At 37.4% G+C, this 144179-nt stretch overlaps 2 protein-coding genes, 1 long non-coding RNA gene and 3 pseudogenes across 5 annotated transcripts in view; 5 read left to right on the top strand and 1 right to left on the bottom strand.

Annotated features, from left to right (window-relative positions):
- LOC146453613 (uncharacterized) overlaps positions 1–31822 on the top strand; it is a 37853-nt pseudogene extending 6031 nt beyond the window's left edge.
- On the top strand, positions 193–26619 carry LOC146453614 (uncharacterized; annotated as a pseudogene). Its single transcript, XR_014859471.1, has 17 exons — positions 193–283; positions 1860–2005; positions 2822–3067; positions 6096–6260; positions 6914–7027; positions 7649–7774; positions 8947–9043; positions 9270–9488; positions 9898–10274; positions 12783–12950; positions 14850–14960; positions 17879–17998; positions 18418–18508; positions 19752–20127; positions 20458–20589; positions 22563–22799; positions 25178–26619. The product of XR_014859471.1 is annotated as an uncharacterized LOC146453614 (transcript).
- Positions 31823–35711: 3889 nt separating the features above from the next.
- Positions 35712–59410, top strand: LOC146453612 (uncharacterized). Its single transcript, XM_085096441.1, has 17 exons — positions 35712–35802; positions 37411–37556; positions 38651–38896; positions 43198–43362; positions 43482–43595; positions 44092–44217; positions 45507–45603; positions 45826–46044; positions 46454–46830; positions 47108–47275; positions 47831–47939; positions 49149–49270; positions 49602–49692; positions 51300–51674; positions 54655–54786; positions 56031–56267; positions 58987–59410. The coding sequence occupies exons 1-17, from the start codon at positions 35733–35735 to the stop codon at positions 59328–59330; spliced, it is 3138 nt and encodes a 1045-aa protein (XP_084952567.1). The 5' UTR covers positions 35712–35732; the 3' UTR covers positions 59331–59410.
- Positions 59411–70368: 10958 nt separating this feature from the next.
- Positions 70369–91304, top strand: LOC146453611 (uncharacterized; annotated as a pseudogene). The gene is made up of 17 exons (XR_014859467.1): positions 70369–70750; positions 72314–72459; positions 73546–73791; positions 78098–78196; positions 78316–78429; positions 78906–79031; positions 81295–81391; positions 81610–81828; positions 82237–82613; positions 82889–83056; positions 83613–83723; positions 84451–84570; positions 85024–85114; positions 85883–86256; positions 86814–86948; positions 87504–87737; positions 90917–91304. The product of XR_014859467.1 is annotated as an uncharacterized LOC146453611 (transcript).
- A 22674-nt stretch (positions 91305–113978) lies between these two features.
- Positions 113979–114911, bottom strand: LOC146453610 (uncharacterized). The gene is made up of 2 exons (XR_014859472.1): positions 114564–114911; positions 113979–114209 (listed from the first exon to the last, which is right to left on the bottom strand). It is a non-coding gene; the product is annotated as an uncharacterized LOC146453610 (long non-coding RNA).
- Positions 114912–121772: 6861 nt separating this feature from the next.
- Positions 121773–144179, top strand: part of LOC146453607 (uncharacterized) — a 36165-nt gene continuing 13758 nt past the window's right edge. The window contains exons 1-16 of the mRNA XM_085096422.1: positions 121773–121907; positions 123514–123659; positions 124754–124999; positions 128207–128371; positions 128498–128611; positions 129101–129226; positions 130516–130612; positions 130833–131051; positions 131461–131837; positions 132106–132273; positions 132831–132941; positions 133628–133747; positions 134170–134260; positions 135537–135911; positions 136477–136611; positions 137823–138056. Of these exons, the coding sequence (XP_084952548.1) occupies positions 121838–121907; positions 123514–123659; positions 124754–124999; positions 128207–128371; positions 128498–128611; positions 129101–129226; positions 130516–130612; positions 130833–131051; positions 131461–131837; positions 132106–132273; positions 132831–132941; positions 133628–133747; positions 134170–134260; positions 135537–135911; positions 136477–136611; positions 137823–138056 (2794 nt within the window). The 5' untranslated portion in view covers positions 121773–121837. The remainder of the gene's footprint in view (positions 121908–123513; positions 123660–124753; positions 125000–128206; positions 128372–128497; positions 128612–129100; positions 129227–130515; positions 130613–130832; positions 131052–131460; positions 131838–132105; positions 132274–132830; positions 132942–133627; positions 133748–134169; positions 134261–135536; positions 135912–136476; positions 136612–137822; positions 138057–144179) is intronic.

Genomic DNA, 144179 nt, shown 5'->3' with positions numbered 1-144179 from the left:
AGGTAAGTTGTCCTTGCCAAGTTTTTATCGTGTAATTTATTTAATTGCGCAAATGCCATCATTGTTTTACGCCATTATTGTTTTATTCGGAATTGATACACCCTAGCTAACGTATGAGAAATCACGTGGGTTGTCAAACAGGGGTTATAAAACAGCTCGCGTAAAGGTCCAAAACAAGGATTGCTCCTTTAGATTTCCCAAGATTGCTTCAAGATGGATCAGTGGAAAATATCAGCATTGGTGTTTTTCTTATACTTGGGGAATTGTCCATATGCCGTGAAAGGTAAGCAACCGTACTATAACTTGACTCATTTAATGAAATGCTAAGAATAACGTTCATGTGCGTTCTCCTTTTATTGAAGATATCGTAGTGTTGGAAGGTTTCCGAGACTTCTCGAAACGTAATTTAATCTTAAAAGATTTCGTTTGCAAGGGAAAGTTAAACATGGATGTCAATTATTCCCCTGCCACAGGAAGATCCCAATGTTTCTTGCATTGCTACGAAAACGAAAGAAAAACATAAAACGCAACGAAATTTAGTTCTTTTAACACCATTGCGTCGTCTTTTAGAAGTTCCCATGAAAGAAAAGCTTTTCGTACCATTTATAAAAGGATATGTACAGACATTTCCGGGTTTTACAGCCTGGGATGCCCTTGGAGAATTCCACCCTTTAATTCCGTTTGCAAGATCCAACAACCTTGATACCGATTTCCGTTATTTGTTTTTGTAGCTTCAATTTTGCAAAGTTAACTTACCTCTTGGTTCAAATATACAACTAAAATTGAAGTTGTGTAGAACAAACGTGTTTTACAGTTACTTGGCAGCACAACAGTTCTAGAGGTCAGCATCCATTGAAATTGACAACAATGACACGTTTGTAGTTAACCTATTTGTATAAAAATCAAAACTGTCGACAAGCCGACCAAACTTGCCTATAAGGTTTTTATTTCATTTTATCCTCTTGAAGCACAATTTCAGAAGAAGAGCATTCTTTCGGCAGACAATCTTCTCTCCGTCCCGAGTACATTAAATGAATAGCGAATATTTACCAACTAGAGGAAATATTTCCTCCTATAGCGTTCTCAAAATAAGGAATGTACACACCCCCTTTCGAATTTAATAGCCTTACCACTAAATATGTCAGCTATGAAGTTCAACAGTGAAAATGAAATAAATTCGGTGAGAATATATCATGTAATTTTTCTCAACGGTTGCAGGATTTTATGGCCACCTAAGAACGTCTTCTCTGAAGACTTCAATCTATTTTGGGTTTTACATTTTGGGTTTACGTTTCATGAATAGTGTGTAGTGTGGGCTAGATTATTTTGACATTCGTCAAAAACATTGAATATGTAAACGCTGCTTGGAAATATTCTCAATCATCATTTGGGAATGGAATAGTCTTCATTGAGACAGTTGTATCTGAACGTTCGTGACTTGTTTACGTAGCCTTAATATCTTTCTAGCAAATATGCGACCTCTGACATCTGCTCGTTTAAAAACAATTAATGGGATTTCCTGCTGGACTGGTACAAGTTCTTACTTGCAGAAAGGTTTTGTTCTATTTCGGGTTCATTGTTACACGAGTAGCTTGTCAGATTTCAAAACAGTATAATGCCTGATTACTTTCATGTTATGTAACATGAGAAGAAATCGATTTTGGTTGCTTACTTGTTTTGCTTTTGTACGTGCGGGTGCTCTCTGTGATGCGCCATTTATTCCATTAATTTATTATTATTTTTTTAACTATCTTTCCGTGTGGTGCACCTTTACTCCCACTATAAGCACCCCACCCCCTTCCCTCTATTCTCTCCTTAAATACAATATTTTCAAACCGGATTATGTTTTGAATCCTTAGGTGTCACCATGCAGAGAGGAAGAAAAAATTCAACTGAGATACCACAGGGGTGGAACTGCAACAGCGGCTGTGATGTGCCTGATCACTGCACATTACCACGTTGCACAAATGTGGTATTTCCTCAGACGTTCAGTGGATCGGGGACAGTAAGTTTATAACACTAAGAATGATAATGAGTTTCATGGTGATTCCGGGGAGACTTGTTGTTTATCATATCCTTGGGGAAGTTCAGATTTCCCTTTTTAGAACCCAAGGGATATTTAATGCGAGCGACTTCCCCTTTTGGAATATACAATGCCAAACAACTAGAAAGGAATTTGGTGTTTTTTATACAGCAAAACGTCTTGTTTTACCTATGATTCTGATGCTGCGTTACATGTTATTTCACAGATTAATGGGGCCCATTAAAGTAATTTTCGCTTGATTCTGACAAATGTAACTGTTTATCTAAACATCAGATGACTGACAAAAGCGGTGAAAACAAACTGTTCGAAATAGATCGTGGGAGGGATAGTGATTGGCTAAGGGGAAAACAAATCAGCCCCCAGCCCCCACCCCTTTAAAAATGAAATAAAATAAACAAAGAAATAAATATATACAATAAAAATATATACAATAAGGGATGACAGGTGACTATGGGCGATGATGACATATGGAATATATCTACTGGGTCCTGTAATATTCCTCTCTCAATCCAGGGATACGAATTTATTTAACTGAGCTCCTTAAGAGCGTCAAAGGGAAAAAGATTGATTGTTCTCTAATCATTCTTGTTTTATTTTAGTTATATTTCTAAGACAGAGGAGTTGTTGTTTTTATTAAGTTGACACTGGAGATTTTGGAAAGAGGGGGAACGCAATGTTTACCTCCACATGATTGGCAAATCCAAACGAATAATCTTTATTTATAAGATGTTACCCTACTGCTCAGTTTTTTTGTTATCTTCTTTTTTAACCTTTTAGGTTCGAGTTTTTGTGTCACTGAGTCATGGGGATTCCTCTAATGTTCATTCACCGTCAGCTTATTGGGCAACCGAGATAAATACTTCAGGATTTCAGCTATGTCAGCGTGCAACAGGCTCCACAAATGGCACAGGAACAATCAACTGGGTGGCCTTCCAAGACGAGCCAGGAATATCACATGGAAGTGTATTTTTCAGCGGAATATGGACAACAGAAACCAAGTGTGATAAAGTCACCTTTTCTCAGGTTAGACAATAGAAGTGACATTAATGCTAACGATATATTAACTCTTCAATTATCACGTTGCCCGCTTGACGCTTAAAACCAACAGGTCCACCTGCCCTGCCCAGTTAGATCAAGTAGAGAAGGTGTTCCGTTGCGTATCGAGTCTTGTCATTTTGAATTTCCTTGCCGTTTTACCTTTTAGATCAGCCAATAACCAAGGAGAATCAGCTATCGAATCTTACAGAACCAATGTTTTACGGGGAATGCCATCAATGAACCTTCCTCAGCAGTTTTTTTGTGTGCGTACTCAGTGACTTCCCATTTTAGTGCGCACTAAACAACAATGTTTATCCCTTCAGCTCAGCACAGTGCGTTATTTGATGGCAATAGATATCGCTTAAATGGTGAAATCCTTTTGCAGATTCTCCAAAACTGGGACTCGATTTCAATGATCGAGAAAAGCAGCACCGAGAAAAATACAAAACATTAATTTTAATGAGTTCCAAAACGTAAACATTTCTTTCAGAAATTAAAAGTGAGGTTATTATCCAGGTTAGTAAACAGAACTACAGGAGAACGCTGATAAAGAGACGTACTAAGCATTTCCACCCAGCACAAACTCAAAAGGTAGAACCACCCTTAGGCCATTCATGAACGAAACTATGGAGAACTTCGTCTGATACATAGACTGAAACGCTAGAACCGCCTTGCGCCGTTCATACTCAAGGGTCAGAATGTACTTCAACAATGTAGTGTCAGTCACCACTAGTGATCAAGGCTATTTTATTTATAAACTGCTTTGCCTTGACTTTTTCTCAACATCACCTGAATTTGATTATCAATAGCGAAAACAGTTAATCTCTCTTGAAAAAAGATTATGGACCTATAGAAGGAATTTGTCACATTCAACCCAAGGTAAATGTGTTATTTTTTTTTAACCAATAATTGAAATAGCCATAATTGACTTTCTCCAGTAATAGACCCTGATTTGCTTTTTAGAGTTAAAAAAGTGTTTTTTAAAGGGTTACCAAGGATTGACCTCTAACACGAATTTTTATGCTTTGATGATCTGCTTTGAGTTCATTGTCAAATCTGTCATATTATTATTGTTTCACAAAGCTTCTCGGTGTTTTAAGAATGAAGCTAAAGTTCTCAATATTAATTGCATGACCTGAAAGTCACCCGGTTATTAAATAAAAATATAGTATATTTTGTTTGGCTTTTCAATTTTTCATTGCTCTAACACAACTCTTGGCCAGCATAGCTTTAATTTCCTGTAATTGTGTTTCATTGATCCAGGTATTGCGGTGTGTGTTGGATGAATGTTTACTCGGTCAAAGGTTCTTAAGGGTAATTACACGCACTTTAGTCTGGGCATGCTTCATTGAAGGAGTACGTGGCAAGTCTCTTAGTATGAAGGGGGTGGGGGGGGGGGGCGTAGGAGTTCTCATGGCCTAAATTTTAATCTTCTATTGATTTATTTTGTTTTGTTTTACATTTGACTTCATTTCTACCCATCCCCACTTTTCCTTTTTATTTTATTTTTATTTATTTATTTATTTTTCTTCCCGAGAACTACGGCCGAAGCAGTCCTTTATCGGGTTCATTTTTTTTTGAGCAGGTTCTTCGCTGCATGTTCTGGACTCGCTTTCGACTTCTCCGCTCTTCTGGGGATATTTTGGACTATTTCTGGTGTGTTTAATTCGCCACTCCTTGGCAAAGTGTGAGAATTCTGTATTTTCCAACTGAGGACCATTATCGTTTGATGTGTGCCTGTCAGGTCATTCCTCCTAGCAGTGCAGCTTGATCTCTGGCTGCAGACTGGATCCGCTTCTTGTGCTTCCATTTCCTGCAGTCTTGTGGCTGAGCCAGGCAGCGAAGTTATCACGCTTCCGACACGCGCAGTCATTTCGTTATCATAGATTGTCAACTGGAACATTTGACCTCGAGCTTGGTGTCTCGAGATCGCATCGGCTATGACATCTTCTTTCCGAGAACACGATTAATTTCCTTGAAATGGAATCTTTTTTTTGTCGCATTCTAAATCGCTGGCTCTATGGCAGAACTTGATCCAGTGTGTGACTACTCACATGTGGTACCAGGTGTTTGTGGTCCGTTTCCAAAACGATTGACTTTACCACGATGTATTCCCATGATTCCTCGCACGCCTATGTCAGAGTTAGAGCTTCCTGGTCTATCTGCGCGTATTTGGTTTCTGTGGGTGGCATCGCTCTGACATGAACGATACTGGCCTCAATCCAGGAGTTGTCTGGATGGGGCTGAAGAATGACCCCAACTAGGCCTTGTTCATGTCATATGAGGCTAGTACCGGGACTCGTGCAAGGTCGGCTTTGATTTGCTTGAACGCGCTCTGCTAATCACTTTTCCAGATCCACTGTTTCGCTTTCGGATACGGTTTTCTGGTGCTGTTCGTCTTGTCAGTAAGATGTTCTGAGAACTTGCTTACTTTTTTCACCATGCCAAGAAATGTACGCCAAATTCTGTGTGGCGGTGGGTCTGCAACTGTTAGAAAGTTTACAGGATCATCCTCGATGGCACTGGAGGTTATGACGTGACAGGTTTAGCGCTGAACTTGCACTTTGCATGGTGGAGTGTCACGCCGGCTTCTAACGACGCATAAGAACAGCTTCTAGCCTCTCTTTGTGTTCGTCCCGGCTTCTCCCGTGGAGCAAGGAGTAATTTTATGTTGTATTTGTCTCCAGTTATTCCCTTCAGCATCTGACTCATGTTGGAATTTCTTTGAATCAGAACTGATGCCAAATTCAAAGGGTTAGAAATTCAAGCAGAAACGTCCCAATGTAGTGCGAAACGTTGTTAATGGTCTTGATTCCCTGGCTAGCTTGCCCGGGAGGCCACACCTCGATCGAGATATCTGCCTCCCCTTCACCTTTCTTGTTCCAGGGTATGAACTTTGTATTAAATGAAACTTTACCTTTCAGAGACAATTGTGTATCTTTTAAATAGTAGCCACTGAGTATAATTTGAATCATCATTTGCCTGATGCAGTATTCAAACACTTGCTTTGCAGAGCTTTGGTGGAAGACCTACTGTGTTTGTTACCGCTAAATACTCTCGCAGTACAAAACCTAATGATGCCGTTTATGTTTGGTTGGAAAATCTAGAAAGTCGGGGATTTGAAGTCTGTATACGAGAATTCTTGCCTTTTGACGGAAAACACCAGGATACAATTGTGGTAGGCCACTAAGTGTTGAAAAGAAGTCAAGTAAAGGTGACTCAACTCAATTTAAAGTTCGTGAAAATGATTACTGATCGAAAGCCTCTTAGGCAATGGTGCTTTTTCTGTTTAAATGTATTATCAAATGCTTGGACTAATATTAAATCTCGAAAAAATTTAATCCAAAGCGCTCACTTAATGCAGCGCAAACTTGTTTTATAGAGAAAGCTGCTATGACTAGGCGTTAAAGATAGTCTGTTTGTATTCCCTGTTCATCTAACACGACTGCACTTTTTTCTACGGAATCTCTATGAAAAACATTGTTAGACGCATCCGCATGAGTTGCAAGTACTCAATCGGTCCTTTTACCGACTGTCGTGTTATGATTTGAGGACATAGAATAATTTTGTCTCGTGCCAAGGGTTTTATCACGTGTCAAGATCCTGCGGTCCTTCACGTGCTTCTTGTCGTGTGTAGCATGTTACTCGTTTACACGCGGTTAACAAATGTGGCTGTAAGAACAGTTATGTTTTATATAGAATTAAAACAGAACACAACCCGCTTCTCTCACTGCCACCCTGTATTTGGCGGTAACATCAAAAATATTTTTAATTTTAATTTCCCTTCGATCGAAAGACCAGTAATAATAATTGAAATTTTTCTTTTTATAGGACTGGTTCGCTTTCCTCGGCAATGGCTCTCATCTCAGTTTTACGATCACTGAAGAAGCGGTTTTTCCCAACAAAGGCAAACCTTCAGCTAACGACAACTATGGATTCTGTCAGGCAAGTGACAGCTGTCAGTCACCTCGGTCTATTATGAAGCAAATCAGAGCTTGCCTTTTTGTTATACTAAGATAATATACCTCACTCAAAGTGAAATTACCATCTGTGGTTCATATTTATATTCTCTTAATACTATCAATACATTGCCCAGCAGGCAAGAATTGAGAATAAAGAAAAAACATTACCTCAAGATATTCCTTTGGAAATCACTATGAAAATGTCCAGCTCTTTTAAGTAAATTATTAAAAAATTAATAAAACAAATATAAATAAAAAGATAAATAAATAAATATAAAAATAAACATATAGTTACAACAACAACAACAACAACAAGACTTTATTACCGGAATTAAAAAATTATTGATACGTTCAGTTGATTTTGAAATGTTAAGGGCTTACCAGCTCCTTAAAATAACTAAAAAGCTAAACTAGTGTCAGGGAGCTGGTTTAAGTAATGTAAATTTAATATTTATAGTGGTGGTATGGCAAAAGTTCCTGAATAAACTTTCTTTCCTTATGATTGTTTGAGTTACTTCACCGTTAGATAAGATTAATTAGAACTTGCGTATTGACTTATCAATCTAATTTGTTTTTTGTTTATTCATTGATCTACCGTTTTCAGAAGGTGCCTTTTAACACCACGTTCTATGCGTCGCCAGTGGTCCTTGTTTCCGTTCACCACCAATATGACCGTCAAGCGAAAAGCTTCCTTCCTCCAGAAAACAACATCATCGCGGCCTGGGTGGAGGTATCATATTACAAGCGTCTTTTTTTCGCTCTATAAGACGGGATTTTGCTCCGTGATAAGGGACCCTGGGAAAAGAATAAGAACGCACTTTGTTCCAAATGGGGTTCAACGAATGCACAAGACAAGTAAAACAATCCTCCTGTGTGAAAGGACCCTGAGAAAGAATCAGAACGCACTTTGTTTCAAATGGGATTAAACGGATAAACTAGACAAGTTGAACAATCCTCCTTTGAGAGGGGAACCTGTGAAAGGAAACAAAACGCACTTTGTTCCCAATCGAGAACACTAAGAAAACAATTGAAACGCACTTCGTTTTAAATGGGGTTGAAAGGCTAAACTAGAAAAGTGAAACAATCCTCCTTTAAAAAGGGACCCTAAGAAAAGAATCAGGACGCACTTTGTTCTAAATTGGGTTGAAAAGCTGAACTACACAAATGAAACTATTCTCGTTTGGGAAGGGACCCTGAGAAAAAAATGAGAACGCACTTTGTTTCAAATGCTGTTGCAAGGCTTAACTAGACAAATAAAAGAATCCTAGTGTAGGAATGGACGCTGAGAAAGGAAACAGAACGCACTTTGCTCCAAATTGTGTTTAAGCGCTGAAATAGACATGTGAAGCAACCCTGCTGTTGGAAGAGACCCTGAGAAAAGTATCAGAAAGCAACTTTGTTCCAAATTGTGTCTAAGTTCTGAACTAAACAAGTTAAACAATCATCCTGTGGTAAGGGACCCTGAGAAAAAAATCAGAAAGCACTTCGTTCCAAATGGGGTTGAAGTGCTGAACTAGACAAGTGAAACAATCCTCATGTAGAAGGGACCCTGAGAAGAGAATCAGAACTCGCTTTGTTCCAAATGGGTTTGAACGGATGAACTTGACAAATGAAACAATCCTCTGGTGGGAAGGGACCCTGGGAAAAAAACCAGAACTCATTTTGTTCCAAATGGGGTTGAACGGATGAACTAGACAAGTTCAACATTCCTCCTTTGGAAGCGGACCCAATGATGATAATCGGAACGTACTCTGTTAAAATGTGGATGAACGGCTGAACTAGACACGTTCAACATTCCTTGTGTGAGAGTAGGGTCTGGAAGGACTTTGGATAAAAATTAAAATCTTTACCTAAACTTGAAAAGGTGAGTAAGTGTTATAAAAATGTTTTTATATATTGCAGGAGGTTGGCCTTAAGGGTATGAAGTTTTGCGTTAAAGACTTACAGGGATCAGGAAGCGGTCACGACCCTTTAACAATCAGCTATGCTGTGATTGGAGGTTGGTTTTTTATTTATTATTTTTTGATATTTGTGTTTTAAGCACCTTTTTAATTATTCTATTTATTAATATTTCTATTCATTTATTCCAATTTTACCAAAGTTAGTAATCTTTACTTACAATGCCAAGAAGCAAGTTATTCAAGAAATCTCTCATTTTACACGCAAGTATGACATTAAAGAAAATATTTAGTTATTTTTTAATTGTTGTTTTTTTTTTTTCACAGATCTCAATCCCTGTCTTAATGTGCATTGCCCACGGTTTGGAGTGTGCAAGACCTACAGTGCGCATGACGCCCGCTGTGAGTGTTTTGATCAATGTCCCTCCTATCAGGATCCAGTGTGCACTGCAAATGGAACAACATACGACAACAAATGCTGGCATGAGTTAAGTTACTGTAGAGGACTGGAAAATAACCTTGTGTACCATCCAGGCAGTTGTGAAGGTAAGAGAGATACTCTATAATAATACCTTGCATAAAAGCTCAACAGAAGTCCATATGATACGGTTGTACAGTCTTCTTTGGTGACACGAAAAACTTGTACTCTGCAAAGACCTCACTCGGCTATCTGCAGAATATTCAAAAGACAGCTAATAACAAAAGCAGAAGCGTAATAACCAAAAAACAAGGTCTCATCTACCAGACCACAAGTTAATCGGGTACGTGGGACCTACGAAACTAGTGAGAGATTAATACGGAAGTATTAGTGAAAATACAAATGCGATTTTAATGAACACAACTGTTACTTTATTAGCTAGATCACATCGTGAAAGGTGCTGCAGATCAGATACCTACCAAAGAGTGAGTTATCAGTTTGACCAACTGACGTTATACACGTTTACTTGTTTACCAGGTTTTCCAATTGTTCGAGGCCGAGTAGAACTCCTCCATGTTCCAGAATGGTCCGATTCCAGCTGCAAAACAGTCACTTTTCCTCCATACCGCTTCTATCCTGACAAACAGGTTTACGTTCAAGTTACTGTTAATCACATGAAACTTAACGATTCCGTAACAGTCCACGACGCAGTGACGTCATGGAGTGAAAATATCAGTCCCAAAAATTTCACTGTTTGCGTTTTGCAAACTGGGCGAAAACAGGAGAATTTCAACCCATTTGCAACTGTCGACTGGATCGCGTACCAAGGAGCCCCACAAGAGGGCTTGACCGGAAAGATTCAGCTGGAAACGTGGTGGTCTGGGACAAACTGTGCAGATGTAACTTTTCCCAAGGTAGGACTTAAGAAAAGAGCATTTTAGAGCGGCTGCCTGTAAAAACCAAGAACTGCATTTCAGCGACCACTTGGTCGAATTCTTGATGTTTCGTCTAAAGATATCATTGGATTAACTATTTTCGAAAATCATATTTTAAAGTTCCAAGATATGTTATTTTTAGAGAAAATTGCAAGAGTTTGAAATGCGGACTAGGTGTGGTCACAAGCCGATGAAAACCGCGAAAATATTTTGTCAAAGGACGAAGTCCCGTTCACGGTGTGAAATAACCCAGGTATTCCACAAGAAAATTAATACAATAAACATTACAAACTCGTTGGCTGCTTTCTAAAGCATGCAGGTATGTGTACGCTTCTTAAAATGTCCAAAACTAATGCGTATTTTCATTTTAATAAAAGTTTTTCTGGTATGTAATTTTCTCTAAATTGAATCTCATATCTCGAGAGGCGAAGAGAAGAACTTTATTTGTTTCGAGCTGATTCAAATTCTTTTCTACTCAACATCGAATATGCGTGCCATATTTGCGGCTCGCAATTTACGTCATAAATTATGACATCAGAACCGATCCACAAACACTTGACCTAAACTGCTGCGGTATTCATCGGCCCGTGACCGCACCTAGGCCGCATTTCAAACTCTTGCAATTTTCTCTTAAAGTAAAATATAGTGGAACTTTAAAATATGATTTTCGAAAGTAGTTAATCCAACTCAAGTAAATTAAGGCATGGGTCTGGCAGTTCTGTCGATCAAAAGTCAGTGGGTGGTCTATTTTCTAAGGCTTTGGTCCTAGTATCGTAAGACTTAGGACCTATAGGTTTGTAAATCTTGTCATTTTGGTATGTGCGACGTATGCAAAATAGGTCACGTGACTCGGTACGGCCAGAAAATGCTGAAAAACTTTCCACCAAAAATGGGAACTGTTTATACTGATAGTGATTTACCTTTACTGGTACCAGGCAGGTAAGAAGGGAGAAAATAAAAATTCTGTGCTTGGAAATTATTGATTTTTTTGTTAGGTGTGAAAATAAACAATGCTTTGTACTAGTGCCCAGTCTCCCATAAAAATCATTGTTGTTTTCGTGCCTTTAATTTAAGATGTATATGACACGAAATCTCTTATTAGCTTATTAGGAAGAGCTTTTAAAATAGTGAAGAGTGGCATTTCTTTTATCGTAATAGCATTCTTGGTTGCCAAGTTATTCAAGATTTTGGTTTATGCAAAGTAGAGGACTTGTGACGTCACAAGATGGGCACGAAATTATGTAAAATAAAAAAAGGAATATCTCTTAAGCCTTTTTCTGTACGGAACTGAAACTTTGTAGAGTTGTTATACTCATCACAAAGTTTCATAATATGATCCACTGTGACATTTCCATGGCAAAACAATGGGCTCCAGGCCCTCACCATCCAAAGGATAAAATCAGAGTTTCCCTTCCCAAGAAGCGCTATTTGCCCTTGATGTTTATTCAGTGGGTGTGAGCGAATATGGACATTACACAGCACAAGTTTAAGAAATTCTGTTTGACTGTGGAGCAATAAATAAGGCACTTGTCATTTTGGGAAGGTAGAGGTCTGGTAATGAGTACGTTGCTATGGTGACATCATAGCCACTATCACAATGTGTAGTTCTGTCAGCACATCAACCCTGCAAATTTTCAATCCTGTAGATGTAGTATTTGTACAGATATTCCAAATTTTGTAATTTCCCTTTATTTTGTGTCCACCTTGTGACGTCACAAGTTGTCTAATTTGCATAAACCAAAATCTTAAATAACTCCGCAACCAAGAATGCTATTGCAATAAAATAAATGCCATTCTTCATCATTTTGAAAGCTCTTCCTAACAAGCTAATAAAAGATTTCGCGTCATATACACTTTAAGCTATTTCAAAGTTGCCAAGCCTGGAAATAATATACGCAATATTCTTAACAGTATAAAACTGTTGGTAGCCTCGAGGAATTAATAAAAAGTGTTCCCATTTTGCTCTAAAGAATTTTAAGCTAAAAATAACTCATGTAGGTCACGTGACAAGATATGACCTCTCTAACCCTTTCATATATTGTTATCAAGTAGATCCTTAAGCCAGTTTGTGTCATTTAAAATGCTAACAAAGTTACACCACCCCCTCAATTTTTCGGGAAAGGAATGTAGGCCCAGGCCTTAATTCACCTGAGTTTAGATATCTTCAGGCGAAATATCAGATATTCGACTAAGTGGTCGCTGAAATGCAGTTCTCGATTCTCACAGGCAGCCGCTCTTAATATAAAGCCAAAACTGAACTCTAGGTAGCTCTGATACACAATCAGCAATCATCTCAGTTGAATTATGCCACAGTTTCGTTCTGTGTAAAACAAATTGGTAGTTTGGAATTGAAATATATAATGTAGATATATACGTTGGATGTTCTTGTTAGGAATTTCAGGAAACCGAGTCCAAAACATTTTAATAAACTTGTTATCTAACTAAATTTTGCCACTTTCAACCATCTCTTTTCTATTAATTTTCTAGGACAAGTTTGCTGAAGCGCCTGTGGTTCTTGTAACGTCAGAACATTTGACGACAGGGAATGAGTATGATGCCGCTCTCATTTGGGTCGAGGATACTACAAAGAGTTCTTTTAAGGCATGCCTTAGAGAAATGCAAAATTTTGATGGAAAGCATGAAGATATTAACGTGGTATGTTCTTAACTAAAAGTGTTTTGTACAAAGCTACTACCATTAATGTTCAATCCCTTGATTGGTTGAAGTTATTGGAGTTTTGATCAATTTTTAGGCAAGTTGAAAGTTGCACGAATCCTACAGCATACTATCAAAATTTTTAATAAAATAAGAAGCTCTAACAAATACGTCATTATAACCTAGAACACTTAGGTTCTTTCGTTTTGAAAAAGTTGAGATATTTAGGTTTTTGTTTGTAAGTTTCTAAGTAATTTGTGAAAGGAGTAAGTTCGAGATTCAGGCCGAAAGGCTGCACTGTTTGGTTTTCAAAAAGTTGCTTTTTTACCACGTTCTCCACCCGAATGAAAAAAAAGCACACTTAAAGGCCGATGTTCACGGTCAAGCGCATATGCGAGCAGACCGGCTCAAAAATAAATCGACACTAAATTCGATGCGAGCTTGTAGTGGAACAATCTGTTGAAATCGCGCCCGAATTTGGATCATCCGCTCTTCGTTCTTCACTTTTTATAAACTTTGTTTCCTGTTGTAAATATAAGTTCGATTTTTGTAAGGTTAAAAGTGTTTTAGCATCCTAAAACAACATTTTTGTCGATGGATCGGCAAGGAGACGTCGCGGCCGACCGGCGACGTAACGTTCTGTGGACTCTCTGGAAGCACAGAAGTTAAAGCGGACAGAGTGGAGTGGATGTAGAAATCCTGTGTGGTTAACAAGATACGTCCACCAAACGTGGAAAATTGGTAAAGGGATAAGTCTGTTTAAAATAGACAACGATTTCGCGATACATCTGCTTTCGCTGGAAATGGCAAAGGTCACCAACTGGCTTTAGATGAACTCGCGAGGATTTTCTGTATTTCAATCGTACTGTTTGTTCATATGGAAGTCAACTGTCAAAAACGGAGAATTCGACGGACAAACAGCATCAAACATCAGTGTTTTGCTTTGGATGGAAACAATTGTACAACACTGAGACGCGAAGCGAATAAATATGAGATCAAATGTGCGAGTTAGTTGTAGTCGTCTTTTAGCGGGCTCGAATAGCGGGCAGTAGAAAAAAAAATCCAAAAGATTTGCGGCAAACTACAAAATCTATTGTAAGGTATTCATTTATCTATAAAATTATGGTCATTGTGAATGGCAAACTGCGTTTGCCATTCACAGTGGCAGAGTTTTCTCAAATGCATTCCAGCAACTCGGAAGGACGCTCAGTGTTGTTGTCACTAAACGGTCGCATCGCTTCTTGAAGCTTGCGGATTTCTCGTTCTTCGCCTTCTCGCTGGTCTAATAAAATCAGGCTATCGAGCGTACACACTGTAGTAAGTTTATCACTGAATGCTGATGAAATACTGGATTTAAGTACGTAAGTTTGAGGGAGCTTCTCGGCTTTTCGAACCGCACGTAATAAAAAAAGGTCGATATCGACATTGTACTAAAATAAACCGTATACGTTCACATAAGTTCTGGCATTTCTTGAATGTCATGGGACATTCACGAAGCGGCGCTGCAAAAATCCCCATGTGTTTTACACGGACAGCCTTTTTGTTTCTTTCTGAAACGTGACCGAAACACTGGCCGGTCAGTTTTATTTTTATAAAGTTATAAGACTTGCCCGCCGTATCCCGCCGGTGTTGTGTACTCGCTTCTAATTGGTCCAAAAACAATTGGCTTGACAGCGCTTACGTTATCGCTCGCACATGCGCCGAACCGTGAAACTCTCCCTTTAAGTGATAAAACGCTTTTCCTCGCAATTCGTTCTCTTGGCTTCCGAGTATGCCTGTGTCACTGACTAAATAATACTTTCACTTTCAATAACACGTCTCACAGATTTGGCAGTGGCTTCTCACATTTATTGGTTGGTATTCAGTGGTTCCATTTAACACTGTTATTTCTCTTGACAGAACTGGTTCGCGTTCGCCAAACTCCACAAACCGCTGTTTAACGAGCACGGGGCGATCAATTTTCCAAACACAAACCCACCAACAGACGAAAACAACAACGCTTACTGTGAGGTAAGGAAACTTACTCTTCGGATTTCCTGGGGTTAGAATTGTAACTTTCACGCGCGGCTTTTTAAAGAAGAAGGTTGTATCTTCAATTTAAGCCGAAAAGTAAGTGGATATAGAAGGTGTAACTGAAGGATTCGCTTTTTGCGTTTAAAAATGAACAAAAATAGGCCATTTTTTGTATGTGGGCCGTTTTCAGAAGCGATTTTCTGACAATCCAAACGGCCTTTCAAATTTTCACGCGCGGCAAATGAAAGATGGGTCTTTTCTGAAACAAAACCCGTTTCAACTTTGAAAATAGGTCAACAGAAACCATTCGCCTTTTGAGTTTGAAAACTAGCTGTTGGAGTTGCGTTTGAAAATGGCGCGTCTTGGGTCGAAGAGCTATTGTCATAAGCACAGGTCTGCATAACAATGGATGTCAAAACTAACAATAGCCTACTCAAGAAAACCACTTGACTGTAAAATATTCCAATTACCGCGAATTTTAAAAGTGTTCTTGTTGGCACACGGCTGGTTCATTCGAAAACCTGTCGCGCAATGAACCAGGAAAGCGAAAACGCAAGCGATCGGGAGTTCTCTTCAGAGCAGCTCCTTCGAAAACCCGATCCACCCGCTGTTAAGCAATATTGTACCTCCTTTTGTTAATGAAAACAGCTCTATGTTTCACTTCGAACTAGACGGCGAAGCAGTTTGGAGATAAAGAGAAGTTTGTGGGCAACCCAGCAAAGTGTTTGCAATTCTACAATCAAGTATACTGTCTCTCAGCTACCGATTAGCGCAATCTGCTCGGGAGCGTGTTGGAAGTGCGTTGTTCTGTAACACTGGTACCGTCAATAGCTTGTAGCTTTCAACATTTCTTAGCAGAATGTTCTAGTTAAAGCTTCTCTTTTTTTCACAACAAAGAGAACGGTATACGAAGGAACGCACGCGCTAACTTTTTTTTAATAATAAGTAACTCAAGATTTTCGCACGTCCAGACAGCATTCAAGTTATCGTAGGTTCGAATGATTTTTTGCCGTGGCTTAGCGGAAGGAAAGAGTTGCCCTATGCAAAAATAGTGTGAAGCTTATCAATCGGTCTTGAAAAACCCCTCGATCTGTTAGACTACTGAAAGGAAAATACTAGTTTAACCCTTCGCATACTAACAACGCATATATGCGTCGAAAACACCGTTCTGGCTTCTATGAATTGCTTCTTGTTTAACTTAAGCTACAACGTCATGATAATGTGTGAATGACACCAGCTGATGTATATTTCCATCATCAAACCCAGCAAATCGACTACGCCTCCCGATTTTCGCTGCATATCACCGTTCGTTTGGCAACAAAGTCCTAAATGCCAATTGTTCGGCCAAATAATAACATCAAAAATTACACTTATTTATCGTCAATTTTAATCCAAATAATTTGTTCAAAATTGAAAAGTCTATATTTACAGCAAACCTCAAGGTCAGACCTTGGTATCTGACTGGAAGTTTTCCTCTCAACGCTTTCCGAGGGCTATACTTCAGCCATTTTATCAGACCCAGTCTTGCGTATCTCACGTTGCCTCGTTTACGCCCGAAGAGAATTCTGGGTAATTCAGCCATAGCGCGAGCGTAGAACTCCTGCTCTTTCCATTTCATAGTTTTTTTATAAGTGTCGAGCCACCCAGTACCACCAGCAAAATTTCGAATCCATTGAATATTTTACTACTCCAAACTCGCCCAAATAGCCTTGGCAGGTCCTGGAATCCATCCACAAAACGGCCAGAGAGGCAACTTCACTCGTGGGCCTCCATGTCTGCTACACAGCATGTTTGGCGACTCAGTCAGCATGAAATCACCTCTCACCTCTGTTTTCTTTCAGAGGATTGCCTCTACCCACATTCCAGCTTGATGATGCCAGAATGGGGGTTTCTGCAGAGGAAAATGGCTCGAAAAACACTTATAAAGCGATGATTTTACCAGATTCGTGCTCGTGCACTCGCTCGAAACAAACAACAACCGTCACTTGCATCACGTGACAATTTAGCCTGAGACCACAGTTTCTTAAGACCGCAGATATTTTTATTTCATCTCCATTTATGGAGAAATTAAGTGGCTCAGACTATTTATTGCCAAAAAGTCATTGAAAAAAATACCACACACCTAGGATTTAAAGGGTTAAAACACTTATTCCGCCACAGTGCAAAGGTGCGATATTAGAAAACAATAGAAAGAGCATAATTCATCAGGCCTTTGTCTTTTAGCTCCGCTCCGACAAGTTGATAAGGTGAACGGTATTCCCTGCGGAGCAGTGCGCGCGTAAATTTGGACCAATGACAGTCATTCAGTTTACGCTTCACCGCTAATAGAGTGTTTTCACATGACGTCACGGCGGCCATGTTGGTGTCCCAAAACAAAGAAATGGCGGCCATATTGGTGTCCCAAACTAATCCTCTGGGAATTGACCTCTATTTTTATGCAAATACTTTCTTTTGTTTCAGTAAACCAATATGGCCGGTAGTCACGTGAATGAAAACACTCTATATTACAGATCTATGATTTTTGCCGTGCAGTAAGTAAATGTCCCAAGAACAGTAGGCATTCTGCGCGATGACCTGACTAGATCTAGATAGCAACAGGGTTTAAAGTTAAAACGAGTTTCCGCGGCCAATTCCCCGAAGGATTTTTGTGCGGTAGTTTGCATTGAACCCTTCTGCGGAATATGCGGGCTTACGAGCTAATGTCAAATAAAGCAAGGATATGGAGGACTGTGTGCGACACGATTTTTTTTCCTGCTAGAGATCGATGAGAATGAAAATAAGATAGAGAGACGAATAGTTTTACTCTTATGGATAAAACTGCATGAGACGTTGGGGAACGTTTAAATAAATAAACAAATTAATTAATTAATTACAAATAAATAAATAGTAGTATTAATGTTTCTTTTCTCTTGCAGTTTGTTTCATTTACAAGAGCTTATAACTCAACACCAACGATTTTAATATCCGCTAATCACAGCACTACGGCAAGTGGAAACTCGGCTCCAGTGCACAACGGCATCACAGCCTGGATAGAGGTAAAGCTTTGTTTTATAGAGGCTACTTTTACTACGAAACTTTACCTATTCCAATGGAAAACAGCCTTTCTAAGGAATCAAAGAGAAACTTTGGGATATATTTCCCAGCTGGTTAAGGTTTTTTTTCTTTTTCTTTATTAATAATATTTGCTTTTAATCTTTGTTCTTTTGTTAGTCTAGCAACGCAATGTCAGTGACAAAACCAGTGAGTTTCAAAATGGAGAAACAATTCAACAACGTTAGGTTGCATGAATCGTCCTTTCTAAAAAATGCTACGGCATTATAGGTTTTGATTTTAATGTTTCAGCCACGTTCATCTGTTAGCAATGAAATATATAAAGTATTCAAATATTTTGGGAAACACTCTTAAACTCTAACTAAAGTAGCAAGTGAGCATTAATTAAAGTTTACCTCTGCAGAACATGAATTCCTCTGGATTCAGAGTCTGTGTCAAGGAATTGTACGAGACCAGATATGATCCGCTGTCAGTGAGTTATGCGGTGCTTACAGGTCTGTAAATACTTTGTCTTTTCCTGGTAATTTCATCTTAGTGAACCGAATAAAACATCGTAACATCCAAAAATAATACTGTAAGATCATATGCAGTACGTCGGATGAGAAGTGAAATCTTTGAGATCAGGATCGCTCAGCAGAAACTCTAAAGCAACCGAGAGGCACAGCATGGCACTTTGGTTTCCAATAACGTTTCATCTTTGGGCCAATCGATAGTCAACCAAAGTCTCCTTTATTGTATTCATTAATTCCTTTTGATATCGATCTGCCATCAGCCTTATTAAGGACAACTACGGTTATAGTTGATCATCTTACTGGGAATGATAACTGTTGAAAAGATTTTCGCTCACCAATGCGCCGACAGTCAGAAAACACACCGAAACGAGTCCAGCACTCGGAACACGTAACTTTTATTCAAAGCAGAGAGAGAGAGAGAGAGAGAGAGAGAGAGAGAGAGAGAGAGAGAGAGAGAGAGAGAGAGAGAGAGTGAACAGTACGCATTCGCTTATAGAACGTGGCAGAACTTTCTAGAATTACAGCCTGCCAAAAACTGGTTTAACCGGTAATTTCCCGCCTTAAAAACATCACAGTTGGCTCAAAATAGCTTCTTGGAAACTTCTGGAAACCTAGACAGTTCATGAATGCGGAAATAGTCTATAAAAAGTCTCTAAATCCATTGAGGACATTTTGCTAAGAGTGTACATGTATTTCCAACAATAACACGTCAGATATCTGGAAATATATTAGCGTCATCTCTTTAAATTTTTGGGGTGGTATCATAATTTCGTTACACTAACTTGGGATTATTCATATACGTTTTGAGTTTTTTATGCTGTTAACGTGGGTGGGTAAAAGCATTTCAGATATATTTTTTCTTATTTACTAATTTTAATATTTAATATATTTCCTTTTCATTTTCATTTTTATGTTTACTCAATGCTTAAATTTGTTTCTTTGATTGTTTTTTGTAGGTTAAGTCACTCCTTCCTATTGTCCTTCGTTTTACACATGAGCCTCTAGCTCGAATATAGAGAGAAACCTCATCCCATGCGTTGATATTAACAAATTGATTAATTGGTAATTGATTGATTGACCTCACTGAATCATGACTGATTTCAAAATTTCAATTCATTAATCAACATTGATTAGTATTGACTGATAGCCAAAATTATTGATGATTAATTTTATTCTTTGGTTATTTCAGTTCTGAATTGTAAAATCTCTTATTGTTTAATTGCAGACATCTGTGATCCTGACTGGAGCTATTTCAATGGCTTTTGTTACTATACAAGTGAAACATGCACAAACTGGACCACAGCGCTGAACAAATGCCGTCAAGAAAAACTCAGTCCTTGTTGACATTAACAATAATGAAGAAAACGTGTTTTTGCAGCATCGTCATAATGGCGAAAAATCCTGGCTGGGATTGAATGACATCTCCACGGAGGGTAGCTTCACTTGGGCGGATCATGGAGCTGCGAACTTTACAGCTTGGGCTAAAAATCAACCAAATCATTTTAGAGAAGAAGACTGCGTGCACGCACTTGGCGTGGAGCACAACTACAAATGGAATGACGTCAAGTGCAGTGACTGTCATCAGTATACTTGTAAGAAAGGTAGGCTTATTACAAGTGAAACTGGTGAAGTATGATCAATAGACAACCGTGACTGTTTGCCTCAAGATGTAATTCGTAGATTTCAAGGAGTGATTAGTAGACTTAGGGATATGACTTTAAGTGTGACATTACTAATTGTGCTTCTCACATTAGATGAAATCTTGGACACCCTTAGCTACGTTCCTTAGAGTACACATTACAGCGATGAGTAGCCTGTGTTGACTTCGACCCTCAATCGCACATTGAAACGTCTGGTGGGGACTGCTAACGTTGAAAACGACAAAGCCGCTATTGCGTGCAATGTGATGTATTTTTAATTTTTTTGATCAGATTTGAACGAATGCTCAAGGCAGCGAAACTACTGTCATGAGTTCGCCACCTGTTCGAACACACGGGGCTCATACTCCTGCAAGTGTAACCAAGGTTACCTTGGAAACGGCTTTGAATGCCATAATTACGCAGGTAAGAGTTGCAATAAACCCTTTCCGAGTTGCTTTGATTCTCATTATGAAAGCGAGTCTAGGTGCGAAGTTTTTGTTACGAAAATTAGTTATCATTCATACGCGAACAAAACCACTTTTTACATGAAAAGTTTTACACTTAACCTCGCTTTCATAGTATGGTTTAATTATTTCAAAACCAATCATATTTCATTTTTCCTTTTCTGATCAATTGCGGGTTTTTTTCTGCTGTAATGAGCGAATGTCTTTAGTTCAGTTCTTAGAGTTCCGACGTGACGTCTTAAATGTTGTCTGAAACTTTAACAGCTCCACTCTTCCCGAAATTTTTGCACTGTGAAGGAAATGACTTTAACATTTGCAACATCATTTAACTGAGCGGCTCAAATTAAAAAGAACCTTCGACATGCCCAGGTATTGAAAGTTCCATGCCAACCAAAAAAGGTTTCTTAGAAATGAATGAGACAATTCCTGGAATAAAAGAAAAATTTCGACTTTTTCTACAAAAACGATTAAGTATGACATTGTTTACGCCTACGTGCTATAGACATGACACAAGGTATTATAAACCTGACAAGATAAAAAGTTGTTCGGCATCTGCTTTTCAAATTCATGTCATGTTTGCAAAGTTCAAAGTAAAATTTTCCTGTAGATAATTAGTATCTCAGATTTAGCACCGCCTCCCCATTCTTGAAGTTTCCTAATATTCAGTGACTGCTGGTTTTCTGAATTACAACTTCGCCGTTTATAAAACAAATCCACTGAAAAGTCCGCTCATAAAACATGAAAATGTGTTGCTCGGAATGTTTGGGACATGAAACTAAGAAATACACGACCAAATTTTCTTGACCTAATGATAAGAAGCATCCCAAAGCGACCAAGTATTAGTCAAATCCGGAATCTGGTTAGCTTTAGGGGGTCATTGATTCTAATTAACAATTAGATTATGAGCTCGAGATTTCTATCGCGTGATAGTTAATGAGGGCGAAGCCTGAATAAACTATCACGCATAGAAATCGAGAGCAAATAATCTAATTGTCAATTAGAATCAGAGACTAGTCGTTTAAAACTGAACAACAAGACAGGATTACATTTTTATTGAATAATGATATAAATAGGTCGAATTGCATTGGCTTCTGTCTGCGCACCTTTGCATTTCATTCAAGATGATATATTAAATGAAAACCATTCGTTCGCTCGAAACTGAGACGAGGAGCCTAGTTTTTTCTATTGTGAAATAACAATTAAAGATATACTGAAGTAAAAGTGCCCTTTGGAAACCAAGTTGTCTAAAAAATGTGTCAGTGAAACGTATATTTGAATGTTTTCAGAATTATAAAATTGCCGACTTTTAAAAGTGTCAATGAAGAATAAAATTATTCAGTCTCCTATTTCTACTCCTTTTCTTACCTTGAAAAATGTTCACTTCATATTCCGTTGCAATTTTTGTCTTCTCTAGAATCGCCCCGACAAGTAATTATCCGAAAATCCTCTTCACGGACTCTTCGAAAACGAGACGAAGCCGCTGCCATTTTGTTGACAACTGCACACTGATAGGCTACTGACTATCTACAACAGAATGGATAGTGAGTAGTGTAGTCAATAAGAGAGCAGCATTCGTGATAGAACGCTAGTAGATTTATACTTATTTTCGATAGACGGCTCGCCCTGAGTGTACATGTGAGAAGAATTTCTGAACCTCACAAGCAAACCAGCTAGAAAGAAACAATTCATACCGAATTTCTATGTTAACTAGATTGGTCAGCGAGTTATGTTGGAAATATTAGGTGGCTTTCTCTCTTTTCATATCGTCTTAAGTTATATTTGGCAACTGTCAGACAATATGAACCTCGCCAAAAGCTCAAATAAAAGTTTTAACACGAATTTTCCGGGAACTCCTTTTAAAAACCATTACAGGTCTTAACTTATGTGATCAGTTTACCGTCGCTCTACATCATGTATACTATTTTGTTTTAGCTGGTTTAGCACGTTCAGTCATCCTAAGAAAGAACATCAAATACCTGACAGCATTAAACACCTGGCTAAAGCCCGTTGTGCAAAGCAAGTCATCAACCTGGAAGCGATGTTGGCGCGCGTCTGTTGATGGTTGGGCTGCATCTACCTTTCACTCCGGGTGCGATAACAAGGGTCCTACTGTGACGATAATAAAGGTCAGCCAGTATATATTTGGAGGATACACCAGTGACTCATGGAGTAAGTGACTTGATTTACCTTACCTTATATCAAGTTAGTATTTCAAATGCGCAGTAGTTTTCAAGGGGTTAGAATAACACTGTGAAGTGGAGTTAACTCCTGGTGGTGACCTTACCTTGTTTGGAGTGATTATAAATTCAAAAGAGGTGTACTCAACCTTGTAATGGAATTGACGTTTACTCGATAAATACCAGGAACTCTACGTGAGGCATATTATTGAGAAATGGACTCCATCGTAATCTATGTTTTTAATCAAGAGTACAATCGCCGATGTTAAAATACAGTAACCTTTTAAAAAACATCATTTTAAACCTTAACTGTCAGTTAACCTTTTTTTGGATTAAAATATCTCAAAGCTAATTACCGGGTTGCCTCGTAAAGTAGAGAGAAAATAAATCGTAAATCAGAGAATAAATCGAATGTAACATGTGAAAGTATTTTACTCCATCCGTGTTAGACCGGTTAGGCCGGTTATTTAAAGAGAGGTCAATTTAGACATCGTTTTAGTCAAAATCAGGCTTTGACGACTGCTTTAAAAACCACGGCAAGCTTCACATAAATCCACGCCTAAACCTAGCTGAAATAACTGGAATCTCGGGCAAAGTGGTGGTATTTAGACTACGACTTTGTCAACCTCGGTTTTAACTTCGTTTAAATGGTCGGTTTTCTAAGACTTTTTGTTTCAAGCTTAATTAGCGGTCCTAAATTCGAAAAAAACAGCCAACAAAAAGAGGAAGCACATGACACATGTAAAGATAATTAAGTTTACATCAGATTCGCTGCCTGATTTCATAGCATACTGGTTTTACTTCTCAAAATCAGTTCTTCGTATCTTCTATGAGCCAGATCGTTTCCTGTCGTTGATCAACTAACTAAAAACTGTTAATTGCTCTCGATAACTCTTCACCCTTATTAAATTTGTATGCCTTTCATTTGCGTAGCTTATCTGTGGATCCTACTCGAGACCACTTATAATTAGTAGTTTCCATTGATTTTTTATGGCGCAATATTGCTTTAAATATTTAGGGCCAGTTATACATACATACATAGATACATACATACATACATACATACATACATACATACATACATACATACATACATACATACATACATACATACATACATACATACATACATACATACAGCTCCCTTTACAGGGCTTTTCAGGCACAACATATTAAAATTACAAGATAAGGTGAAAGAATAAAATGTAATAACTAATGAAATTAACTACTACGAAAAATAACTTAAATAACTCAGGCCGCGGCCCAAGGCAATCAGTGGTCCTCCAAATCTGTTTATAAGTGGTTTACTTTAAGTAGATAAGCAATTTTCTAGTCTGGGATTCAAGCCTTCTTGTAAGCGTCGGCAAAATTGAAAATGGTTTAGAACGTGGTTTTGTAAAACACCGTCTAAGCCGTCGTTTAATAATTGACTCTTTATGTGTCAGGATTTCAGTGTAAAACTCACAGAACATTGACTTAACTGCGCTGATCATGTGAATTAAAAAAAAAACACTTTTGCATTTTATTTTTTGATTCTCATTTTAGAACAACCATCACTACTACTTATTCTCGTAAATCCGATGAATATGTGTTAATTTCTAAACGACAATTTTGGTCGTTTTTCCACATCTAAAAGTATTAAGAAACGGGCCCAAAGTGTCCCTATGCAATGCAACCTTGAGGTGTGTCAGTCATTGTGGCTAAGACTTGACTCTTCAGTTTGCTTTTCTAGCGATAACTAAACTTCTCTCATTAAACTGTCAAGTTCATTAAACCAATTATTATTATTCAATTATTCTAGGGCAAGGAATTCAAACCCGAAACAATCTGCCAGTTCTCAAACGATTAGTGACCACCTTGTTGTTAGCCTTGAATCAATCCGTAACTGAAGCACCAGTTGTGGGCAATAAGACGCGTCTTTGTTTGCAAGCTTTTCGTTAACTTGTGGTACTGGGTGATTTTTAATGACAACTGAAATGGTTAGCGGGTTGGATTTTTAATCGGTAGATCAAAGTGTCAGTGGTTTGAGTTTAAGCTGATCTCTATATTGTCGCGTAGTTTCGTCAGAAAGTACGTAGCCTTAACTCCGCATTGTCTCAGTGCCTTCCTTAGCGTATAAGTGAGTACCGACAAAAGACTGTCTGAGTTAGTCCTGTGATGGACGCATTACTACTCAGGGAGAGGGGATGTAGGTTGGTTGGAGTGGTACTCCTAGTTGTTTCATACTAAGGTGATCAGGTTCATCTCCAACCACCTGTGTGGGCCACTTAGACCTGAAGTGCGACTTTACCTTTATCTCATGCGGTAATCATCAGATATATGTGTCAGTTTGTTTGCTTGTTTTTTTTAATTTCTTTATTTTCTTATTAGTGTCCAGTTGTGGTTATCGATATGATTCCAAAGCTTTTCTGTTTTCGTTGGTAAACAAGCCAGGATGGGCGCCGGTAAAACTGACTCAAACGGGACAAGACAGTTATCGAAGGGCTTATTCCACATACAGCTGCTCCTCTTATGGACCTACTTTTGGGGGTGGTCACGACATTTACGTTTCTGACTACGCATCATCTAATACAAATTCACACGCAAACCTTGGTCACGAATACGCCTCTCCGAGTGGGTACAACTACGGCAGCACCTTCGCACGAACATTCCTCGCAGGAGGAAGTAACCGTTACTTCCGACCGGATGAAGTAGAAATTTTCTACGAGACAACTTAAAATAAAAAAAAAAAAACAACAACAACAACAAACAAACAAACCGGCGTTGAGGTATAAACCCAGAGCTAACAGTCTTTCAATATCACAAATATGAATTATAATCTTTCTATACTGAAAAGCTGTAAGCTGCGACACAAAAATACTTTTCCTACAAAGAACTCAAGTAGCAGAATGATATCTCACTACAAGAATATTTTATTCATATTAAATTTCATAGCAGTAACTATTCCTACCATTTGTAGTACTGACCTTCACTTTGCAAAAAAAACGTATTTTAAAAGGGGGTGTATTCTGTGGATAGGCATTACTGGTGTTGTTTTAATTTTTTTTGTTTTTACTTTAATTTGTCGTTTCTTATTGTAGGAGGAGAGGGGACTTTATGATAGTTTGTCAATCTCGAGTTATCGATAGTCGATTGCCAGCTTCCCCTCTCCCTTCGGATTTTTAAAAGGAACTATTGTTACGCAGTAGTGTGATCAGTCCTCAGTTAGCTTCTTATACATGGTTTTAGAAAACTTAGTCTAATAATAATAAAGGAATCTATAACTGAAAATAGGGGATGCACTTGAAAACAAAAAGGGACAGAAATATTCAAAGCACTGTTCTCAGTAAGGCGATAAGGTAACATGTAACAGGTATTACGGGACGACAAGGAAACTCTAGAATTGCACGGAGCGGCAAGTGCTGTATTAGATAAGTATTTCAAACTTTGTTCAGACACGCGTTTGGTCTTACAATGGACTTGAGGCAATAGCTATTACACTGCCCCTTACTTTCTCACACACTCAATGGAGTTAATTTTGGACGACAATGCAAGTTGTTGATACGATCTATCTCAAGCTTCGCACTAAATTAAGTGTAAATTCCAAGAGCAGCTTTCCAGCCGACAGTTAAACAGCTTTTCTTCAACCAAACAACTCGGGCAGTCAGTTTCAAGTGCATTCCTTCGGCTAAAACACCATTTACATTTGACTAGCGTAATAGTTAAAGACAATGTGTGCAATCTTACAATGTTAATTTTTGTAGTTGATCTCCAACAATCTATTTTCTCTTCACGCTAAGTGAAAAGTGATTATTAAAAGTTCCATCGACGTTGCAGGTTACAGGCTCCCAAAAGATAGCTTCTCTTGTAGGCGTTGAGGTGTAATTACATAGATTACATTAAGGAACCCTTCAAAAGGTGGCCTTAATGTTACTGTTACTCAAATTCAAGCGTAAAAATAGCCATATATCCATGTATTTTACACTCTAACTGTAATTTTTTTTAATTGGATTCAGACTCCGCGATTTCCTGCAGGAGTCTTTCTGGGGCCAGAAATCTCGTTTAAATTGTCTGGTAGTCAGAGGAATATTACTGATGATCGGTTCACGGTCAATGAATAGCTTTGATTCTCTCTCTGACGATCAGTAGTAGTTGAGTGTGAAAACTCCCAAAAACTTTAAAACAATACCATGACGCAATGGGTGGTATCATAGCACCCTTTTATGATTTGAAGTCGTTGATTGACTTCTATTTAGTCAGCATTTAAGGTGATCATGAATCACTTGAATGTCAACCATGAGATTGAACATTAGTTTATAGGTGAGAGAACTTAATCCTATAACCAATAGCAACACTATTATATCTTTTACGATCGCAATGCAATATTCGATTTCGTTTATTTGATTGTTGTCTATCATGGAATCAGTACAATGCTGTTGATTAAAAAATACTGATTTGGGAAAATGATCTTTAAATGATTTTACTACAAGCTACCTAGCAGTAACTAGTTGATTGGGTGCAGATTCTCCCTACAGAAAAGAAGTTAACCAACTAGTATAAAACAATTCATCAATGTATCAGGGTTTAATGAATTTTGCTTGAAAGTAATCTGAATTGAGTTATAGTTGTGAGTACGAATTTTTTAAAACTTTTCAACCTGTAATCACGCAGTGACTTTACTGTTGAGTAAGATTTTAATTGATTACTGGGCCAAAATATTTTTAACAGATTGTAATGTTATATGAAGTATGAATTGGTTATTTTAATAAAAGCGGCTTTGGGGCTTTCCCTCAGCCATTTTACTCCAAATGTTTTGTGTGAGAGTAAAATTATTGTGCCCAGTAAACGAGCTCAGTCTATACAGCACTCACTAGATAAGTTTATAGGAGAAGCCCAGGGGGAAAAACATAAATAAAATATTTGCCTGCAAATAGAATTTTTATGTTTTTCTCTCTGGTCTTGTTGCTTGTTACAGTCACTTGGTATTGCGTGACACGGTATAGGGGTGGAGGGGAAGGTCATTACATCACAACCCCTCAAGACGAAATCCTTGCTTGGTGACCTCGCGATCGGTCGTGGTCGTGCATTCACGCAGCTTTTATCGAGTGAAGACATTCATTTGAACTCCCACCTCCTCCCCTTGTACCAGTCCACCTTTTTTATGTTCACAAAGACTGTTAGCCATATGGCATGGCGTTTTGGTCTATACAGCACTCACTAGATAAGTTTATAGGAGAAGCCCAGGGGGAAAAACATAAATAATTGAAAATTTAGCTAATTTTTCTATTAGCCGCAGAAAAGCAACGGGATTAAAAAATCATATAGCTCAGATATCATGATTATTGGCCAAAATTCACTAAATTTAAACTTTGAACACTGTGTTAATTAATTTCTCAATCGTTAATTTAAAGAAACTGATTAATAGTGATTCTAAGACAAAAGGTTGAACCAAAATATAGTACAACCGGCGACTTTTAGTGCGTTACAACAGCGAAATTTGTAAACGTCCGCCAGACGTTTTCAAATTTGAACCCCTCTCTATCTTGGTCATTTGCCGGCGAAAATAGCCTTGGATAGTTATTTTGCATTCTGATAGTCTTTTAGTGGAATTTTGTCATTATATCTTGGCTGCTATCAACCGAATAGCGTCTTTCCGATTTTCGATGTGTTACTAAACATAACGTGATACTGTCCCTTTAAGGGCTCTTAGCGGAATTTTTGTCAAATAAGGTTTGATCCCAGTGTTTCGTTTAAACGTAATCATCACAAAGACCATAACTTGCTAGGCGGGGAATTCAATCATGGATATTGCCTCAGTCCTTATTTTTTTCTGGCTACGGCCCTGGGTATGTACCTAAAAAAAGATTCGAAAATTGCAAGTGTTGGTCCAAACATGTTTCCAATGAATTTAAAACTGCTTTCTTTTCATTTCTAGAAAGGTTTTTGTCCCAATATCTTGTCTTGAAAAGCAATATCCTAACTAAAAAAAGGTTATGTTTTTATGGCGTTGTTTGGTCACTTCAGGTCGGGAACCTGGCAAAATATCCAAATTTTCTCCTGAATTTCCAACCTATTTCTCCTTTGGAAGAACTGAGACCTAGTCTTAGCTTTGAACTCGTTTTGGTGTTATTTGAGCATGGTGTCCTAACTTGAAAAGCTAGATTTAGGACAAACGAAAATTTTATGATAATAGTTAACAAATTTCAGGAATTACATCCACGAAGGTTGTGTAGATGGAGGAAACAGTTCTGCTTCGCTTGAAGATGAAGTCAACTCGTTAAATACTCAAGCTGACGATGAAACGATTGCAAAGGAAACGTTGTCTGCATCTTACCGGAAGCTAAATGAAGAGAAAGAAGAAAATAATATACTGATAGCACTGATCCATCTTTACAGGGTACAGGCTTTTTGACATGGTAGTTCTGTGTAGTTGAGGTGTCATGAATGCGGTGAGTTGAATCTATTGTTAATGGATAGAAATAACATGTTTGCGCTTATTGTGTGAGAATTGTGACTGGAAACTTTCATTTTACACCTCGAAGAAACAAGGAAAGAGCTTCAAGGTGAACAGACGCATTGTTTTAAATATGCATCAGTGAATTGAAACCCCTGCCCCCTGATCCCCTGGACTTGTCGGGAAATTTAACATTGGCCGGGTGTTAAAACACCGCTTATTTCCCCACCCCCGGGGTTAAGAAGACTGTTAAAAAGCTTCGCGTAGCGGGGCATTAGTACCGTATTTCAGAACCAAATAAAACAAATATCAGTTTAGCTTTGTTGGTAAAAATCAACATTGTGACGGACGTAATGTTTAGAGTGGTATTATAACATTTTTCATCAAAATTATCAAATTGTCAGCACATTGTTGATATTTATTCAGTACGAACCACTGGTGTCGCGCGCTGTTAAAGCCCGGCTTGATGGCCCTGGTGAAAGAAAGTATGCGTATAGCAGCTGAGGAAGTTAGAACGGAAAGGATAAATGATTCTTATGGAATTGAACCTGTGAATAGACCATATTCGTATTCTCGGTATTGAACTGGATCGAGCTTGCAATGGAGGCTCTTGCGGGGGAATATATTAGAAACTATTTGCATGTGAAAAGATTTCCCCGCATAAGCCTCGTGTGCAAGCTAGTTCCAGTTCAATACCGAGAATACGAATACGGTCTATTGTGGTGTTTCTTGCGATGGGACATGGCAGAAACGAGGCTTTTCATCAAGGAATGGCTGTGTAATTGCCATCTCTATTGATACAGCCAGGAAGGGTACTTGATGTAGATGCGCTTAGTCAGGCATGTAAGAAGTGTGAGCAAAATGAACATTTATACAAGAACAGTGAGAAATACCGATGGAGAGCAGACTGGCACAACACATGCAAAGCAAATTTTAAAGGTTTTGCTCCTGCCATGGAAACTGAAAGTGTTGACCATATTTTCAGGCGATCTGTGGAACTGCATAATTTGTAGTATACAGAATATTAAGCCTGGTTTACACGTACGACGCAAGGATAAGCGTAAGCACAAGCACAAGCACAAGGATGTTTACACGTGCGATAATCATAAGTATAGGGTAACATAATATTAGTATGTAATCATTACGTAATGCAGCCTACGGGCTGTGATGTAATTTTAATAAACCTTGCCTAAACCTTACCATACCTTACCCTTACGCAAGTGCAGAAGCATAAAAATGTGGCACAATCGCGGCGCCGGACTGCCTTTTGGCGCGAGATTTGATTCCAATAAATATATTTTTCAGTTCCCTTCCCTTGCGCTTGTGCTTATGCTGGCGTTGTCTCGGTTTACAAGTACGACGCAACGACGCAAGCACAGGCTTGCGTCGTTGCGTCGAACGTGTAAACTGGGATGACGCAAGCATAGGCACAAGTGTGAGCACAAGGCGCTTATGCCTGCGTCGCACCGGTTTACACGTAGGTTACTTGTGCTTCTGTTTGTGCTTATGCTTATGCCTGCGTCGTACGCTTTAACCAGGCTTTATGGAGAGGGTGATAGCAAAGTTTTAGCAGAGTACAGAATGTGTATCAAGCTTCTGGAATTACTGTTAAAAAAAAGTGCATTGGTCAAGTGCAGAAAAAGGGTGTAAACAGCAATTCCAAAGTTGAAGCATCCAGGATTGGGAGGGAAGGACAACTGATTGATAGAATAGTTGATAAGATTCAAAATTATTATGGCATTACCGTTCGGGCAAGTGTGGGAAATTTGGCAGGAATTGAAAAAACGCTATTCATGCCAGTTTCATGCACCGTGCTTCCCGCGAGTCCCTCCCCACTGGCAGCACAAGTTGGTGCAAGTACCAGCAAAGGTAAATTGAACCGGAAAAGTCTCCATAAACATGGACCTGGACTTCCCTGGCAAGTTATTGCTTTAGTTAAACCAGAGTAAGTGAGACTGAGTGATGACACCTTGCTGGGAAAACCCAAAACCGGAACAAGGCTTTGAACGGTATGGTATAGCAACGCATACCTAAGGAAGAGTATGTTGGGCGAAAAATTCTTGATATGGGTCTATATGGTGACGTTGCACACTTCAACATTGGCAATTCTGCTGTTTTGAAGCTTATTAATGCTCTAGGCATTCCCTCAGGAAAATTTAAGAAATCGGACGCAGGCAACAGGATCAGGCGCCTGTTCACCTGGTACAGAGGAAGAGCCAAGAGAACAGAAAAAAGAGAAGAAAAGTACAGTCAACTCCCGCCTTGCGGTTACCTCCCTATTACGCACAGCCCGATAATACGGACAGCAGCTAAATCCCCGGCAAAAATAAACTACAGACGTTTGACTAAAATAAATTCCCGCTATTTCGGTCTCTCACTATTAAGGACGCTAACTCGTGGTCCCGAGAGTGTCTGCAGTAAAGGAAGGTGACTGTACTGAGGGGCCTAAGCAAAAGCAAAGATAAAGCAAAGACAAAAGGAAGGAGAAAGAGGGTGTGAACTATGCCTCTGGACGGTTTTCGACATGTTTAATCACATATTCAGTATTAACAGTCTCGTTGAAGGAAAACTTCAACTTTTAAAGTTTTTATCTCAAAAGTTAGAATTTTGCACAACTGCCAAAACTGTAACATTGATATCTTTGTGGGAATTCAATGGCTTTGTCTCATTTTCCAGTTAAACTTGTGTATATATTTGTGCATACGTTTAATTTTGTTAAAAAAAATTAAAGAGGTACAAATTTAATAGTGAAGACACCCTGCAGGAGGTTCAGCCTCACCTGCTGGTTACCATAGTAACATGATTGGTTAACAAGTAGCAAAATAAACTTGTCTTGTGGTGTAGATTTTAGTTGTATAAATTGTATTTCGTTAGAATGCTTGTGAAAAAAGTACTATTTTTTAGGTTTGTACTTCAAATGACTTTCCAACAATACCCTGCAAATTTTTTGCCGTATAGTGAGTCACTAATGTGTACTTCCAGGATACAGGGAAAGGAAACATTTCGGCTTAGACATCAATTAGTCATAACAGGTGCAAGACCTTCGGAGCCTTGAAATTTGAAATAAGGATTTAAGTTTAGTCTGTTGAACAAAGAAACTGGGTCCAGGTACGTTAAAAAGCAAATTATTATGAACAGCCTCAAATAAGTATGTGCTGGCACTTAAACCGGAGAACAGGGATTGGAGCGAGAACCTGGTAACAGATGACAAGGTTGTCAACAAAAAGAGCATGGGAAATCGAGATGTCCAAATTGACTTCCTCCCCCTTCACTTTTCCAGCATCCCTTCCCTAGGTACATTCAACTCCCTTTAACGCGGACACCATCGGGACCGCAAGTTAGTGTCCTTAATAGCGAAAGTCCGTTATAGCGGGAATTTATTTCAGTTAAACGTGTGTACCGTCTTTTCTCGATTAAACGCCGGCCTCGAAAAAACGCCGTGTCAAAACTGCCGGGGTGTTTAATCGAGAAAAGACGGTAGTTTAATTTTTGCCGGGGATTTAGCTGGTGTCCGCAAGCCGGGAGTTGACTGTAATTAGACCGTGGCGGAATTTGTTTCAGTTTTGTGTTTTGGGGTAAGGGTGCTTTATTTTCCCATCTCCAGACGGCTTTTCCTGTTTCAGTAAACAGTGTTTCTTTTATCAAACCGCTGAGAGTCAACTGAATTAACCAGAGTTCAGTGTAACAATATCAATTTCCACAATGATTTTGCGGCGCCCATTAAACAACAACCGTCCGGAAGGAATATCAACACATCTGCCTTTCCATGTCACATGAAAAATTAAACTTGACTACAGACTAAAACAAGTAAATCAACAGTTTTGCTTTCCGGCTAGTTATGAAATCTATTTGATCGTAACTTGAAAAATGTCTAAGACAACTTTAAGCACGGTAAGTTATATAGTAGACAGTGTTTCTTTCAGCAAACCGCTGAGGGTCAACTGAATTAACCGGAGTTTAGTGTAGCAACAACAATTCCCGTAACGATTTTGTGGCCATTAAACAATAACCGTGCGGAAGGAATATCAACACATCTGCCTTTTTATGTCACATGAAAAGTAACCTTGACTACAGACTAAAACAAATAAATCAACAGCACTGCTTTCCGATTAGTTATGAAATCTATTTGACAACTTGAAAAATGTCTAAGTGGCTTTCAGCACGTTTAGTTAATGAAGAAGTATTCTTTTAATTTTATTAATTTCAGAAAGCCTTCCGTGCGAAGAGGATATATCCTACCTAGACAAGTTCTTAAGAGAATGACAGCTTTATTTCGACCGTTGGAAATACAATAACATTGACAAAGAAAGTTCTTGTTTCGTTTCGTGCAGCTATTTTTATTTTGGCAAAGTTTACTGACCTCTGAGTTCAAGTACTGGACAAAAATATTAAAGTAACTTGAGCAAGTTCTGACTTGCAAGTGCTATACGTGATGTCAGCGCTGCAGCTTATGAGAATTGTTGTGATCGGCGTCGCCATAATTCAGTTTATATTCAATTAGCAAAAGTCGAGAGGCTTACTTTGTAATTCACTTGAATAGACAGTTGACAAAACAGTCGATCAAAAAAGTTACCTATAGCTTTGATTTTACTTTACGGTGACAAGAATAACTTTCAGCAGAACAATGCTCGTGTGGCAATTAACCTGTTGCCCTTAGTTGACAGCGATATAAACAGACAATATCCATAGTAAAATACCGTTCTTCTCTAGAACAAAAGTTGAGCACGTGCAAAGCTTGGCGGCATCCTTATCAAAATAACCAAATTAAGTGTACTGTCATCCACGGTCAGTTATAAATAAGTTACGGCTGACATCTGCTAGCCTTCCGCTCTCTTTCTGATATCAAACAAAGTGGGACAGTTCCTTAGAATGCAGAGGAACATATGTTTTGCTGAAGCTAAAGTTCCTAAAAGGAAATGTCTGTCACTTTATTTGTGTTTTAGGGACTCTTATTAACAGTTTTTGAGGTGAAATTTTTTTTAAAGTGGGATCGTAATTGAACTTTCAGAAAAGGCGAGTCATTTAAATAATAATAATAATAATAATAATAATAATAATAATAATAATAATAATAATAATAATAAGTGTGCGATCACTGGTTGGGCGAAAGACTACTAAAGTCTTAGGCGGAATGCAGAAGACAGTTTTATCGGCGACGCTGAACATTGCAAGAACTTTCAAAGTAGTAACATGATAATGTTATATTATACCAAGATTGATAGACCAGCCATGAATAGTTATTTGTATGAGTTTTAGACTTCCAGACATCTAGACTATGACTTTTATATATGTATATATATTTTATTGATTTATTCACGTGCCATTTTAAGTTTCGCTAGGCTCACAGGTTACGCTATGCGCCCTTTGTTGCTTTCTGATACTGTGCATACAGATAGTTTTACTGCGCATAATAAAACAACGACAACGAGAATGAAAATATTTCCACTTAAACATTTATTCGTGATACGTGTTTGCCATTTAGAATCCTGAAGTATTGTTTATGGTATTTACAGACAATAAGGGTCGCAAGTTGACTTTTTCTATTAGACTATAGAAATGAGACTAAATTTAATACTCTTCACGGTCTAACGACAAGGGTCACATTCATGAATGTTTACTTTATGAGGAGAACAGGGGGTGGTAACCCAAACGAAAAAGAGAGAGAGAGAAGTCGACTGAGGGAGGAAAAGCGTACACAAGATGCAGAATATCAAAAGTGACGTTGATACGGATATGTGACAAAGAAATGGGAGCCTTGCCCAATTCTTTGCAACAGCAAAAATAGGGGCAATGAGACTTGAACCACAGAGGAGAAGGAGGGAGCTGAAAATACACGGGAGGGGTAGGAGAAAGTGAAGAACTCACAAAGAGAAAACAAGGGACAGGCGGAGTAAGTGAGTGTCCACCAGACCGGCAAATGATTCTCACGTAATACATTGTGATATAAAATCTATTCTCACATTAAGCTGCTCAGTTATCTTATCACAAATCTATTAGCTGTTATGATTAAGTGGTAGTTAAATTGCGCTGAAACAACTTCAGTTTCAGTGCTATGTTTATAAGCAGCTGTCGTCCAGAATGCTTTGCGCTCTTTCAAATTAAGGCGGGAAAACTTCTTTTCTAGCTGTGTTATCTCGCGCTTTAGAATGGTCAATACTTTGATTAGTAAAACAGTAAAAATTGCACGATATTATTCATGATGAATTTTTCTTGTTCATGCAGACAATAAAGCCATATTTTTTATCCTTCCAAACAAAATGTGAGGTGTTAAAATTTGCGCTGCCAAAAAATGTCACAGGTGAGGTGTCTATGCCAAGATTTTAGTTCTTAATTAGTTTACTTGTAAAAATGCCATCATTGTTTTAGAGGAATTGATACACCCTTGCTAACGTATGAGAAATCACGTGGGTTGTCAAACAGGGGTTATAAAACAGCTCGTGTATAGGTCCAAGTCAAGGATTACTGCTTTAGATTTCCCAATATTGCTGCAAGATGGATCATTGGAAAATATCAGCATTGGTGTTTCTCTTATACCTTGGGAATTTTGCATCTACCGTGAAAGGTAAGCTAGAGTACCATAACGTTCATGTTCATTCGTAGACATCGAAGTGTTGCGAGACGTTTCGAGACGTAATTTAGATTTCGTTTGCAAGGAAAAGTTAAACATGCATTTCAATTATTCTTTTGTGACTTCAGTTTCTGTTTTTGGTTGATAATTTGAGGAAATGTTAGAATTTTACTAAGTAAATGGACATCAAGGACACGCCCCCCCCCCCCCCCCCTTTCCCACCGCACGAAGATCCCAAATTTTCTTGCATTGCCACGAAGACGAAACAAAAACATAAAACGCGATGAAATTTTGTTCTTTCTCAGACATGTCCGTCGTCTTCTAGAAGTACTCATGAAACAATAGCTTTTCGTACCATTTATAAAAGGATATGTACAGAGATTTCCGGGTTTTACCGAACCTGCGCTGTCCTTGGAGAATTCCAATCTTAAATTTCGTTTGAAAGATCCGACAACATTGATACCGAATTCCGTTATTTGTTTCGTGTAGTTCACTTTTGCAAAGTTAACTTACCTCTTGGTTCAAATAATACAACTAAAATTGAAGTTGCGTAGACAAGCATGTTTTGCAGTTACTTGGCAAGACAACAGATGTCAGCATCCATTGAAATTGGCAACGATAACACGTTTGTAGTTAACCTATTTATATAAAAATCAAAACTGTCTACAAGCCGACCAAACTTGCTTATAAGGTTTTTATTTCAGTTTACCCTCTTGAAGCATAACTTTCAGCACAAGAGCATTCTTTTGGCAGACAATCTTCTCTCCTTCCCGAGTACCTTAAATGAATAGCGAATATTTACCAACTAGAGGAGATATTTCCTCCTATAGCGTTCTCAAAATAAAGACTGTACACACTCCCTTTCGAATTTAATAGTCTTACCACTAAATATGTCACCTATGAAGTTCAACAGTGGAAATTAAATAAATTCGGTGAGAATATACCATGTAATTTTGCTAAACGGTTGCAGGATTTTATGGCCAACTAAGAAAGTCTTATCTGAAGTCTCAATCTATTTTGGGCTTTCCATTTTGGGTTTTACGTTTCATGAATAGTGTGTAGTATGGGCTAGAATATTTTGACATTCATCAAAAACATTGAATATGTAAACGCTGCTTGGAAGGATTCTCAATCATCATTTGGGAATGGAATAGCCTTCATTGAGGCAATTATATCTCAACGTTCGTGACTTGTTTATGTAGCCTTAATATATTTCTAGCAAATTTGCGACCTCTACTCTTTTAAAAACAATTAATGGGATTTCCTGCTGGGCTGGTACAAGTTCTTACTTGCAGACTGAAAGGTTTTGTTCTATTTCGGGTTCATTGTTACACGAGTAGCTTGTCAGATTGCAAAACAGTATGGTGCCTGATTACTTTCATGTTCTGTAACATGATAAGAAATTGATTTTGGCTTGTTTTACTTCTGTACGTGGTGCTCTCTGTGATGCACAATTTATTCCACTAAATTATCATTATAATTATTTTTAACTATCTTTCCGTATGGTGCACCTTTACTTCCACTAACAGCACCCCACCCCCTTCCCTCTATTCTCTCCTTAAATACAATATCTTCAAACCGGATTATCTTTTGAATCCTTAGGTGTCACCATGCAGAGAGGAAGAATAAATTCAACTGAGACACCACAGGGGTGGAACTGCAACAGCGGCTGTGATGTACCTGATCACTGTACATTGCCACGTTGCTCAAATGTGGTATTTCCTCAGACGTTCAGTGGATCGGGAACGGTAAGTTTATAACTCTAAGAATGACAATGATCTCCATGGTGATTCCGGGGCAACTTGCTGTTTATCACATCGATGGGGAAGTTAATTTTCTTTTTTTCGAACCCCAGGGATATGTAATGCGAACGAATTCCCCTACTGAAATATACCGTGTCCAACAACTAGAAAGGAATTTGGTTTTTTATATACAGCAGGAAATCTAGTTTTCCTACTATTTTGATGCTGCGTTTCATGTTATTTCACAGATTAATGGGACACATTAAACAAATTTTCGCTTGATTCCGACAAATATAAGTTTGTTTTTACATCGAATGAGAGACAGAATTGTTTGAAAAAGGAAAATATATTTGCCATTGCTGAGTTACAGTTATCAATTGAACCTCAAATAAATGAATGGAACATTCAGTCTAAAATTCTTCACTTGCCTTGTTACGTTAAGTAAAGATAATCTTCGTAATCCGTGAGTGAATAAAGCATACAAAAAGCACACGAATCCTGTGAAATACAGAACTGTGATTGTGTACCAGTCATTAGCCTACATTTCCTTGCATGTATTTCCAAACTATAAGGCTCCTGTAGAATCAAGTTGCATGGTCTCTTAGAAGGTTACAAGTTATTTTATGTAGGGTCATTTTATTCTTAGACAAAAAGACAAAAACGGCAAAAACAAACCGTTCGGAATAGAGCGTGGCAGGGATAGTGAATGACTAAGGAGAAAACAAAACAAAACTGAAATAAAACAATAAACGATGCCATGTGATGGCGGGTGGTGACAAGGGGCCCCTAAAAAGTTCTCTAGCAATACACGGAAAAATCTATTCAACTGAGCTTCTTGACGACGTCAAAGGAAAACAGTGATTGTTTTCCAATCATACATGCTTTATTATAGTTATATTTCTAAGCAGACTTAGGAATAGTTGTTGTTATCATTTTGAGACTCTTTTGATTGTGGAAAGAGGGCAGAAATTAATGTATAACCTCAATTGGCATTGCTCCCGGCCTCAATTTGTGAAATCCAAAGAAACGAATCATCTTTATTTGTAAGACGTTACTCTCCTGCTCAACCTTCTTGTACTCTTCTACCTTTCAACTTTTAGGTTCGCGTTTTTGTGTCACTGAGTCATGAGGATTCCTCTATTGTTCATTCACCGTCAGCCTATTGGGTAACCGAGATAAATACCTCAGGATTTCAGCTATGTCAGCGTGCAACAGGCTCCACAAACGGCACAGGAACAATCAACTGGGTGGCCTTTCAAGACAAACCGGGAATATCACATGGAAGTTTAACTTTCAGTGGAACATGGACAACAGAAACCAAGTGTGATAAAGTCACCTTTTCTCAGGTTAGAGAATAGAAGTGACGTTAGAGCTAACGATATATTAACTGTTCAATTTTCACGTTGCCCGTTTGACGCTTAAAACCAACAGGTCCGCCTGCCCTGCCCAGTTAGATCAAGTAAACAGGTGTTCCATTTGGTGTCAAGTGTTGCCCTTTCGGATTTCCTTACCATATTCCCTTTTATATGAGCCAACAACCAAGAAGAAAGAGCTATCGAATCTTACAGAACCAATGTTTCACAGGGAATACCATCAATGAAACTTCCTCAGCAGTTCTGTTAACTTATGCACATACTCAATGTCGTCCCATTCTAGTGCGCACTAAAAAGCAATGCTTATACCTTCAGCTCAGGAAACTACGTCATTTGATGGCAACAGATATCACTTAAATGGTGAAATTCTTATGCAGACTCTCCAAAACTGGGACTTGATCTCAATGATCGAGAAAAGCAGCACCGAGAAAAATAATAAAAAAAGACAACAATTTTCTCTAGGTCCCAAAACGTAAACATCTTATATTCGAAAATTGAAAGTGAAATTATTATGCCGGCAGCATAGTAAACAGACCTACAGGAGAACGCTGATAAAAAGACGTACTAAGCATTTACCCAGCAACTGAAAAGTAAAAAGCATCTTCTGCCGCACAGAAAATTACTACCATTATCAGAGGAAAGTGCAACTTTTACCGTTATACTCCCGAAACTTTTTAGGGAATGGAAAATTAGAATGAAACTGTGCAAAACAGCGCAACATAATAATCAGGAAACCAGCACAAGTGGAAGATGCTTCTCAATTGTACCTTAAGACCGTTCTTAAGAATTTTTGTCTTCTGAGTCAAAGTTTAGAGACACCTTTCCTGCAGCATATAGCACCAGGAATACCGTAATAAAGTACGCCAGAAGTTATCCACAGGCTAACCTATTCAGAATTGACCAGATATATTCAGCAAAACAAACAGTACCACGGTACACTTAACACTTGAATACTTCCACACTTGTACTACACCTGAAAACTGGACACTTACACTTGAATATTTTTTTTTGCATCGAAATATTCCGGAAATGTTCTCTGCTTAGTAGCTTTCATTTGAAAGGTAACGTAGTAGTATTTCGTCCTATCCACAAACTCAAACGTAGAACGACTCTTAAGCCATTCATATACAATATTATGAAGAACTTCGTTTGATCCATAGACTCAAAAGCTAGAACCACCTTGCGTCGTTTATACTCAAGGGTCAGAATGAACTTCAACAGCGTAGTGTCAATCACCATTAATAGAAGTGCTCAATGAGGTTTTATTTACTTATACTTCCACACTTATACTACACCTCAATACTGGACACTTGCACTTGAATATTTCCTCGTACATCAAAATATTCAACAGCGTAGTATCATTCACCATTAGTGGGAGTGTTCAAGGATATGTTATTTATATAATGCTCTATCTTGACTAGTTTTCAACATCACCTAAATTTAATTATCAATAACGAAAACAGTTAATCTCTATTGAGAAAAGATTATGGACCTCTAAAACGAATTTAATTGTCGCATTTAACCCAAGCTAAATGATATTCTTTTTGTCAACAATCAAAATAGCCATAAGAGATTTAAATCCAGAAATAAACCCTATTTGCGTTTTAGAATTAAAAAAGTGTTTTTTTAAACGATTATCAAGGATTGACCTCTGACTCGAATTTTATGCTTTGATGATCTGCTTTGAGTTCATTGAGAAATCAGTCATGACAGTGTTGTTTCTGAAAGCTTCTCAGTGTTTTTAGGATTAAGCTTAAGTTCTCAATGTTAATTGCGTGACATTGAAAGTCATACGGTTATTAAATCAAAATACAGCGTTTTTTGTTTGGGTTTTCAATTTTTTATTGTTGTAACACAACTTTTGGTCACCAAAGCTTAATTTCCTGCAATTGTGTTTCATTAATCCAAGTTTTGCGGTGTGTGTCGGATGAATGTTTACTCGGTCAAAGGTTATTTAAGGAAAGTAGACGCACTTTAGTTGGTTCATGGTTGGTTCATTTATTTCACACTATTTACACAACATTAACATAGAAAGAAAAGTATTACAACAGGTGATTACAAGATAAAAATAAATACAGTACAAATTATAAAGTATCTGTGGTGGTCAAAGTAGCGAAGGCTTTCTAGTAGTCTTGGCATGCTTCATTGGAGGAGTACGTGACAAGTCTTTTAAAGGATAAAGGGCGCGGGGGGAGGGGGGTGTAAGAGTTATCATAGTTAAACTTTAATCTTGTTTTGATTTATTTTGTTTTTTTTTACATTTGACTACAACCTATCACTCCCCCTTTCATTTTTTTATTTTTTTTTTCCAAGAGCTATGGCCATAGCAATTCGTTAGCGGGATCATTTTCTTTTGTCAGCAGGTTCTTCACTGTTCTGACCTCTTGTTCGATTTCTCCACTCTTCTGAGGCCACTTTTCTCTCCACTCTTCTGTTCCTCTTGGTTTCTCCCGTGGAGCGAGACGTCATCTATGTAATATTTCACGCCCGCTGGTCCCTCCTGGATCTAACTCACGCTTTTTTTGAATTTCTCTGAACAAGAACGAACTGCCAAATGGTAAGACATTGAAGCAGAAACGGCCATGTAGTGTGAAACGTTGTCAACGGTGTTGTGATTCCGAGGCTAGCTTAGTCTGCCAGAATTCTGAGTCTGGGTTTTTTTGAAGACTCTGGAACCTGCCAATGGTCCTGGTGTTTTGTCTACCGCTGAAAGTGGGTGGTTCTCACGAGCTCTTAATTTACTCATTAATCTTGCTCAGGTCTACACAGACCCTAACTTTTCCGCTACTCTTGGGAGTTACCACCATGGGCTCATACCAATCAATGAGTTGGTCTACTATGGATATGACGCCCGTTTCTTACATTCTATCCAACTCTTCTTTTAATTTGTCTGATAGAGCTGTCGGAGTTCTGTCTTTAGAACAGTGACTTGGAACGGTTTCGCATCCTCTTTGAGTGTGATAATGTAGCTTTTCTTGATGACGCCCAGTCAACTGAACAACTTGGATTGTTTGTTTGCTACGTTAGTCTTTTAGTCATAACTGCTGAAGCTGTCGAGTCAGCTTCAGACGTTAAGCTGGGTCTCTTCCTAACAGAGGTCTCTCTAAATTTTCTATCAAAATTCACTTGTTCTCGAGCAAACGTTTCTTGCACATGTCACTCTGCTGTGAAAGTTCAGTTCAGTTTCTGGTTGTCTTGCTTAGCAATGAGGTTGGTTTTAGATTGTAGTGCAGGCGTGACGGAATTACGGTTACATCTGCTATTTTATCACTTTAAATTCGGCTGATTACCGATTCAATGTAACCTTTGCTGGTCATGAATCTCCTGCACCTCGTTGAACAGCAGCTAGTTCAGTAAGTTCACCAAGGAAGAACTCGTTATCATGCTGTATTTCAGAGAAGTTCATCTCACCCGGCCACTGTCTTGCTGATTGAGATCTGCAAGCTTTTGCCCTGTGACCCACTTTGGAACTCTTCGTGTATTTAGATTCTGTAGCTAGACAGAGTCTCTGCATATGGAGGGCCAAATCATCGTGGAAATTTTCCTTCAGCTGTGGGAACGTTTGTTGCTTTTTCACTATTTCAGAGGAAGGAATCCAGTTGCAAATGTCCATAGAGTTGTTTGTCTTCCACCCTTACGACAATGCTATCTCGGATGAGATCTTTCAGATTCAGTGCCAAATTCACAATACTCGTTCAGACAATACCAATAAGTAAAAGAATGTTCCCCTGACTCATATTTGTTCGTTAACTGAGGTATTCAATTTTGCCTCAGTTCCTACAGGCAAGAAGATAATTGCCATAACGAACAATCGGAGCAGCACAAAAAACCCAAGATGTCTATAGCTGTCTCTGTTTCATTATGTTCAGAATTCTCCCACACACCGATGGCTGTTTGTTGCGGAGTGGGTCTGTGGGTCGTCAAGAGCTTACAAAGGGCACCCATACAAGTTTTAACAAAAGCGCGGGAATAGTTGATGACTAATGCGGAAAACGGACAAAGATTCCAATCCCTGAAAACGAGAATGGATTTTATTTTCCACGTAGTCCTAACAACGAGTATGGAAAGACTGGATACATTGGTCGGAGATTTTGTCAGGAGTTGAAGGTCAGGGAGGGCACACCCCCATTGAAATTTCTGCCTCCCTCCCGTCCACCTTTGTATTCAATGAAACGTTACCTTTCGGAAACAATTCATATTCTTTCAAATAATGGGCATTGAGCACACGTATAAATTAAATCATCATTTGACTGATGCGAAAAATTGTTTTGCAGAGCTTTGGTGGAAGACCTACTGTGTTTGTCACCGCTAAATACTCTCGAAGTACTAAACCCAATGATGCCGTCTATGTTTGGTTAGAAAATCTAGAAAGTCGGGGATTTGAAGTCTGTATACGAGAATTCTTGTCTTTTGACGGAAAACACCAGGACACAATTGTGGTAGGTCGCTTCTCTGACTACCATCCTGTACTTGGCAGTAACCTCAAAACGTACACTAATTTTAATTTACCTTAGATGGAAAGACTAGTTATAATAATGGACATTTTTGTTTGTTATAGGACTGGTTCGCTTTCCTCGGCAATGGCTCTCATCTCAATTTTACGATCACTGAAGAAGCAGTTTTTCCTAACAAAGGCAAACCCTCAGCTAACGACAACTATGGATTCTGTCAGGTAAGTGACAGCTGTCAGTCACCTCGCTTCATTATGAAGCAAATTAGAACTTGCCTTATTATTATAATATCATCAATATATGTCACTCAAAGTGATATTACCAGTTGTGATTAGTATTTCTATTCTTTTATTATTATTAATACATTACCCAGCAGGCACGATTGAGAATAAACAAAATGCATTATCTCAAAATATTCCTTTGCAGAGCCCTCTGAAAACTTACAGCTCTTTTAAGTAAATTATTAAACAAAATTAGATAGTAAAATGAACTTTAATAAAACAAATATAAATAATTAGATAAATAAACAAATAAAGAAAAAAAATAAATAAATAAGAATAAAAAAAACCTATAGTTACTAAAAAAAGTTCCTGAAAAAACTTTCTTTCCTAATGACTGTTTGAGTTACTTCACTATTAGATAAGATTAATTAAAACTTCCGTATTGATTTATAAATCTAATCAGTTGTTTGTTTATTCATTGATCTATCGTTTTCAGGAAGTGCTTTTTAACACCACGTTCTATGCGTCACCAGTTGTCCTTGTGTCCGTTCATCACCAATATGACCGTCAAGCGAAAAGCTTCGTTCCCCCAGAAAACAACATCATCACGGCCTGGGTGGAGGTATGATATTATCAGCTGTCGTATTTTAGCTCTATGAGACGGGATTTTGCTGCGTGAGAAGGGACCGGCTGCACTAGACAAGTGAAACAATCCTCCTGTGGGAAGGGACCCTGAGAAAAGAAACAGAATGCACTTTCTCTTAAACTGCGTTTAACTCCTTCTGAATAAGACAAGTTAAACAATCCTCCAGTGGCAAGGGACCCAAAGAAAAGAATCTGAATGCATTTTGTTGAAAATGGGTTTACACTACTAAACTACTCAAGTGAAACAATCCAGTAGTGGGAAGGGACCCTGAGAAAAGAATCAGAACGCATATTTTTCCAAACTGGGTTTGAACGACTGAACAAGACAAGTCAAACAATCCTCCTGTGAGAAGCAGGGTATCAGAACGCACTTTGTTCTAAATGGGATTGAAAGGATGAACTAGACAAGTCAAACAATCCTGATGTGGGAAGGGACCCTAAGAAAAGAATCAGAACCCACTTTGTTGCAAATGTTATGGAACGGATGAACTAAACAAGTAAGAGAATCCTCTAGTGGGAAGGGACCATGGGGTAAGAATCAGAACGTAATTATATTCCAAATTAGGTTGAACTGCTGAACTAGACATATTAAAGAATCCTCTTTTGGAAGAGGAACGTCAGACTACAATCAGAACACAGTTTCTTCAAAATGGGGCTGAACTGCTGAACAAGACCAGTTAAACATCCTCTTGTGGGAAGGGATCCCGAGGAAAGAATCAGAACGCACTTTGTTCAAAATAGGTTTAAACTTCTGACTGGACAAGTGGGACAATCTTTTTGTGGATAGGGACCCTGGGTTAAGAATAAGAACGCACTTTGCTGCAACTGGGGTTGAACGAATTATCTAGACAACTTAAAGAATTCTTCTTTGGGAGGGGACTCTGAGAAAAGAATCAGTACACAGTTTGTTCCAAATGGGATTGATCTGCTGAACTAGGAAAGTTAAACAATCCTCTTTTTTGAAGGGTCCCAGGGAAAAATCAGAACGCAACTTGTTCCAAATGGAGTTGAACGGATGAACTAGACAGGTTAAACAATCCTTCTTTGGAAGTGGACCCAAGAATAAGAATCAGAACGTACCTTGTTCCACATAGGGATGAACCGCTGAACTAGCTAGACACGTTAAACATTCCTTCGGTAGGATTTGGATTTGGACGTTAGAAAAAATTCAAATTATTTTTAAAGTTATTAATTATAAAGATATGGCTTTTTACCTAAACATGAAAAGGGGAGTAAGTGTTATCAAATTGTTATTATTTTTTGCAGGAGGTTGGCCTTAAGGGTATGAAGATTTGCGTAAAAGACTTACAGGGATCAGGAAGCGGTCACGACCCTTTAACAGTCAGCTATGCTGTGATTGGAGGTTGTTTTTTCATTTATTATATTTAGATATTTTTTTGTGTTTTAATTAACTTCTTAATTAATTTATTTATTTATATTCATTTATTGCAATTTTACCAAAGTTATTAATCTTTACTTACAATGCCAATAAGCAAGATATTCAAGAAATCTCTCATTTTACACGCAAGTATGACATTAAAGAAAATATTTAGTTATTTTTTAATTGTTGTTTTTTTTGTCACAGATCTCAATCCCTGCCTTAATGTGCATTGTCCACGGTTTGGAGTGTGCAAGACCTACAGTGCGCATGACGCCCGCTGTGAGTGTTTTGAACAATGTCCATCCTATCAGGATCCAGTGTGCACTGCGAATGGAACAACATACGACAACAAATGCTGGCATGAGTTAAGTTACTGTAGAGGACTGGAAAATAACCTTGTGTACCATCCAGGAAGTTGTGAAGGTAAGAGAGATACTCTATAACAATACCTTGCATGAAAGCTTCACAGAAGACCATATTATACAGTTGTACATTCTCCTTTTGTGAAATGAGAAACTTGTACTCTGCAAAGAACTCACTCGGCTATCTGCAGAATATTCAAAGGACAGATAACAACAAAAGCAGAGGCGTAATGACCAAAAAACAGGGTCTCGTGTGCCAGACCACAAGTTAATCGGGTACGTGGGACCTACCAAACTGGTGAGAGGTTAATACCGAACTATAAGTTAAAACAAAAATGAGATTTTAATCAACACAACTGTCACTGTAGCAACTAGATCAAATTGCAAAAGGTGCTGCAGATCAGATACCAACCAAAGAGTGAGTTATCAGTTTGAGCAATTAATGTTATACACGTTGAATTGTTTACCAGGTTTTCCAATTGTTCGAGGCCGAGTAGAACTCCTCCATGTTCCAGAATGGGCCGATTCCAGCTGCAAAACAGTGGCTTTTCCTCCATACCGCTTCTATCCGGACAAACAGGTTCACGTTCAAGTCACCGTTAATCATATGAAACTTAACGATTCCGTAACAGTCCACGACGCAGTGACATCGTGGAGTGAAAATATCAGTCCCAAAAATTTCACTGTTTGCGTTATGCAAACTGGGAGAAAAAAGGAGAATTTCAACCCATTTGCAACTGTCGACTGGATCGCGTACCAAGGAGCCCCACCAGAGGGCTTGACTGGAAAGATTCAGCTGCAAAAGTGGTGGTCTGGGACAAACTGTGCGGATGTAACTTTTCCCAAGGTAGGACGTAAGAAAAGAACATTTAATAAAAATCCAAAACTGCACTCAAGGTAACTCTGATATACAATCAGCAATTATCTAAGTGTCAATCATGACATAGTTTTGTTCTGTGTAAAACAACTATTCAAGTAGTTTGGAATCGAAATATATAATATAGATATATACGTTGGATGTTCATTCTGCCAGGAATCTCAGGAAACAGTAAAAACATTTAAATATACTTATTAACCAACTGATTTCTCTATTTTCAACTACCTCTTTTCTTGTAATTTTCTAGGACAAGTTTGCTGAAGCGCCTGTGGTTCTTATAACGTCAGAACATTTAAGGACAGGGAATGAGTATGATGCCGCTCTTATTTGGCTCGAAGATACTACAAAGAGCTCTTTTAAGGCATGCCTTAGAGAAATGCAGAATTTTGATGGAAAACATGAGGACATTAACGTGGTATGCTCTTAGCTATAGGTGTTTTGTACAAAGCTACTACCATTAATGTTCAATCCCCTGATTGGTTGAAGTTATTGTCGTTTTGAGCAATTTTTTATGCAAGGTGAAAGTTGCAGGAGTGCTACAGCGTACTATCAAAATTTTTAATAAAACAAGAAGCTTTGACAAATATATCATTATTACCTAGAACATTTAGGTTCTTTGCTTCTCAGAAAAGTTATGATATTCAGCTGTTTGCTTATGCGTTTCTGAGTACTTTGTGAAAGGAGTGATCATGAGTTCGAGATTAAGGCCGAAGGGCTGCACTGTTTGGTTTTCTAAAAGTGGCTTTTTGTACTGCGTTGTCTAGCCGAAGGAATAAAGCATACTTAAGTGATAAAACGCTTTTCCGGGCAAGACCTTCTCTAAATTAACATGGCTTCCGAGTATGCCTGTGTCACTGACTAAATAATCCATTCACTTTCAATAACACGTCTCACAGATTTGGCAGTGGCTTCTCACATTTATTGGTTGGTATTCAGTGGTTCCATTTAAGACTGTTATTTCTCTTGACAGAACTGGTTTGCGTTCGCCAAACTCCACAAACCGCTGTTTAACGAGCACGGAACGATCAGTTTTCCAAACACAAACCCACCAACAGACGAAAACAACAACGCTTACTGTGAACTTGACTAGATCTAGAAAGCAACGGCGTTTAAAGGTAAAACGAGTTTCCCTGGCCAATTTCCCAAAAATCTTCTGCGGAATCTTTTACGGAATATGCAGGCTTACGATCAAATATCAAGCCATGGAAGTATATGGAGGACTGTGTAAAACACTCTGCAAAATCGAGTGCCGTGGTACGACATTTATGAATGGAGTCCTGTATGATATCTGTAAAAGAACTTGAATTCGTGTTTCCTATATCAAAGTACACACTTTTACCATAAGTTCCTACATAAAGTCCAGTTTCATATCTGGGAATGGTGTACTCTTGTCACATGATGTTCACGCTAGCCGCCGGCACATGGTATGCAGTGGAAGATTAGCGTGCCATGGTATATTAAGAAAGCTGTGTCACGGAGCCTTGTTTAATAATATTTGCTTTTCTTGCGTAGCCATAAACTCTGTATTAAGAGTGAAGGTCATTAAGCAGTTAACGAAAAGAACCACTAAATTTAAAGAGAATTTTCAAAAGAAAAAAAAAAGGGAAACACTATATATCTTTATAAGACATGATATTTTTTCCCGTAAGACATTTGGTGAAAATGAAAATAAGATAAAAAGACGATTAATTCTACACTCAGAGATAAAACTGCAAATGGATATGGGTATGGAAAGCATACACCATACAACCACTTATTAAATATGGCTGGTATCATGAGAACGCTAGAAGAAAGAAGAAAATTCCGGGCCCTAGTTTTGGTATATAAATGCATTAATAAAGAAGCCCCAAGGTACATAGAGGACTTTTTTGAGATTAAAATCTGTAATTATAATTTAAGAGGGTCTGGGACAATTTTAACGCTACCCAATTTTAATCCAGAATAGCGCCATAAGTCATTCTCATTTCTAGTTGCAAAACTTTGGAATTCGTTGCCTACGTATGTTAGAAATGCCAAGGATATTTCTACTTTTAAATGTCTTTTGAAGAAGCAGGTTTTTAGATAGATTTAAGATTTAAGTAATCTAAGTAATTTAAGTAATTTTTAAATTATTTCTTTTCTTTTTGATGCTTTTCGCTTCACGCACATGTTTTAACGAGTTTTTATCACTGCTAGATGTAGCGTGGGTAAATAAAGTATTGGAATGTATAAATAAATAAACAAATAAATTAATTATAAATAAATAAATAAATAAATAAATAGTAGTATTAATATTTCTTTTGTTTTGCAGTTTGTTTCATTTACCAGAGCTTACAACTCGACACCAACGATTTTAATATCCGCTAATCACAGCACGACGGCAAGTGGAAACTCGGCTCCAGTGCACAACGGCATCACAACATGGATCGAGGTAAAGCTTTGTTTTATAGAAACTCCAACTATACCTATGGAAAATACCCTTTCTAAATATTGCCTTTTAATTTTCGTTCTCTTGTTCGTATAGCAACGCAATGTCAGCGACAAAACCTATGAGTTTGAAAATGGTGAAACAATTCAACAACGTTAGGTTGCATGAATATTCCTTTCTAATAAATATTACGGCATTATAGGTTTTGAATTTCATGTTTCAGGCACGTTCATCCGTTAGCAATGAAATATATGAAGTATTCAGATATTTGGAAAACACTCTTAACCTCTAACTAGAGTAGCAAGTGAGCATTAACTAAAGTTTTGCTCTGCAGAACATGAATTCCTCTGGCTTCAGAGTCTGTGTCAAGGAATTGTACCAGACCAGATATGATCCGCTGTCTGTGAGTTATGCGGTGCTTACAGGTCAGTAAATGCTTGGCCCTTGCCTGATAATTTCAACTTAATGAGGAGAATAAAGCATCGTAACATCCACAAATAATATTGTAAGATCATACGCAGTACTTCGGATGAGAAGTGAAATCTGTGAGATCGGGATCGCTCAGCAGAAACTCTGAGGCAAAAAAGGAGAGGCACAGCATGGCGCTTTGGTTTTCAATAAAGTTTCATCTTTGGGCCAATCGATGGTCAACTAAAGTCTCCCTAATTGTATTCATTAATTCCCTTTGATAACGATCTGTCATCAGCCTTATTAAGCACAACAACGGTAATAGTTGATCATCTTACTCGGAATGATAGCTGTTGAAAAGTTTCGCTCACCAACGCGTCAATAGTCAGAAACGAATCCAGTACTAGGACACGTAACTTTTATTCAAAGGCAGAAGGAGAGAGTGAACAATACGCATTCCCTTGTATAACGCGGAAGAACTTTCTAGAATCACAGCCTGCCAAAAATTAGTTTAACCGGTAATTTCCCGCCTTTTAAAAGAACATCACAGTTGGCTCAAAATAGCTTCTGGAAACTTCTGGAAACCTAGACAGCTCATGAATGTGTAAATAGTCTCTAAACAGTCTCTAAATCCATTGAGGACATTTCGTTAAGAGTGTACATGTCTTTCCTAAAATAACACGTCAAACATCTGCAAATATATTAGCGTCATGACCTTTGATTTGGGGTGGTATCATAATAGGCTTTATCACGGTTTTCGACGCCATTTTGATGGGTAGGCAAACAGGCTTGAAATAACAGCGTTTGTATGGAAATCCGATGTCAAATAATTTTCATAAAACATCGCATCTGAAAAATTCATGAATTGGAAACTTTTGGCACTAGGGAAAGGATTTAAAATAAAAAAAATTGGAGGGATATCATTGTGCCAGAAAGCATACAGTCGTGTTTTGAATTTTCCATACGTTTCCCTGTATTTTTTTTTTCGCGCGAACTATTTTTAGAAGCAGTTTACGGCGGTTCGCTATACAGACAAATGTATAAAAAGTTCAAATTTTTATGAAAAATATTAGACATCGGATTTCCATACAAACACTGTTATTTCAAGCCTGTTTGCCTACCCGTCAAAATGGCGTCGTAAACCGTGATATGGCCTATTTAGTTGTATTAACCTGGGATTATACATGTACCTTTTATTTTTTTATTATGTTAACGTGGGTGGGTAAAGCATTTATATATTTTTAGTTATTTACTAATTTTAATATTCTTAATCTGTTTCATTTTCATTTTCATTTTTACGTTTACTCAATACTTGAATTTGTTTCCTTGATTGTTTTTTGTAAGTAAAGTTCTCCTTGCTCTGGGTCCTTGGTTTTGTCATGCGTTTTACACATGAGCCTCTAGCTCGGATATAGAGAGCAACCTCATGCCACGCTCAAATATTAATAAATTGATTGATTGATAATTGATTGATTGACCTCACAGCATCATGAATGATTTCAAAATATCAATTCATTAATCAACATTGATTAATGTTGGCTGATAGCGAAACTTATTGATTATCAATTTTATTCTTTGGTTATTAAAGTTCTGAATTGTAAAATCTCTTATTGTTTAATTGCAGACATCTGTGATCCTGACTGGAGCTATTTCAATGGATTTTGTTACTATACAAGTGAAACATGCACAAACTGGACCACAGCGCTGAAAAAATGCCGTCACGAAAACTCAGTCCTTGTTGATATTAACAATAATGAAGAAAACGTGTTTTTGCAGCATCGTCATAATGGCGAAAAATCCTGGCTGGGATTGAATGACATCTCCACAGAGGGTACCTTCACTTGGGCGGATCGTGGAGCTGGGAACTTTACAGCTTGGGCTAAAAATCAACCAAATAATTTTAGAGAAGAAGACTGCGTGCTCGCACTTGGCGTGGAGCACAACTACAAATGGAATGACGTGAAATGCAGTGACTGCCATCAGTATACTTGTAAGAAAGGTAGGCTGATTACAAGTGAAATTGGTGAAGTATGATCAATAGACACTCGTGACGGTTTGCCACAAGATGTAATTCGTAGATTTGAAGGGGAGATTAGTAGACTTAAGGATATGACTTTAAAGTGCCTATAACCCTTACACAGTTTAAATGAATTTCGAAAATTTATGCATGTCTTAGACGCTTTGCGAAGAAATAAATCGTATTCCATGCTTCGTTTTGTTTTTATTAGACGTCAAAATTGCCCAAAATAGGCCGTTTTCCGCCATATTGAATACAAAAAGGAGCAGTTGAGAGACTGGGAAATAACAAGCTTGTGACGTCGCCCGGTATCTCGGCCATAGAACATTTGCTCAGTTGTCACTACATTCTCTATACTGAACTTGAAATGTGTTAGGAAGCTATGTGGTAGGTTAATGTGCTGCCTCTCAGACACGTAGAAGGGTATAGTTCTGCACGCTATACTGTTCGATAACGATGAAGTGCAGAAAATCACAGAAAGAAATAGATCGATTTCATGAAACAAAAGCGGGCTAACTCGGAAAATCGTCAACATGCTCCAAGTACTTCACGAACGACGACTTCACGCGTCGATTCTGATTTATTGATGAGGTGAGTAACAAGCCAATCCTCTCAAGACTGAAACGAGATAATATCGGTATGAATGAGACGCCAACTGTCCATGCTAAAGCGGTGACCACAAGTCCAGGTGTATTGATTTTAACTAGTGCCAAATATCGCCGCGAACGAAGTGAGAAGTGTTCCCTTTTTTCAAGCTTATAGGTGCAGCCAAAACAAACCTACTGAAATAGTAAACTTATTTTAATTTATAATTGGTCTAGACTCACAAGAATCCGAAGAAGCGAGCGGAGTCTTCTACTTCTAAAGGGCGGTTTAGACGGTACGATTTTCTCTTACGACTGTCACATGCGATTTCTAGAGCGCGCGCTGCTTGCGTCATGTAAAAATCGTACACAACTCTCGCCACTCAACATTGCCTTTACCTACGATTGTCGTAGGATTTTGAAACATGTTTTAAAATTCTACGACGTTTTTCGTGTTGTGTGCGTCTGTCGTAAGGATATTGCAGGTTGATTTACACGACGCGATTCTTGTTGTAGGCATGGCGTAAGCGTGTCGTATGCGACAAATCATAGGCAAAATCGTACCGTCTAAATCGCCCTTAAGACTGCTGTCTGTTGGCGAGCGGATGAAGGGGCACAGTGACATGATAAAGCTAATTCTTTTTCTTTCTCAATTCCGCGTGTATAAATTTGGGAGTAGGCTTTCCAGGAAGAACGGATCATTCTTTTTAAAAAAGCTTCGTCTTGGATGTGTCGGTGAAGAACAAGGTTAGGAGTCAATCGAACATGTCGGTCGATTGACATGTTTGAAATACTACTTAAAAAGTCGGCTTTTCTTACCTGGAAATCAAGATATTCGGAAAAATAACACACGCAACGCTTTCTAAACGTTGTGTGGTTTTACTTCTCTTTCTATCAGGCCAATTTCAGCTAATAAACAATTTAAAAATGATAAAAATATCGACTGAACAAGTTAATATTTGTATTTACGCTACAGAAAATGTTGATGTTTCCTCCGCGAAGTAAAATTTTTGATGTGGTGGTTTCGTTGACAATAGGCGAGCAGCTAGTTCATAGGAAAGACTTGCTTATTTACACTTCCCTCTGCCCCAGTAAAATATTCTTTAAAACCGAAAGATTTCAAATATTTGGAAAATAGCAAGCTCCCCCAACACAAACCTCAGAGCGGAGCGAAGCGAGGTGGTGAAAAAACGAAACCGTAACTAAACAAACTAAGCCCTAAATTTCACGCATTACATAGCTCTTGAAGAAATCTACAGTCTAGAGAAAGGTTCCAAAAACAAATAGCAGTGATCAGAGACACAACATCTTGCCACAAAAACAAATGGCCGGGGCCCGTAATACAAAAACTGTAAGATAAACTGATGTACTTACACAGCTCAAATCCCAGCAAAGATAACAACAATAGCGGTCGCTTTTGGAGGTTAAAAATTATCACACGGTTCAATCCTAACTAGAAGCTGTATCCTCACCGGACTGCGAACTGAAACGAGCCAAACTAGACCAAAATACTAGTAAAATGAAATGGCATAAGATCGACAGCTGCTAAACAGAAACAACAAGAGGTGAGATAAACAGGCGCTAAACGCAGAACTCAAAACCCAGAAATGTCCTTTGAGATCAAAATACAAAACATGCTACAGATAAGCACATGATTTTGTTCTATGATTGTCATAAAAATCCTTCAAATCGTCATGCCAACCCGCTGTAAACATACAAGAAACTAAATTGATCAAAAGACTGAGATAGAAGCGCTAAACATGCGAGTAAGAGTTGTGTAGGCCTTTCATTCCTATTTTACGCGCTTGAGCGTCGCGTCAATCACGTATTCGGGGTTGTAGTTAAATTCTGAATCATCTGAGAGTAGCTTAGCTCCGATTCGGAGCCAAAATCTGCCAAATACCCGAACAGCCCGCGTAGAATTCACTCCGAGTCAATGCTGTTTTGTTGTGTGCTTGTTATCGAGATACAGGGTCGACCTCACAACTCACCGGCTAGTGCCAGTCCTTTAATGGCGCGGTTTTAACTTCAGAAATTGTGATTTCGATCGCGTCTTAAAAATCGAGAATAACTTCAAATCTCATTATTTTGCTTGTTTTGGCTTACTTTCTACTTCTACTTTTGAGAATGAAAGGAATTGAGTAGGGGTGATAGGCACTTTGTGTGACATCAGTAATTGTGCTGCTCACATTAGAAGGAATCTTGGACACCCTCAGCTACATTCATTAGAGTACACATTACAGGATGAGTAGTCTGTTTCGCTGTTTAGTTCGACCCTCGATCGCACATTGAAACGTTTGGTGGGGACTGCTAACGCTGACAACGATAAAGCCGCTATTGCGTACAAAGCGTAATGTATTTTTCATTTTGTTGATTAGATTTAAACGAATGTTCAAGGCAGCGAAACTACTGTCATGAGTTCGCCACCTGTTCCAACACACTGGGTTCATCCTCCTGCAAGTGTAACCAAGGTTACATTGGAGACGGCTTTGGATGCTATAATTATGCAGGTAAGGGTTGCAATTGTATAATAACAAATAGTAATGCATGGTGCCTAGTATGTTTTAATTATTTCAAAACCAAACCTGATCAATTTCGTTTTTTTTTTTTCCTGCTGTACCGAAATTGCAAAAGTGAAGACGTTGAATGATTGTTTTCATAGGTCAGTGCTTTAAGCGAAATGTCTTTAGTTCATTTCTGGGAGTTCCGACGTGAAATCTTCGACGTTTTCTGAAACTTTAATGGCCCCATTATTCTCGAAATTTGCGCAATGGCAAGGAAATAACTTTAATATTTGCAACATCATTAATTGTGCAGCTCATATTAGAAAGAACCTTAGACACGCCCAGCTAAAAAGCTCCATATCATCCAAAAAGGGCTCCTAGAAATTACTGAGACAATTCTTGGAATAAAAGAACAAATTTTCGACACTTTTTACATGAACGATTTATTATGACACTGTTAACAGCCACGTGGAACAATCATGACACAAGGTATTATAAACCTTAGAAGATAAGAAGTTGTTCGGTATCTGCTTTTCAAATTCATGTCATGTTTGCAAAGTTCAAAGTTAAATTTTCTCATAGATCACACTTATTAGTGTCTCAGGTTATGACTACCTTCCCATTGGTTTTGAAGATCACTTTTTGAGTGACTGTTGGTTTTCTGAACTAGCAACTTCAACTAACAACTACAAATTTTATTTTAAAGAAAAATTCCCTTCAACGTTCGCTCAAAAACAGGAAAGTGTTTAGCTCTGAATGTTTGGGACATGAAACTAGGAAATACACGACCAAATTTTCTTGACTTTATGACATCATGATGTTAAGCGAAGATGCAATGACCTCGTAAGTTAACATCTGTAATGGTTGTGAAAGAAGTTCTACAAAAATTCGTGTTAAAACTTTTATTTGACCGTTTGGAAAAGTTTCTATCGTGTGATATTTGCATTAGCCAGGGTTTAAGAGCTGAGCCAACCATTAAAGACAATATGAAAGGAGAACGAGCGGTCTAATTGTTTCAGCATAACCCGCTGACCATTCTAGTAAACATAGAAATTCGATATAAATCATTTCTTCTTAGCTGGTTTGCCTGTGAGGTTCAGAAATTTTTCTCAAACGTACACCCAGGGCTAGTGATGTACCGAATATTAGAATCAGTGTCCTTCTGAAGCTAAACAGATTGCGGGTTTGTCTAATCTAGCTAATAGTCGATCGCTTGTTGATGCTGGTTATCATTTATTATTTTGCTTTAGCTGGTTTAGCAAGTTCATCCATCCTAAGAAAGAACAACAAATACCTGACAGCATTGAACACCTGGCTAAAGCCCGTTGTGCAAAGCAAGTCATCAGCCTGGAAGCGATGTTGGCGTGCGTCCGTTGATGGTTGGGCTGCATCTACCTTTCACTCTGGGTGCGATAACAAGGGTCCTACTGTGACGATAATAAAGGTCGGCCAGTATATATTTGGAGGGTACACCAGTGACTCATGGAGTAAGTGTCTTAATTTACCTTACCGTATACCAAGTTGGTATTTTAAATGCGCAGTAGTTTTCCAGGGGTTAGAGTAACACTGTGAAGTGTTTTTTTTTTTGTTTGGAGTTATTATAAATCCAAAAGAGGTGTACTCAACCTTGAATTGGAGTTGGCGTTTACACGATAAATAGAACGAACTTTACTTGAAGCATATAATTGAGAAATGGACTCCGTCGAAATCTATATTAATAAAGAGTACAATCACCGATGTTAAAATACAGTAACTCTTAAAAACATCATTTTAAGCCCAAATTGTCAGTTAACGCTAGTTTTGGAGTAGAGTATGTCAAAGCTAATAACCGGGTTGCGTCGTAGAGTAGTGAGAAAATAAATCGTAAATCAGAGAGAATAAATCGAATGTACCAGGTGAAAGTATTTTACTCCACCCGGGTCAGACCACTTAGCACGATTGCTTGAACAGAGGTTAAGTTAGACATCGTTTAAGTCAAAATCAGGCTTTGACGACTACTCCAAAAACCACTGGTAAACTTCATCTTAATCAACAACTAAACCTCGTTTAAATAAGCGAAATCTTGGGAAAAGCGGTGGTATTTAGAGTACGACCTTCTCAACCTCGGCTTTAACTTCGTTTAAATAATCGGTCCCTTAGTTCGGCAGGGCCGTACGTGTGTACCTCGAAAGTCCAAAAAAAATATTTGATTGATTGAAAAATTTATTTACTTATTTATTTATTTATTTATTTATTTATTTATTTGACGTATTCATTTAGAATTTGAGATAATCGACAATGATTAAAATGAGAGGCCAGGCGCTACCGTTGCTATAGTAATAGTTGTTACTTGGAAACCGATGTTCGTATTTTTGAATTTGTTCATATTTTGAAATGATGATGTAGTATGAAGGAGATAGAAGTTTTCTCTTGCATACGAGATTGTAATTTCAAAAATTCCAGAAAAACTGCTGCGAGCCTCCTTAAGTTCGTAAGTAAACAAAACAAAGTTGTCAAAGAAAAGTTTTTTTAGACTGGTTTTCAATCCAAAAAGAAATTACTACACCCATTGAACAATAAACAATAGTCAAATTAAACACTTGTTTGCAGAGGTTTTATGTGTAAGTAAGACAAATAGTTGGAGAACCCTTCAAAGTTTCTTCACCTTAACAAAGCCATTCAAGAGGCCATTGATAGATTTTTGAAGCAAGCACCGATTAACAAGCCGTGGTCTATCTTTGGTGATTACGAATTTAAGGCAAATGATACGCTCAATGTAGTCTGCAAAAAACTGAAGAAAGAGGGGAAATTGGTGCAGTTGTTCATAAAACTCCCATCACAAGCGATCAATTACAAAAACCTTTTGAAAGTGGTCAACTGGGAGATGCTAGATCCTAAACAACTACAGCGAACAGCGTGCTTTTACACATACCTGTATGATGAATCCTCAGTGGTCCATTTTACTATTCAGACAATTGTACTTTGCTGTAAAGTCTTTTCCAGAATTTTAAAATGAAAAAGACTTTGAAATTAAACTTAGTTTTAACTTAGCATCATTTTTTCTTCTACGGTTCGCAAGTTTCTGAGACTGCGCAATGTATGGCGAGATTACTGTGTAGATTTATTTTAATGATGAATTAACTTTGCAAACGCGCCACTTTGTCAGAGCGCCTGCGATTTAGCATGCATCATCATAATAATAATAATTGCACTTATTTATCAAACTTTATAAAATGAAAAATATTTTTTTGTGTGTTTGATAGATCGATTAACAGGTTATGCTAAAACAGGTTATGCTAAAACAATAAATCCAAGGATTATGTGTTAAATTTCTATGAGACAATTTTTTTCGATTTTTTTAATATGCAAAATACTAAGAAACGGGCTCATAGTGTCTCTATACAATGCAACCTTGAGGTGTGTCAGTCATTATAGCTAAAGCTTGACTCTTCTTTGTGTCTCTCACGATAACTAAACTTCAGGATTTTCTCATTAAACTGTTAAGTTCAATACACCAAAGGAGGACGTACATTCTTGAACAAATGTCTTTAGATGTTTGCATTGTTTTAACTCTCTCTTCCCCCTCCACAAACGTTTGCAATTTTCAAAGGGTTCACTTGCGCATACGCGCTACGGGTTTTTATAATTATTCTTAAGCTTGGGCAAGGAATGTAAGCCCGAAAAAATATGTCACTGCTCCAATGATTAGTGACCACCTTGTTGTTAGCCTCGAATCAATCCCTAACTGAAGCACCAGTTGTAAGCAATGAGACGCGTCTTTGTTTGCAAGCTTTTTCGTTAACTAGAGGTAATGGGTGATTCTTTGTCACAACTGCAAATGGTTAGCGGGTTGGATTTTTAATCGGTTGATCAAATGGTCAGTGGTTCGAGGCTAACTCTGATCTCTATATTGTCGCGGAGTTTCGTCAGACAGTAGCCTTAACTCCGCATTGTCTCACTGTCTTCCTTGGTGTACAAGTGAGTACCGGCAAAAGACTGTCTGGTTAGTCAAGTGATGGACACATCACTACTCAGGGGGGAGGGGATGTACGTGGGTTGGAGTAGAACTCCTAGCTAGTTGTTTGATACTAAGGTGGTCAGGTTAATCTTCGACCCGCTGTGTGGGCCATTTAGGCCTGAATTGTGACTTTACCTTTATCCCATACGGTAATCATCAGAAGCATGTGTCAGTTTGTTTGTTTTTTAATTTCTTTATTTTCTTGTTAGTTTCCAGTTGTGGTTATCGATATGATACGAAAGCTTTTCTGTTTTCATTGGTAAACAAGCCAGGATGGGCGCCGGTGAAACTGACTCAAACAGGAAAATATAGTTCTCACAGGGCTTATTCGACATACAGCTGCTCTCATTATGGACCTACTTTCGGTGGTCATGATATTCACGTATCTGACTACGCCTCATCAAATACAAACTCAAACACAGAACTTGGTAACACCTACGCCCCCCCGAGTGGGTACAGCTATCAGAGCAACTTCGCACGAACATTCCTGGCGGGAGGAAGTAGCTATCACTTTCAACCGGATGAAGTAGAAACTTTCTACGAAACAACTTAAAAAATACAAACTGGCGTTGGGGTTTAATCCCCAGCTCTAAGTCTTTCAATTTCACCAATGTTAATTATTATATTTCTATGCTGAAATTTTTTTGCTAGAAATCAAGTAGTAGAATATGTCATAACGAGAACATTTTATTTTAATTTCATAGCAGTAACTCTTCCAATCATGTGTAGTACTGACCTTCAATGCACATAAAAAATATTTTAGGATAGACCTTACTTGTGTATTTCAGTTTTTTGTTTTAACTTGAATTTGATGTCTTGTTTATCGGAGAGGGGTGGGGGAGGGGGCTATGTGAAATTTGGTCAATCTCGAGTTATCTATCGTCGATTGCTAGCCTCCTCTTCCCTAGCCTGCGAACCCAGACGTATTTCCGGCTGTCACTTCTCTCCGCCGAAAAATAATGTCTGTGTACCCGAGCGGCAAAACGATTTCCGTGACGTAGAAATTCTAAGCCAATCACCATTTAACTCATAAAATCACAGAAACCACCACACGAGAAAAAACAATGGCGGACAGTATGGAGGACGCGTTTAGCAAAGTTTGCATTGCGAGCTTTTCGGTATTGAAAAGTTAAATAAGCACCAGGAGCATTCAATCAAGTATGCTGTAGAAAAGGAAAAGATATTTTTGTCAATTTGCCGACGGGGCTTAGCAAGTTGTTGATTTATCAAGCGTTGCCCATAGTGTTTTCGTCTGTGCAGTCCACTTGTGAGAAAAATATCGTGGTTGTGATTTTTCCATTGACACGGCTAGATGAAAAATCAAGTTAGTGGCCTTACCAAGTTCAAAAGTGTGTTGTCGGGCCTACAAGACTCCTTCAGTTCGCATATAAATTGGTATGAAAGTCTTCATAGCTAGCTTAGCTCTGCTAAATGATCATTCTGAGCCGTTAGGATCAATCTTCGATATGCAATTGTGTATGCTAGTTCTGTGGCATTTATTTAGGTTTATAGGCTCGGATTAACTGCAAGATTTCAGGCAGCGCTTAATAAATGTTATCTGTGAAGACATATAGGATCCGTGATTTCGTTACTCGTGATTTCATGCTTGTATCTCCATTGTTTTGTGGCTTAGCGCGCATGCGGCGTTAAAAAATGTTGACGGGCCGGCCCGACTCCCGCAGTTCGCAAGTAAATTGATAATAAAGTATTCATAGCCTAGCTCTGCTTAATGATGTTTATCTTGATCATGAAGGGAAATACTCAAATAAACCGTTTTCTTACTGATCCTTCTGAGCCGTTAGGGTTAATTTTCGATATATCATTGTATATGCTAGCTCTGTGGCGTTTGTCCCGTCGCGTGGACCACTCGAGTTTCATTCTATCATGTAATCTGACTGGCCAACGAGAAAACAAAAGCCGCTACGTCACGGAAATCGTCTTGCCGCTCGGGTACGCAGACGTTATTTTTCGGCGGAGAGAAGCGAAAGCCGGAAATACGTCTGCGTTCGCAGGCTACCCCTTCCCCTACTGATTATAAAAGGAACTTATGTCACGTGGTAGTGTTATCAGCCCTGAATTAGCTCCTTATACCTGGTTTAAGAAAAGTGATGATAATTAAGGAATTTGTAACAAAAGATAAGGGATGCACTTGAAAATTAAAGGGGTCAGAAATAAAGCAGTTTTCTCAGTAAGGCGATAACGTAACACGTAGCAGGTATTACGGGACGACAAAGAAAATCTAGTATTTCACGGAACGAGGAATGCTGTGTTAGATAAGTATTTCAAACTTTGTTCTCAAACTCATTAATAATTCATCAAGAGAAAACAAAGAAAATCACTACCGTGACCGTGGTTTGGATATGTGATCCTAATTACCATAAAATTTTGCCAACTTTAGCCTTGAATTTCTCCAAGAATTATTGATCATTTGAGAAGCCATATCAAACACTCGAAACCTCGAAGTCGTTTAAAAAAACTCGGCTGCGCCTCGTTTTTTCAACCTACTTCTCAGTGTTTGAATATCTGATGAAACACACCTTCTCGTGTTTGATATATTACTTCAGACACGTGTTTGGTCTTACAATGAACTTGAAGCAATAGCTATTACACTGCCCCTGTCTTTCTCACACACGCGATGGAGTTAATTTGTGACGACAAGTTGTTGATACGATATATATCTCCAGCTTGGCACTAAATTAAGTGTAAATTGCAAGCTGAGCAGCTTTCCAGCCGATAGTTAAACAGCTTTTCTTCAACGAAACAACTTAGGTATTTTTCAAGTGCATTCCTTCGGCTAAAACGCCATTTACTTTGACCAGCGTAATAGTTAAAGTCAATTTGTGTAATCTTACAATGTTAATTATTGTAGTTGATCTCCAACAGTCGATTTTCTCTTCGCGCTGATTGTAGGCGTTGAGGTGCAATGACGTAGATTACATTAAGGAACTCTACAAAAGGTGGCCTAAATGTTACTGTTACTCAAATTCAGGCGCAAATATAGCCATATTTCCATGTATTTTACACTCTAGCTGTAATTTTTTAATTGGATTCAGACTATGCGATTGCCTGCAGAAGTCTTTCTGGCGCCAGAAATCCCGTTTAAATGGTCTGGTAGTCATAGGAATATTACTGATCATCGGTTCACGGTCAATGAATAGCTTTCTCGCTCTGGCGATCAGTGGCAGTCGAGTGTGAACACTCCCGAAAACTTGAAAACAGTATCATGATGCAATGGAAGGGAATCATGTATTCTGTTTAAGATTTGAAGTCACTGATTGAGTTCCATCTGGAATCAATTTGTTTGAGATATATGGATCAAATCGTAAAAATCTCTAAGTGATCATCTCTTGGAAAGAAGTAATTGCCTTTAGTAAGGCGATAAGGCAAGGGATATGGAGTAGACTCTTAAAGGACAGAGTCAGCATTTAAAAGCATGAATCTATTGAATGTCGACCATAAGATTGAACAATTGTTTATATTCGAGAGAACTTTATCTTATAACCATTGGGCAACATGATTTATGATTGCAATTCAATGTCAGTTTTGTTAATTTGATTATTGTTTATCATGGCATCAGTACAATTCTGTTGATTGATTAAAAAAATTAAATGATCTTTAAATGATTTAACGATAAACTAACTAGTAGAGCAAGGCAAATTGAAAGTTTGATTGGGTGCAGATTCTCCCTACCGAAAAGAACTTAATCAACTAGTATAAAACAATTCATCAATGTATCAGGGTTTAATGACTTTTGCTTGAAAGTAATCTGAATTGAGTTATAGTCGGGTGCCATCAAATTAAGACTTTTGAACCTGTAATCATCTAGTGACATACTGTTGTATAAAGTAATCACTTGGAACAATTTTCGAAGTGAATTTAATTTTTCAGTAATTTTTTAATTGAAGTAATTGAAAATATAGCAACGGGAAAATTAAGTCATGTTTCCGGTATTATTATCATAATCAAAACTGATCATTGAGGATCTTCATTTGGTGTTAAGTATTTTATAAATTTTAGATATATTATTAAACGCAACATTGTAAACGTGTGAAGGTATAAAATAAAGATGAGTTACAATGTTTCTAAGCTTATGCGTAATTGTCGTCCAAAACGAAATGAAATCCAGTGAAGTGATTCACAACACTAATGTACTAATACTGAGTCATTAGCTGAACTATCCTGCCGTTATTTTACTTGTCACCACTAGGAGAGCCGTTAAACTACCCCTCTCCTTTAGTTTGACATTTCCAGGGACTGCACGCCTCACCCCCTCCCCCTTCTGTAGTTTGGCACGTCGACGGACCTCTCACCTCACCCCCTCCCCCTCTGTAGTTTGACATTTCGACGGACCTCTCGCCTCACCCCTCCGCCCTCTTTCTCTCCACATCCCCTCCCTCTTCCCTCTCTCATTCAATTGAAGAATGCGTGGAAATTAAGGACGCTCTGTAGAAGATATGCTGGTTGCCTTATTTTCCAATTATTTACTTTACTAACTTTTCTGCCTGACAAAGTGACAAGTCCCCCTCGCCACCCCACCGTCACCCTCCCCACTCCATCCCTCTTCTATCCCCGCTAGAGCAAGGATACGATATTGCCATTTCCGGACTGATGTTTTCTGTTTCTTTCGTTCTTGGCGGTCATCACTATCCACAAATTGGGCTATCACTGCAACAACATGAATTCATCCATCTTCAGTATTCCTCACTGTTCTTGTTTAAATGTTAATATAGCTCTTACATGTCTAGCTAAAGGCCTCAAAATCAACCACCTTCCCTGTATCAATAAAGATGGCTGTTGCGAGTGTTGGTCGAAAAAAAATTTTCCATTAAATTTGAAATCTTTTATGCTTTGTTTTCATTTATAGACGGATTTTTGTCCCAATATCTTGTGTTAAAATGCTATGTCTCACCTTAAAGGAGGTTATGTCATTTCGTTGCTGTGGAAACAGGTTTGTTTGTTAACCCGTTTTCTTGTCACTTTGCAGGTCGGAAATCCGAAAAAATATCCAAAAACCGTTGCTGTTGTCCCCGCTGCTGGTGACGTGCGCTGTGAAAGCCCCGCATGATGGCCCTGGTGAAACAGACATTGTGTTAATTTCCCCCGGAGGGCCAACGCGTTGTTAAATGCGCGTTAAATCCCAGCTTTGGCCGCGCTAAATTTCCGCTATATCCCGGGGAAAGGGGAGCCGGGATTTCAATTGATTAATGATTATAGTATGAGAACCCTTGGAAAGGGGCATACTGGGGCCAAAACATTTTGAAAATGCCTCCACCTCCTGCTGCAAAAAAGTTATGCAAACATTTCAAGCGTGATCATCACTTGTTTGGGGTCCATTACAAAAGGAAGTATACGTATAGCAGCTACTGGGAATTTAAAACTCTGGAGAGGCTAAATGACTCTAATGGATCTGGACCTGTACATTGGAGTGTTTCTTACGGTGGGACATGGCAGAAACAAGGCTTTTCATCAAGGAATAGCTGTGTAACTGCCATCTCTATTGATATAGCCACGGAAGGTGCTGGATGGTCAGGCCCTTCGCCAGAAATATAAGCAGTGTAAGCTCCATGAGCATTTAGACAGGAACAGTGAGAAATACCGTAGATGGAGAGCAGACCACAACACATGCAATGCAAATTTTAAAGGTCCTGCTCCTGCCGTGGAAAATGAAAGTGTTGACTATATTTTCAGGCGATCTGTGGAACTGCATAATTTACAGTTTACAGAATATTAAGCCAGGTTTACACGTACGATGCAAGGATAGCTTAAGCACAAGTCTGGTCCCCGGACAAGATTGCATTAAAAACTCAAATTGAAAGGGTTCAAAGGAGGGCCACAAGGTGGATCATCAAACAACTTGTAGGCGTGATGTTATACAGGAGCAGACTTTTAACTTTGAAACTTCGTCCTCTGACATTTGACCGCGAACTCAAAGATCTTGTTTTCTTTTTTTTTTTACAAATGTCGGAAATGTTTTACTGATCTTAATGTTTATGATTTTGTTTCTCCTGTTTCTCACGGCCGAACCAGACTAAGTAATCCTTATAACCATAAAACCCCTGTATGTAAAACTAGCACTTTAATCGTATTGTTAAGTTCTGGAACTGCATCTGTAATTTCTCACCCCCTACCAGTTTTCAACTACTGCTTCCTTCCGCAACTTTGTTGCTGAGCACATGTTTCACCTTTTGCAGAATCACTTTGACATATTCTATCTCTGTACGTGCTCAATTGTACGATCCTGCCCCTGCCATCCCTAGTTTTTAGCGTCTTTTGGTTGATCGTGTTTTAATTATTATTTGTATCATGGGAGGTGCCTCGCATGGATCCTCGCACCTGCCCCTTTGGCCTTATCACTTTAAATCACTTTGCACATATATTTCATTTCTTTCTGGCTGTTTAATTTGCTGTATGTAACATGCGTAATGGTTAATAAAGCTGTTAAAAAAATAAGCACAAGGAAGTTTACACGTGCGATAAGCATAAGCATAAGATGACACACCCAAGCGCAGAAGCATAAAAATGTGTACAATCGCGCTGGCGGACTGCCTTTTGGCGCCAGATTTGATTCCAATATGGCGGACTAGTGACAACTTGTCCTTTTTTTTCAGTTCATTTTCCCTGCGCTTGAGCTTAAGCTTGCGTCGTCACGGTTTACAAGTACGACGCAACGACGTAAGCGCAAGTACAAGCACAAGCACAAGAGAATGGAAATCGTTCTATTCTCTTATTCTCTTATTCTCTTATTCTCTTCTTTTGAATTTCCGTTGACAATTTTTCACGCAGTCTAGGCCGTTCAGTTCTTTTTACTTATCCTTCTAAATAAAAAGAAAAACACTTATACTTAATCTATATCTAATCCTTTTATATTTTTCTGTTGCCATTGTGTTTATAGTGTTAGTATTGTAAATTATGTTAGTAATCACTTTAGTTTAAGTTATTAGTCGCCAAATAATTGTAATTGTAACTTTTTTTTCTTCTTTCTATATATAAGAAAAATGTAATGCGTACGGTGTTGTAAGTAGTGTAAGCACTGTAAGTTGTGTAAAGTAACATTTTGTAAGTAGTGTTTGTGTTGTAAATAAAGTATATATATATATCAAAAAAAAAAAAAAAGAAAAAAAAAAAGTTCTATTCTCTTATGCCTGTCCTTATGCTTGCGTCGTTGCGTCGTACGCGTAAACCGGGACGACGCAAGCATAAGCATAAGTGCAAGCACAAGGCGCTTATGCTTGCGTTGCACCGGTTTACACATAGTTTTCATGTGCTTGCGCTTGTGCTTGTGCTTATGCTTGCCTCGTCCGTGTAAAGCAGGCTTTATGGAGAGGATGATAGCAAAAATTTTAGCTGAGTACAGAATGTGTATTAAGCGTCTGGAATTACTGTTGAAAAAAATGCATTGGGCATGTGCAGAAAAGGGTGGACACAGCACTTCGAAAGTTGAAGCACAAAAACCCAGGTCTGGGACTGAAGGGCAACTAACCGATAGAACATTTAACAAGCTTCAAAATTATTATGGCGTTACTGTTCGGGAAAATGTGGTGAATTTGGCAGGAATGAAAATAAAAAAAAAAAAAACGAAAAAAAGCCATCCATGCCAGTCTCCTGCACTGTGCTTCCCGCGAGTCCCTCCCTACTGGCAGCTCAAGTTGGTGGAAGTACCAGCAAGATATAGCGAACAGGACAAGTCTCTATAAACATGCGCCTGGACTTGGCAAGTTATTGCTTAAGTTAAACCAGAGTACGTGAGGCTGAGTGATGACACCCTGCTGTAAAAGTGTTTGCATGGGAAAACCCAAAACCGGAAATAGGCTTTGAACGGTATTATATAGCTACGCATCCCTAAGGAAGTGTATGTTAGGCGAAAAATTCTTGAAATGGGTATATATGGTGCTCTTTCACACTTCCACATTGGCACTTCTGCTGTTTAAAGCTTTTAAATGCTCCAGGCATTCCTCCAGGAAAGTTTACAGAATTCGGATGCAGGCAACAGGATCAGGCCAATGTTCACCTGTCACAGAGGAAGATGCAAGACAAGACAAAAAAGAGAAAGAAAAGTACAGTCAACAATCGCCTTGCGTACACCTCGCTATTATGATAATACGGACAGGAAATAAATTCCCAGCAAAAGTAAGTTACAGACGTTTGATTGCAATAAAGTCCTGCTATTACTGGGGACTCTCGCTATTAAGGACACTAACTCGCGGTCCCGAGAGTGTCCGAAATAAAGCAAGTTGACTGTACTGAGGGGCCTAAGAAAAAGCAAAGACAAAAGGAAGGAGAAAGAGGGTGTGAACTATTCCTCTGGACGGTTTTAGACATGTTTAATCACATATTTCGTATTAAAATTCTTGTTGAACGAAAACTTCAACTTTTAAAAAGTTTTTCTCAAAATTTAGAATTTTACGCAACTGCCAAGCCTGCGAATTTTTTGTCGTATAGCGAGTCACTAATGTGAACTTCCAGGATACAGGGAAAGAAAGTATTTCGGCTAAGACATCAATTACTTATAGCACGTGTAAGTCCTTCAAGGCCTTGAAATTAGAAATAAGGATTTAAGTACAGTCTGTTGAACAAAGAAACTAGGTCCAGGGGCCCGTTTCTCGAAAGTCCCGGTAACTTATCGGGTCCGGTACGTATATTTTAAAATGTTTTTTTTCGCTGATTACACAGTGATTACAGACATGGTACTTGGCCAATGTTTTCACATAACTATAAAATTTTAAAATCAAGTATTCAAAGCTAACAAAAATTGATTTCTGTTAAGAAACATTTATCATCAGAGACACTTATCGGGCCCGATAAGTTACCGCGAGTTTCGAGAAACAGGCTCCTGGTACATTAAAAAGCAAAATATTATGAACTGAAAGCCTCAAGTATGTGCTGACACTTAAACCGGAGAACAGGGATTGAAGCGAGAACCTGGCAACAGATGGCAGGGATGCCGATTAACAAAAAGAGCATGGCAAATCGAGATATCCAAATGTCCCCCTTCACTTTTCCCTCATCTCTCTCTTTAATGCGGACACCATCGGGGCCGCGACTTAGTGTCCTTAATAGCGAGAGTCCGTAATAGGGGAAATTTCTTTCAGTCAAACGTGTGTAGTTTAATTTTTGCCGGGGATTTAGCTGCTGTCCGCACTATCGGGGTTTCCATAATAGCGAGGTGTCCGCAGGGCGAGTGTTGACTGTAAGCAGACTGTGGCTGAAATTGTTTCACTTTTGTACTTCAGGGAAAGGATGATTTATTTATTTTCCATCCCCAGACCGCTTTTCCTGTTTCAGTAGACAGTGTTTCTTTCAGCGAACCGCTGAGGGTCAACTGAGTTAACCGGAGTTTTGTGTAACAATATCAATTTCCGCAACGATTTTGTGTCCATTAAATCATAACCGCCCAAAAGGAATATCAACACATCTGCCTTTTCATGTCAAATGAAAAGTAAACTTAACTACAGGCTAAAACAAATAAATCAACAGCTTTGCTTTCCGGTTAGTTATGAAATCTATTTGATCGTAACTTGAAAAATGTCTCAGACAACTTTCAGCAAGTTAAGTTAATGACGAAGTATTCTTTTAATTTTATTAATTTCAGAAAGCCTTCCGTGCGAAGAGGATATATCCTACTTAGACAAGTTGTTAAGACAATGACAGCTTTATTTCGATTATAAAATAACACCGTTGGAGATTCAATAACATAGACAAAGAAAGTTCTTGTTTCGTATTGCGCAGCTATTTTTATTTTTGCAAAGTTTACTGACCTCTGAGTTCAAGTACTGGACAAAAATACTAAAGTAGCTTGAGCAAGTTCTGACTTGCTAATGCTACACGTGATGTCAGCGCTGCAGCTTATGAGAATTGTTACGATCGGCGTCGCCATAATTCAGTTTATATTCAATTAGCCAAAGTCGAGAGGCTTACTTTGTAATTCACTTGAATAGTGAAAGTGACAGTTGATTAAAACGTTACCTATAGCTTTGATTTTACTTTACGGTGACAAAAATAACTTTCAGCAGAACAATGCTCGTCTGGCAATTAACCTGTTGCCCTTAGTTGGCACCGATATAAACAAGCAATATTCATAGTAAAATACCGTTCTTCTCTAGAACAAAGGTTGAGCACGTGCGGAGCTAGGCGGCATTCCTATCAAAATAACCAAATTAAGTGTACTGTCATCCACGGTCACTTATAAATAAGGTACGGCTGACATCTGCTAGCCTTCCGCTCTCTTTCTGATCTCAAACAAAGTGGGACAGATTTCCTAAGAATGCAGAGGAACATATGTTTTGCTGAGGCTAAAGTTCCTAAGAGGAAATGTCTGTCACTTTAATTGTGTTTCAGGGACTCTTATTAACAGTTTTTGAGGTGAAACTTTCTTTAAAGTGGTATCGTAGTGTGAACTTTCAGAAAAGGCGAGTCATTTAAATAATAATAATAATAATAATAATAATAATAATAATAATAATAATAATAATAATAATAATAATAATAATAATCTTAGTATGCGATCACTGGTTGGGCGAAAGACTACTCAAGTCTTAGGGGGAATGCAGGAGGCAGTTTTATCGGCGACGCTGAACATTGCAAGAACTTTCAAAGTAGTAACACGATAATGTTATATTATACCAAGATTGATAGACCAGCCATGAATAGTTATTTGTATGAGTTTTAGACTTTCAGACATCTAGACTATGACTTTTATATATGTATATATATTTTATTGATTTATTCACGTGCTATTTTAAGTTTCGCTTGGCTCACAAATAACGCTATGCGCCCTGTGTTGCTTTCTGATACTGTGCATACAGATAGTTTTACCGCGCATAATAAAATAACGACAACGAGAATGAAAATATTTCCACTTAAACATTTATTCGTGATACGTGTTTGCCATTTAGAATCCTGAAGTATTGTTTATGGTATTTACAGACAATAAGGGTCCCAAGTTGACTCTTTTCTATTGTACTAGAGAAATGAGACTAAATTTAATACACTTCACGGCCTAACGACGAGGGTCACATTCATAAATGTTTACTTTATGAGGAGAACAGGGGGTGGGAACCCAAACGAGAAAGAGAGAGAAGTCGACTGAGGGAGGAAAAGCGTACACAAGATGCAGAATATCAAAAGTGACGTTGACACGGATATGTGACAAAGAAAATGGGAGCCTTACCCAATTGTTTGCAACAGCAAAAATAGGGGCAATGAGATTTGAACCACAGAGGAAAAGGAGGGAGCTGAAAATACACGGGAGGGGAAGGAGAAAGTTAAGAACACAAAGAAAAAACAAGGGACAGGCGGAGTAAGTGAGTGTCCACCAGACCGGCAAATGATTCTCACGTGATACATTGTGATATATAATCTGCTCTCACATTAAGCTGCTCAGTTATCTAATCACAAATCTATTAGCTGTTATGATTAAGTGGTATTGAAATTGCGCTGAAACAACTTCAGTTTCAGCGCTATTTTTATAAGCAGACGTCGTCCAGAATGCCTTGCGCTCTTCCAAATTAAGGCGGGACAACTTCTTTTCTAGCTTCTTTTTCTATCTCGCGATTTAGAATGGTCAATACTTTGATTAGTAAGACAGTAAAACTCGCACGATATTATTAATGATGAAATTGTTTTGTTTATGCAGACCATAAAACCATGTTTTTTATCCTTCCAAACAAAAGAAGCTGTGTTCAAAATTGCGCTGCCAAAAAATGTCACAGGTGAGGTGCGTATGCCAAGATTTTATCGCTTGATTAGTTTGTTTGTAAAAATGCCATTATTGTTATAGCGGAATTGATACACCCTTGCTAACCCGATAAGAAATCACGTGGGTTGTCAAACAGGGGTTATAAAACAGCTCGCGTATAGGTCCAAGTCAAGGATTGCTCCTTTAGATTTCCCAAGATTGCCTCAAGATGGATCCTTGGAAACTATCATCATTGGTGTTTCTGTTATACCTGGGGAATTGTGCATCTAACGTCAAAGGTAAGCTTGAGTACTATGACGTTCATGTGCATTCTTCTTTTATTGAAGACATCGAAGTGTTGGAAGTGTTCTGAGAATTTTCGAAACGTAATTCAGACTTCGTTTGCAAGGAAATGTTAAACACGGATTTCAATTATTCTTTTGTAACTTCACTTTCTGTTTTTGGTTGATAATTTGAGGAAATGTTAGAAATTTTACTAAGTAAATGGAAATCAAGAAAACGCCCCCCCCCCCCCCTCCCCCTGCGTTGCTACGAAAACGAAACAAAAAGCATAAAACGCAATGAAATTTAGTTCTTTGAACACTATTGCGTCGTCTTCTAGAAGTACTCATGAAACAAAAGCTTACCTTACCATTTATAAAAGGATATGTACAGACATTTCCGGGTTTTAGCCTACAATGCCCTTGGAGAATTATAGCCTTTAATTCCGTTTGCAAGACGACAACATTGATACCGAATTCCGTTATTTGTTTCGTGTAGTTTTAATTTTACGAAGTTAACTTACCTCTTGGTTCAAATAATACAACTAAAATTGAAGTTTCGTGGACGAGCATTTTTTGCAGTTACTTGGCAGCACAAAAGCTCTAGATCTCAGCATCCATTGAAATTGCGACCGATGACACGTTTATAATTAACCTATTTATATAGAACTCAAAACTGTCTACAAGCCGACCAAACTTGCCAATAAGGTTTTTAATTTCAGTTTCAGTTTCCCTCTTGAAGAATTGTTTCAGTACAAGGGCATTCTTTCGGCAGACAACCTTCTCTCCGTCCCGAGTACATTAAATGAATAGCGAATATTTACCAACTAGAGGAAATATTTCCTCCCATAACGTTCTCAAAATAAAGATTGTACAAACCTCCTTTCGAATTTAGTAGTCTTACCACTAAATATTTCAGCTATGAAGTTCAATAGAGGAAATTAAATGCTAAACGGTTGCAGGATTTTATGGCCAACTAAGAACGTCTTCTCTGAAGTCTTTAATCTATTTTGGGTTCAGTTACGTTTCATGAATAGTGTGTAGTGTGGGCTAGAATATTTTGACATTCGTCAAAAACATTGAATATGTAAACGCTTCTTGAAAATATTCTCAATCATCATTTGGGAATGAAATAGTCTTCATTGAGACAGTTGTATCTCAACGTTCGTGACTTGGTTATGTAGCCTTAATATCTTTCTAGCAAATTTGCGACCTCTGCTCTTTTAAAAACAATTAATGGGATTTCCTGCTGGGCTGGTACAAGTTCTTACTTGCAGACTGAAAGGTTTTGTTCTATTTCGGGTTCATTGTTACACGAGTAGCTTGTCAGATTGCAAAACAGTATGGTGCCTGATTACTTTCATGTTCTGTAACATGATAAGAAATTGATTTTGGCTTTTTTTACTTCTGTACGTGGTGCTCTCTGTGATGCACAATTTATTCCACTAAATTATCATTATTATTTTTAACTATCTTTCCGTATGGTGCACCTTTACTCCCACTAACAGCACCTCACCCCCTTCCCTCTATTCTCTCCTTAAATACAATATCTTCAAACCGGATTATCTTTTGAATCCTTAGGTGTCACCATGCAGAGAGGAAGAATAAATTCAACCAAGACACCACAGGGGTGGAACTGCAACAGAGGCTGTGATGTACCTGATCACTGTACATTGCCACGTTGCTCAAATGTGGTATTTCCTCAGACGTTCAGTGGATCGGGAACGGTAAGTTTATAACTCTAAGAATGACAATGAGCTTCATGGTGATTCCGGGGCAACTTGCTGTTTATCACATCCTTGGAGAAGTTAATTTTCTTTTTTTCGAACCCCAGGGATATGTAATGCGAACGAATTCCCCTGCTGAAATATACCGTGTCCAACAACTAGAAAGGAATTTGGTGTTTTATATACAGCAGGAAATCTAGTTTTCCTACTATTTTGATGCTGCAGTTCATGTTATTTCAAAGATTAATGGGACACATTAAACAAATTTTCGCTTGATTCCGACAAATATAATTGTGTTTTGACATCGAATGAGAGACAGAATTGTTTGAAAAAGGAAAATATATTTGCCATTGCTGGGTTACAGTCGTCAATTGAACCTCAAATAAATTAATGGAACATTCAGTCTAAAATTCTTCACTTGCCTTGTTACATTAAGTAAAGATAATCTTCGTAATCCGTGAGTGAATAAAGCATACAAAAAGCACACGAATCCTGTGAAATACAGAACTGTGATTGTGTACCAGTCATTAGCCTACATTTCCTTGCATGTATTTCCAAACTATAAGGCTCCAGTAGAATCAAGTTGCATGGTCTCTTAGAAGGTTACAAGTTATTTTATGTTGGGTCATTTTATTCTTAGACAAAAAGACAAAAACGGCAAAAACAAACCGTTCGGAATAGAGCGTGGCAGGGATAGTGAATGGCTAAGGAGAAAGCAAAACAAAACTGAAATAAAACAATAAACGATGCCATGTGATGGCGGGTGGTGACAAGGGGCCCCTAAAAAGTTCTCTCGCAATACACGAAAAAATCTATTCAACTGAGCTTCTTGACGACGTCAAAGGAAAACAGTGATTGTTTTCCAATCATACATGCTTTATTATTTCTAAGCAGACTTCGGAATAGTTGTTGTTATCATTTTGAGACTCTTTTGATTGTGGAAAGAGGGCGGAAATTAATGTATAACCTCCATTGGCATTGCTCCCGGCCTCAATTTGTGAAATCCAAAGAAACGAATCATCTTTATTTGTAAGACGTTACTCTCCTGCTCAACGTTCTTGTACTCTTCTACCTTTCAACTTTTAGGTTCGAGTTTTTGTGTCACTGAGTCATGAGGATTCCTCTATTGTTCATTCAGCGTCAGCCTATTGGGCAACCGAGATAAATACCTCAGGATTTCAGCTATGTCAGCGTGCAACAGGCTCCACAAATGGCACAGGAACAATCAACTGGGTGGCCTTCCAAGACAAACTGGGAATATCACATGGAAGTTTAACTTTCAGTGGAACATGGACAACAGAAACCAAGTGTGATAAAGTCACCTTTTCTCAGGTTAGAGAATAGAATTGACGTTAGAGCTAACGATATATTAACTGTTCAATTTTCACGTTGCCCGTTTGACGCTTAAAACCAACAGGTCCGCCTGCCCTGCCCAGTTAGATCAAGTAAACAGGTGTTCCATTTGGTGTCAAGTGTTGCCCTTTCGGATTTCCTTACCATATTCCCTTTTATATGAGCCAACAACCAAGAAGAAAGAGCTATCGAATCTTACAGAACCAATGTTTCACAGGGAATGCCATCAATGAAACTTCCTCAGCAGTTCTGTTAACTTATGCACATACTCAATGTCTTCCCATTCTAGTGCGCACCAAGCAGCAATGCTTATACCTTCAGCTCAGGAAACTACGTCATTTGATGGCAATAAATATCACTTAAATGGTGAAATTCTTATGCAGACTCTCCAAAACTGGGACTTGATCTCAATGATCGAGAAAAGCAGCACCGAGAAAAAATAATAAAAAAAGACAACAATTTTCTCTAGGTCCCAAAACGTAAACATCTTATTCAAAAATTGAAAGTGAAATTATTATACCGGCAGCATAGTAAACAGACCTACAGGAGAACGCTGATAAAAAGAAGTACTAAGCATTTACCCAGCAACTGAAAAGTAAAAAGCATCTTCTGCCGAACAGAAAATTACTACCATCATCAGAGGAAAGTGCAACTTTTACCGTTATACTCCCGAAACTTTTTAGGGAATGGAAAATTAGAATGAAAGTGTGCAAAACAGTGCAACATAATAATCAGGAAATCAGCACAAGTGGAAGATGCTTCTCAATTCTACCTTAAGACCGTACTTAAGAATTTTTGCCTGAGTCAAAGTTTAGAGACACCTTTCCTGCAGCATATAGCACCAGGAATACCGTAATAAAGTACGCCAGAAGTTATCCACAGGCTAACCTATTCAGAATTGACCAGATATATCCAGCAAAACAAGCAGTACCACGGTACACTTAACACTTGAATACTTCCACACTTGTACTACACCTGAAAACTGGACACTTGCACTTGAATATTTCTTTTTGCATCGAAATATTCCGGAAATGTTCCCTGCTTAGTAGCTTTCATTTGAAAGGCAACGTAGTAGTATTTCGTCCTATCCACAAACTCAAACGTAGAACGACTCTTAGGCCATTCATATACAATATTATGAAGAGCTTCGTTTGATCCATAGACTCAAAAGCTAGAACCACCTTGCGTCGTTTATACTCAAGGGTCAGAATGAACTTCAACAGCGTAGTATCATTCACCATTAGTAGGAGTGTTCAAGGATATGTTATTTATATAATGCTCTATCTTGACTAGTTTTCAACATCACCTAAATTTAATTATCAATAACGAAAACAGTTAATCTCTATTGAGAAAAGATTATGGACCTCTAAAACGAATTTAATTGTCGCGTTTAACCCAAGCTAAATGATATTCTTTTTGTCAACAATCAAAATAGCCCTAAGAGATTTTATCCAGAAATAAACCCTATTTGCGTTTTAGAATTAAAAAAGTGTTTTTTTAAACGATTATCAAGGATTGACCTCTGACTCGAATTTTATGCTTTGATGATCTGCTTTGAGTTCATTGAGAAATCAGTCATGACAGTGTTGTTTCTGAAAGCTTCTCAGTGTTTTTAGGATTAAGCTTAAGTTCTCAATGTTAATTGCGTGACATTGAAAGTCATACGGTTATTAAATCAAAATACAGCGTTTTTTTGTTTGGGTTTTCAATTTTTTATTGTTGTAACACAACTTTTGGTCACCAAAGCTTAATTTCCTGCAATTGTGTTTCATTTATCCAAGTATTGCGGTGTGTGTCGGATGAATGTTTACTCGGTCAAAGGTTATTTAAGGAAAGTAGACGCACTTTAGTTGGTTCATGGTTGGTTCATTTATTTCATACTATTTACACAACATTAACATAGAAAGAAAAGTATTACAACAGGTGATTACAAGATAAAAATAAATACAGTACAAATTATAAAATGTGTGTGGTGGTCAAAGTAGCGAAGGCTTTCTAGTAGTCTTGGCATGCTTCATTAGAGGAGTACGTGTCAAGAATTTTATAGGATAAAGGAGGCGGGGGAGGGGGGTGTAAGAGTTTTCATAGCTAAAATTTAATCTTGTTTTGATTTATTTTGATTTTTTTTACATTTGACTACAACCTATCACTCCCCCTTTCATTTTTTTATTTTTTTTTCCAAGAGCTATGGCCATAGCAATTCGTTAGCGGGATCATTTCTTTTGTCAGCAGGTTCTTCACTGTTCTGACCTCTTGTTCGATTTCTCCACTCTTCTGAGGCCACTCTTCTCTCCACTCTTCTGTTCCTCCTGGTTTCTCCCGTGGAGCAAGACGTCATCTATGTAATATTTCACGCCCGCTGGTCCCTCCTGGATCTGACTCACGCTTTTTTTGAATTTCTCTGAACAAGAACGAACTGCCAAATGGTAAGACATTGAAGCAGAAACGTTCCCATGTAGTGTGAAACGTTGTCAACGGTGTTGTGATTCCGAGGCTAGCTTAGTCTGCCAGAATTCTGAGTCTGGGTTTTTTTGAAGACTCTGGAACCTGCCAATGGTCCTTGTGTTTTGTCTACCGCTGAAAGTGGGTGGTTCTCACGAGCTCTTAATTTACTCATTAATCTTGCTCAGGTCTACACAGACCCTAACTTTTCCGCTACTCTTGGGAGTTATCACCATAGGCTCATACCAATCAATGAGTTGGTCTACTATGGATATGACGCCCGTTTCTTACATTCTATCCAACTCTTCTTTTAATTTGTCTGATAGAGCTGTCGGAGTTCCGTCTTTAGAACAGTGACTTGGAACGGTTTCGCATCCTCTTTGAGTGTGATAATGTAGCTTTTCTTCATGACGCCCAGTCAACTGAACAACTTGGATTGTTTGTTTGCTACGTTAGTCTTTTAGTCATAACTGCTGAAGCTGTCGAGTCAGCTTCAGACGTTAAGCTGGTTCTCTTCCTAGCAAAGCTCTCTCTAAATTTTCTATCAAAATTCACTTGTACTCGAGCAAACGTTTCTTGCACATGTCACTGTACTGTGAAAGTTCAGTTCAGTTTCTGGTTGTCTTGCTTAGCAATGGGGTTGGCTTTAGACTGTAGTGTAGACTTGGCGGAATTACGGTTACATCTGCAATTGTATTCACTTAAAATTCGGCTAATTACCCATTCAATGTGACCTTTGCTGGTCATGAATCTCCTGCACCTCGTTGAACAGCAGCTAGTTCAGTAAGTTCACCCAGGAAGAAATCGTTATCATGCTGTATGTCAGAGAAATTCACCTCACCCACTTTCTTGCTGATTGATATCTGCAAGCTCTTGCTCAGTGACACACTTTGGTGCTCTTCGTGTATTTGATCTGTAGCTAGACAGAGTCTCTGCATGTGGAGGGCCAAAATTATCCTGGAAATCTTTCTTCAGCATTCTTTTAAGCCTTGTGCTTTGCTTTGGGTTGCTTTTTCTCATCCCTGTCTTCAGCATGCACTTGTTCTTCCTTTTCTAGCTGGTTGGGGCTCTAATGTATTTCCCTGTGGGAAAGTTTGTTGCTTTTCACGATTTCAGACTGTGTGGACCTTGCAATTGCCTTTTCCGAAGTGAGGAAGGAATCCAGTTGCAAATGTCCACAAAGTTTTTTATCTTCCACCCCCAAGACAATGCTATCTCGGATGAGATCTTCTAGATTCAGTGCCAAATTCACAATACTCGGCCAGGCAATACCAATTAGTAAAAGAATGTTCCTCTAACTCATGTTTGTTTGTTAACTGAGGTATTCAATTTTGCCTCAGTTCCTACACTCAAGAAGATAATTGTCATAACGAATAATCTGAGCAGCACAAAAAAATCAAGATGTCTATAGCTGTCTCTGTTTCATTATGTTCAGAATTCTCCCACACACCGATGGCTGTTTGTTGCAGAGTGGGTCTGTGGGTCGTCAAGAGCTTACAAAGGGCACCTGTACAAGTTTTAATAAAAGCGCGGGATTGATAGTTGATGACTGATGCGGAAAACGGACAAAGAATTTAATACCTGAAAACGAGAATGGATTTTATTTTTCATGTAGTCCTAACAACGAGTATAGAAAGACTGGATACATTGGTCGGAGATTGTGTCAGGAGTTGCAGGTCATGGAGGACACACCCCCATCGAAATTTCTGTCTCCCTCCGTCCACCTTTGTATTCAATGAAACGTTACCTTTCCGAAACAATTGATATTCTTTCAAATAATGGGCATTGACTACACGTATAAATTAAATCATCATAAGACTGATGCAAAAAAATTGTTTTGCAGAGCTTTGGTGGAAGACCTACTGTGTTAGAAAGTCGGGGATTTGAAGTCTGTATACGAGAATTCTTGCCTTTTGACGGAAAACACCAGGATACAATTGTGGTAAGTCGCTTCTCTGACTACCATCCTGTACTTAGCGGTAACATCAAAACGTACACTAATTTTAATTTACCTTAGGTAGAAAGACTAGTTATAATAATGGAAAGTTTTCTTTGTTATAGGACTGGTTCGCTTTCCTCGGCAATGGTTCCAATCTCAATTTTACGATCACTGAAGAAGCGGTTTTTCCCAACAAAGGCAAACCCTCAGCTAACGACAACTATGGATTCTGTCAGGTAAGTGACAGCTGTCAGTCACCTCGCTTCAAATTAGAACTTGCCTTATTATTATAATATCATCAATATATGTCACTCAAAGTGACATTACCAGTTGTGATTAGTATTTCTATTCTTTTAATAATATCAATACATTACCCAGCAGGCACAAATTGAGAATAAACAAAATACATTATCTCAAAATATTCCTTTGCAGAGCCATCTGAAAACTTACAGCTCTTTTAAATAAATTATTAAACAAAATTAGATAGTAAAATGAACTTTAATAAAACAAATATAAATAATTAGATAAATAAATAAATAAATAAATAAATAAACATAAAAATCCTATGGTTACTAGAAAAAGTTCCTGAAAAAACTTTCTTTCCTAATGACTGTTTGAGTTACTTCAGTATTAGATAAGATTAATTAAAACTTCCGTATTGATTTATAAATCTAATCAGTTGTTTGTTTATTCATTGATCTATCGTTTTCAGGAAGTGCTTTTTAACACCACGTTCTATGCGTCACCAGTTGTCCTTGTGTCCGTTCATCACCAATATGACCGTCAAGCGAAAAGCTTTGTTCCCCCGGAAAACAACATCATCACGGCCTGGGTGGAGGTATGATATTATCAGCTGTCTTATTTTCGCTCTATAAGACGGGATTTTGCTCTGTGAGAAAGGATCGGCTGCACTAGACAAGTGAAACAATCCTCCTGTAGGAAGGGACCCTGAGAAAAGAAACAGAATGCACTTTCTCTTAATCTGGGTTTAACTTTTTCTGAACAAGACAAGTTAAACAATCCTCCAGTGGCAAGGGGCCCAAAGAAAAGAATCTGAACGCGTTTTGTTGAAAATGGGTTTAAACTACTAAGCTACTCAAGTAAAACAATCCTCTAGTGGGAAGGGACCCTGAGAAAAGAATCAGAACGCATATTTTTTCCAAAATGGGTTTGAACGACTGAACAAGACAAGTGAAAGAATCCTCCTGTGGGAAGGGACCCTGCGAAAAGAGTCAGAACGCATATTTTTCCAAAATGGGCTTGAACGACTGAACTAGACAAGTGAAACAATCCCCCATGTCGGAAGGGGTCGTGGAATAAGAAACAGAACACACTTTGTTCCAAATGGGGTGGAATTGCTGAACTAGACAAGTTAACCAATCCACCTGTTCGAAGGGAATCCCAACACACTTTGTTCGAAATGGTGTTGAAAGGCTGAAATAGACAAGTAAAAGAATTCTCCTGAGGGATGGGACCCTGAGAAAAGAAACAGAACGCACTTTGTTTCAAATGGTGTGGAACTGCTGAACTAGACAAGTGAATCAATCCTCGTATTGGAAGGGACCCCGAGAGAAGAATCAGAAGGGAACTTTGATCCACATTGGGTGGAACTACTGAAATAGACAAGTAAAAGCAGCCTCCTGCAGTGGGAAGGGACCCTGAGAAAAGCAACAGAGCGCACTTTTTTTCTAAATGGGGTTGAAGTGCTGAACTAGACAAATGAAGGTATCCACCTATGGGAAGGGACCCTAAGAGAAGAATCAGAACGCACTTTGTTCCAAATGGGGTTGAAAGGCTAAACTAGACAAGTAAAAGAATCCTCCTATGGGAGGGGACACTGAAAAAAGAATCAGGACGCAATTTGTTCTAAATAGGGTTGGACTACTGAAGTAGACATTTAAAAGAATCCTCTTGCTGGAAGGGACCATGACAAAAGAAACAGAACGCACTTCGTTTCAAATGGGGTTGAACGACTGAAATAGACAAGTGAAACAATCCTTCTGTGGGAATGGACCATGAGAAAAGAAACAGAAAACACTTTGTTCCAAATAGGGATGAACTACTAAAATAGACAAGTAAAAGAATCCTCTTGTCGGAAGTGACCATGACAAAAGAAACAGAACGCACTTCGTTTCAAATGGGGTTGAACGACTGAACTAGACAAGTGAAACAACCCTCCTGTGGGAAGCAGGGTATCAGAACGCACTTTGTTCCAAATGGGATTGAATGGATGAACTAGACAAGTCAAACAATCCTGGTGTGGTAAGGGACCCTAAGAAAAGAATCAGAACCCACTTTGTTCCAAATGTTATTGAAAGGATAAACTAAACAAGTAAAAGAATCCTCTAGTGGGAAGGGACCCTGGGGTAAGAATCAGAACGTAATTATATTCGAAATTGGGTTGAACTGCTGAACTAGACATATTAAAGAATCCTCTTTTGGAAGAGGAACGTCAGACTAGAATCAGAACACAGTTTGTTCAAAATGGGGCTGAACTGCTGAACAAGACCAGTTAAACATCCTCTTGTGGGAAGGGATCCAGAGGAAAGAATCAGAACGCACCTTGTTCAAAAAAGGGTTTAAACTTTTGACTGGACAAGTGGAACAATCTTTTCGTGGAAAGGGACCCTGGGTTAAGAATAAGAACGCACTTTGCTGCAACTGGGGTTGAACGAATTATCTAGACAATTTAAAGAATTCTTCTTTGGGAGGGGACTCTGAGAAAAGAATCAGTACACAGTTTGTTCCAAATGGGGTTGATCTGCTGAACTAGAAAAGTTAAACAATCATCGTTTTTGAAGGGTCCCTGGGAAAAATCAGAACGCACCTTGTTCCAAATGGAGTTGAACGGATGAACTAGACAGGTTAAACAATCCTTCTTTGGAAGTGGACCCAGGAATAAGAATCAGAACGTACCTTGTTCCACATGAGGATGAACGGCTGAACTAGCTAGACACGTTAAACATTCCGTCTGTAGGGTTTGGATTTGGAAGTTGGAAAAAAATCAAATATTTTTAAAGTTATTAATTATAAAGATCTGGCTTTTTCCCTAAACATGAAAAGGGGATTAAGTGTTATCAAATTGTTATTATTTTTTGCAGGAAGTTGGCCTTAAGGGTATGAAGATATGCGTAAAAGACTTACAGGGATCAGGAAGCGGTCACGACCCTTTAACAGTCAGCTATGCTGTGATTGGAGGTTGTTTTTTCATTTATTATATTTAGATACTTTTTGTGTTTTAATTAACTTCTTAATTAATTTATTTATTTATATTCATTTATTGCAATTTTACCAAAGTTATTAATCTTTACTTACAATGCCAATAAGCAAGATATTCAAGAAATCTCTCATTTTACACGCAAGTATGACATTAAAGAAAATATTTAGTTATTTTTTAATTGTTTTTTTTGTCACAGATCTCAATCCCTGCCTTAATGTGCATTGTCCACGGTTTGGAGTGTGCAAGACCTACAGTGCGCATGACGCCCGCTGTGAGTGTTTTGAACAATGTCCCTCCTATCAGGATCCAGTGTGCACTGCGAATGGAACAACATACGACAACAAATGCTGGCATGAGTTAAGTTACTGTAGAGGACTGGAAAATAACCTTGTGTACCATCCAGGAAGTTGTGAAGGTAAGAGAGATACTCTATAACACTACCTTGCATGAAAGCTCCACAGAAGACCATATTATACAGTTGTACAGTCTCCTTTTGTGAAATGAGAAACTTGTACTCTGCAAAGAACTCACTCGGCTATCTGCAGAATATTCAAAGGACAGATAACAACAAAAGCAGAAGCGTGATAACCAAAAAACAGGGTCTCGTGTGCCAGACCACAAGTTAATCGGGTACGTGGGACCTACCAAACTGGTGAGAGGTTAATACCAAACTATAAGTTAAAACAAAATGCTATTTTAATCAACACAACTGTCACTGTAGCAACTAGATCACATTGCAAAAGGTGCTGCAGATCAGATACCAACCAAAGAGTGAGTTATCAGTTTGACCAACTAATGTTATACACGTTTAATTGTTTACCAGGTTTTCCAATTGTTCGAGGCCGAGTAGAACTCCTCCATGTTCCAGAATGGTCCGATTCCAGCTGCAAAACAGTCACTTTTCCGCCATACCGCTTCTATCCGGACAAACAGGTTCACGTTCAAGTCACCGTTAATCATATGAAACTTAACGATTCCTTAACAGTCCACGACGTAGTGACATCGTGGAGTGAAAATATCAGTCCCAAAAATTGCACTGTTTGCGTTATGCAAACTGGGAGAAAAAAAGAGAATTTCAACCCACTTGCAACTGTCGACTGGATCGCGTACCAAGGAGCCCCACAAGAGGGCTTGACTGGAAAGATTCAGCTGCAAAAGTGGTGGTCTGGGACAAACTGTGCAGATGTAACTTTTCCCAAGGTAGGACGTAAGAAAACAACATTTAATAAAAATCCAAAACTGCACTCTAGGTAACTGATATACAATCAGCAATTATCTAAGTGTCAATCATGACATAGTTTTGTTCTGTGTAAAACAACTAAACGAGTAGTTTGGAATCGAAACATATAATATAGATATATACATTGGATGTTCATTCTGCCAGGAATCTCGGGAAACAGTAAAAACATTTAAACATACTTGTTAACCAACTGATTTCGCTATTTTCAACTACCTCTTTTCTTGTAATTTTCTAGGACAAGTTTGCTGAAGCGCCTGTGGTTCTTATAACGTCAGAACATTTAAAAACAGGGAATGAATATGATGCCGCTCTCATTTGGCTCGAAGATACTACAAAGAGCTCTTTTAAGGCATGCCTTAGAGAAATGCAGAATTTTGATGGAAAACATGAGGATATTAACGTGGTATGCTCTTAGCTATAGGTGTTTTGTAGAAAGCTACTACCGTTAATGTTTAATCCCCTGATTGGTAGAAGTCGTTATACGTTTTGAGGAATTTTTTAGGCAAAGGTGAAAGTTGCACAAATGCTACAGCGAACTATCAAAAATTTTACAAAACAAGAAGCTTAAAAAAATATATCATTGTTACCTAGAGAATTTATAGGTTCTTTCGTGTTGAAAAAAGTGTTATATTCAGCTTTTCTTTATAAGTTTCTGAAAACTTGGTGAAAGGAGTGATCATGAGTTCGAGATTCAGGCCGAGGGGCTGCACTGTTGGGTTTTCTAAAAGTGGCTTTTTGTACCACGTTGTCTAGCGGAAGGAAAAAAGCATACTTAAGGGATAAAACGCTTTTCCTGGAAAGACCTTCTCTAAATTAACTTGGCTTCCGAGTATGCTTGTGTCACTGACTAAATAATCCAGTCACTTTCAACAACACGTCTCACAGATTTGGCAGTGGCTTCTCACATTTATTGGTTGGTATTCAGTGGTTCCATTTAAGACTGTTATTTCTCTTGACAGAACTGGTTCGCGTTCGCCAAACTCCACAAACCGCTGTTTAAAGAGCACGGAACGATCAGTTTTCCAAACACAAACCCGCCAACTGATGAAAACAACAACGCTTACTGTGAGGTAAGAAAAACTTCACTGGATTTAGAAAGCAAGGGCCTTAAAATTAAAACGAGTTTACGTGGCCAATTTCGCAATGGAGAAGTTGTAGTTTGCATGGAACTCTTTTGCAGAACATGAGGGCTTACAATCCATTGTCAAATCATGCAAGTATATGGAGCCCTGTGTAAGACACTCTGCAAAGTCGAGTGTTGCTTACGATATAGACGAATGGAATCCAGTATGATATCTAAAAGTACTTGGATTTGTATTTCATATGACAAAGTACATACATTCACCATAGGTTCCTACATGCAGCCCTGTTTGATATCAGGGTGTGATCTACTGTTGTCATTTGATGTTCACCCTAGCCGCTGGCATATGGGATGCAGTCGAAGCTTAACGTGCCATAGTATATTAAGAAAACTGTATCACGGTGCCTGGTTTAGTAAGATCTTGTTTTTTCATGTAGTCATAAACTCTGTATTAATTAAGAGTCAATGTCCTTAAGGAAAGAACGAGAAGAACCACTTAAACAGGGTGTTGAAAAAAAAATAGAAAATCAGCAAATATCTCTATAAGAAATAATTATTTTCCCTGTAAGAGGTGTGATGAGAATGAAAGTAAGATAGAAAGACGATTAATTTTACACTCATATGTGTAAATAAATAGACAGATTAATTACTTAAAAATAAATAAATAAAACACAAACAATAAAACCTGTTGTAATAACATTTCTTTTCTTTTGCAGTTTGTTTCATTTACAAGAGCTTATAACTCAACACCAACGATTTTAATATCCGCTAATCACAGCACGACGGCAAGTGGAAACTCGGCTCCAGTGCACAACGGCATCACAGCTTGGATTGAGGTAAGGCTTGGTTTTATAGAAGCGACTTTTTTATAAAGTATTACGAAACTGTAACTATACCAATGGGAAATTACCTTTCAAGTAACTGTCTCCGGCATAACGAATCAAAGGGAAACTTAGGGAAATATTTTCAAACTTGTTGACGTTTTTTCTTTTCTTTTCTTTGTTAAAAAAATTGCCCTTTAATCTTTGCTCCCTTGCTAGTTTAACAAAGCCATGTCAGAGACAAAACCTGTGAATTTGAATATGGTGAAAACAATTTAGGTTCCACGGATCGTCCTTTATTAAAAATTACGGCAATAAAGGTTTCGCAATTCATGTTTCAGCCACGTTAGTCATCAAATCATGAGATAAATTATTGGAAATCTTTTGGGAATAGATTTATTGTTCAGAAAAAAATCTTAACGCCAACTAAGGAAGCAAGTAAGCATTGATTAAATTTTTCTTCTGCAGAACATGAATTCCTCTGGATTCAGAGTCTGTGTCAAGGAATTGTACCTAAACAGATATGATCCGCTGTCAGTGAGTTATGCGGTGCTTACAGGTCAGTAAATACTCATTGTTGCCTGGACTATTCAACTTAATAATGCATAGTAACCTAGAAAAAATAATACTGCATTATCATGTGCAGCACGATGAGAAGTAAAATGTGTGAAATACGGATCACTCAGCAGAAGCAAACGAAAGGAACAGAATAGAACCTCGGTTTCTAATTAATTCCATTTTAGAGCCATTCGATGAAGAACGAAAGTTGCCTCACCGAATTGTATTCATGAATATATTGATATGTCATTAGCTTTATTAAGGACAATCGACGGCTGGTTTTTTTGGCTAATAATGATTATAATCATTCATTATCACAGGGGCAGCCAACTACAGTTTTCTCTCAAATCCTTTGCAACGCAATTCTGGGCTATCTGGAGTGCCTTTAAGCTCTGTAGGTTCATTTTAGGCCGCGCAATAGTATTTTTATCTATTTGGTCATTATAGGGGAATTTGAGTCTTTTCAAAATTACCAGGGCATTTATGTCCATTTTTCGAAAACCTTAGGTCCTATTTCCTTTCCGAAAATCTTAGCAGTGACCTTTCTTCGGTACCCGAAACCAAATTTTTATCAATCCGAATACACTAGGCCTTAAATCTCCCATATCACGAACGTTCGAGGTGAAAATTCCCTTTAGAAAATTGCAGGGGATTAAGGGCCTTCCGAACAGATAATTTACCGAAACGATCCGTTGGGTGCCCCTGTTATCAGTTTTATTCTTTGGTTATTACAGTTCTGGATTTCATAATCTCTTCTAATAATTTGCAGACATCTGTGATCCTGACTGGAGCTATTCAATGGATTTTGTTACTATACAAGTGAAACATGCACAAACTGGACCACAGCGCTGAACAAATGCCGTCAAGTAAACTCAGTCCTTGTTGACGTTAACAACAATGAAGAAAACGTGTTCTTGCAGCATCGTCATAATGGCGAAAAATCCTTGCTGGGATTGAATGACATCTCCACAGAGGGTAGCTTCACTTGGGCGGATCGTGGAGCTGGAAACTTCACAGCTTGGGCTAAAAATCAACCAAATAATTTTAGAGAAGAAGACTGCGTGCACACACTTGGCGTGGAGCACAAATACAAATGGAATGACGTGAAATGCAGTGACTGTCATCAGTATACTTGTAAGAAAGGTAGGCTGATTACAAGTGAAACTGGTGAAGAATGATCAATAGCACCCGTGACCAACAAAATGTACTGAGATTGAAAGCGTGACACATGAGAACAGAACATTTTGTTAACAGTGTCAAATAATAAGAATCCTTGATCATTTACAACAGGACACGTCATCTTTTGATTAAATGGAGTGAGGTACCGAAGATGACAGTTGTCTAGATACTAACACATTCAAATGATAGTTGGCTTAGAAATTGTGTGAGTCCCTGCGAAACAGTGATTTCTAACGATTTTGTCTGTGGAAAAGTATTCTAAGAAGAAATTTTACTTATTATTTAATGGAGTGGTTCTGGAAGGAAATAAAGAACTCGAGTACAGGCGAAGGTAGAAAAGGTAACTCAGTTTAACAATGCTCCTTCGTGTTTAAGACTATCAGTGGTGCATGTTTCCACTTTTGAGAAACCAGCAGTTCAAATACACAACTGCTGTTACTGCTGTTTTGAATAAACAAGTAACTGTAATAAATTGCGTAAATTCTATTATTTCATTTTTAATATTTTAAGCTTTTTTATAGATCTTAATGAATGCACAAGAGAGACATCCTACTGTCATCAGCTTGCCACCTGTACAAACAAACGTGGATCCTATTCCTGCAAGTGTAACAGTGGATTTCTCGGAAATGGCTTTGATTGCTATTATAGTTATGCCGGCGGTAAGTATTCTAACATTGTGGCCGATCAAAGGATCTTTTTAAATAAGCTGAAACTTATATGATATAAAAGATATTTTAGCTAGTTTTGTTAGCAAATATCCCGCGCCCGCGCAGTACTCAAAGAATAGTCCAGCCTGCTAAAACATTTCCCCCTTCGCCCCTACTTCCCGTGTCAAAGTGGGTATCTATTTAAGGCTCTTAGCTATTCAGCCATCCAACGTGATTAGTAGAAAGATTTAAATGCAGGGTGAAACTAGAATAAAAACAAATAAACCACAAAATGTTAAAATGCTGTCCTCAAACTGAAGGAGCCGGTTTGGAAATATGAAATATGATCTTAAATGTCATAAAATTCAGTGAACTTTTGCTTTGAATTCCTCTTAAAATTATTAATGGTTGGAGAAACTATTGCGCCGAGATTTTTTTAACCGCCTTCGAAGTTTTTGGAAATTGAATCACCCAGTCTTTCTCGTGTATTCTATATTGCTTAAAAACATGTATATCATTTATGTTTGCCTGTCATACTGTCATTTTTTAATTTTTCAATTGAAGGCTTAGGACATTCATCCATTCTGCAAAACAACGACAATTACCTGGGTACTTTAAGTAACTGGCTCAAGCCTGTCGTCCAGAGTAAATCTTCTTACTGGAAGCGGTGTTGGCGTGCGTCCGTTGATGGTTGGGCTGCATCTACCTTTCACTCCGGGTGCGATAACAAGGGTCCTACTGTGACGATAATAAAGGTCGGCCAGTATATATTTGGAGGATACGCCAGTCTCTCATGGAGTAAGTGACTTTATTTACTTCACAATATGTTTAGTTAGTGTTAACCTGCAGTAATTTTCAAGGGTTTAGAATAACTCTTTGATTTAACTCACCGTTGTGGCCCTACCATATCAGCCATATTTGTAGTGATTATAACTCCAAAGAGATGGTTTAAACTTACCTTTGCTCGATAAATAACAAGAACTTTACTTGAATCATATGATTGAGAAATGGACTCATTTGAATTTCTAATCAATCACCGATGTTAAAATACAGTAATTCCTCAAAACATCATTTTAAGAATAAACTATATTTTTGGAGTGGAATACCTCAGCTCAGAGCTAATTACCGGGTTGCGTCGTAAATTACAAAATAAATCATAAATCAGAGAGAATGTTAAATCGGATGTAACAGGTGTTTTACTCCTTCCGCGTTAGACCTCTTAGGCCGATTGTTTGAACAGAGGTTAAGTTAGACGTTGTTTACTGCGCCTTTCAATAAAATGCGGACTCTGAAGTTCAAAATGCAATCAATCGTTACGCTTTTCACTGCCGTCAATCACTGCAGCGGACCTCGTAGAAAACAAAACGTTTGGCTCAACAGGGTCAAAAGGTCATGTTCGTGCGCTGTGATTGGCGGATTTCGATCCTCTTGGTCGGTTTCTGTATTTTCCTGGTCAGTTGCTTGTCGCCGTAATTATGATTGATGGCAGTAAAACACGCAAATCGTTAGCTGGGGTTGAAGTTCAGAGTCCGTATGTTATTGAAAGGCGCAGTAAGGTGGCCGAACACAGTTTGCGCGCGCTTTACAGATTCTGTTAGTCATGCTATTAAGCGTGCGCTTGGGTTGTGGTAAGCAAATACTATCGATCCCTCTATTTTATACCAAATGGATCACAAAGGCAAGTTTTTCTCTTAAAATAGCACAGTTTCTCGTTTGTAAATCCTTCTTCATTTATCGCCGAACAAAGAAAGTGAATTCACAATGAGCGAAGCCTTTTTGTACGCTTTTCATCTTTGCTGAGAAAACCTAATTAAAAGCCACGCATGCGCATTTGAGCAAAAAATTGTGATTGGTTGTTTTAATGGAAATGAACTGTTTTCTAAGGAACCGCTCGTTAGAATTTCGTGAAAGTTGACAAAACAGTAGTTTTCTAAAAGCGAAACTCGCCTACAAACCAAAAGCAAAATCTAACAGAGGGTATCTTCAAAAAACATTAAAGTGCAAAACCAACATTTACAGGAGATCTCTCTGTTAAAATTACATGAAAGCAGCGTCACTATGTCAGTATTTTGTGAGTTTTTCTGAATACAAAAAATGGAAAAAATCTAATGAGTGCATTTTCTAAAAATTAATGAAAACCATTATTTGTGGACGGTTAATAGCTTGCTGCGTTGCCATGGCAACGGTACCTTGCTCAAGGAGAAGTATCAAAATTTATTCCTTCTAAGTTAATCTTGCACCATGCTAATTTCGGGTACTCAGAAGTACGTAGTTTTAAAATAAAAAAACTGCTAGAAAACTGTGTTCGGCCACCTTAAGGCAAAATCAGGCTTTGACGTTTACTGCGAAAACCACGGATAAGCTTCATCTAAATCCACGACTGAAGCTCTTTTAAATAGCCGGAGTCTTGGGCAAAGCGGTGGTATTAAGACTGCGACCTAGCTTCTCAACCTCGGTTTTAACTTCGTTGAAATAGTCGGTCCCTTAGTTCGGATACTAAGACTTTCTGTTTCAAGCTTCTCAACCTCGGTTTTAACTTCGTTGAAATAGTCGGTCCCTTAGTTCGGATACTAAGACTTTCTGTTTCAAGCTTAACTGAGCGGTCCTAAATATTCGAAAACCAGGCAACAAAAAGAATAAGCACATGATACACATGTATAGATATTTAAGTTTATATCAGATGCGCTGCCTGATTTCATCGCATACGATTTCACTTCACAAAATCGTTTGTTTGTATCTTCTATTTAGCCAGATCGTTTCTTGTCGTTTTTCAACTAAAGAAAACTGGTTATTCTTTCAATATCCCTTCACCCTCTTGGAATTTTGATGCTTTTCATTTGTGTAGCTTAACTGTGGATCCTGCTCGAGACCACTTAGTAGTTTCCACTGATTTTTTATTGCGTAATCTTTGTTTAAATATTTAATGTGTCAGGATTTCAGAGTGAAACTTCGGAATATTAACTTATCCGCGCTGATCAAGTGAATTAAAAAAAAACAACACACACTTCTGCATTTCATTGTTTGCTTTCTCATATTAGAACAACCATCACTACCATTTTTTCTCGTAAATCCAATGAAAATGTGTTAAATTTCTATAAGACAATTTTTTGTCGTTTTTTTCTTCATATGCAAAAGTACTAACAAACGGGCCCATAGTGTCCCTATGCAATGAAACCTCGAGCTGCGTCAGTCATTATCGCTAAAACTTGAGTCTTTTTATTGCTTCTCTAGCGATAACTAAACTTCATGATTTTTTCATGAAACAGTTAAGTTCATTACACCAAAGGAATACGTACAATCTTAAACAGAGGTCTTTAGATGGTAGCATTGTTTTAACTCTCCCTTCCGCCTCCACCAACGTTTGCAATCTTCAAAGGGTTTACTTGTGCAAACGCGCTACGGGTTTTTTTGTAATTATTCTTTGGCAAGGAATGCCAACCCGAAAAAATATGTCAGTCCTCCAACGATAAGTGACCATCTTGTTGTTAGCCTTGAATCAATCCCTAACTGAAGCGCAAGTTGTGATCAATGAAACGCGTCTTTGTTTTCAAGCTTTTTCGTTAACTAGAGGTACTGGGTGATTCTTTGTGACAACTGGAAATGGTTATCTGGTTGGATTTTTAATCGGTTGATCGAAGGTTCAGTGGTTGGAGGCTAAGCTGATCTCTATATTGTCGCGTAGTTTCGTCAGAGAGTAGCCTTAACTCCGCATTGTCTCACTATCTTACTTAGTGTACAAGTGAGTACTGAAAAAAGACTGTCTGAGTTAGTCCTGTGATGGACGTATTACTACTCAGGGAGGGGGTGGGGGATGTAGGGGCTTTGATATTGCACTTCTAGTTGTTTCATACTAAGGTGATCAGGTTAATCTGCGACCCGCTTTGGCCTGAAATGCGACTTTACCTTTATCCCATGCGGTAATCATCAAAAGCATGTGTCAGTTTGTTTGTTTTCTAATTTGTTTATTTTCTTCTTAGTTTCCAGTTGTGTTTATCGATACGATTCGAAAGCTTTCCTGTTTTCATTGGTAAACAAGCCAGGATGGGCGCCGGTGAAACTGACTAAAACAGGATATTATAGTTCTTACAGGGCTTATTCCACATACAGCTGCTCCTCTTATGGACCTACTTTTGGTGGTCATGACATTTACGTATCTGACTACGCATCATCAAATACAAATTCACACACAAACCTTGGTCACGATTACGGGCCCCCTAGTGGGTACAGCTATCAGAGCACCTTTGCACAAACATTCCTGGCGGGAAGCTATCACTTCCAACCGGATGAAGTAGAAACTTTCTTCGAAACAACTTAAAAAAAAAAATACAAACCGGCGTTCGGGTTTAAACCCCAAATTAAAGTCTTTCGGTATCACAAATTTAGTAGTATAGGATATGATGGTATAGGCGCATTTTCCGAAATTGAGCTAAAAAATTGCGCCAAGAAATTGCGTCAAAAATTGCGACAAAAAATAGCAAAAGTATTGCATTTTAGACTTATTTATAAGCGAAAACATGGACACCGCAAACCTGCAAATAGCAAAAGTATTGCATTTTAAAGCAAATAATTTCCCAAGGTCAAATCCAAAAAGGCTTAAAGAGAAACCGCTTATATATAATATGGAGAAAATTCCAGAAAAAAAATCTAATCATATATATATGGATTCATTGGAAAAATTATCAAAATCTGAATTATTACAAATTATTTTTAAGCAGAATGAGAATGTTGCTGCATTAACGAAACAAGTGCAACAATTAATTGAACTAAACAAACCAGTTCCAGCTCCTCGCACTAAAGTTGCTTCAAAAATTATGGAGCGACCTATTCCAGCACCACGTAAAAATGTCAAGCAAATGATTAAAGAATATGAGGAAAATATTAAGCCAGTTCCACCTCCCCGAACTAAAATAAAGCAAGTGAATAAAGCTTTGAAAGGTTTTACTGAATCATATGAGGTTAATATAATAGATGAAACAGACCCTTTAGTTCAATTACAGAAAACTAGAAAAAAACTAGGATTTTATATCAAAAACATATTAGAGACAATGAAGGGTATAAAGTTTATTGAAACTCTAAAAGTAGAATTTGAGAAAACAACAGGTGATGTATTTATATCCAAGGAAGCCTATTTTAACAGTAAGGCTCAAACAATTATCAACCAAACAGAAATTGCTGAAGCACTAAAATTGGCTGCAGAAGAAATCTTGAATAAGATAGCTAAATGGATATCAGAGGGTTCAGGATGGGTCATTAAATCAATCAACAATCATTATATAAATATTGTACATTATCAACCAACAAAGGGTTCATCATATCTGAAACTACCAATTGAATTACAACACCCTCGTAAAGGATTAATTAATCTGCAGAATAAAGACAATGAATGTTTTAGATGGTGTCATGTGAGGCATCTATGTCCAATGGATAAAGACCCACAGCGTATTAAAAAATCAGATAGAAAATTCATCGAAAATCTTAATTATGATGGAATTGAATTTCCAGTATCCATCAAGGTGATAAATAAAATTGAATTACAAAATAAAATCAATATCAATGTTTTTGGTTATGAGAATAAGCAACCATATCCATTATTTGTCTCAAAAGAAAAGTTTGAAGATCATATGGAATTATTGCTTATATCTGAAAATGATAATAAACACTTTGTGTACATCAAAGATTTTAATAGATTTATGTTTAACAAAACCAAGCATGAAAATAAGAAACATTTTTGCATGCATTGTTTGCAATGTTTTAGCACGGAAGATGTGCTTGATGTTCATAGAAAAAACTGTATTGCAATAAATGGAGAACAGGCTATTAAAATGCCAAGTAAAGATAACAACATTTTACAATATAACCATTACCACAAGCAATTACCTGCTCCATTCGTAATATATGCTGACTTTGAAGCTTTAACAGAGAAGATACATGGTTGCCAACGGAATAATGATAAATCTTTTACAGATGCCTATCAAAAGCATACAGATTGTGGATATGGGTATAAAGTTGTTTGTTGTTACGATGATAAGTATACCAAGGATGTTCAATATTATAGAGGTGAAAATGCTGTTTACAAATTTTTAGAACAAATGTTAGAAGAAGTACGTTACTGCAAAAACATTGTTAAATACAAATTCAACAAACCATTGAAAATGACTAATGTTGATGAAGAAGAATTTCAAAAAGCTGATAAGTGTCATATTTGTGGTAAATCGTATAATGAAAAAGATATAAGAGTCAGAGACCATTGTCATATTACAGGATTGTTTAGAGGTTCAGCACATCAAGATTGCAATTTGTCGTTTAAATTAACTGGCAAGATACCTGTGGTTTTTCATAATTTGAGAGGATACGATAGTCATTTCATAATGCAGCAGATTGGTGAAATTGTTAAAAAACATACATATGTGAATGGAAAAGGTGAGGAGTGTCAAATGAATGTCAATGCAATTCCAAATAACATGGAAAAATATATGGCTGTTATGTTGGGAAATAGTTTGGTATTTATTGATAGTTTTCAGTTTATGAGTCAATCACTTGCTAATCTTGTTAATAATCTTCCAAAAGATGCTTTAAAATACACGAGAGAATTTTTCAAAAAGGATAAATATTTCAATCTAATGACTAAGAAAGGTGTATACCCATATGATTACATGGATAGTTTTGATAAGTTTAAAATGACTGAATTACCATCAAAAGAAGAGTTTTATAGTCAATTGAATGATGAGCATATATCTGATGAGCAATATGACCATGCAAAAAAAGTTTGGAAAACCTTTAAAATAGAAAATATGGGAGTATATCATGATCTTTACTTAAACAGTGACATACTTTTATTAGCAGATGTTTTTGAAAATTTCAGGAAAACGTGTTTGGAATATTATAAGTTAGATCCATGTCATTATTTCACAAGTCCGGGTTTGAGTTGGGATGCTATGTTAAAAATGACTGGTATCAAATTAGAACTTATGACTGATATTGATATGTTCCAATTTATTGAAAAAGGTCTAAGAGGTGGTACCAGTTACATTGCTAATCGATATGGAAAAGCAAATAATCCCTACATGAAAGAGTATGATGAAAAAGAACCATCTTCTTATATCATGTATCTTGATGCAAATAATTTATATGGCTGGCCTATGTCACAATATCTTCCAACAGGTGGTTTTAAATGGATGTCTCAAAATAAAATCGATGAACTTGACTTAGCTAAGTATGATTCCTCATCAAAAAAGGGATTAATATTGGAAGTTGATTTGGATTATCCTACCTCACTACATGATCTTCATAATGATTTTCCATTAGCACCAGAACAAGTTTGTGTAAAAGAGAATATGTTGTCGAATTATTGTAGTACGATAAAAGAAAAGTATAATATTTCCATTGGTCAGGTTCATAAATTAATTCCAACTTTGTCTGAAAAACGGAACTATGTATTACATTACAGAAATTTGCATTTATATCTTGATCTAGGTTTGAAAATAACCAAGGTTCATAGAGTACTTGAATTTGATCAATCTCCATGGCTAAAACAATACATAGATTTCAACACTCTTAAAAGAACTAATGCCAAAAATAGTTTTGAAAAAGATTTCTTTAAACTTATGAATAATAGTGTATTTGGAAAAACAATGGAAAACCTCAGAAAAAGAGTTGATGTAAGGTTAGTCACTGATGAAAAGAAACTTGTTCAATTAACATCAAAACCAACCTATGTTTCAAGTAAAATTTTCAACGAGAATCTAGTAGCAGTTCATAAGATAAAAGAGACATTAACCCTAAATAGACCAGCATATGTTGGGATGTGTATTCTAGATATAAGTAAAACACTAATATATGATTTTCATTATAACTACATCAAATCCAAATACGGAAACAGAGCAAAATTATTATTTACAGACACTGATTCTCTAACGTATGAAATTCAAACAGAAGATTCCTACAAAGATTTTTGGAACGACAAAGATAAATTTGATAACAGTGATTATCCAGAAGATAGTCCATTTTATGATGCTAGTAATAAAAAGGTAATAGGTAAGTTTAAAGATGAAGCGGCTGGAAAACCAATAACGGAATTCATTGGTTTACGTAGTAAAATGTATTCATACACCAAAGATGATGGCACCAACAATAAAACTGCAAAAGGTATTGCGAAAAATGTGATTAAAAAAGTCATCAAACATGAGGATTACAAAAATATATTATTCAACAACGAGCAAATGTATCATAACATGAAAACGATTAGAAGTGATTTGCATATCATCAAGAGTTTTTCACTAAACAAAGTTTCATTATCATGTTTTGATGACAAAAGGTATATACTAGATGATGGGATAAATAGTTATGCTTATGGGAATAATTTATGTTTTAAAAAAATATGATATAATATATAATATATATAATGAAAGTAAAAAGTTTTCAATATAAGCCCGAGGAATTTTTTCTATTAAGAATGCTTAAAAATGTTATTCCAAGTAATATAAAATTGAATATAATTATTGATGAATTAACAACATGTGTAATATGTAAAAAACTGATTTATTCAAAAAGAAAATATTTTGAATATGATAATGAAGATTTTTCAATTGTATCTTTTTCAAAGTTTGTTGGTAATTTCAGAAATGCGTTGAGGGATATAGTAGTGTTTTATTATCCTGATGAAGATAAATATAAAACAATGCATGTAAAATGTATTAAAAATAAATCCATTTTGGAAAAATCTATCATGTATTTAACAAGAGTTCCAAGTGGTAAGAACGTTAGATTATCAAAGTTTGATATAAATGCATGTAAAAGTGATAATATGGTAAAATTTATTTTTGAAACAAATCATTTTAAATTGGAAAATTTTTTATACAGAAATAAAAAAACAAATGAGGAAATTAAATTTGAAAAATATTATAAAATAATAAAAGTAGATGATGAACATTCTGATTATGCGATAAGTTATTATTATGAAAAGCCACTACCAATAGATATAAATGAATACGATTCATTTCCAGAATCAAATTCAGATTCAGATTCTGATTCAGATTTAGAATCTGAATTAGAATTAGAAAATGAAATTAGAAACTCACCAGAGTAAATGATAACTCCAATAATTAGGACTAGTGATTAATTTATATGTTAATCGTCCATATTTATATTTAATTTTAGAAGCCCTAGCTCGGTATCTCGATCTTCTAATTGGATCTTTGTGAATTGTGAAATCATCATAACGATTATCACCAAAATGTATTTTTTGTCCCGATGGTAATAGAACAAAGTATTTTTTATGCAATCTATTGGAAGGTTTCAAATCGATAGCACCCAATTTGATAGCTTTTTGTTTTAGCATATAATATGCTGGATTAATTTTGTTTTTTCAAAGAATCAATAACGTGTTCAATTAATAATTCAATTTTTCGATTTTTCAAAGGTTGTAAACATTCACATATTTTAATCAATGTTGAGAAAAAGCCATTTTCTCCACTTATAAATTTTTCTTTCAAATATTTTAAATGATGTTCAGTGATATATCCGATAATAGTTCCATCATTTTTATAATTATAATATATCAACATATTATCAAATATTTCTGAATTAGATTGGCGATTATATTTATAACATTTGTATAATAATTCGATGTAAAGGTCTCTCATATAATAATAATGTAGATTTCATTTTTTATACGGTTTAAAGAATTGTCACTATTATAAAATATGATAAAAATTTCTGATAAAAAACGTGATTATTCGTTTGTGGCAAATAATCATACCAATAAAAAATTTGTGAAAGCCATCAATTGTAGTAATAATGAGGTGACATACTTTAATAGTATGTATGCTATTCAACAATATCTTGGTATTAATGCAGGGATAGTAAAAATGGTTTGCGAAGGTATTAACCACTGCAAAACTGGAATTTCCAAAAAGAATGGTATTTCTTACAAATTTGAATATGTGAAAAAAGAAGATATGCCGGATGATTATATCAAATCATCAAGAACAGGAGAAAAAAGAATGAGATTATTAAGTGATGAAGAAAAATGGGCTAAAAGAACATATACCTGTGAATGTGGTCAAACAATGAAAAATCAATATAAAAATTATCATAGAAAAAAATGTGGAGAAAGAAATTAGCTATTTTTTAAAGTTTATTCGAAGACACATTTTATTACAGTTATTAAATTTCAAAAGATGGTGATAATTAATTTTATCCCTCATCTTCATCAGTTTTTTCTGATGATGAAACATCAGAAGAATCAATGGAAGAATCAGAATACTCATTAAAAAAAATGTATTTTTTAGAGAACATATTAGAATCAAAATAATCATTAATTTCAGTATCGTAAATTGAACTTTTTGTTTCAGTTACTTTATCATAAATTTTCTTATAGTCGAGATCTCTACTATATTTAATCATGTATAATAATTTATTTTTCCAATAAGGATCATAAAATGGTTTTTTATTTGATGGCATGTCAGCAAGAGCATTTAATTCATCAATATCTTCAATGATACACTCCCAGTAGTATGCGTCATCATGTGAATATGCCAGTTCATTGAAAAGTTTTTTTTTCCAATCTATATTATCCATATATGATATATGATATATTAATTTCTGTTTAAACCATTAAATTCTTCAACGGTATCCAAGAATTAAAATCATCACTATATCCTTTCCATTTCACTAAAGCTTGTTTTTTCTTGTGATCTTTCCGGATGACTTTGTCAATTCTAAAGACCTCTTGTTTTGCTTTTAACAATTCAGCTTCATAAAAGCTGCCTTGTATCTCTTCATTATTGAGATCTTTCAGTTTGTAAGTGATCGGATTGGTGTATTGGATTTTGTCGATAATGAACACTTCTTCAGTCCAATTTGGTGTATAACCTTTATCAAATAGCTTTCTTTTATACTTTGATATCCTGACCTTGTCACCTACTTTAAACTTAGGTAATTTTGGTTGCTTCATATCACCATATAGGTTGAAGTAAACAGTTCCTTTATTTTTCTTTTTTCTGGCTTCTGTTGGTGTCATTTTGATTGAACTGTGTTTAGACATATTATACTGTTTCAACAACATGGGTAATATATCCAAATACATTGTATTGCCTTGGGCAGTGAACTGCTTCCACATCCTGGTTTTGATTGTTCTATTCCATCTTTCCACCACTGATGATTTTTCTTCATTTTCTGTTGAATAGAGTTTTATGTTGTGTTTATGGAGTAAGTCTTTCATATGTTTGTTGTAGAACTCTGAGCCTTTGTCAGTCCATAGATACTCTGGTTTATCCCCTTCTTTGAAAATCTGTTGGAATGCTTTGGTTACAGTTTCACCTTTCTTATCTTTTAACGGAACAATCCAGCCGTATTTACTGAAGATATCTATAACTATGAGAAGATACTTATAACCTTTGTTCCATTTACTCAACTGTTGCATTTCAACAAGATCAGCAGCCCATATTTCATCAACATGATTAACAATAACACGCCGTCGAGTAAAGTTACGCTTTATGGGTTTATGCAGTTCATCAGCTAATGTTTCTTGCCAGTTTTTACTCGACGGCTTTTGGCGTTTTTTGAAGCTCCAAGTCCAAGCTTTTTCTTTGTGGCTATTGCAGCTTGAGCTAAGCTTGTACCCCAAGGTCTTTCACGATAAGGTATTTCAGATATTCTTTGTAGCATAATATCATCAGCTGCGTGTTTATCGGATAATGATCTAGCATTACTATAATCTATATCATGTTGTTGGCAAATAGCATCTAGTTTATTTATTGGTTCTCGATAATTGGGATCATTTGATGCTAATCTTTCTTCTAATTTTGTGCCAGGTCCACAATAATTGTATTTTTTCCCCTTAGGAGTTCTCATATGTAATTCTCCAAGTTTGGTTAGTTGTTTTTGAAGATCGAAACCACTCCCATCGAGATCCTTTCTGTCAGTAACATATTTTTTATTAGGACGTACTTTGGTAGATAATTGATCAAGCATTTCAGAACCTGTCTTATTTATAAAAGGAGTAGCTTTTTCTAAAGCATAATCAAGAGCCTTCTTTTGTAGCTTGGGATTTCTCAATGCTTCAGATCCGTAATATCTACCCATTTCTACAGCCTTTTTACCCAACCATGGGATACCATGTTGAATTAACATATCAGTACCAGTTGATGCTAAAGTATCCATTATGCCCGCCCCTTTGGGCGGGCTGCTCCGTTTCCCTGATTTTGTTTAACGAATTTGGTTTTTTTTATCCCGCATTCTGCACAAGTACAAAAAAACATTAATCTATTATTTTTTGTTTGGAAATAACCAGAAGGTTCAACACATTCAGTTTGTTTTTTCTGTTTAACACAATACGATTTTACCATTTATACATATATATTACACAATATTTTTGAAATAATTTATTATGAATTCATGATTATCACTATCAGTAGTATTCAAATGTAAATTGGAATTATGAATTGTTTCTAGAATCGATTTTCCTTTTTGTCTTTCAAGCAGATAATAGAGACACCAATATCCACATAATACAGAATCTCGATCTTGAATTTCATCTGATGAATATATCAAAGGTTTACCACTTGTTGCAAGATATTTTTCCACTTCTTTTGGCATAGGTAATCCGAAGCTGTCAAAATATTCAGCATATTTGTTTCCATTTCGATATGCAACCCAATGTGTGCCTGATCCGATATAATCATCAAGATTTATGATCCCCACTTCATTGTTTCTGATGGACATGGGTAATTTATCTTTGCTGAAAACTCCTCTGAAATATTTGATACCAAGCTGTTTAACCCAATTATTAAGATCAAAATTGCTAAGCGGAGTATTAATAAATTCTACAAGATATCCCCGATTAGTGGAATGTTTTTGAAAGGACTGTTTTTTCCCAGTAGTAACCCTTTTCCTTTTTTGGAGGTTTTTTTTTTTACTCCCATGCCTATGGGTTGTTTCCAAGTACCATAAAATGGAGGTGGTCTATAATCAGCCGCAAGAACCAAACCACCATTGGTATTTTTTGGAACATAAACTGGTACAGACCGTCTCAATCTCTCTCTATCCACTTGTAAACCTTTTCCTGTCAATGCATTCAACAATAAAGGAACGCCAATTGAAGCTAATAATGTACCCAAGAAACCACCTGATTGACTCTTTGTCGGTTTGATAACAATCTGTCCACCAGTATGAATTGCATTAACGATTTGTTTCTTTTGTTCATTTGTCAACCAATCTTTATACTTTATCAATTGATCAACTTTGTTTTGTGGAATTAAGAACCCACCAACCTGTTTTCCTTTTCCAAATATCTTATCAACACCAAGACTGGCAAGACCAGATAATGCTCCTGTAGCCAGTGGACCAGCAGCTTTTGAAGCAAGACTTGTTACAGCTGGAAGTGCTCTAGCACCAAGACTGAATAATGATGACCATAGGCTCCCTCCCATTTTGACTGCTTTTCGTATCTGTGTTTTTGATATTTTGATATCAGAACCAGTACCATTTGCCATTGATTTTCGCAATCTATTTATTTGGGACTTTGTTAACATAAGTTGGTCAGGTCCATTTAGTTCATCATGTGATAATCTGATTGTTATTGCTGAATTATTTCTTAATGCTTTTGCTAATTTTTGTTTTTGTCCTTGAGACAATTTTACACCATGTGAATGATACCTTGTCATATCTTGTATATGATATGTGTAGATAAAATTATATTTATCTGAATAAAAGCTTGCCGTCTTTCTGCACAAGTTCAGCATCTTGTTCGTATAAAGTAAGGGCATAAATTGAATAGTTTGCATTTGTGGCACCTGATAGTTCATAATGAAATACCAGTTTCGTTGTTCCATCTCTAATATCCGTCTTTTGTTTTGTTAGATCAAAGTATAAAAACCCGAATAATGATTTGAAATTAGAAGAATTCAAAAGTGTACCTTGTCCATATTCATTGTTTGCATAAACATACTTCAGTATATCTCGGTAAACACGTGTCATATCAGCTGATGGGTTGTAGTGCACATCAGGATATTCATTACCATTTGCAACAACCAGATGAGCAGATGATAGTGCTCGATCATTAGCAACATTGAATGTGTTGTACAAGAAAGGATTAGTCGTTTGTGCACCAATATTGGCATCATTGATGATGAACACAAACACATGTCTTGGTCGTTCGATGCCAGTTGATATTGTAAATATACCAGATCGCAGTCTAGTACTGTTTGATCGTTCGATGTTTTCACGTAGATATGTCCATTTATGTGGTTTCATAAACTGATCAATGTATAATGATTGTCCTTCTGAATTGAAAGTTATTCTTGGCACAACTAGTTGCATCCTCATTATCATAACACGGCACGCAGCCCCAGCTTGCCAAATAAGATTATTATCTGATTCAATTTGTAGATTTATTTCCATTCTTGTTGAAGGAAGAAGTTCATCTCGTAGTGCCTCAAAAAATGAATAACGGTTAAGAGTAATTTCTGTTGTAACATCTGATGATAAACCCAAAAGTGCTTTTCTTTCAGCAAACCCTTTATTGTAATTTGCCTGAGCAGGTCTTTCTTCAGCGTGTCGTTTTGTATCCAAATAAAATAATTCATTTGTTGCTGTTGATTGAGCATAAACTGGACTATATTCTAACAAATTTTTGATATTAACTGCTTGATTTGCATCGTTACAGTCATAAACTTTCCGACCATTTAGTTTAACATCGAAGTTGTTGATGAATGAATGAGATCCATTAACGATCCCATTGTGATCATCAGCCGCAATATTAGCGTTAGCCATTGTTTGTACTTTGAAGGTCATTGAGATTCTGGCATTATACCAGTCGAAAGGTGTTACCTCACCTGTGTTGTCAACCACAAACCTGTATCCGGTTTTCTTCTGAGAATTGTCGTTTCCTGGATCACCAGTATTCAGTGGTGTTTCAAGATCGAAAAAGACATCTTCATAACGTTCAAAATATTTTGGATTCCTGAATGATTTCATTATACTATTATATTACACAATTTTCCTCCTTCTGATTTTCCCACCAGATATTATCTGATTCACTCGATCTGCTATTTCCATATCAGAAAGTTGTTTTGTTACGCTTGGCATAAGAACTTTAGGCTTAGCGCTTAAAGTTGTTACCTTTGGCTGAGTGGACATGCTAGTAGGTGACAAAATTGAGGGTTATTTTTTACTCAATAACTGAACTATCTTATCTCCGGCTTTATTTCCAATATGCTCTCCAGTTTTTGTAACAGCTTTTGTAGCTGCTGTTTTAACTCCTTTTTTAGCTATTTCTTTGGTTGTTTTTCCGAATAATTTTGATGCAATTGATGTAAATATATTCCCACCAACAATTGATTCATCGTAAATATTCTTTCTAACATAACGACCCATTTCTGGGTCAAATCTTCTTTTGAATTCACTTTGTCTCATTATACAATTTCATTACACAAAACTTGAACGTAGAATTAAACTCATAAACCAATCTATATTATTTAAATCAATGGGTGTGTTTAATGCATCCGTTACCGTTATTCTGATTTCGGATATAATATTCTTTGATACTGGACTGAATAAAGCTCTTTTTGGCTCAAAAGTAAATGGAAATGATCTTCTTAAATTATCTGTTGGAATCATTATTAATGTATTTGTTAATACTCCATCGCTAATACTGTCAGTTATAAGATCACAATTTATGTTTATGACATCAATACTATTGGTTATATTTGGAAGTTTGCTGCTATATTCAGTCTGTGTTACTATTTTGGGCTCAAAACCGATCAGATCACCGAATTTTGAATTGGATATATCTAATCTCCATTTATTTCCAAGTTCGCAAACGACACGATAACTTGATAAAACAAAATACAGTTTGACAGCTACACCATTAGCTGGTTGATCATCATTTTGTTTAATGGCTTGTGTAATATAATTATTGAGATCATCATAACTGTACATACCATCAACAAATGTGATTGTTTCCCAATTGGCTCCACTATCTTTGGAGTATTTGATTTTATTATTGTTGTTTTTATTATTGATATTATGCCATGAATAAGTCATTGACACACGATTAACTGCTAGTTCATGTTTCATATTGCTGTCAAGATAAATTGGTGGATTAAACTTGATTGAAAAGTCTTCAGGCTTACTCCTACCTATTTTTTGACGATTAACGGATGATATCTTTATTTCTCGTTCTTGCATATATATCATTAGAATACATAACTCTTCAACAGCTCAATGAGTTGTTTATTGGAAATCGTCCCTAGTTGATTCAATTTATGGGTAATCTGTGAAAATTCATTTTTAACGGAGTTATTCCCAGCTAAAATGGATCCGCCGAGAAGTTCCATTCTGTCAAGTAGGTCATTTATATTATTGAAATAGACAACTCCTGACCCTATTTTTTGAACTTATTACTGGTTTTATGGATTGGAATTTCACTCAGTTGGTTTAATTCATTGAAAACCATTTTGGCTATATCACTGTATTTCTTTTTTGAATTGAATCTCTTTGTGAGGAGATCAATAGTGTCAAAATCAACCTTCTTATCAAGCACTTTTTGTCCATCTTTTGATGCAATAAGACGTAATTGTCCCATCAATTTGGGGATATCAATCATGAGACCACCATACTGACCATATTGATTTATCTTATACGCATTCCGCTTTGGTTGTGTATGCAAGCCTTCACCACTGAGGGTTTTGAGACCTTCTGGTAAAATTATAATTCGATCTCTGTATTTTTGTAACGTTTTGATATCTTTGGTTAACATATCGATTTCATCTTGATTTTTTTGTTTCAATTTTTTTGTTCTTGATAAACGACCTTTTTGTCGACCTAGATCCTTCAAGTCTTCACCGATTAATTCATAATAAGTTTCGAAATCTTCATCACCCTTTTTCATTTTTTCCAACAATGAACTAGGTGGAACTAGATCATATTTCTTTAAAATTTTAATCTCATCAGAAGTAAATCCTTCGTCTAAATTCGATTTGAAACCAGACGTCATCATTTCTGGTTTGTAACCGATTTGCATTTTTGTTGCTTGTTGTGGTTGTTTTGGTTGTGGTGGTTGAATTGCCGACATCTCAATGTTCTCCAGTCCTGATGTTATAGCTTTTTGGTTTTCCTGCAGCTGCTTGATCAATTTGTCTTGTTTGGCATCAATTGTTTGTTTTGTCTCTTCCTGAGCTTTAATTATTGGTTTGAACGTTTCTGATAAACCCTGTTGTAAATCTTGTTTATTATGCTTGTATTCCTTCAACGTGTCTCTTACCTCTTTAGTTAAAATTCCAGCCTTAATCTTGGCTTCAGATATTTGTCTCAATCGTTGGATATCCATTATACTATTTGCTTACATAAACTTATCTCAACTTATCTCAACTTATCTTTCAGAAATCATATACAAATCCATATTAATATTGTCTAATAAAATAGTATAATGGATATACCAAACTATGACAATGAAAATGAAAACAATAATTTCAAACGTCTGTATGGATTTATGCCTAATGATACATTTAGAATGCTTATATGCGGTAATTCTGGTTCGGGTAAAACTAACCTTCTTTATCACATGCTTATGCAACCATTATTATACTATGATCAAATACATCTTTATGCAAAAAATCTTGAACAACAAAAGTATAAAGATATGATTCAAAAACTGACTGATATATCAAATAGTGTTGGTTATGATGTGATAGTTTATGGCAATGATCAGATAGTTCCAGTTGAGAGTTTAATGGATGATGAATCACAAAAGATTGTTATATTTGATGATTTTATTTGTGATAAAAACCAAAAACCATTAATTGAATATTTTATTGGTGGTAGGCATAAAAACTGTTCTGTTATTTACCTTAGTCAATCATTTTACAAAACTCCAAAGGACATTCGTTTGAACTGCTCACATTTTTGCGTATATGACTTTCCAAGCAGCAATGAAAGAAACCTTATATCTCGTGAGTTAGGTGTTGATAAGGATAAATATATAAAATCAACTAAAGAACCATATTCTTTTCTCTATGTGGACAAACCTATGAAAGTTGTAAAAAGAAACTTTTACGGAACAGTCTAAACAATTAGTATAAAGGGAATTTTCAATGATGAAACAACTTCTACATCAGGTTCTGGATCAATAGGACAACAAGGTCCTCAAGGACCTCCAGGCGTTGGTTTTATACTAACAGATAATGGTGATTATGACTTACAAAACAAAAAACTTGTTAATGTTAAACAAGGAGCTGATCCCAATGATGTTGTCACAAAGAGCCAAATACAATTGTTGGATAATGCTCCTGGTGATGTGCGAGCTAATAAAGCAGTAATTTACAGCAACAGTGGAAGTGTTCATACCAATAGTATCTATCTACAAGACACACCAGACGGTGCTGGTAGCTCTAATGATGTTCGATTAATGACTGAGCATCAGTCTTATGAAAACATTCATCTTTATATACCAGATTTGCAAAACTTTGATGGTCATGGTGGGCGAGCTAAAAGCGAAATAATGGTCACATCAACAGAACAACATATCACCGGACGGAAAACATTTTTTGATATTAATGTTTTAAAACCTGATAATGACGATCAAGCAGCGAATAAAAAGTACGTTGATGATTCTTTTAAAAAAATACCATCACCTGATTTATCAGGTTATTTGGAAAAGGATGGATCATCACCAATGACTGGTGACTTGAATATGAATAATAAACAAATCACCAATCTTGGTGCTAATATACAAAATACCTATGATGTTGTCAATTTGGGTTTTTGTGATACTAAATACCAACAAAAAGTTTCAAATAGTGATCTTGATATGGATCAACATCGGATAAAAGATATGAAACACCCAACTGATGATAATGATGCTGTTACTAAACACTACGTTGATCAAAACTTTCTTAACCGTATAAATCCTGATGCATTGGATGGTGATCTAGACATGCGTGGTCATACAGTTAAATTTCTGGAATTATCGAGCGAGCCATCAGCTGCTGCTCGGGTGGCTGAGCTGAATCTCAAAGCTGATAAAAACTATGTTGACAATCGAGATACCTATGTTATCAATACTGTTTCAACTTTAGTTAATACCAATTTGAACACCACTCTGAGAAGAGATGGGAGCAATTCAATGACTGCTGATTTAAATTTGGATGATCATAAGTTGATAAATGTTAAAGAGCCAACCAATGATAAAGACGGTGTAAATAAAAAGTATTTTGAAGATAAACTTGCTGAATCACATTTGATTAGCAGTCACAAAACAAACGAATTCAAATACCTGTATGACACAGATGAATCAGCTTCGGAGTATAATATAAGGGTAGATGGGTTTGAAGAAAACTTTAGAGAATCTGCTCATCAAAATAAAAAGGCGTATTCAATCACAATGATTAAGGACACTGATGGATCTAATGATTATCGAAGTGGTATCTCATTCAACATTTATCCATTACCCATTGGTACGTTCACAATGATATTCGAATACTATTGGCCTGAATCCACCAATGTATCATTGTCAACTCAGGGAACAACTGTCTATATTCACAAACAAGTCTATCGAGCATTCGACACGTATGGCAAACTTCTCGTTCAGATTAATAACAACAGTAAAACCACACCTGATCGTATAACATTAGTCATCCATGGCAGAGCTGTAGTCCAGAACCCAGAAGGATACTTGGTTATTTATGGAATCAAAGGATGGAGTGACAGTGTTGATCCAAGGGTTTATGATGGGTTGAAACATGAGATGTACGCTGATATTAATATGAATAATAATAGGATCGTAAATTTAGCTGATCCTACAGAAGATAAAGAAGCTCTAAATTTACAATTTCTACAGAAAAAAAATGGACCAGTTCGGATTTTCGGAGATGTTATACATAATGGTTATTTCGTCACAAAAGGCGCTTATCTCAGATTCGATAAAAAAATATGGATCACAGATATAAGACTTATGAGAAGAACTTATGAAAGAGTCACAGACACAATTATTATAACACTTCTAAATAATCAAAAAATAAATTATAACTTTGATTTTCAAGATGCTAACACAGTATGGATAACTGTAAATAGATTATTCGATACTATTGTTTCACTGCAATGTGCAAAATTAAGAAACATTTATTTTACTATTTATCACAAAGCAATATTAATATAATCATATCATATACAATGCCATACGTAGAAGATGAAAACGGAAATAAGTTTGAATATACAGTCAGACATGAAATGCAGCAAGATATCATATGGAAAGAACCAATTCACGTCAATGATGATGGTCACCTTGACACAGAAGACCGTCATCTGATTATCAAAGATGGAACCCAACCAAATCATGCAATATCTCTGAGTCAACTCCAGAGCCACACAGAGGATACTATCAAACCACTGATTGACAATAGTATAAGACAATCTTTGGTGCAATTGGATTCTGACATCAAAGGACTATTGGATAATATGATGCGTACTAAAGTAAAACCGTTAATAATCAGCACGATTAATGAAGCTCTTAAAAAATCATAAAATTTTGTATGGACAATAATTATAAAAGACTATGATTGATGTAACAGAGTTCAACCATGTCAGCAACACATTATCATCTGACCAAGTTGATGAATTGAAATCTTATTACAAAACATATCACAAAAAAATGTGGATTTACAAAAAAGCTTATAAATCCTATAGAAAATGGAAATTAATCGGTAACATCAGTTCTGCAATTATTGCTGCTGGTGGTATATCCAGTAGTTTACCCACTTCAGGCATATCTCTTGTTGCGGCTACTGCTGTTTCACTTTTTATTTAAATATATTTGAAGCATAAAAATCTTGACATTAAAACATACCAATGTCATTACGCCTTTCAAAGATACGAGCACTTGTTAATATCTATAGAAGAAATCCTTAGAAGTGGCGAATTTGACGATGATCTCCTGAAAAAACTACAACATGCTGATGATTATATTTTAGACAACACACCGATTGTTGATAAACAAGCAAGGATGTATGATAAGTTATTTCACTGACCTATTTCACCACCAATCAAATCCAATACACTATCCCAATATTTTTTATAACTAGCCAATGTTTGGTTACTCTTAATACAAACAAGCGGACTGTATTCTAATCCCATGGCGCTTAAAATTTGTTCTAATAAAAATTTTATACTGATAATACGTTTCCTTTTCCCATTAATATGGGGAAGAATTTTATTTATTTAGACGAAAATACGATGTATTTTTGCCCTCTGTTGATAATTAACACATATCACCGATGCTGCCAATAAATCATCGATTATATTTTCAAGATGATATTTTCGATTGTAAACGCTCTTTTTACGAAAGCGATAAAGATTCTCTCGGAAATTAACATATTCGTTTACTACTTTATAGCCAGCAACTTGCCCGCAATTTTTACAAACTGAATAACCTCTATCAAGAATTATATAAGCATTATCACAACAACATTGTTCGCGTTCGTTCGACTTACGATTTTCAAACTGCTCATGACAGAAAGGACAAGACTCTCCAAAATCCCTGAAACCTTCGTGTATTTCTGAATCACAATTCATTCTACTATATAATATATAATTGTACACGATATTGTTTAAAGCGTAATAATGAAAAAGAAGCCTTTGTTATGCAAAATGCAAAACCGTTTAAATATTAAACATTTTCAAACTCAAACTTATATTTTTCGCACAAACTTTCTCAGTTAAAATCGTTAGTAAAAGTAAACTTTGCTGATAAAGTTTACTCATAAAGTTTACTTGTTTAATTGTGATTGGTTAAGAAAATCATATAACTGTCTCATGACCTTGAACACAATAGGCTAAGTTTAGACGCAAGCGGGAAAGTCCCACTGCATTACATCATTTCCGAGAAAGTGAAACAGTATTTGGATAATGGCGTGAATGCGTTTCTTACGCGTAAGAAAAAAAGTAACGTCGAAGAGACAAGCTATTGACAGTAAAGAATAAATTTTTCATTTAAAAATCCTTAAGATTAATTAAGGATTTTTCCATAAAACATTATTTCAAATACCTAAATTTGATAAAACATCATAACGACTATCTTCTTCATCACTAATTGGAACATAATAGTTTCTTTTAAAATGCTCTGATTCTTTTCTATTCGGATGTATTTTTTTAAATTTATCATATGATATTGTATTTTCTGGAAAAAAATATTTTTTAAATTTCGTTACAAAAGTTTTTCCATCATTCACACAATTAATACAAACTGGAAAAAATTCATCTTTATAATTTTTAAATATCCTATATATTCCATTATCTCTATTTTCAATTAATTTATCTTTTTTACATTCAACTAATTGTATTTTTTTACAATTCACACGTTCAAACATTTTTTCAATCATTTTCCGATTATATAAACAATGCAAAATATAGTCATAATCAATCATCAATTCATTATGATGCAAATAGTTTCCAATTTTTTCTTCAATTTTTAAAAACTTTTTATAAGATTCCATGCTTTCAGTAATATCTTCCCCTGATATCTCTTTCACATCTTCAATAAATATTTTTTTAACATCATTTATACATCTCATAAAAGAATTTAAACGATTAACTAAGTGGTTTTTTAAAATAAATATATTATATTCACTCATTCAATATATTATATATAAGCGGTTTCTCTTTAAGCCTTTTTGGATTTGACCTTGGGAAATTATTTCCTTTAAAATGCAATACTTTTGCTATTTGCAGGTTTGCGGTGTCCATGTTTTCGCTTATAAATAAGTCTAAAATGCAATACTTTTGCTATTTTTTGTCGCAATTTTTTGGCGCAATTTCTTGGCGCAATTTTTTAGCTCAATTTCGGAAAATGCGCCTATACCATCATATCCTATACTACTAAATTTGAATTATTATGTTTCCATGCTGAAAGGCTGAAAGCTGAGGCACAAAAATCCTTTTCCTAGAACTCAAGTAGCAGAATGATATGTCATTACAAAAACATCATTTTATTCATATATAATTTCATAGCAGTTACTATTCCTATCCTTTGCAACACTGCCCTTCGGTGCGCATGAAAATATTTCAAAAGAGGAGTCGATAGGCGTTACTTGTGTTACTTTAGTTTTTTTTTTTTTTCGGACGGGGGGGGGGGGGGGGGAGGTTGTGAAAATTTGTCAATCTCGAGTTATCTATCGTGGATTGCCAGCCTCCCATCCCCCTACGGATTATGAAAGGGACTTTTGTCACGCGCTAGTGTGCCCAGTCCTTAGGTAGCTCCTTACCTGGTTTAAGAAAAATGCTGATAATCAAGGAATCTGTAACTGAAGATAGGGGATGCACTTGAAAACAAAAGGGGACAGAAATATTCAAAGCACTGTTCTCAGTAAGGCGATAAGGTAACACGTAACAGGTATTACGAGACGACAAAGAAACTCTAGAATTGCAGGGCAAATGCTGTGTTGGATAAGTATTTCAAACTTTGTTCAGACACGTGTTTGGTCTTACAATGAACTTGAAGCAAAACCTATTACACTGCTCCTGTCTCTCTCACACACACGGTGGAGTTAATTTTTGACGACAAGTTGTTTATTCGATCTATCTCAAGCTTCGCACTAAATTTTACAAGTGTAAATTGCCAGAGCATTTTTCCAGCCGAGAGTTATAGCTTTTCTTCAACCAAACAACTAGGGCCTTTTACAAGTGTATTCCGTCGGCTAAAACGCCATTAACATTTTACCTAAGTAATAGTTAAAGACAATGTATGCAATCGTACAATTTTAGTTATTGTAGTTGACCTCCAACTATCGATTTTCTCTTCACCCTAAGTGAAAAGCGATTATTGAAAGTTCCATCGACGTTGCAGGTTGCAGCCTCTCTAAAGATAACTTGGCTTGTAGGCGTTGAGGTGCAATGACATAGATTACGTTAAAGAACCCTTCAGAGGGTGGCCTAAATGTTACTGTTACTCAAACGCAAGCGCAAAAATAGCCATATATCCATGTATTTTACACTCTAGCTGTTATTTTTAAATTGGATGCAGACTCCGCGATTCCCTGCAGGAGTCTTTCTGACGCCAGAAATCCCGTTTAAATGGTCTGGTAGTCACAGGAATATTACTTATGATCTGTTCACGGTCAATGAATAGCTTTCTCTCTCTGGCGATCAGTAGTAGTTGAGTGTGAACACTCCCAAAAACTTTGAAATAATACCATGATTCAATAAAAGGGTACAGTACTCCTTTATGATTTGAAGTCGTTGATTGACTTCTATCAAGGAACCATTTGTTTTACATACATGGATCAAATCGTGAGGAGATAAGGAGTCTTTAAGGTATTATGGAGTAGATTCTTAAGGACAAAGTCAGCATTTAAAGTGATCATGAATCACTTGAATGTCGACCAGAAGATTGAACAGTAGTTTATAGGTGAGAGAACTTAATCTTATAACCATTAGCCACACTATTATATAATTTATGAACGCAGTGCAATATTCGGTTAGGTTAATTTGATTGTTTTCTATGATGGCATCAGCAAAATTCTGTTTCATAAAAACTGATTTCGGAAAATTATTTTTAATTAATTTTACGAGAAGCTATCTAGTAGAGTCGGCAAATTAAAAAAAATTGATTGGGTGCAGATTCTCTCTACTGAAAAGAACTTAATTAAATAATATAAAGCAATTATTCAATGTGTCAGAGTTTAATGAATTTTACTTGAAACAACTCCGACTTTAATTACAGTTGAGTTTACCAATTTTAAGACCTTTGAATCTGTTATCATGTAGTGACTTTACTGTTGTATAAGGTAATCGCTGAGAATAATTTTCGAACTGAGTTTAATTTTTGAATAAGGTTTTAATTGAAGTAGTTGAAAATTTAGCTGATTTTTCTGTTAGCCACAGAAAAGCAACGGGATAGTTAAAGTGCCTATGAAGTAAAAATTTTTTTTGCGTTTTTTTAAAGTTTACCATGTCTTAGTTACGAAATTATAAAAGAAATGCGGTAGAAAAAACAATAAGGTGCTTTTTTAGTCGTACAAAGTAGCCCAAAATGACAAAAATAGTGTCCCTGGGACTGGGAACTAGTTTAGCGTTTGATGACGTAGCAAATGCCTCAGAGATTTGTTTACAACACATCTCGCCTTGTTAATACACGGAATCGCCTAATACTTTTATTGCGAAAATTTCGTGTTCAAAGTTTCTCCCCCAAAAAATGTCGGACAATAACGAAGTAATGTCCTTTACCGAAACTTTTCCAACGGATATCTGAAAGAGTCAAGCGATTCAGGCAAAATGTAAGTTGCTGCAATCGTTCCGATGTGGATCATACTGGCGTCGAACAGCTCAAGAATATAAGACGAGGACGAAGATCAAGATGGCCTTACCGCTACCGTTCTGCGCGCTCGATTCGAAGGCGACGTTTCGATGAATGATTTTTTAGTACTTGGATATATTTTGCCGAAATGAAAAGGCGAAGAATTACGTAGTTCTGTTTGCTAGAAATTGTCTCTTCAAACTCGATTTTGTTCGATTTGAGAATGCGAGAGAGCACAGATGCTATAAATGGAAATTGCACAGGCCGGTCAAAAACTCACTTTTGATGGAAGTAATAGTTTTTAAACTTCAGATCGAGCGCATCAGTTAACTCACAAACATGATGAATTTTCTGCGATGACCAACACGCTTACGCAAGATCTTGACAGACCCGGCTAAGCGACTCCCGCTGTGTGTCTGTTGTGTTGACAAAAGCCTTTGTAGTTTTGCTCTCTTGTATAAAAGATTCTTCCCTTTTGATCAAAATGTGGTGTGACCGCTCGTGATCGTGAGGGGAAATGCTCAAATATACTGACTGACGGTTTTCTTACTGTTCGTTAGGATTAGTTTTCGATATGCATGACAATGCGTATGCTACAATTCCCGGGTACAATTGTAGCTCTGTGGCATTTGTTTAGGTTTATCGGCTCGAATAAAGCAAGATTTCTGGGAGCGCTAAATAAATTTATGTCATCTACCAAGACTGAGGATCCGTGGATTTCTCAACCGGTGATTGCATGCTCATGTTATGTTAACTGCAGTAAGATGGCAGGATGTTTGTTTATCACAGATATGAGAGTCTGAGTGTAATATATCCACAGCTGATCATCGTTGTCTTTCGCTTTCCAGAGTTATGGCTTGAATCTTTCCTGTGAATTCGGGCAAACCGAATTTACTTCTGCCGTAAAGTTTCGTCTCTCGGGAAGTAATGTGTGCATATTCTCGGCATGCCAGTTTTTTTCGCGCAGTTTGTCATATTGGAGTTATCAGCCGCATAATAAGTCGCCGAGATCGAAAAAACTCCCTTCGCCGCCATGTCACTCGTGTGTTCCAAAGTATTTTCTACGTCACAACCTTGTAATACGATCGTTTTGGCCGATCGGATTGAGAAGGTTTTGTTCAGTAAAACCCACATATTCAGACCGAGAAATTCATAAACTAACAAACCGTGACAAAAAATTTTTTACTTCATAGGCACTTTAAGTCATGTTTCTGGTATAATTATCATAATCAAAACTGATCATTGATGATCTTCCGCATTTGGTGTTGGGTATTAGTTATAAATTTCAGATATATTGTTAAACGCGAAATTGTAAACGTGTGAAGGTATAAAATAAATATAAGAGTTACAATGTTTCTAAGCTTATGCGTATTTGTCGAGGGTCCAATACGAAATTCAGTGAAGTGATCCACAACACTAATGTACTAATACTGAGTCATGAGCTGAACTATCCTGCCGTTATTTTACTTCTATCACCACTCGAAGAGCCGTTAAACTACTCCACCCCTGTAGTTTGACATTACCACAGAGTTCTCGCCTCACCCCCTCCTCCCTCTGTAGTTTGACATTTGGACGGACTACACGCCTCACCTCCTCCCTTCTCTGTAGTTTGACACTTCGACGGACTTCTCTCCTCACCCCCTCACCCGTCTTCCTCTCCACCTTCCTGATACTCATCCTTGTCACTGCAAAAACAGGCATTTTTGACCACATTCCTATTTTATTTAATATTTCGAGAACTATTTACAGGAGAGTAGAAAGTTATACATCATTTTAATCAGCAATGATGAGGCTTTACAGGGAAAAAAAGTTTGTCTCCAAAGAAGCTCACAATGTTTCACAAAAAAAATATAATTATCATAAATCAGCATCATTTATGCGAACAATTTTCACAAAATACATAAAATATGACCAAGAGGTCTGGTTGCAAAGAAAAGTTAAAAAAGAAAATGTTCCTTGATGTATTGGCTACAATTCCTCCAAATCTGGTGGAGAAAGAACAAAAGCAAAATAAATTACAAATTTTTATTGATAGCCATCTAATCGAATAAAAATCTACGTTTCCATAGCAACGGATTGCATTTTTAGACTTTAGCGTCACACACACGCTACATTGTATCCTATTACCCTGACGCCCAAAACGAAAATTCTAACCAAAATTACCGAGCTATTGACTCCCAAATGTTAACTCAGTGTAAAACTAAGATCTTCTGATGAAGAAAGCAAGAATTCAAGCGTAGCGAGCGGCTACAAATCATATTTTCCCGCAATTCAAGAACATATGTTCTATTGCGTGTGAACTGCGTGGCGTCGTATGTAAACGTTTTGTGCTCGCTTACCTCTCATTTTTCGCCTTCACTGGTGAGAAGGCGATCTAATTCGCTTTCCTTACCTTCTGGACCGCTATCTCCTTCGTAGTCAAAATCTGTGTCTTCTTCTGGGCTGATTTCGTCAACATACACTCGCTTCAAAGACGACGCCATCACGCTTACAGTTAATTATGCAAATAAAAATTCGGTACGCAAAATTTATTCAACCGATCGCAATGAAACCCGGCCAGTGATTGGATAATTTTATAGACTTCCTTTCTGCCAAATATGGCATCAATCGGATGTAACGCAAATTTTCTACGAATTTTTTGCGCTATTGGTCGTAGAGGGCCAATAGATTACAGGGCGTGACAAGGATGAGTTTAAATTAAAGTGCACCTAACCCCAAAATTTTTTTTCGCTTAAATAAATCTTTGCACCTGTTCGAAACACATTGAGCCTTTTTGCGCCTTTTTTCAACCAAATCTTGACTTTTTATAGGCTGTAAAAGTTACGAGATCTAGCCATCATCTGTCCCATGACCGAGCTAGTAAGGGGCATGGGTCTATTCCTGAATTTACGTCACAAACTGCTTTGCATGCATTTTCACACTTTTACAGCCTATAAAAAGTCAAGATTTAGTTATAAAAAGGCGCTAAATAGCGCAATATGTTTCGAACAGGTGTAAAGATTTATTTAAGAGAAAAAAACATTTTGGGGCTAGGTGCACTTTAATAGAAGTCAAATAATAAAGATTTATAGGCTGTAAAAGTTACTAAATTTCAAATACTAAATTTGAATACTAAATTTCAAAATCTTATAATTCTGTGAAAACATTGGCCAAGTACCATGCCTATAATCACAAAAAAACATTTACAGATATACTTATCGGGTCCAGTAAGTTACCGGGACTTTCGAGAAACGGGCCCCTGAGCTGAAAAGTGACCAAACAACGCGCAAACAAACAAACCTCTTTCCAACGGCAACGAAATGACATAACCTTCTTTTAGATAAGACGTTGGGAGAAAAAACCCTCTACAAATGAGAACAAAGCATCAATGACTTAAAATTCAATGAAAATTTTTTTGACCAACACTCGCAATTTTCGCGGTTTTTTTGAAGTACCGATACCACCTGTGTAATCAACCTCGTTCCCAGGGTCTCTCATCTTCCCGTTGCTGTGTAATTGCCCCCTCTATGGCTCTTAGCGAGGCCCATGGCCAGGCATGTAAGCGGTGTGAGCTACATGAACATTCAGGCAAGAACAGTGAAGAATATTGGAGATGGAGAGCAGACCACTACACATGCAAAGCAAATTTTAAAGGTTCTGCTCCTGCTCATTGAAACTGAAGGTGTTGTACTCGTCTGTTGGATGGTTCTTATTGAATGGGTGTAGAATCGCTGCGGGTACAGTACGAATTCATGTTGTTGTAGTGGCAGCCCGATTCGTGGATAGTGATAAATATTTTCCAAGTAGGAAAGAAACAGAAAACATCAGTCCGAAAATGGCAATGTCGTGTCCTTGCTCTAGCGTAAATAGGAAAGGGATAGAGTGGGGAAGGTGACGATGGAGTGGCAAGGGGGGCTTGCCACTTTGGCATGCAGAAAACGTTAGCAGAGTAAATAATTGGAAAATAAGGCATCCAGCATATCTTTCTTTCGAGCGACACTGTTTCAATTGCGCAAAATTTACCGCCCTCGAAGTTCAAGAAAAACAAAAACACTAAAGAAGCTTGCAGGCAGACCACCCTCTGTTTGTGTGGTGTAATTACTGTTTGGAACGTGGGACTTTATATTCACGTGACACGATCGGTTGAAATTTTTACTGAGTGGAGATATTTAAAGTCGCCTTTAATTTTTATGTTGAAATAAAGGAAATATTGATTGAGTCACGCGTGGTGTTCTTTTTTTTGCCATTCCGAGCCGTACAAAACTTTCTCTGGCAAGTTTATTGTTCAACAGTGTTGCTTCTTACCTCTGTGATTCGAGTTGTCTTGGTGTCGCTCGTCCTGATGTACCCAGTCTTCTCTCATAACGACACAAAACCATTGCTGTTGTCCCCGCTGCTGATGACCCGCGCTGTTAAAGCCCCGCTCAATGGCCCCGGTCAAACAGACATTTTGTTAATTTCCCCGCCCCCCAGAGCCAACCCGTTGTTAATTAAATCCCGGCTTTGGCCGCGTTAAATCTCTGCAGTATCCCGGCGGTCGGGGAGCCGGGATTTCAATTGACTGATGCATTGTAGTATGAGAACCCTTGGAAAGGGGCATACTGGAGCCAAAACGTTTTGTACTTTGATGAAAATGCCTCCACCTCTTGCTGCAAAAAATTATGCAAAAATTCCAAGCGTGATCATCACTTGTTTGCAGTCCATTACAAAAGAAAGTATGCGTATAGCAGCTAAGAAAATTAGAACACCGGAGAGCCTAAATGACTCTTATGGATCTAGACCTGTAAATTGGAGTGTTCCTTTCGTTGGGACATGGCAGAAACGAAGCTTTTCATCAAGGAATGGCTGTGTAACTGCCATCTCTATTGATACAGCCAGGGAAGTTGCTTGATGTTCAGGCCCTTAGCCAGAAATGTAAGCAGTGTGAGCTCCATGAACATTTACATAATAACAGCGAGGAATAGCGGAGATGGAGAGCAGACCACAATACATGCAAAGCAAATTTCAGGGGCACCCAACGATCAAATCAAGGCTTTAAACGGTATGGTACTGCAACGCATCACTAAGGAAGTGTATGTTGGGCGAGAAATTCTTGAAATGGGTCTATATGGTGACGTTGCACACTTCAACATTGGCAATTCTGCTGTTTTGAAGCTTATTAATGCTCTAGGCATTCCCCCAGGAAAATTTAAGAAATCGGACGCAGGCAACAGGATCAGGCGCCTGTTCACCTGGCACAGAGGAAGAGCCAAGAGAACAGAAAAAAGAGAAGAAAAGTACAGTCAACTCTCGCCTTGCGGTTACCTCCCTATTACGCACAGCCCGATAATACGGACAGCAGCTAAATCCCCGGCAAAAATAAACTACAGACGTTTGACTAAAATAAATTCCCGCTATTTCGGTCTCTCACTATTAAGGACGCTAACTCGTGGTCCCGAGAGTGTCTGCAGTAAAGGAAGTTGACTGTACTGAGGGGCCTAAGCAAAAGCAAAGATAAAGCAAAGACAAAAGGAAGGAGAAAGAGGGTGTGAACTATGCCTCTGGACGGTTTTCGACATGTTTAATCACATATTCAGTATTAACAGTCTCGTTGAAGGAAAACTTCAACTTTTAAAGTTTTTATCTCAAAAGTTAGAATTTTGCACAACTGCCAAAACTGTAACATTGATATCTTTGTGGGAATTCAATGGCTTTGTCTCATTTTCCAGTTAAACTTGTGTATATATTTGTGCATACGTTTAATTTTGTTAAAAAAAATTAAAGAGGTACAAATTTAATAGTGAAGACACCCTGCAGGAGGTTCAGCCTCACCTGCTGGTTACCATAGTAACATGATTGGTTAACAAGTAGCAAAATAAACTTGTCTTGTGGTGTAGATTTTAGTTGTATAAATTGTATTTCGGTAGAATGCTTGTGAAAAAAGTACTATTTTTTAGGTTTGTACTTCAAATGACTTTCCAACAATACCCCGCAAATTTTTTGCCGTATAGTGAGTCACTAATGTGTACTTCCAGGATACAGGGAAAGGAAACATTTCGGCTTAGACATCAATTAGTCATAACAGGTGCAAGACCTTCGGAGCCTTGAAATTTGAAATAAGGATTTAAGTTTAGTCTGTTGAACAAAGAAACTGGGTCCAGGTACGTTAAAAAGCAAATTATAATGAACAGCCTCAAATAAGTATGTGCTGGCACTTAAACCGGAGAACAGGGATTGGAGCGAGAACCTGGTAACAGATGACAAGGTTGTCAACAAAAAGAGCATGGGAAATCGAGATGTCCAAATTGACTTCCTCCCCCTTCACTTGTCCAGCATCCCTTCCCTAGGTACATTCAACTCCCTTTAACGCGGACACCATCGGGACCGCAAGTTAGTGTCCTTAATAGCGAGAGTCCGTTATAGCGGGAATTTATTTCAGTTAAACGTGTGTACCGTCTTTTCTCGATTAAACGCCGGCCTCGAAAAAACGCCGTGTCAAAACTGCCGGGGTGTTTAATCGAGAAAAGACGGTAGTTTAATTTTTGCCGGGGATTTAGCTGGTGTCCGCAAGCCGAGAGTTGACTGTAATTAGACCGTGGCGGAATTTGTTTCAGTTTTGTGTTTTGGGGTAAGGGTGCTTTATTTTCCCATCTCCAGACGGCTTTTCCTGTTTCAGTAAACAGTGTTTCTTTTATCAAACCGCTGAGAGTCAACTGAATTAACCAGAGTTCAGTGTAACAATATCAATTTCCACAATGATTTTGCGGCGCCCATTAAACAACAACCGTCCGGAAGGAATATCAACACATCTGCCTTTCCATGTCACATGAAAAATTAAACTTGACTACAGACTAAAACAAGTAAATCAACAGTTTTGCTTTCCGGCTAGTTATGAAATCTATTTGATCGTAACTTGAAAAATGTCTAAGACAACTTTAAGCACGGTAAGTTATATAGTAGACAGTGTTTCTTTCAGCAAACCGCTGAGGGTCAACTGAATTAACCGGAGTTCAGTGTAGCAACAACAATTCCCGTAACGATTTTGTGGCCATTAAACAATAACCGTGCGGAAGGAATATCAACACATCTGCCTTTTTATGTCACATGAAAAGTAACCTTGACTACAGACTAAAACAAATAAATCAACAGCACTGCTTTCCGATTAGTTATGAAATCTATTTGACAACTTGAAAAATGTCTAAGTGGCTTTCAGCATGTTTAGTTAATGAAGAAGTATTCTTTTAATTTTATTAATTTCAGAAAGCCTTCCGTGCGAAGAGGATATATCCTACCTAGACAAGTTCTTAAGAGAATGACAGCTTTATTTCGACCGTTGGAAATACAATAACATTGACAAAGAAAGTTCTTGTTTCGTTTCGTGCAGCTATTTTTATTTTGGCAAAGTTTACTGACCTCTGAGTTCAAGTACTGGACAAAAATATTTAAGTAACTTGAACAAGTTCTGACTTGCAAGTGCTATACGTGATGTCAGCGCTGCAGCTTATGAGAATTGTTGTGATCGGCGTCGCCATAATTCAGTTTATATTCAATTAGCAAAAGTCGAGAGGCTTACTTTGTAATTCACTTGAATAGACAGTTGACAAAACAGTCGATCAAAACGTTACCTATAGCTTTGATTTTACTTTACGGTGACAAGAATAACTTTCAGCAGAACAATGCTCGTGTGGCAATTAACCTGTTGCCCTTAGTTGACAGCGATATAAACAGACAATATCCATAGTAAAATACCGTTCGTCTCTAGAACAAAAGTTGAGCACGTGTAAAGCTTGGCGGCATCCTTATCAAAATAACCAAATTAAGTGTACTGTCATCCACGGTCAGTTATAAATAAGTTACGGGTGACATCTGCTAGCCTTCCGCTCTCTTTCTGATATCAAACAAAGTGGGACAGTTCCTTAGAATGCAGAGGAACATATGTTTTGCTGAAGCTAAAGTTCCTAAGAGGAAATGTCTGTCACTTTATTTGTGTTTTAGGGACTCTTATTAACAGTTTTTGAGGTGAAACTTTCTTTAAAGTGGGATCGTAATTGAACTTTCAGAAAAGGCGAGTCATTTAAATAATAATAATAATAATAATAATAATAATAATAATCATAATCATAATCATAATCATAATCATAATCATAATCATAATCATAATCATAATCATAATCATAATCATAATCATAATCATAATCATAATCATAATAATAATAATAATAATAATAATAATAATAATAATAATAAGTGTGCGATCACTGGTTGGGCGAAAGACTACTAAAGTCTTAGGCGGAATGCAGAAGACAGTTTTATCGGCGACGCTGAACATTGCAAGAACTTTCAAAGTAGTAACATGATAATGTTATATTATACCAAGATTGATAGACCAGCCATGAATAGTTATTTGTATGAGTTTTAGACTTCCAGACATCTAGACTATGACTTTTATATATGTATATATATTTTATTGATTTATTCACGTGCCATTTTAAGTTTCGCTAGGCTCACAGGTTACGCTATGCGTCCTGTGTTGCTTTCTGATACTGTGCATACAGATAGTTTTACTGCGCATAATAAAACAACGACAACGAGAATGAAAATATTTCCACTTAAACATTTATTCGTGATACGTGTTTGCCATTTAGAATCCTGAAGTATTGTTTATGGTATTTACAGACAATAAGGGTCGCAAGTTGACTTTTTCTATTGTACTATAGAAATGAGACTAAATTTAATACTCTTCACGGTCTAACGACAAGGGTCACATTCATGAATGTTTACTTTATGAGGAGAACAGGGGGTGGTAACCCAAACGAAAAAGAGAGAGAGAGAAGTCGACTGAGGGAGGAAAAGCGTACACAAGATGCAGAATATCAAAAGTGACGTTGATACGGATATGTGACAAAGAAATGGGAGCCTTGCCCAATTCTTTGCAACAGCAAAAATAGGGGCAATGAGACTTGAACCACAGAGGAGAAGGAGGGAGCTGAAAATACACGGGAGGGGTAGGAGAAAGTGAAGAACTCACAAAGAGAAAACAAGGGACAGGCGGAGTAAGTGAGTGTCCACCAGACCGGCAAATGATTCTCACGTGATACATTGTGATATAAAATCTATTCTTACATTAAGCTGCTCAGTTATCTTATCACAAATCTATTAGCTGTTATGATTAAGTGGTAGTTAAATTGCGCTGAAACAACTTCAGTTTCAGTGCTATGTTTATAAGCAGCTGTCGTCCAGAATGCTTTGCGCTCTTTCAAATTAAGGCGGGAAAACTTCTTTTCTAGCTGTGTTATCTCGCGCTTTAGAATGGTCAATACTTTGATTAGTAAAACAGTAAAAATTGCACGATATTATTCATGATGAATTTTTCTTGTTCATGCAGACAATAAAGCCATATTTTTTATCCTTCCAAACAAAATGTGAGGTGTTAAAATTTGCGCTGCCAAAAAATGTCACAGGTGAGGTGTCTATGCCAAGATTTTAGTTCTTAATTAGTTTACTTGTAAAAATGCCATCATTGTTTTAGAGGAATTGATACACCCTTGCTAACGTATGAGAAATCACGTGGGTTGTCAAACAGGGGTTATAAAACAGCTCGTGTATAGGTCCAAGTCAAGGATTACTGCTTTAGATTTCCCAATATTGCTGCAAGATGGATCATTGGAAAATATCAGCATTGGTGTTTCTCTTATACCTTGGGAATTTTGCATCTACCGTGAAAGGTAAGCTAGAGTACCATAACGTTCATGTTCATTCGTAGACATCGAAGTGTTGCGAGACGTTTCGAGACGTAATTTAGATTTCGTTTGCAAGGAAAAGTTAAACATGCATTTCAATTATTCTTTTGTGACTTCAGTTTCTGTTTTTGGTTGATAATTTGAGGAAATGTTAGAATTTTACTAAGTAAATGGACATCAAGGACACGCCCCCCCCCCCCCCCCCCTTTCCCACCGCACGAAGATCCCAAATTTTCTTGCATTGCCACGAAGACGAAACAAAAACATAAAACGCGATGAAATTTAGTTCTTTCTCAGACATGTCCGTCGTCTTCTAGAAGTACTCATGAAACAATAGCTTTTCGTACCATTTATAAAAGGATATGTACAGAGATTTCCGGGTTTTACCGAACCTGCGCTGTCCTTGGAGAATTCCAATCTTAAATTCCGTTTGAAAGATCCGACAACATTGATACCGAATTCCGTTATTTGTTTCGTGTAGTTCACTTTTGCAAAGTTAACTTACCTCTTGGTTCAAATAATACAACTAAAATTGAAGTTGCGTAGACAAGCATGTTTTGCAGTTACTTGGCAAGACAACAGATGTCAGCATCCATTGAAATTGGCAACGATAACACGTTTGTAGTTAACCTATTTATATAAAAATCAAAACTGTCTACAAGCCGACCAAACTTGCTTATAAGGTTTTTATTTCAGTTTACCCTCTTGAAGCATAACTTTCAGCACAAGAGCATTCTTTTGGCAGACAATCTTCTCTCCTTCCCGAGTACCTTAAATGAATAGCGAATATTTACCAACTAGAGGAGATATTTCCTCCTATAGCGTTCTCAAAATAAAGACTGTACACACTCCCTTTCCAATTTAATAGTCTTACCACTAAATATGTCACCTATGAAGTTCAACAGTGGAAATTAAATAAATTCGGTGAGAATATACCATGTAATTTTGCTAAACGGTTGCAGGATTTTATGGCCAACTAAGAAAGTCTTATCTGAAGTCTCAATCTATTTTGGGTTTTCCATTTTGGGTTTTACGTTTCATGAATAGTGTGTAGTATGGGCTAGAATATTTTGACATTCGTCAAAAACATTGAATATGTAAACGCTGCTTGGAAGGATTCTCAATCATCATTTGGGAATGGAATAGCCTTCATTGAGGCAATTATATCTCAACGTTCGTGACTTGTTTATGTAGCCTTAATATATTTCTAGCAAATTTGCGACCTCTACTCTTTTAAAAACAATTAATGGGATTTCCTGCTGGGCTGGTACAAGTTCTTACTTGCAGACTGAAAGGTTTTGTTCTATTTCGGGTTCATTGTTACACGAGTAGCTTGTCAGATTGCAAAACAGTATGGTGCCTGATTACTTTCATGTTCTGTAACATGATAAGAAATTGATTTTGGCTTGTTTTACTTCTGTACGTGGTGCTCTCTGTGATGCACAATTTATTCCACTAAATTATCATTATTATTTTTAACTATCTTTCCGTATGGTGCACCTTTACTCCCACTAACAGCACCTCACCCCCTTCCCTCTATTCTCTCCTAAAATACAATATCTTCAAACCGGATTATCTTTTGAATCCTTAGGTGTCACCATGCAGAGAGGAAGAATAAATTCAACTGAGACACCACAGGGGTGGAACTGCAACAGCGGCTGTGATGTTCCTGATCACTGTACATTGCCACGTTGCTCAAATGTGGTATTTCCTCAGACGTTCAGTGGATCGGGAACGGTAAGTTTATAACTCTAAGAATGACAATGAGCTCCATGGTGATTCCGGGGCAACTTGCTGTTTATCACATCGATGGGGAAGTTAATTTTCTTTTTTTCGAACCCCAGGGATATGTAATGCGAACGAATTCCCCTACTGAAATATACCGTGTCCAACAACTAGAAAGGAATTTGGTGTTTTATATACAGCAGGAAATCTAGTTTTCCTACTATTTTGATGCTGCAGTTCATGTTATTTCACAGATTAATGGGACACATTAAACAAATTTTCGCTTGATTCCGACAAATATAAGTTTGTTTTTACATCGAATGAGAGACAGAATTGTTTGAAAAAGGAAAATATATTTGCCATTGCTGGGTTACAGTCATCAATTGAACCTCAAATAAATGAATGGAACATTCAGTCTAAGATTCTTCACTTGCCTTGTTACGTTAAGTAAAGATAATCTTCGTAATCCGTGAGTGAATAAAGCATACAAAAAGCACACGAATCCTGTGAAATACAGAACTGTGATTGTGTACCAGTCATTAGCCTACATTTCCTTGCATGTATTTCCAAACTATAAGGCTCCAGTAGAATCAAGTTGCATGGTCTCTTAGAAGGTTACAAGTTATTTTATGTAGGGTCATTTTATTCTTAGACAAAAAGACAAAAACGGCAAAAACAAACCGTTCGGAATAGAGCGTGGCAGGGATAGTGAATGGCTTAGGAGAAAACAAAACAAAACTGAAATAAAACAATAAACGATGCCATGTGATGGCGGGTGGTGACAAGGGGCCCCTAAAAAGTTCTCTCGCAATACACGGAAAAATCTATTCAACTGAGCTTCTTGACGACGTCAAAGGAAAACAGTGATTGTTTTCCAATCATACAAGCATTATTATAGTTATATTTCTAAGCAAACTTCGGAATAGTTGTTGTTATCATTTTGAGACTCTTTTGATTGTGGAAAGAGGGCAGAAATTAATGTATAACCTCAATTGGCATTGCTCCCGGCCTCAATTTGTGAAATCCAAAGAAACGAATCATCTTTATTTGTAAGACGTTACTCTCCTGCTCAACGTTCTTGTACTCTTCTACCTTTCAACTTTTAGGTTCGTGTTTTTGTGTCACAGAGTCATGAGGATTCCTCTATTGTTCATTCACCGTCAGCCTATTGGGCAACCGAGATAAATACCTCAGGATTTCAGCTATGTCAGCGTGCAACAGGCTCCACAAATGGCACAGGAACAATCAACTGGGTGGCCTTTCAAGACAAACCGGGAATATCACATGGAAGTTTAACTTTCAGTGGAACATGGACAACAGAAACCAAGTGTGATAAAGTCACCTTTTCTCAGGTTAGAGAATAGAAGTGACGTTAGAGCTAACGATATATTAACTGTTCAATTTTCACGTTGCCCGTTTGACGCTTAAAACCAACAGGTCCGCCTGCCCTGCCCAGTTAGATCAAGTAAACAGGTGTTCCATTTGGTGTCAAGTGTTGCCCTTTCGGATTTCCTTACCATATTCCCTTTTATATGAGCCAACAACCAAGAAGAAAGAGCTATCGAATCTTACAGAACCAATGTTTCACAGGGAATGCCATCAATGAAACTTCCTCAGCAGTTCTGTTAACTTATGCACATACTCAATGTCGTCCCATTCTAGTGCGCACTAAAAAGCAATGCTTATACCTTCAGCTCAGGAAACTACGTCATTTGATGGCAACAGATATCACTTAAATGGTGAAATTCTTATGCAGACTCTCCAAAACTGGGACTTGATCTCAATGATCGAGAAAAGCAGCACCGAGAAAAATAATAAAAAAAGACAACAATTTTCTCTAGGTCCCAAAACGTAAACATCTTATTCAAAAATTGAAAGTGAAATTATTTTCCGGCAGCATAGTAAACAGACCTACAGGAGAACGCTGATAAAAAGACGTACTAAGCATTTACCCAGCAACTGAAAAGTAAAAAGCATCTTCTGCCGCACAGAAAATTACTACCATCATCAGAGGAAAGTGCAACTTTTACCGTTATACTCCCGAAACTTTTTAGGGAATGGAAAATTAGAATGAAAGTGTGCAAAACAGTGCAACATAATAATCAGGAAATCAGCACAAGTGGAAGATGCTTTTCAATTCTACCCTAAGACCGTACTTAAGAATTTTTGTCTTCTGAGTCAAAGTTTAGAGACACCTTTCCTGCAGCATATAGCACCAGGAATACTGTAATAAAGTACGCCAGAAGTTATCCACAGGCTAACCTATTCAGAATTGACCAGATATATTCAGCAAAACAGCAGTATCACGGTACACTTAACACTTGAATACTTCCACACTTGTACTACACCTGAAAACTGGACACTTGCACTTGAATATTTCTTTTTGCATCGAAATATTCCGGAAATGTTTTCTGCTTAGTAGCTTTCATTTGAAAGGTAACGTAGTAGTATTTCGTCCTATCCACAAACTCAAACGTAGAACGACTCTTAGGCCATTCATATACAATATTATGAAGAACTTCGTTTGATCCATAGACTCAAAAGCTAGAACCACCTTGCGTCGTTTATACTCAAGGGTCAGAATGAACTTCAACAGCGTAGAATCATTCACCATTAGTAGGAGTGTTCAAGGATATGTTATTTATATAATGCTCTATCTTGACTAGTTTTCAACATCACCTAAATTTAATTATCAATAACGAAAACAGTTAATCTCTATTGAGAAAAGATTATGGACCTCTAAAACGAATTTAATTGTCGCATTTAACCCAAGCTAAATGATATTCTTTTTGTCAACAATCAAAATAGCCATAAGAGATTTTATCCAGAAATAAACCCTATTTGCGTTTTAGAATTAAAAAAGTGTTTTTTTAAACGATTATCAAGGATTGACCTCTGACTCGAATTTTATGCTTTGATGATCTGCTTTGAGTTCATTGAGAAATCAGTAATGACAGTGTTGTTTCTGAAAGCTTCTCAGTGTTTTTAGGATTGAGCTTAAGTTCTCAATGTTAATTGCGTGACATTGAAAGTCATACGGTTATCAAATCAAAATACAGCGTTTTTTGTTTGGGTTTTCATGGAGTTACCACCATGGGCTCATACCAATCAATGAGTTGGTCTACTATGGATATGACGCCCGTTTCTTACATTCTATCCAACTCTTCTTTTAATTTGTCTGATAGAGCTGTCGGAGTTCTGTCTTTAGAACAGTGACTTGGAACGGTTTCGCATCCTCTTTGAGTGTGATAATGTAGCTTTTCTTCATGACGCCCAGTCAACTGAACAACTTGGATTGTTTGTTTGCTACGTTAGTCTTTTAGTCATAACTGCTGAAGCTGTCGAGTCAGCTTTAGACGTAAAGCTGGGTCTCTTCCTAACAGAGGTCTCTCTAAATTTTCTATCAAAATTCACTTGTTCTCGAGCAAACGTTTCTTGCACATGTCACTCTGCTGTGAAAGTTCAGTTCAGTTTCTGGTTGTCTTGCTTAGCAATGGGGTTCGTTTCAGATTGTAGTGCAGGCGTGGCGGAATTACGGTTACATCTGCAATTGTATCCACTTTAAATTCGGCTGATTACCGATTCAATGTAACCTTTGCTGGTCATGAATCTCCTGCACCTCGTTGAACAGCAGCTAGTTCAGTAAGTTCACCAAGGAAGAACTCGTTATCATGCTGTATTTCAGAGAAGTTCATCTCACCCACTGTCTTACTGATCGAGATCTGCAAGCTTTTGCCCTGTGACCCACTTTGGAACTCTTTGTGTATTTAGATTCTGTAGCTAGACAGAGTCTCTGCATGTGGAGGGCCAAATCATCGTGGAAATTTTCCTTCAGCTGTGGGAACGTTTGTTGCTTTTTCACTATTTCAGAGGAAGGAATCCAGTTGCAAATGTCCATAGAGTTTTTTGTCTTCCACCCTTACGACAATGCTATCTCGGATGAGATCTTGCAGATTCAGTGCCAAATTCACAATACTCGTTCAGACAATACCAATAAGTAAAAGAATGTTCCCCTGACTCATATTTGTTCGTTAACTGAGGTATTCAATTTTGCCTCAGTTCCTACACGCAAGAAGATAATTGTCATAACGAATAATCGGAGCAGCACAAAAAACCCAAGATGTCTATAGCTGTCTCTGTTTCATTATGTTCAGAATTCTCCCACACACCGATGGCTGTTTGTTGCGGAGTGGGTCTGTGGGTCGTCAAGAGCTTACAAAGGGCACCCATACAAGTTTTAAAAAAAGCGCGGGAATAGTTGATGACAAATGCGGAAAACGGACAAAGATTCCAATCCCTGAAAACGAGAATGGATTTTATTTTCCACGTAGTCCTAACAACGAGTATGGAAAGACTGGATACATTGGCCGGAGATTGTGTCAGGCGTTGAAGGTCAGCGAGGGCACACCCCCATTGAAATTTCTGCCTCCCTCCCGTCCACCTTTGTATTCAAGAAAGAGTTACCTTTCAGAAACAATTGATATTCTTTCAAATAATCGGCATTGAGCACACGTATAAATTAAATCATCATTTGACTGATGCGAAAAATTGTTTTGCAGAGCTTTGGTGGAAGACCTACTGTGTTTGTCACCGCTAAATACTCTCGAAGTACTAAACCCAATGATGCCGTCTATGTTTGGTTAGAAAATCTAGAAAGTCGGGGATTTGAAGTCTGTATACGAGAATTATTGCCTTTTGACGGAAAACACCAGGACACAATTGTGGTAGGTCGCTTCTCTGACTACCATCCTGTACTTGCAGTAACATCAAAACGTACACTAATTTTAATTTACCTTACTAAAATAGGTGGAAAGACTAGTTATAATAATGGACATTTTTCTTTGTTATAGGACTGGTTCGCTTTCCTCGGCAATGGCTCTCATCTCAATTTTACGATCACTGAAGAAGCAGTTTTTCCTAACAAAGGCAAACCCTCAGCTAACGACAACTATGGATTCTGTCAGGTAAGTGACAGCTGTCAGTCACCTCGCTTCAATATGAAGCAAATTAGAACTTGCCTTATTATTATAATATCATCAATATATGTCACTCAAAGTGACATTACCAGTTGTGATTAGTATTTCTATTCTTTTATTAATATCAATACATTACCCAGCAGGCACAAATTGATAATAAACAAAATACATTATGTCAAAATATTCCTTTGCAGAGCCCTCTGAAAACTTACAGCTCTTTTAAGTAAATTATTAAACAAAATTGGGTAGTAAAATGAACTTTAATAAAACAAATATAAATAATTAGATAAATAATCAAATAAAGAAAAAAAAATAAAAATAAAAAAACCTATAGTTACTAAAAAAAGTTCCTGAAAAAACTTTCTTTCCTAATGACTGTTTGAGTTACTTCACTATTAGATAAGATTAATTAAAACTTCCGTATTGATTTATAAATCTAATCAGTTGTTTGTTTATTCATTGATCTATCGTTTTCAGGAAGTGCTTTTTAACACCACGTTCTATGCGTCACCAGTTGTCCTTGTGTCCGTTCATCACCAATATGACCGTCAAGCGAAAAGCTTCGTTCCCCCAGAAAACAACATCATCACGGCCTGGGTGGAGGTATGATATTATCAGCTGTCGTATTTTAGCTCTATGAGACGGGATTTTGCTGTGTGAGAAGGGACCGGCTGCTCTAGACAAGTGAAATAATCCTCCTGTGGGAAGGGACCCTAAGAAAAGAAACAGAATGCACTTTCTCTTAAACTGGGTTTAGCTCCTTCTGAATAAGACAAGTTAAACAATCCTCCAGTGGCAAGGGACCCAAAGAAAAGAATCTGAATGCATTTTGTTGAAAATGGGTTTAAACTACTAAACTACTCAAGTGAAACAATCCTCTAGTGGGAAGGGACCCTGAGGAAAGAATCAGAACGCATATTTTTCCAAAATGGGTTTGAACGACTGAACAAGACAAGTGAAACAATCCTCCTGTGGGAAGGAGGGTATCAGAACGCACTTTGTTCTAAATGGGATTGAAAGGATGAACTAGACAAGTCAAACAATCCTGATGTGGGAAGGGACCCTAAGAAAAGAATCAGAACCCACTTTGTTGCAAATGTTATTGAACGGATAAACTAAACAAGTAAAAGAATCCTCTAGTGGGAAGGGACCCTGGGGTAAGAATCAGAACGTAATTATATTCCAAATTGGGTTGAACTGCTGAACTAGACATATTAAAGAATCCTCTTTTGGAAGAGGAACGTCAGACTACAATCAGAACACAGTTTCTTCAAAATGGGGCTGAACTGCTGAACAAGACCAGTTAAACATCCTCTTGTGGGAAGGAATCCCGAGGAAAGAATCAGAACGCACTTTGTTCAAAATAGGTTTAAACTTCTGACTGGACAAGTGGAACAATCTTTTTGTGGAAAGGGACCCTGGGTTAAGAATAAGAACGCAATTTGCTGCAACTGGGGTTGAACGAATTATCTAGACAATTTAAACAATTCTTCTTTGGGAGGGAACTCTGAGAAAAGAATCAGTACACAGTTTGTTCCAAATGGGATTGATCTGCTGAACTAGGAAAGTTAAACAATCCTCTTTTTTGAAGGGTCCCTGGGAAAAATCAGAACGCAACTTGTTCCAAATGGAGTTGAACGGATGAACTAGATAGGTTAAACAATCCTTCTTTGGAAGTGGACCCAAGAATAAGAATCAGAACGTACCTTGTTCCACATAGGGATGAACCGCTGAACTAGCTAGACACGTTAAACATTCCTTCTAGAGGATTTGGATTTGGACGTTGGAAAAAATTCAAATTATTTTTAAAGTTATTAATTATAAAGATCTGGCTTTTTACCTAAACATGAAAAAGGGAGTAAGTGTTATCATAGTGTTATCATTTTTTGCAGGAAGTTGGCCTTAAGGGTATGAAGATTTACGTAAAAGACTTACAGGGATCAGGAAGCAGTCACGACCCTTTAACAGTCAGCTATGCTGTGATTGGAGGTTGGTTTTTCATTTATTATATTTAGATATTTTTTGTGTATTAATTAACTTCTTAATTAATTAATTTATTTATATTCATTTATTGCAATTTTACCACAGTTATTTATCTTTACTTACACTGCCAATAAGCAAGATATTCAAGAAATCTCTCATTTTACACGCAAGTATGACATTAAAGAAAATATTTAGTTATTTTTTAATTGTTGTTTTTTTTTCACAGATCTCAATCCCTGCCTTAATGTGCATTGTCCACGGTTTGGAGTTTGTAAGACGTACAGTGCGCATGACGCCCGCTGTGAGTGTTTTGAACAATGTCCCTCCTATCAGGATCCAGTGTGCACTGCGAATGGAAGAACATACGACAACAAATGCTGGCATGAGTTAAGTTACTGTAGAGGACTGGAAAATAACCTTGTGTACCATCCAGGAAGTTGTGAAGGTAAGAGAGATACTCTATAATAATACCTTGCATGAAAGCTCCACAGAAGACCATATTATACAGTTGTACATTCTCCATTAGTGAAATGAGAAACTTGTACTCTGCAAAGAACTCACTCGGCTATCTGCAGAATATTCAAAGGACAGCTAACAACAAAAACGGAAGCGTAATAACCAAAAAACAGGGTCTCGTGTGCCAGACCACAAGTTAATTGGGTACGTGGGACCTACCAAACCGGTGAGAGGTTAATACCGAACTATAAGTTAAAACAAAAATGCGATTTTAATCAACACAACTGTCACTGTAGCAACTAGATCACATTGCAAAAGGTGCTGCAGATCAGATACCAACCAAAGAGTGAGTTATTAGTTTGACCAATTAATGTTATACACATTAAATTGTTTACCAGGTTTTCCAATTGTTCGAGGCCGAGTAGAACTCCTCCATGTTCCAGAATGGACCGATTCCAGCTGCAAAACAGTCGCTTTTCCTCCATACCGCTTCTATCCGGACAAACAGGTTCACGTTCAAGTCACCGTTAATCATATGAAACTTAACGATTCCTTAACAGTCCACGACGCAGTGACATCGTGGAGTGAAAATATCAGTCCCAAAAATTGCACTGTTTACGTTATGCAAACTGGGAGAAAAAAGGAGAACTTGAACCCATTTGCAACTGTCGACTGGATCGCGTACCAAGGAGCCCCACAAGAGGGCTTGACTGGAAAGATTCAGCTGCAAAAGTGGTGGTCTGGGACAAACTGTGCAGATGTAACTTTTCCCAAGGTAGGACGTAAGAAAACAACATTTAATAAAAATCCAAAACCGCACTCTATATACAATCAGCAATTATCTAAGTGTCAATCATGACATAGTTTTGTTCTGTGTAAAACAACTATTTTTAAGTAGTTTGGAATCGAAATATATAATATAGATAAATACGTTGGATGTTCATTCTGCCAGGAATCTCAGGAAACTGTAAAAACATTTAAATATACTTGTTTACTAACTGATTTCTCTATTTTCAACTACCTCTTTTCTTGTAATTTTCTAGGACAAGTTTGCTGAAGCGCCTGTGATTCTTATAACGTCAGAACATTTAAGGACAGGGAATGAGTATGATGCCGCTCTCATTTGGCTCGAAGATACTACAAAGAGTTCTTTTAAGGCATGCCTTAGAGAAATGCAGAATTTTGATGGAAAACATGAGGATATTAACGTGGTATGTTCTTAGCTATAGGTGTTTTGTACAAGGCTACTACCATTAATGTTCAATTCCCTGATTGGTAGAAGTTGTTAATACGTTTTGAGGAATTTTTTAGGCAGAAGTGAAAGTTGCACAAATGCTACAGCGTACTATCAAAAATTTTACAAAATAAGAAGCTCTAAAAAATATATCATTATTACCTAAAAAAGTTAGATTCTTTCGTTTTGAAAAAAGTGTTATATTAAGCTTTTCCTTATAAGTTTCTAAGAACTTGGTGAAAGGAGTGATCATGAGTTCGAGATTCAGGCTGGAGGGCTGCACTGTCCGGTTTTCAAAAAGTGGCTTTTTGTACCACGTTGTCTAGCCGAAGGTAAAAAAGCATACTTAAGTGATAAAACGCTTTTCCAAGCAAGACCTTCTCTAAATTAACTTGGCTTCCGAGTATGCCTGTGTCACTGACTAAATAATACATTCACTTTCAATAACACGTCTCGCAGATTTGGCAGTGGCTTCTCACATTTATTTTTTGGTATTCAGGGGTTCTATTTAAGACTGTTATTTCTCTTTGACAGAACTGGTTCGCGTTCGCCAAACTCCACAAACCGCTGTTTAACGAGCACGGAACGATCAGTTTTCCAAACACAAACCCACCAACCGATGAAAACAACAACGCATACTGTGAGGTAAGAAAAACTTCACTGCATCCAGAAAGCAAGGGCCTTAAAAATTAAAACGTACGTGGCCAATTTCTCAATGGAGGAGTTGTAGTTTGCATGGAACTCTTTTGCGGAATATGCGCCCTGTGCAAGACACTGTAAAATCGAGTTTCGCGGTATGATATATACGAATGGAGTCCGGTATGATATCTAAAAGTACGTGGATTTGTATTTCCTATGGCAAAGTACATACATTCATCATAGGTTCTTACATGCAGCCCTGTTTCATATCTGGCCGTGATCAACTGCTGTCATGTGATGTTCACGCTTACCGACACCACATGAGATGCAGTGGAAACTAATAGCGTGCCATGGTATTTTAAGAAAACTGTGTCATGGAGCCTCGTCTAATAAGATCTTCTTTTCCTATGTAGTCATGAACTCTGTATTAATTAATAATCAATGGCCTTGAGCAAAGAACGAGAAGAATTACTTAAACAAGATATTCAGAAAAAAAAAAAAAAATGAGCATATATTTCTATAAGCAAATGACTGTAAGAGATGAGACGAGAATGAAAATAAGATGGAAAGACGATTGATATTACACGCATATGTATAAATAAATAAACAAATTAATTAATTAATTTATTTAAAGTAAAAAATAAAAGACAAAACAATAAAACCTGTTGTATTAACATTTCTTTAATTTGCAGTTTGTTTCATTTACAAGAGCTTACAACTCAACGCCAACGATTTTAATATCCGCTAATCACAGCACGACGGCCAGTGGAAACTCGGTTCCGGTGCACAACGGCATCACAGCTTGGATCGAGGTAACGCTTTGTTTTATAGAAGCAACTTTTATATTTAAGTATTACGAAACTCTAACTATATCAATGAAAAATAATCTTTCAAGAAACTGTGTCCGGCATAACGAATCAAAGGGAAACATTGGAAAATATTTTTCAACTTGTTGACGTTTTTTTTTTTTGCTTTTCTATATTAAAAATATTATTATTATTATATTGCTTTTTTAACAAAGCCTTGTCAGAGACAAAATCTGTGAGTTTGAAAATGGTGAAAAAAAAATAAATAAATAAATAAAGAATTTGCAATTCATGTTTCAGCCAGGCTAGTCAGTTAATTACGAAATAAATTATTGAAAATGTTTTGTATATAGATTTATTGTTCGGAAAAAAACTCTTGACGCCAACTAAAGAAGCAAGTAAGCATTAATTAAATTTTACTTCTGCAGAACATGAATTCCTCTGGCTTCAGAGTCTGTGTCAAGGAATTGTACCAGACCAGATATGATCCACTGTCAGGTAGTTATGCGGTGCTTACAGGTCAGTAAATACTTCTTGTTGCCTGGTATATTCAACTTAATAATGCATAGTAACCTAGAAAAAATAATACTGCATTATCATGAACAGGACGATGAGAAGTAAGATGTGTAAAATACGGATCACTCAGCAGAAGCAAACGAGAGGAACAGAATTGAGCCTCGGTTTTTAATTAATTCCATTTTAGAGCTTTTCGATGAAAAACGAAAGTTTGGTCATTGTTCAAATTGTATTCATGAATACTGTATATTGATATGTCATTAGGTTTATTAAGGACAATAGGCCTTATCACGGTTTTCGACGCCATTTTGACGGGTAGGCAAACAGGCTTGAAATAACAGTGTTTGTATGGAAATCCGATGTCGAATAATTTTCATAAAACATTGCTTCTGAAAAATTCATGAATTGGAAACTTTTGGCACTAGGAAAAGGATTTTAATGGAGGGATGTAGCTGTGACAAAAAGCGTCCAGTCGTGTTTTGAACTTTCCATACATTTGTCTGTATAGCGAACCAGGCGTGAACTGCTACTAAAAATAGTTCGTGGGGAAAAATACAGGGAAATGTATGGAAAGTTCAAAACACGACTGAACGCTTTCTGTCACAGCTACATCCCTTTAATTTTTTCCTTAAAATCCTTTTCCTAGAGCCAAAAGTTTCCAATTCATGAATTCTTCAGAAGCGATGTTTTATGAAAATTATTTGACATTGGATTTCCATATAAACACTGTTATTTCAAGCCTGTTTGCCTGCCCGTCAAAATGGCGTCGAAAACCCGGGTAAGGCCTATCGACGGCCGGTTTTTGGCTAATAATGATTATTATGCATTATCACAGGGGTCCCCAACGACAGTTTTCTCTCAAATCCTTTGCAACGCCATTCTAGGCGGCTATTTGGAGTGCCTTTAAGCTCTGTAGGTTCATTTTAGGCCGCGCTATAATATTTTTATCTGTTCGGTCATTCTAGGGTTAGGGTTAGGGTTAGGGCTAGGGCAATTATGTCCACTTCTCGAAAACCTTATGTCTTATTTCCTTTCCGAAAATCTTACCTGACCTTTCTTCGGCACCCGAAACCAAATTTTTATCAATCCGAAAACACTAGGCCTTAAATTTCCCATATCACAAACGTTCGAAGTGAAAATTCCCTTTAGAAAATTGCAGGGATTAAGGGCCTCCCGAACAGATAATTTAGCGAAACGATCCGTTGGGTGCCCCTGTTATCAGTTTTATACTTTGGTTATTACGGTTCTGGATTTTATAATCTCTTCTAATAATTTGCAGATGTCTGTGACCCTGACTGGAGTTATTTCAATGGATTTTGTTATTATACAAGTGAAACATGCACAAACTGGACCACAGCGCTGACAAAATGCCGTCAGGAAAACTCAGTCCTTGTTGATGTTAACAATAATGAGGAAAATGTGTTTTTGCAACATCGTCATAATGGCGAAAAATCCTGGCTGGGATTGAATGACATCTCCACAGAGGGTAGCTTCACTTGGGCGGATCGTGGAGCCGCGAACTTTACAGCTTGGGCTAAAAATCAACCAAATAATTTTAGAGAAGAAGACTGCGTGCACGCACTTGGCGTGGAGCACAACTACAAATGGAATGACGTCAAGTGCAGTGACTGCCATCAGTATACTTGTAAGAAAGGTAGGCTGATTACAAGTGAAACTGGTGAAGAATTATCAAGAGACACCCGTGACCAAACAAAATGTACTGAGATTCAAAGCGTGACGAAAGAGAACGGGACATTTTGTCAACAGTGTTAAGTTATACGGGTGCCTTTATCGTTTACAACAGGATACTTTACATTCTGAATAAATAGAGTGAGGTACCGAAGATGACAGTTGTCTAGTTGCGCGCACGTTCAAATTATGGTAATGGCTTAGAAATTGTGTGAGTCCCTGCGAAACAGTGGTTTTCTAACAAGATTGTTTGTGGAAAAGTATTCCGAGAAGAAAATCTACTTTTTATTTAATGGAGTGTTTTTGTAAGGGAATAAATGACTCGAGTACTGGCGAAGGTAGAAAGAGGAAGTCTATTTAACAACAGGCCTTCGTGTTTAAGACCATCAGTCGTGTATGTTTCCACTTTAGAGAAACCGAGCAGTTCTAATACACAACTGCTGTTACTGCTGTTTTGGAATAAACAAGTAACGGTAATAGATTGCTTAAATTCTATTACTTCATTTTTAACGTTTGAAGTTATTTTTCAGATCTTAATGAATGCACAAGACAGACATCCTACTGTCATCAGTTCGCCACCTGTACAAACAAACGTGGATCCTATTCCTGCAAGTGTAACAGTGGATATGTCGGAAATGGCTTTGATTGCTATTATAAATATGCCGGTAAGTATTCTAAAATTGTGTCCGATCAAAGGATCTTTTTAAATAAGCTGAGACTTATACGACATAAAATATATTTTAGCTAGTTTTGTTAGCAAATAGCTCGCGCAGTACTCAAAGAATAGTCCAGCCCGCAAAAACATTTTCCTCTTCCTTCACTTCCCGTATCCAAGTGGCTATCTATTTATAAGGCTCGTAGCTATTCATTTACTTATCCTACGTGAAGAAGCAAGATTTAAATGCATTTTGAAACTTGTATAAAAAGAAATAAGCAACCAAATGCTTAAATGTTGTCCGTTTGGAAATATGAAATGTGACCTTAAAAAATATCATTTATTTCTCCTCTCTGCGGTTGCGAGCAACATTGAAAGAGATCAATTTTGATTGCCAACAGCCAAGCTTGTTTACTAGAGCGCTTCAGTAAAACCTTAAAAACATAACACAAACTCACTTCGTTTTGGGATAAAACTTTGGCCATTGTTAATGGCCGCTTTTAATTGAAAAGTACAAAACTCAAACTGATATCTGACAAACGGTGAGGTGACAATAAGGTATTAAAAGCTCTAGCAAAGGTGAGGGCCAGAAAAAAGGCAAGCTAGAAAATTAAATACAATAATTACACGGGCGGAAGACGGGGACGCAGGTGGGTTGATTGCTTGATTTTCCTGAAATCTGAAGTTTAAGGCTTGCAGACTGAGAGGGCGAATTAATGGATACGCCCTCTTATAAAGGGTCTTTGCCTAACTATGAAAGCGAGGCTAAGTATTTTTACTGTGAGTGAACATTTGGCCAAAAGCCTCGTGATGTTGCTTAAAGGTTATTGTCCTGAGAGTCTCGTGATTATCATACGATGGTGATCTGATTTAGTAAAGATCCAAGGTTCAATCGAGTAACCTGTGCCATTGTCTCACAACGAACTCACCCCTGTCCCCTGTGAAAAACCTAATAGAGAAGGCACCCGGGAGGGAGACATAAAAGCTTTTATTTGGTCGAAATAAAATCTATAAAATTCAGTGAACTATTGCTTGGAATCCGTCCAAAAAATATTAATGGTTGGAAAAGCTATTGCGCCGAGTTCCTTTTTCAACCGCCTTGACGGAGTGTTTGGAAATCGAATCACCCAGTCTTTCTCGTGTATGCTACATTACTTAAAAATAAGTATAGCGTTCATGTTTGCCTGTCAAACTGTCATTTTTATAATTTCTCAATTCAAGGCTTACGACATTCATCCATTCTGCAAAACAACGATAATTACCTGGGTACTTTAAGTAACTGGCTTAAACCTGTCGTCCAGAGTAAATCTTCTTACTGGAAGAGCTGTTGGCACGCGTCCGTTGATGGTTGGGCTGCATCTACCTTTCACTCCGGGTGCGATAACAAGGGTCCTACCGTGACGATAATAAAGGTCGGCCAGTATATATTTGGAGGATACACCAGTGACTCATGGAGTAAGTGACTTCATTTACCTCACAATATATTTAGTTAGTGTTAACGTGCAGTAATTTTCAAGGGTTTAGAATAACTCTTTGATTTAACTCATGGTTATGGTCCTACCATATTTGGAGTGATTATAACTCCAAAAGAGATGTTTTCAACCCCGTATTGGAGTTACCTTTACTGGATAAATAGCACAAACTTTCCTCGAATCATATAATTGGAAAATGGAGTCACAATTTGAATTTCGTATCAAGAGTACTGTCAATCACCGATGTTAAAATACAGTAATTCCTCAAAATAACATTTTAAGAAGCAATGCCTGAAAATTTCGAGCAAATGGTGGCCACGATAAAAATTACTTTTCCGTCATATTTCGTGTATTGTTAGGCACTACCAAGTTGATAATCATGATGCAGTTTATTTTTCAAAAAACTGCTTTAATTGTGCGAAAGACGGAAAAATACATTTTCACGGCCAGTGGCCTAAAAATAGCCCAAATTGAAGGCGGGATTGCTAGTCACCAAAAGATCACTCGCGTCCTAACGGAAAGAGCGGTTCGTTATATTGACTCTAATGTACTGATTTGGGAAGTGTTTACACTTCATCTGAGGTCAAATCGGCTTCCTTAGCGATCTCTTAAAACGGAAACAATCCCACTCAAGACACGCATTTTTTCAAGCTGACAAAAAAATAATTTTACCACCAAGTTGCGATCAAATTATTTTCCATGTGCCCAGTGACGAATTGCTCCAGCATTCGAGCTGTGAGTTGTCTAAGAATAGTACTAAAACATGTGTAAAAACAGGAATGGGTTTTAACTTTTACGCCCCGCATGAGTCCTTCGAGTTTTGGGAAATTTTCAGAGGTTTGTAAATAATCACGTTGTTTTAAAATTACAGTTTATGGTCTTTACGGGGTCTTCGCGTCCGAACGAGTTTCAGTTTTCTTGTCACTGCGTCTTATGGACGACCAAATAAAAACGATTAAACAACAAAATAACTTACCTATCACAATAAATACCCGCAATTGACTTTCGAAGTGCTATCAAAATATCGTCGGTCATTTCTGAGGTTCAAGCAAGTCACGCACAAATTCACCGGCAAGCCCAAAACCTGACGAAGACATATCTTCACAAGATCTCTTTCTTTGATTAAACCAAATATTTGTATTGTAACATTTTCTGGATTATAAGTCATCGACGTCGAAGAAATTTGAAATGATCAACCCCAAAGCAGTGGAAAACAAGTGGAATAGCCTTGAGTTTGGTCGACGGTTGATACTTGTATGTTGCGTGACCAAACAAATCTCAACGCAGCGGGGTGTAGTAGTAGTGCGGTACGGCGTGTAATCCCGTAGGACTTTCGTGCCGAAATTGATTTTTTCGCTGTTTTGCATTAATTTTGGGCTGAATAATAAGAATCCGATGGGGTTCAAATTTTCCGACCCCGTCTTCCCGTGTTTCTGGCTACTTAAGGATTTACTTTATGCTAATTGGATGCAAAAAACGGTTTTACGAATATCTTTGCTCTAACTCAAGATACATCGACGAAACTTGACACGAATCTTGATCTTTATGACGTACATCGTATAACTTAAATTGACTACCATGGCAACCAGCGATGACGTCAGCATTAACTACCTGCTTTTTCGGTGGCTGCCATCTTGGATCCGCCATCTTGGATTTTCGAACTCTCATTTTTCTAAAGCAAAACAGTGCATTTTTGAGAAACTTTAACTAACAAATGATTTCCATTACGAGCGATGTCCAGTTAAGAGCAGAACTTTCTTTATTTTCCTTTTTTTTTGTTAAACGCATGTACTCTTTCAGTTTTCTCATACCAAAATATTATTGACCTTCGTTAGTCCCATAGTAACAACGCACACGCTATTCGTCTTCTTTCTGTGATGTATAATTTTTTTATTTTATTTTATTTTATTTTTATTTTATTAGACTTCGCCTTCTAAAATAAAACTATAAACAGAACATGACAACGTAAACAGAAAATAAACAAGTACAGGGTTAAACAAGTACTGTACATAATACTAATGTACAGTTCCGTTAAAAGTGTTCGTACATAAAATGTGACTAACAGGCAAGGGCGCAAACTACAGAGAGATTGATGTTATTCAGCAAAACCTAGCGATTGGAATACACAAGTGTCACGGTCTGATTGGATTGCACCACTTCACCGGAGCCGACTGGGGAGGGAAGTTTGTTGGTATCACGAAGAAGACCTGGGTAAAAGCTTACATGGCACTCGATGACGACCATCCCGCGATCGACCGTTTCAGAAAGCTTGGTGAGGTTCTCATCCAAAACCAGTTAGCCAACGGAGAGCTGCCGACTCAAGTTAAAGACCTAGAGAAATTTGTCTGCCAAGTGTACTGTAAAGCGGGACCTACCACCCTTCCTGAACTTCGATGGGAGCTTTTTCGATCCAGAAACTTGGAAGATGAGATGCTGCCTCCAACGCGTACTTCCTTACTCCCACACCTCACGCGCGCAAACTTCATGGCCATGCGTGACAAATCCTATACCACCAGCTGCCCAGATCTTCCTCCCATTAAAGAGAATGGCTGGCGTGAACACCAAGGAGCATACGTTCCCGTTATGTGCCTGTCTCTCCCTGCACCCCAAGCTGTTATTGAGCTTACCAAATGCGGCTGCAAGTCAGACTGCAAAGGACGCTGTGGCTGTTTCAAAAACGGAATTCCATGCACTCCTCTTTGTAAATGCTCTGGAAAAAACTGTGCAAATCCATTCACAGATGACACACGAGTTGATGACGAGGAAGAGGATGCTGATGCTCTTAGTGTATAAGAACTTTAGTCACATTTTATGCACGAACACTTTTAACGGAACTGTACATTAGTATTACACTCGATTGCAAAAATGTTGACACCTAAAAAGCATAAACCTTTGAACGATGAGACCCAACGGATTTGAGGGTAGTGTTTAAACAACAACCTCAGTTCCATAATCAATAATTTACCATTCTCATTCTTTGCAATAAAAAGTACAGTGCTGACTTAATTCTTCCGAATAGTTTTCTACCAAATATTGCTTAAGTTCACTACCTGTTTTGAACTCAGGCAAATCGCGAATTGTATATCACTCAAACTGGCCCTTATTGGCCAACTTGGACACTTTAAGGAAAGCTTGGACAGCTTCCATCATTCACCACGTGCATCTAATTTCGGTCATCAACCGTCGATCGAGAACAGAATATTATGCAAATAAATTTAGTACACTTATACCCATAAAGCCACTGGGTCTCATCGTTCACGGTTTATGCTTTTTAGGTGTCAACGTTTTTGCAATCAAGTGTATACATAACAGAAAGAAGACGAATGGCGTCTGCGTTGTTACTATGGGACTAACGAAGGTCAATGATATTTTTGTATGAGAAAACTGAAAGAGTACATGCGTTGAACAAAAAAAGGAAAACAAACAAAGTTCTGCACTTAACTAGCCTCCCACGCAGTCGTTTTTAGGGGACTCGTATTATACGAGAGCCGTAAAAACGACTGCGTGGGAGGCTAGCACTTAACGGGACATCGCTCGTAATGAAAATCATTTGTTGGTTAAAGTTTATCAAAAATGCACTGTTTTGCTTTAGAAAAATGAGAGTTCGAAAATCCAAAATGGCGGATCCAAGATGGCAGCCACCAAAATAGCAGGTAGTTAATCCTGACGTCATCGCTGGTTGCCATGGTAACCAATTTAAGTCATACGATGTACGTCATCAAGATCAAGATTCGCGTCAAGTTTCGTCGATATATCTTGAGTTAGAGCAAAGATATTCGCAAAACCGTTTTTTGCATCTAATTAGCATAAATTAAGTAGCAAGAAACATGCGAAGACGGGGTCGGAAAATTTGAACCCCATCGAATTCTTATTATTCGACTTACAATTAGTCCAAAACAGCGAGACAATTGATTTCGGCACAAAAGTCCTACGGGAGCGATTTTTCGGACATACCGGACCGCACTATAGGGGCAAGCCTGCCGTGACAATTTTTAAACAAAAAATAAGAAATGGTAAGTAAAAAACCTTACTTTTCTTTATGGATAGTGTCAAAAAATGAATCTTTTAAAATTAAATCGTCTATCATTTCTTGATATGATTAGAAAACAATGTATCAATTGAGTGACGTTGTTCCCTGGGGGAGGGGGACAGATGTTCCGTGGTTATTCCATCTGCAACCTTCTGCTTCAAACAGAGCGTTTCGTGGTACTTACACTCGGTGAACTACGACTTTACTGCAGTCACGTACTGTTTTATTACTCAAGTTAACAGTCTAACCACCTCTTCCAGGTAACGTTATGTATACTCTAATGATTTCACTGATGCGATGAAACAACCATAGTTTACACTAACAACCGCGTCGCACAGGACGTTTTTTCTTCCGTCTAAAATTGTGGCAGAAGTAGTTATAAAAATGAGGCAATCCTTTAACTTTGCCTCATGTCCTTATTGATAAAAAGGCAATAACTGGTGCCATTCAGAAAGCTAACTTCACGTGCTCGAGTATAGGTGGTGCAACTTCGACTATTTTAATAGGAGGCCTAGGGAGTGGCTTACGATTGTCTTGTTGTCCTGTGGTCGTCCTCTGCCGTAACATAAAGTACACCGTGAAAACGAAAAATACCTTAAACAAACGCTTTTCAATCGTAGGGCACTAAATAGAGTTACATGTCAATGGCTATCTGTGATTGATTACACTTGAATTACTAACAGTTCAGTTAGCTAAAAAGAAAAGATCACTCCTGAAAAGTACACTTCTTACCAAAGGCGACAATTCTCTGAACGTATGGTGCTTTCTTTCTTACTGTAATGTCGGCTGTTGGGATATCAAAGTGCTCACAGAAGTCCCTAAGCATTTGAATGGCAAATTTCGACAACTTTGAGTTTGCAATAAGTTCGCAAAGGTTATGATTGTCAAAGCAGATTGGGTGCACGAGTGCAACATCTAGAACTGATTTGACCTCTTACCTACGCTATAGGCTTCCTCGTTTTAATTGGTCGTCTTCGATTTCGCTATCGGTTACCCTTTCTTCAAGTGAGGCTAGTCTAGAAAAGAAACTTGAAAACTGCTGACTTGTTAGAAACTCAAAACTGGAAAATATACGAATCCTATTGCTGGCTCTCGCAGTCATCAACTGACACTGCGTCTACCTTTTGGCCGGTTGTCTCACCAATGAGAAATTTGCTGGACGAGTACTCCTTCTGATTTTCTGTGGATCTAGTTTGGAGAACTTGACTAGACTTTTATCCCACTGGCAAACACGGTTGATCTTAAGGAGACGTTTCTACTGTTCGCAACTTCCTGCATGTGTGGTACACCACCAGACTGCTCTTGGAGCCTTTGTGCATATCCATACACTGCTCTGTCAAGAAGAGTCTCGTGCTCAAAAGCGCGTTCGTGTCTGCCACAATCCAGGTAATGCTGTGAAGCAGAAAAACGTCGATGTCTTAATGCATCCTTCCTCGGGACATGAGAAAAGAAGGCTATGTGATTCATCAGCAACTGACTCCTTTTCAGAGTTAGAGTACTTCTGAGCGTCTTCCATAGAGGTTGGACCCGTGGCTTTACCTTGAGAAATTGCCCCTCTTTGGACTTGAATGGCATTCTGTGACATTGGGGACCTCTGCTACCTGAGCAACGTCAAGTTTTGCGAGTGGTATGTTCAGAAGACAGAAAATGAATGAATGAATAAACGCTGTGACATTGTGTGACATTGGGGACCTCTGCTACCTGAGCAACGTCAAGTTTTGCGAGTGGTATGTTCCGAAGACAGAAAACGAATGAATAAATGAACGCCTTCCATAAGTTCACACTTTTTTACATGACAGTCTTATGTAAATAGCAGTAATATAAGTCTTTAAAAATTACATGTAACAGAGCGACATGTACAGACAAACGTACAGACAGACGGGCAGATAGGTATTGTTGCTTTGTTAAATTCAAACCGCACAGCTGCCTTATGACTGCTGAATTGCTTTGGTGCTAGCGACTTTGATATTTTTACCAAAGACATATCTTTAATCCGCAAGACAACTTCGGTATCCTCAGAAGACTTCATACTCTCCATCCCCAGGTGATGCAGCAAATGCGTGTAGTTTGGGCAGA

The sequence above is a fragment of the Pavona decussata genome, unplaced genomic scaffold (assembly GCF_977016875.1).
Source record: "Pavona decussata unplaced genomic scaffold, jaPavDecu1.1 SCAFFOLD_329, whole genome shotgun sequence".
Classification (NCBI taxonomy): domain Eukaryota; kingdom Metazoa; phylum Cnidaria; class Anthozoa; order Scleractinia; family Agariciidae; genus Pavona; species Pavona decussata.
This window is presented reverse-complemented; position numbering and strand designations above follow the sequence as displayed.

Excerpts from the sequence above, each read along its gene's own strand:
- LOC146453612 (XM_085096441.1), top strand. The coding sequence starts at position 35,733 with ATGGATCATTGGAAAATATCAGCATTGGTGTTTCTCTTATACCTTGGG. Across the intron at positions 37,557-38,650 it reads CGTTCAGTGGATCGGGAACG|GTTCGCGTTTTTGTGTCACT; the intron begins GTAAGTTTATAA and ends TTCAACTTTTAG. Across the intron at positions 49,271-49,601 it reads GCATCACAACATGGATCGAG|AACATGAATTCCTCTGGCTT; the intron begins GTAAAGCTTTGT and ends TTTGCTCTGCAG.